This window comes from Bufo gargarizans, chromosome 10, assembly GCF_014858855.1.
Source record: "Bufo gargarizans isolate SCDJY-AF-19 chromosome 10, ASM1485885v1, whole genome shotgun sequence".
NCBI classification, from domain to species: Eukaryota; Metazoa; Chordata; class Amphibia; order Anura; family Bufonidae; genus Bufo; species Bufo gargarizans.
Window position 1 is genome coordinate 113,113,392 of NC_058089.1, and position 130,698 is coordinate 113,244,089.

General features: G+C 47.0%; 4 protein-coding genes across 5 annotated transcripts; 2 read left to right on the top strand and 2 right to left on the bottom strand.

Moving 5' to 3' along the window:
* Nucleotides 1–4,873: 4,873 nt before the first annotated feature.
* On the bottom strand, nucleotides 4,874–48,078 carry LOC122920105 (BTB/POZ domain-containing protein KCTD19-like). Its single transcript, XM_044269313.1, has 10 exons — nucleotides 48,055–48,078; nucleotides 44,955–45,248; nucleotides 34,378–34,531; nucleotides 34,076–34,267; nucleotides 28,132–28,354; nucleotides 9,897–10,057; nucleotides 9,368–9,471; nucleotides 6,683–6,825; nucleotides 5,114–5,197; nucleotides 4,874–4,916 (listed from the first exon to the last, which is right to left on the bottom strand). Exons 1-10 carry the CDS (start codon nucleotides 48,076–48,078, stop codon nucleotides 4,874–4,876), a joined length of 1,422 nt encoding a protein of 473 aa, XP_044125248.1.
* A 5,101-nt stretch (nucleotides 48,079–53,179) lies between these two features.
* Nucleotides 53,180–65,003, top strand: LOC122921041 (leucine-rich repeat-containing protein 36-like). The gene is made up of 11 exons (XM_044270925.1): nucleotides 53,180–53,381; nucleotides 54,556–54,623; nucleotides 55,849–55,919; nucleotides 59,502–59,550; nucleotides 59,865–60,248; nucleotides 60,329–60,627; nucleotides 62,217–62,373; nucleotides 62,460–62,554; nucleotides 63,823–63,946; nucleotides 64,031–64,145; nucleotides 64,491–65,003. Exons 1-11 carry the CDS (start codon nucleotides 53,266–53,268, stop codon nucleotides 64,696–64,698), a joined length of 1,686 nt encoding a protein of 561 aa, XP_044126860.1. The 5' UTR covers nucleotides 53,180–53,265; the 3' UTR covers nucleotides 64,699–65,003.
* A 7,160-nt stretch (nucleotides 65,004–72,163) lies between these two features.
* LOC122920901 (AKT-interacting protein homolog A) lies at nucleotides 72,164–87,647 on the bottom strand. The gene is made up of 10 exons (XM_044270719.1): nucleotides 87,484–87,647; nucleotides 81,478–81,569; nucleotides 80,231–80,439; nucleotides 79,786–79,850; nucleotides 79,125–79,225; nucleotides 78,953–79,041; nucleotides 78,674–78,772; nucleotides 78,470–78,577; nucleotides 75,824–75,884; nucleotides 72,164–73,121 (listed from the first exon to the last, which is right to left on the bottom strand). Exons 2-10 carry the CDS (start codon nucleotides 81,517–81,519, stop codon nucleotides 73,014–73,016), a joined length of 882 nt encoding a protein of 293 aa, XP_044126654.1. The 5' UTR covers nucleotides 81,520–81,569; nucleotides 87,484–87,647; the 3' UTR covers nucleotides 72,164–73,013.
* A 3,828-nt stretch (nucleotides 87,648–91,475) lies between these two features.
* Nucleotides 91,476–121,386, top strand: LOC122920625 (NEDD4-binding protein 1-like). Of its 2 annotated transcripts, none has more exons than XM_044270281.1 (8): nucleotides 91,476–92,063; nucleotides 95,027–95,334; nucleotides 100,199–101,616; nucleotides 105,375–105,505; nucleotides 109,095–109,191; nucleotides 109,666–109,773; nucleotides 114,022–114,129; nucleotides 114,277–114,371. In XM_044270281.1, exons 2-8 carry the CDS (start codon nucleotides 95,077–95,079, stop codon nucleotides 114,299–114,301), a joined length of 2,145 nt encoding a protein of 714 aa, XP_044126216.1. In that variant the 5' UTR covers nucleotides 91,476–92,063; nucleotides 95,027–95,076; the 3' UTR covers nucleotides 114,302–114,371. The 2 variants fall into 2 exon arrangements, with proteins under 2 accessions (XP_044126216.1, XP_044126215.1); XM_044270280.1 differs by lacking the exon at nucleotides 114,277–114,371 and adding an exon at nucleotides 120,443–121,386 and having other exon boundaries at nucleotides 91,477–92,063.
* The last annotated feature ends 9,312 nt before the right edge of the window (nucleotides 121,387–130,698 follow it).

Here is a 130,698-nt window from a genome sequence, read left to right on the forward strand (position 1 = left end):
CCGAAAGGCATCAATGAACCGCCGCCTGTAAACCCAGGCGGGGTAAGGCAGCATCTGCCAAAGTCAGAGTATGCACCCTGTAGAACTCAGTAAGGCGTGCAAGGCAGACCTGTGGCCGCCGTGCCCAAATGCACGGCCGAAGCCCAATGCCTCCGGCCCAGGAGGCACCGACCGCTCTGGTGAAAGGAACGGTGACACCAAAGACAGAATCCTGCCCTTGGTGCGGTAACCTCAGCAATAGCCAATCTGATCAAGCGGAGGAAAACCACCCTGGAGTCTGTCAACCCTATGCACAGCCCTCCTGGAAACCCAAGAGGCCGAACGTCTGCAAGAGTCGGAGATCTCCAAGTAAAAACGGCAAGGCCCAAACAACGTCCAAATAGGTGAGGTGTTGAAGCGAAAGGCAAACACCACCTTCAGAAGGAAGGAAGGAAGGAAGGAAGAAACGGGATGCAGAACAGCCCTGTCCTGGAAAAGACAAAGCTCGTAACAAAAAAAGGGGCCATTCCGGCACCCGTCAGAGACACGACTGATACGGAACACAACCGTACAGGACAGAAGGGGTAGAGAGAACTCCTGTAACGGCTCCAAGGACAAGATTGGAGCGCCGAGAGTACAGTACAGAGGAACCAAAGAGCCACTCCGAGGAAGAAGGTCTGGACAGGCCCCGAGGGCCGGGGAACGCTGGAAGAGGAAGGACAGCGCCGACACTTGACACTTCAAGCAAAGGAGTCCCAGTCCCAGGTCCAGGCCGGACTGGAGAAAGACAGAACCATGGGGGGGAGAAGGGCAGAGTGGGGAATGCCCAGCTACCCACCGACACCCAGACAAAAAACCCTAAGTCCAACGACAGATCCTGGACGAAACACAGCCAGGAGCGAACAGTAGCGAGCCCGCTGGAGTCACCTGGGCAAGCGGATAAAAACCCAATGTGACCAGGCGCAGACCAGTAACACGGGCAGAAGGGTCGGCAAAACTGGTCCCGTCGGCCTCCGAGCAACCCGGAAGGGAACCGAAGGGTCCGCCCAGCATCCGCCAGATGCCAGGACAAGACAGGCTAAAGTCCATGCTTATGTAGCCACCACAGGAAGACTATCTACAGTCCTGGTGTGGGAGATCGAAGGACAATCTGGACCGAAGGGCAGTCCCCCCAAGTTACCAAGAAGGTAAGTCTACAGCAGGACCACAGCCTAGAATGGAAAACGCAATCTGCACCCAGCGGGAGGACAGAACGCGGTAGACCCAGCAAGAGGCACACAGCTAATACAGCCAGTGTGAACAAGGGAGACAGTACGAGACCAAAGGAACACCGGAACCATCCACATGAACAACCATGCTCCCCCCAGAGGGGAGGACAGTGAAGGAACAGCCTCTGAAGCCTGGCCGGGCAGAAGCCACATCGGCGTGATCTGTACCGAACGGGGAGCCAAACAGAGCCGGCGAGACAAGGTAGTCGAGACAGAGGCCGGCATCACACCCCCCAACCGAAAGGAGGAGTGGGCAGCAGGGAAGTCATAGGACAGCCCAAAAGCAGAACCCTGCTACACTGTGAGACGCCAGGTTCACCGCCTCGCAGAAGGCAAATACCCTGAAGAACCCAAGGTGGAAGTCCTCCGGACCTGGGTAATAGAGCATCCAAGAGAAGTTGGGTGATCTACCCGAGAAGAGTGGCCCGAACCTGGTAGCAGATCAGACCGAAGCGTAGAGGGCGCCAAGAGGAAGGACTCATACCACACTGCATCCGAAGAGGAGGAAATGGTAATAGGCGAAGGAACCATAGTCCCGCCAGAGCCAACGAAGAATCCGAGGGGCGCTGCAGACAACAGCACGCATCTAGGAACCACGAACACTTCCCGGGAGGAAGGGCCAACGAAATGAATGAGTACCACCCAGCTCGGTGCAGTAGAGAGCACAGAGCCCTCCGGGTCAGGTGGACAGAACGATCTCTGTAGAGACGAGTGCAAGGCTTGCGGCAAGTAACCCAAGAGAACAAAGGGATGTCGCAGGAAGGAGGGGAAGCATACGTACGAGCAGCCCCGTAAGCAGTGAGAAGGCCAACCCACCTACGGGAGGAGAAGGCATAAACGGCCCAAACAACGCACAAGAACGGCCGCTCCCTGCAAAAAAGTCACTCAGAGAAGAGGACCAGCCACAGAGTGCCCCAGCATCTATGGAAGTGCAAAGTGCAACCTGAAAGGGAGTTATGCATAAGCCTAGCATGGCACGCGATGGAACGTAAGCAGTCCGCCCCGAAAGAGGGGAAATGTACCTGGCAAACTGCAGTCGGCAAGAGTGCAAAGGCCCACCCCAAAAGGGGGTGACGCCTAAGGCCGTACCTACTCCAGAGACATAGGACATACCATACAATCCTGCAGGAGCGCAGGAGGTCCACCTAGTGAAAGGGGGACATGCACAGGGTTATCCTAGCATTAAGAGAGCGTGCAATAATTCCCCCAACACCGAACTTTGTGAGAGTGCAACCACTCCGCCAATGAAGGGGACATGTACAAGTCCAGCACAGCACGTACAAGGACAGCCGTGAATCTCATGAGCGTGCAAAGGTCCGCCCATGGAATGAGGGGTGGTCACACACAAGGCCAGCACCGAATCCAATGGGAGTGCAAGCGTTCCACCCATGTACGGCGCTGGTGCGATGTGTAAACATGACGCCCGCTTGCACGTGCAGCGGGCGTCATGCACATGGCCAGCATCTCATCCAGGGAGAGTGAGAGCACCCTGCCATGTACGGGAGTCATGCACATAGCCAGCAACGTACTGGCGAGAGACAAACACAGTCAGTGAGAATGTGTGTATGTCGCCTGAGGAAGGGAGGCATGCCCATGGCCGGCAGCGAATGCGAATCCAGTGAGAGTGCGTACACCGCCCACGGAAGAGGGGCCATGCACATGGCTGACAGCGGATCCAGCGAGAGTGCAAGCACCCCGCCATGGAAGGGGTTCATGCACATGGCCAGCAACGCACCGGCGAGAGAACAACCACAGACAGAGGGAGTGTATGCATGCCGCCTGAGGGAAAGAGGCGTGCCCAAGGCCGGCAGCGAATCCAATGAGAGTGCAGCATACCACCTATGGAAGGGGGTCATGCCTATGGCCAGCCGCGAATCCAGTGAAAGTGCAGCGTTCCGCCTATGGAAGCGTGTCGTGCACCTGGCCAGCACCGCATCCGGTGAGAGTGCAGATTTCCGCCTAATAAAAAGGGGGACATGCACATGATCGGCAACAAAAGATAAAGGGGGACAGCAGCTGCATACAAAAAGAAAAGAAAAAAGTAAAAATCAAAATTTAAACAAGGAGAATCAGCCCTGCAGTAGCAGGGAGTGTCTTGCCTCCTTGGACACTAAGCAAAAAAACTGGCAGTCTCTCTCTCCAGGCTGAGGGTATAGCTGTGGAGGAGGGGCTTAACAGTTTTCACTTAGTGTCACGCCTCCTATGGAGATGAGCTATACCCAAGGTCTTCTGTGTCCCCCAAGGAAACTGGGCGAGAAATTTAGTTTAAATGGCATTTTAAAAATCCCTGATAGACCAAAATTAAAAATTCTAATGAGCCACAAAATCAACACACAAAAATTATAAAAAATAAAATACAAAAGTTTAAATAACCCCCCTTTCCGTATAATTAAAAAATACTTAAATAACAATAAATATAAACATTATGGGTATCACCACGACCAAAAACGCCATAAAAAATTCCAATACGGCAAATGGCGTAACAGAAAAACATTTTTCATTGCTTCTCTTACCCTCCAAAAAATGTAATAAAATGTGACCAAAAAGTCACACAAACTCCAAAATGATGCCAATAAAAACAACAGATTGTTCTGCAAAAAATGAGCCCCTAAACAGCTCAGTAGACATAAGTGTAAAAAAGTTATGGGGGTCAAATTATGGTGATGTAAAAAAGAAAATTATCAAAGTCAAATTTTTTTTTTACACTATTTAGACATAAAGAACCTATACATATGGGGTATCGTTGTAATCGGACTGACGCAAAGAATGAAGGGCATGGGTCAGTAAACAAAACGCCATTGGAATAAAACCCTTAAAACGGTGGAGGAATTGCGTTTTATTTTCCAATTCCACCCCATTTGGAATTTTTTTACTGCTTCCCACTACATTTTATGCCATAATTAAATGTGGCATTAGAAAATACACCCTGTCCCGCTATAAATAAGCCCTCATACAGCTATGTGACCGGAAATATAAAAGTAAAATAGGGAAGAAAAATGAAAACGTAAAAACGAAAAAAAACTCCAGTATCCTAAGGGTTAATAAGATCAATTGAAAAAAAGGCTTTTTTTTAGCTCAAAATGAGTAAAATGCAATCATAAAAAATTAAAAAAAATAAAAAAATTGCCCCTGAAAGTATACATAGCCTTTAAACTGCAGTAAACTGAGTTTTATCAAAACAGAACTCCGGAAAATAAAACAATGACCTTTTCGGCAGTAATTGCATCATGACAGCAGACCGCCTACCTCTCCTGTTATAACTTAAGGCCCCTTTACACTGGCCGAACATTAGTCAGAAAATTGCTAACAAGTGTTCGTAGCATTGCTCATTAGCGATTATCTGCCAATGTAAAGGTTCTGGCGATTACCCGATGAACAAGAAAAAACATGATCGTTTCTGCGGTCACCTAAATAGTTGTTTGCCAGCAGCAGATTGTGCCGTCTAAACAGCGATCTGCTGCCAGTAAACAATGATTCAATATAGTGATGAACAATGGCAGAGAGCACTCCTCCCCATACTGTGGAGGAGATAGCTCCCGACAATCATCTGCTACATCTAGTAATGTAGAGGGGCCTTAAGTATCAGCCTGGGCTCCTCTTACTCTTACAGGAATGCCATGGCCTCTTCACTGCACATCAATGTTCATATGCCTGCAGATATGTCTGGAACTGCAGGTCAACAAATGGATGAGTGTGACTGAGCACCATCACACTCATACGGACATCACTGTACCAAATACTCCAGGGAAATGGCAATGCCTCTTCACTCTGCTGATCAACTGATGTCAAGTACAAGCCATCAATGTAGTATCTGGGAATATCTGGTGGTTACTTTTGGATACAGATTAAATAAATGTCCCTATTACCTGTAAGCCTTGCACTCATATAGAGCTTTCACAAGGGATGGGATTTGAAACTCTGTTACTTCCTGACAAAGAATGTCCCATTCTCTGCAAAGAAAGGAACAGCCATAAATAATACATCTGATTCATAACACATTTAGTGTGAAAGTAATACATTGATGCTAACCAGCGCAGACAACCTCATGTTTAAAAAAAAAAAAAAAAAAAGAGAAATGAAAACATTTCATAGTTCATGATATGGGTATCATATTTTTCTAACTATAAGACGCTTTCCCCCCCAAAAGTGAGAGAAAGTGGAAGTGTGCCTTATAGCCCGAATGTTAATGACCGATCCCATTAGGGAAACGTTCATTAGCACGTGGAAGGAGAAGGGAGCGGTGAGGGAAGCGCTGTGCTGGCTGTACTCACCCTTCCTGGTCTTCTTCCAGGCCCAGCTCTGCACTGTGCCCCGACTGTGTACTGCATCAGGATGTAGTGCACCACGTAGGTCCGCACTATGACCTGATGTGGTATGATATCAGGTCACTGCAGCGTGGGCGAGAAGAAGAGCAAGAAGCAATGAGTGAGTAACAAAGTCGTCGGGAGCAAGCGAGGTAAGTTTATTTTTTTTATGTCTGATCTGAGGCTGATGGGGTTAGATCTGAGGCTGATGGTACCTGTTCTGAGGTCTGATGGGGTCCGATCTGAGGCTGAAGGAGGATAGGGGTCTGATCTGAGGATGATGGAGCTTGGGGGGCTGATTTTGGGGTCTGATCGGAGGTCTAATGAAGAATGGGGATCTGATGAAAAATATTATTTTTTCCTCCTCCGAATCCTCAAGGCGTGTCTTATAGTCCAAAAATTTTATATTATGACGAGCAGGATTTGGAAAAGTTTTATATGCAGTTTTTTAAGCCAAAACTAGGAAGGGATCAACACTGAGTCGCAAATGCAAGCCCTGTTCTACATATGCTCTGTCCTACACGTGCTCCTTAATGAATCTTTATCCATTAGTGAATATATCGCACAGCTGCACATTTCATAGTTCATGATATAGGTACCATGATATAGGTACGCCTTTTTCCTCCAAAAGTGAGGGAAAGTGGCAGTGCGTCTTGTAGTCCGAATGACCGATTCCTACAAGTGCTCCTTAAGGAATCATTCTTTATCAGTAAATAATATATTTACTGCAATGGTCAAATGTGGTCAACATTTTATTGCATTTTTTTGATGGGGAAGGAAAAAAACTCAGCCTCAAAACATTTACAAAGTTTTCAAACATCTCCCCTCTTTAGTTTACTGCATCAAAATGGCAACTGTAAATTGGGTCTTTGTACATGTGCATTCATTTTCCACAGTATACAGAACACCAGGCAATGGCACTAAACACTGCCATCTAGTGATGACTGCTAAATCGCAGCACATTTCAGAATGAACAATCAAGGACATAAAGTTCTCCTGTGGGAGTTTTACTAGACGTATTATGAGATGGTTGTGCTTAATGCTGCCATTTTGTGCGTACATTTTCTTTTGTGTAACAAAAAAAATAAAATATAAAAGAGTAGGAGTCAGCACGGAGCTCTTTTTACTTACATGAACTCGGATGGAAGGTGGAGTCTTCCCAGTCTCAGGAAGTTCAGGATGTGTCTAAACATGTCTCCATCGCCATTCACTAACAAGGAGAAGCCGCAAGTGATCCAACATGCTTTCCTGGAGTTGGCAAGCAGCTCAGGATACTGGACAGACAGATGAAAAGTGCTGAATTTATTATATCTCACCTTTAAATTCTTAACTCTTCTCATTTACATAGAAACATAGAAGACTGGCAGTGGAAAAAGACCACACAGTCCATCTAGTCATTAGGTAGTTATCTTGGGATAGACATGTGTTTATCCCAGGCCGGTTTAAATTCACTTACTCTCGATTTCCCATCCATATCTGCTGGAAATTTGTTCAAAACCTGAACTACTCTTTCAGGTTCAGCAATATTTTCTGACATTGTTTCTGATCTCCCTCACAACAAATTTTAGATAGTGTCCCCTTGCTCTTGTGGTGTTTTTTTTAATTAAAAACTCTTCCCTCCTAAAGCTTATTTATGCATATTTAAAGGTTTCGATCATGTCTTCTGAAGCTTTCCAGGCCTGCCATGGTAAGCTTACTGCTGAACTGTGCACGAGGCATGGCTCAGCAGAGAGCGCAGTATAATGCCACCAGAGGTGCACCACCAATGAGGCCAGGTGAGGCGATCGCCTCAGGCAGCACCAGGTAGGGGCAAGAGGGGGGCAGCGGAAGGGCCATGGGCGCTTTCATTGTGGCAAAGGGGTTAGGTTAAGAAATTATCATTGGGGGGGGGGGGGGGGCGCCGTTTCAGTTTTCGCCATAGGCAGCAGAAAGACTATGTTCATCCCTCATGCACACGGCCGTTGTTTTCGTCCGCATCCAATACGCCGTTTTTTGCGGCTTGGATGCGGACCCATTCACTTCAATGGGGCCAGAAAAGATGCGGACAGCACTCCATGTGCTGTCCGCATATGCTGCTCCGTTCCATGGTCCGCAAAAAAAATATAACCTGTCCTATTCTTGTCCACGTTTTGCGGACAAGAATAGGCTGTTATATTTATGGCTGTCTGTGCCATTCCGGAAATTTGCAGAACGCACATAGACGCCTTCCGTTTTTTGCGGATCCGCAATTTGCGGACAGCAAAACACACAACAGTCGTGTGCATGAGGCCTCACTCTAATCTTATACATCTCTATTAGGGTGAATGGGACAAGGGATCAAAAGATTCCAGATTGTGACCCCCTAAGGGGCTTAAACGTTATTATACGAGTAAAAAAAAAGGGGTTAAAACACTTTACTCGGTTTGTCTTCTGAAGCCTGAATGTATCCCCATACATTGCAGACTGCTTAGTCCCATTCAGTTTGAAATCCATCAGACGAGCTTAGATTTGCACTCAGAATTGCACAGAGGGAGGTTACAGACTGAACAGAAATAAGAAGCCTGCAGCCGCAGTCCTATGGAATGCATTACCACAATCTGCGGCTATTCCCCGTTCACGCCATGTGGTGGGCAGGAAAGGGGACAGATCAGCAGGCCCAGCTCATTCATCATTTTCTATGCCCATTTTAGGCGTAGAAAATCGTCTTAATGTAATCCAGCAAGGAATCTCGCTTACATTTAGACCGATGCTGAAGTTGGGGTTATTAAGACTGGTGTCTAAAACGCTGGTCTTAATAAATAACCCCTTTAAGATTTTGGTAAAATAGCAGGATTCTATATTAACATATCTAAAAGTGAACTCTATATTAATATATCTATTAGAACAAAAAAATCCCAAATCTAAACAGTTCTGGTGTCAGAAAGGCATAAATCTAAAACCAGTATCCACACACATCACTTACTAAGGGATAAAAATTGGACGTACCCCTGACACAATTTATAAATTTCCCGGGTTCAGCTCTGAAACTGGACAACCCCTTTAATGAGGAGTCTTTTTACTCCCCAGATTACAGAAAAGCCAGAAACTCCACAGGCTGCTACTAGAGCATCTTAGTTATGTACAGAAAAAAGGATTCCATATTTTTAATAAAGACTAATTGAAAAAAAAAAAAAAAAGATTTTTACCTCAAAATAAGTACAATGCAATAATAAATAAAATTGCCCCCAGAGGTGTCCATAGCCTTTAAGAATTCTTATGAGTATGAGACACGTATGAGACTTGCACTCAATGTTTTTAACTACCGGTATGTTGGTATAAAAAGATTCTTTGCTTTTAAACTATTTTCTTCACAATTTGTGAATTGTTCTGTTGGATTACATGGATATGTCTTGCCAGATAGTCGGCTCAGTGATCTTTCTGTGCATCATGTGAATTCAGTACAGGGCCTCAATAAAGTCTGATGACCTGTGCCTTTGTGATTTTTGGTTTCATGTGTAAATGCCTTCTAATTCACTCCCTTACTTTTCTTCATGGTGTCTTGTGCTGGAATGAACATTGGTGTGCCAATGCTATAAAAAAAAAAGCTATAAAAAAAAAAGGGCGCTAATGCAGCTACTGGAGCAAAGAGGCCCAGTATGCATGATACACATATGTTACACATATGTGTTGTATGTGCAGTCATAAGTCATATATAGACATGCTTCATTATGTCCCAAATATTCATATTGGTAAAGGACATCAATACATTTACTTTACTCATTCCTGAATAGGCAGATTCCTGCAATTTTTTGTAATCCCAGAGGCAGATAATGCAGAATAGTCACTTTATGGCTGTACCTTCAGCAGTGTTTTCAAGTATGTAGAATACCAGTGGCTCCTAACATAGACTCTGACGATCTGATGTTTCGGGAACGCTCTTACGTCAGCTGTCCAGCTGTCACCTGGGTAAATATAGATGAATACGCTACATAAAAACAAACAGAGTTTTGCAATGTCGGTTACTTGTAGACAATGTGACGCTGGATGAAGTAATTAGAGCCATGCAAGTGATTTCCTTGCAGTGTATAAATAAGGATAACTTTCATTTAATAGCAGTTTAAGGCTTGGGGTCGAATTTCAGCAACCGTCTTCATAAGTCATTCTCACTATACAGAGATAACATCATGATAAAACCATTTCTGATTATAGGGATGGATATGGTGACATTGTGCTCCCCCAATCAGGGAAGCAGTATGATCTGAGACCCAGTACTGAACAGACAAATGGTATTACACTGCACATATTCAGCAGCCATAATGTTGTGATAAAACCCTCATACACATAAGTCATCAATGACAGTACCAGTCAGAAGTATCTTCTAACTTACACAGTATTCTCCCATCCACCCTGGTCCTAGACTTCAGGTAGGATCTGACAGCTTCTCTCATCGACTGATACACAGCATCTTCTTTGTCCAGAAACGTGCACAGAGCATAAATCTCTAAAAAGCTTCTGGTCAAGGGAAGTCTGCATGTTCCCATCCAGTTCCTAATATCATAATATATAGGAACAATATTAAAATAATGTACCTATATGTTGTGTGTAGAACTAATACTTTAATCTGGCATCTGATCATCCAGAAACTCTCACGTAGGTCATTGTACAATTTACAAGAAGCAGAGAAACCCAATTAGAAAGTTGTGCTCAATTCTTAAAGGGAACCTGTCACCATGTTCTGACATATAAAATCAAATGTACCTTAATGCTTGTTTACCCTGATAGTTCCCAGCGATCGATCCATAATCTTCTCAGGACTAACCTGTCCTATTTTAATCGCCATATAATGCTTTCCCGCCGTTATGCTCATTTGCATAAATAATTCCTTCCCCTCACACCATCATAGCCTATTTCCCTCTCCCTTGACTTTGATTGACAGCCAATTTCTGCCCTCACTGCTTGTAATCTCGTCCGAAATCGCGCACATGCCCTTTTTATGAAAGACTAATCAGCTATGTCCCCGCACCCTCACGCCACTAGGTGCGGAAGTAAATAAGGAGTGTGCATTACTGTAGCGTTGCGATACTTACGCAATGTAGTTCTGCCCAAAATTAATACTGTGCATGCACGAGATTTTATCTATAGGGGCGTTTCTTAGGCAGAGCTGAGGCGCTTGACTCGGAGAAAATAGGACTCTTCTCCGGTCAAGCATGTACGATACAACACTTGTTAAATAGCATAAAAGGCGGGTAAGCGTTACAGGGCGATAAAATAGGACAGGTTAGTCCTGAGAAGATTATGGATTGATCACAAGCATTAACCCCTTAGGGACCCATGACGTATCGATACGGCATGGTTCCCGAGTCCTTAAGGACCCATGACGTACCGGTACGTCATGTGTTGTTCCTTATCCACAGCCTGGCGGGCGGTGATCGGAACAAGGTGCCTGCTGAAATCATTGAGCAGGCACCTCGGCTAAATGCGCGGGGGGGGAGGGGGGGTCCCGTGACCCCCCGTGTCGGCGATCGCCGCAAACCGCAGGTCAATTCACGGCTTTTACGTGGTGCGGTGGCGCCATCGGGTCCCCATGGGGCTGTGGGGGGGACCCGATGGCATGGAAGGCAGCGCGAAGCCTTCCTGAGGCATCTGCGCTGCCTTTCGGTGACGAGCCTGTGAGATCCAGCCGCCTGGATCTCACAGGCCGGAAGCTGTATGAGTAATACACACTGTATTACTCATACAGCCAATGCATTCCAATACAGAAGTATTGGAATGCATTGTAAAGGATTAGACCTCCAAAAGTTCAAGTCCCAAAGTGGGACAAAAAAAAATGTGAAAAAAAGTTGAAAAAAATAAAGTTTTCCCCCCAAAAAATTTAAAGTTTCAAGTAAAAATAAACAAAAACATCATTTTCCCCAAATAAAATTGGTAATAAATAAGGGGAAAAAAAAGGTATCGCCGCGTCCGTATTGACCAGCTCTATAAACATATCACATGACCTAACCCCTCAGATAAACACCGTAAAAAATAAAAACTGTCACCTTACATCACAAAAAGTACAACAGCAAGCGATCAAAAAGGCGTTTGCCCACCAAAATAGTATCACTCTAAACGTCAACTCATCCCGCAAAAAATTAGCCCCTGCCTGAGACAATCGCCCCAAAAATTAAAAAAACTATGTCTCAGAATATGGAGACACTAAAACATAATTTTTTTGTTTTAAAAAAGCTGTTATTGTGTAAAACTTACACCTTACATCACAAAAAGAGTAATAGCAAGCATTGAAAAAGTCATATGCACCCCAAAATAGTGCCAATCAAACCGTCATCTGATCCCGCAAAAAATGAGACCCTACCTAAGATAATCGCCCAAAAACTGAAAAAACTATGGCTCTCAGAATATGGAGACACTAAAACATGATTCTTTTTGCTTCAAAAATGAAATCATTGTGTAAAACTTACATAAATAAAAAAAAAGTATATATATTAGGTATCGCCGCATCCGTGACAACCTGGTCTATAAAAATATCACATGATCTAACCTGTCAGATGAATGTTGTAAATAACAAAAAATAAAAACGGTGCCAAAACAGTTATTTCTTGTTATCTTGCCTCATAAAAAGGAGATTTTTTGTGAAACCCACCTGTAAAATATTTTTCTCGTCTTTTCCATTGGGGGACACAGACCATGGGTATAGCTTAGGCCAGTGATGGCGAACCTATGGCACGGGTGCCAGAGGCGGCACTCAGAGCCCTCTCTGTGGGCACCCGCACCCTGGAGAAAGTCTATGGTGTACCAATATGCCTTAGACTTTTCCTGCCGTTCATCAGTGCAGGACATGCTATGAAGAGCACAGGCAGCACATTGAATGTAGGCAGGTTATTATAGCTAAATGATAAAGTACATGGAAGATATGATATTGGTGTTCAGGTTAAATTGCCGTGTTGGCACTTTGCGATAAATAAGTGGGTTTTGGGTTGCAGTTTGGGCACTCTGTCTCTAAGAGGTTCACCATCACTGGCTTAGGCTACCACTAGGAGGAGACACTATGCAAATAAGAAAAAAACAGCTCCTCCACTGGCTATACCCCCATGCTCCAACAGGAGGACCTCAGTGCGTGCAAAAGCAGTAGGAGAAGGAGACCAAAAACCAGATATTAACAAAGAAAACAGAACCGAGGAATACCATAAGGTCCCAAGAGATAGAACCAACCCCTCCTGTAACAGACAAGAATGGGTGGGAGCTGTGTCCCCCCCAATGGAAAAGACGAGAATTTTTTTTTACAGGGGAGTTTCACAAAAAATCTCCTTTTCTCGCCCATTCCATTGGGGGACACAGACCATGGGACGTCCTAGAGCAGTCCATGGGGTGGGAGACCAACACCTCCAGAGGGAAACGTCCAACGGTTAAACAGGAACCTAGGGCAGCATCAGCCGACGCCAGAGAGTGCAGCTGGTAGAACTTGGTAAAGGTATGTAAGGACGACCAGGTGGCCGGCTTACAAAGTTATGATGTAGAGGTTCGATTGCGCCTAGCCCAGGAGGCCCCCACCGCCCTGGTGGAGTGCGCGGTAACCCCCGCTGGGGGAACCCTACCCCGGGACCGATAGGCCATGGCAATAGTCGACCAAATCCACCGAGCCACAGTGACCTTGGAGGCCGCCAGACCCCGACGAGGCCCCTCGGGAACCACAAAAAAGGGACTCCAAGCGGCGAAATGGGGCAGTAACCGACAGGTACACCCGCAAAGCACGGACAACATCCAGAGAATGGAGAGCACGCTCCTTAGGGTTCCTTCCCCCGGAGCAGGGCAAAAAGAGGGCAGGATTATGTCCTCATTAAGGTGGAAGGCGGAGACCACCTTGGGCAAAAAAGAAGGGACTGGGCGCAGTACCACCTTATCCTTGTGGAAGACCAAAAAGGGCTCCTTGGAAGAAGGGGCGGCCAGCTCCGATACCCTCATGATAGAGGTGATGGCCACCAAAAAGAGCACCTTCCAGGTGAGAAGACTCAGGGAAATGTCCCTCAGGGGCTCAAAAGGAGCCGTCTGGAGAGAAGACAAAACCAGGTTCAGATCCCAGGGGGGCAGGGGAGGGACATACGGAGGGACCGAATGCGCCAGCCCCTGTAGGAAGGTCTTCACTGGACCGAGCAGAGACTGCTGAAAGAAAATGGCCAGAGCAGGACCTGACCCTTCAGAGAGCTCAGGGACATTCCCATCTCAAGACCCGACTGGAGAAAGGAGAGGACCACCGTAACGGAGAAACGAAGGGGAAAAACACCTAACTTCTCGCAAAAGGCAAGAAAGGCCTTCCAGGTACGATAGTATATCCGGGAGGAAGCTGGTTTCCTGGCTCTTATCATGGTCTTCACAACAGAGACTGAGAAGCCCCTCTTCTTCAAGATGGAGGTCTCAACAGCCATGCCGTTAAACGAATCGGCTGTAAATTCTGGTGGAAGAGCGGCCCTTGAGACAGAAGGTCCTCCCTGAGAGGAAGAGGCCACAGAACGTCTGCCAGCATCTGAGTGACCTCCGAGGACCAGGCGCGGTGAGGCCAATCGGGGGCGATGAGTATGGTCGGGATCCCTTCCGCCGCGACCCTGCAAAGAACCTTTGGGAGTAGAGGCAGTGGTGGGAAGACATAGAGGAGCGCGAAGTCTTGCCACGGAGACACCAGAGCGTCCACCCCGTACGCCTCCGGATCCCGAGCTCGGGCCAGGAACGTGGAAACCTTGTTGTTGAGCCTGGACGCCATCAGGTCCATGTTCGGGCGGCCCCAGACGTCCTCGAATACGTTCGGATGCAGAGACCACGCTCCCGGATCCACCCTGTTGTGGCTGAGAAAGTCTGCCGTCCAGTTTTCGACCCCTGGGATGTACACTGCAGACAATATTGGAACATGAGTTTCCGGCCACTGGAGGATCCTTTTCACCTCTTGCATCACCGTCCGGCTGCGGGTTCCGCCCTGATGATTGATGTAGGCCACAGCTGTGGCATTGTCCGACTGGACCCTTAACGGGAGACCCGCTAGGAGGGGGGTCCAATGAGACAGAGAGAGGAAAATTGCTCTGAGCTCCAGTATGTTGATCGGAAGGCGAGCTTCCACCTCTGAACACACCCCCTGAACCGTGCGAGCCCGGAGAACGCCACCCCAACCCAGGAGACTGGCATCAGTGGTGATGACTGTCCAGGAGATTGGGAGGAAGGATCTCCCCGAAGCCAGATTCTGAGTGGATAGCCACCACGGGAGTTCCATGCGAACCCGAGGAGGTAGGCGGATCTGAGAGTCCAGACCCCTCGATGTCCTGTCCCAGAAGGACAGGATCGCCTGTTGCAGAGGCCGAGTGTTAAACTGGGCAAAGGGGACAGCCTCGAAGGAGGCCACCATCAGCCCCAGAACCTGCATGCACTCCCTGATGGAGATACACGGGGAATGCAGAAGGCGAGACACCGACTCCCATATCCGTGAGAACTTGTAATCCGGCAGGAATACCCGGGCTGCAGTGGTGTCCAGAATCATCCCCAGGAAGGTCACCCTCTGGGAAGGTTGGAGAGAGGACTTCGGGAAGTTGATCAGCCAGCCGAACTGTTGCAGAGTCTGAACAGTGATCCTGACGCTGTCTTCGGCCTGGGGACGAGAGGGAGCCTTTATCAGTATGTCGTCCAGGTAGGGCAACAGAGATATGCCCCATGTGTGAAGAAGCGCCATGAGCGGCGCCAAGATCTTTGTGAATACCCACGGGGCTGTCGCCAGCCCAAAGGGAAGGGCGACGAACTGATAACGATGGCCGCCAATGGCGAAAAGCAGGAATCTGTGGTGAGATTCTGCGATAGGGACATGCAGATAGGCGTCCTGGATGTCCACTGACCCGGACTCCCCTGGAAGAAGAGAAGCAATAACTGAGCGGAGGGATTCCATCCGGAATCTCCGCACCCGCAGGGACTTGTCTAAGAGCTTTAGCTCTAGGACCGGACGTACTGATCCCTCCTTCTTTGGCACTACAAAGAGATTTGAGTAGAACCCTGTTCCTCCAGAGGAACTGGGTCAACTACCCTCCAGGCCAGAAGGGAAGAGACCACTTGTAAAAGGGCCGAGGCTCGGGCCGGATCCCCCGGAACCCGAGAAGGAAAGAAACGTTCCGGAGGGCTAGAAGCGAATTCTATCTTGTAACCGGAAGTTACAATTTTCAGGGCCCAGGTGTCTTGAACGTGAGCTCTCCAGACCTGCTGAAAGGAGAGCAGACAGCCCCCCACCGCAGGCGGTGGTGGCGCCCCTTCAGATGGAGGACTGCTTCAGAGCCGCGGGTGGGCAGAACTCCCCTGGAATTGTGCGACCCCGACGCTCACTTCGCTGAGAGACCAGGGATGCACAATGCGACCCTGCGTCCTCTGTTTAGAAAAAAACTACAGGGACAACCCTGCAGGAGTATCACCTCCTTATCTGACACTAAGCTAAAACTGAGGTCCTCCTGTTGGAGCATGGGGGTATAGCCAGTGGAGGAGGAGCTGTTTTTTCTTATTTGCATAGTGTCTTCTCCTAGTGGTAGCCTAAGCTATACCCATGGTCTGTGTCCCCCAATAAAATGGGCGAGAAAAGTGTAATATAGAGCAACCAAAAATTATTTGTACCCTAAACTAGTACCAACAATACTGCCACCCTATCCCGTAGTTTCTAAACTGGGGCCACTTTTTTGGAGTTTCTACTCTAGGGGTGCATCAGGGGGGGGCTTTAAATGGGACATGGCGTAAAAAAAAACGGTCAAGCAAAATCTGCCTTCCAAAAAACGTATGGCATTCCTTTCCTTCTGCGCCCTGCCGTGTGCCCGTACAGCTGTTTACGACCACATATGGGGTGGCCATAAATATTGAGTTTTGTTTGGCTGTTAACCCTTGCTTTGTTACTGGGAAAAATGGATTAAAATTGGAAATTTGCCAAAAAATCGAAATTCTGAAATTTAATCTCCATTTGCCAATAACTCTTGTGGAACACCTAAAGGGTTAACAAAGTTTGTAAAATCAGTTTTGAATACCTTGAGGGGTGTAGTTTATAGAATGAGGTCATTTTTGGGTGGTTTCTATTATGTAAGCCTCGCAAAGTGACTTCAGACCTGAACTGGTCCCTAAAAATTGGGTTTTTGAAAATTTCTGAAAAATCCAAAACATTAAGTAGACATATGGGGAATGTCAAGTAATAACTATTTTTGGAGGTATTACTATGTATTATAGAAGTAGAGAAATTGAAACTTGGAAATTTGCATTTTTTTTTTTACAAATTTTTTGTAAATTTGCAATTTTTTTTTTTATAAATAAAAATGATTTTTTTTTTACTTTATTTTACCAGTGTCATGAAGTACAATATGTGACGAGAAAACTATCTCAGAATGGCCTGAATAAGTCAAAGCGTTTTAAATTGATCAGCACTTAAAGTGACACTGGTCAGATTTGCAGTCCAGAAGGTAAAATAGGGCAGAGTCCTTATATGTCAGAACATGGTGACAGGTTCCTTTTAAGGTGTCCTTCTTCACAGTTTTTTATAGTTTTCAGTGACTGTCCAATACCCCAAATATCTGATAAAACAGCATTAAAGGGAGTCTGTCAGCACATTTACCCCTTTTTAACAGTTCCCATAGCGCTGTAGCCACAACACAGATGATTAAAACGGTACCTTTATATGCTTTTGTGGACTTGAAAAACTGCCAAAAACGAACTTTGATGCATATGTAAATGAGGGCTCGCAAGTGCCCAGGGGCAGTGACTACCGCGTTGGTGCCCAGGCAGCTCTGCCTCTTCGGCTCTTATCTTGCCCAGCCTCTTCCTCTGCCCGCCCATCTGTTTCCCCTCAGCGAGATCCCGCACCTGCGCGCTGACTTCCTTGGCCGGGGCATGCACACTGCGATGCCTATTGCTGGCACGGCATCGCAGTAGCTTATGCACGTGCGCTGGCTAACGGATCAAACAGATACATTTACCTCTCTTGGCCCTCTGTGTCTGCAGTGACAGCTGCTCGCTCGGCTTTCCTTCTCTTCTCCTGTGCTAATGGACCGCCTCCTTTCTGCAGTTTTCACGCCGTTAGCCGGCGCATGCGCATAAGCTACTGCAATGCCGTGCCAGCAATGGGCATCGCAGTGTGCATGCCCCGGCCAAGGAAGTCAGCGCGCAAGCGCGGGATCTCGCTGAGGGGGAGAGAAAACAGATGGGCGGGCAGCGCCATCTGTGTGGTGGCTACAGCGCTATGGGAACTGTTAAAAAGGGGTAAATGTGTTGACAGACTCCCTTTAAAGGAATTACACTTTACATATTAAATTAATAGAACATGATAAGTGCCATGATGTTACACTGATAATCTATCAATATAACATACAATGAAAGTTACTGAAAATATACAGGTAAGGCTACTTTCACACTAGCGTTCGGGGCTCCGCTTGTGAGTTCCGTTTGAAGGCTCTCACAAGCGGCCCCGAACGGATCCGTACAGCCCCAATGCATTCTGAGTGGATGCGGATCCGCTCAGAATGCATCAGTTTGGCACCGTTTGGCCTCCGCTCCGCTCAGCAGGCGGACACCTGAACGCTGCTTGCAGCGTTTTCGTGTCCGCCTGGCCGTGCGGAGCCAAACGGATCCGTCCAGACTTACAATGCAAGTCAATGGGGACGGATCCGTTTGACGTTGACACAATATGGTGCAATTTCAAACGGATCCGTCCCCCATTGACTTTCAATGCAAAGTCAGGAGTCCCCATCAGATCGGAGTTTTCTCCGATCCGATGGTATATTTTAACTTGAAGCGTCCCCATCACCATGGGAACGCCTCTATGTTAGAATATACCATCGGATTTGAGTTACATCGTAAACCTCAGATCCGACAGTATATTCTAACACAGAGGCGTTCCCATGGTGATGGGGACGCTTCATGTTAGAATATACTGAGAACTGTGTACATGACTGCCCCCTGCTGCCTGGCAGATGCTGCCAGGCAGCAGGGGGCAGACCCCCCCCCCCTCCTCCTGTAATTAACTTATTGGTGGCCAGTGCGGGCCCCCCTCCCTCCCCAGTATTAAATATTACCAGTGCGGCGGCCTCCCCCTCCCTCCCTCCCCAGTATTAAATATGACCAGTGCGGCCTCCCCCTCCCTCCCCAGTATTAAATATTACCAGTGCGGCGGCCTCCCCCTCCCTCCCCAGTATTAAATATGACCAGTGCGGCCTCCCCCTCCCTCCCTCCCCAGTATTAAATATTACCAGTGCGGCCCCCTCCCTCTATATTTATTGGTGGCCGGGCCAGTGCGGATTCCAAGTATTGTGAGCAGTGCGGCCTCCCCTCTCCCCCCCTAATTAAAATCACCCCCCCCCCCCCCATCATTGGTGGCAGCGGAGAGTACCGATCGGAGTCCCAGTTTAAATCGCTGGGGCTCCGATCGGTTACCATGGCAACCAAGACGCTATTGCAGTCTTGGCTGCCATGGTTACTTAGCAATAAATACAAGCATTATACTTACCTGAAGAGCTGCGATGTCTGACCGGCCGGGCGCTCCTCCTACTGGTAAGTGACAGGTCTGTGCTATAGGCAATGCGCCGCACAGACCTTTCACTTACCAGTAGGAGGAGCTCCCGGCCGGTCAGACATCGCAGCTCTTCAGGTAAGTATAATGCTTGTATTTATTGCCAAGTAACCATGGCAGCCAAGACTGCAATAGCGTCTTGGTTGCCATGGTAACCGATCGGAGCCCCAGCGATTTAAACTGGGACTCCGATCGGTACTCTCCGCTGCCACCAATGATGGGGGGGGGGGGGGATTTTAATTAGGGGGGGAGAGGGGAGGCCGCACTGCTCACAATACTTGGAATCCGCACTGGCCCGGCCACCAATAAATATAGAGGGAGGGGGCCGCACTGGTAATATTTAATACTGGGGAGGGAGGGAGGGGGAGGCCGCACTGGTCATATTTAATACTGGGGAGGGAGGGGGGGCCGCACTGGCCACCAATAAGTTAAATACAGGAGGGGGGGGGGGTCTGCCCCCTGCTGCCTGGCAGCATCTGCCAGGCAGCAGGGGGCAGTCGTGTACACAGTTCTCAGTATATTCTAACATGAAGCGTCCCCATCACCATGGGAACGCTTCTGTGTTTAGAATATACTGTCGGATCTGAGTTTTCCGAAGTGAAAAATCAGATCTGAAATAAACAGTTATGCAAACGGATCCGTTCTGAACGGATGCAAGCGTTTGCATTATAGGAGCGGATCCGTCTGTGCAGACACCAGACGGATCCGCTCCTAACGCAAGTGTGAAAGTAGCCTAACTCCATGTGAAATCTGGTCCATTACACTCTACTCATTTAATGGAACACTAGCATCAATTTTTTTATCAAATATTAACAGCCTGTATTTGAATATCCTATGTATTTTTGTTTGTGGATGGTTATAATTTTTTGAGCCTATACAAAATTGGCTGCAAAGAGTAAAGTGCATGTGCTAATATGCAACTAGCAATACCGATCAAAGTAGCACACTGCAATAATGTATTAAAAATAAATACCATCTTTTTTCAAACAACATTATGTAAAAAAAACAAAAAACATATAATCAAAAGGACATATCATTCACAGTGTGAGTGCCTAATAGGGTCAGAATCTCAAACTGCAAGGAATGGACACTAAATACTAATAGTACAAGTTACATGAATACAAAATAACCAGGTCCAACCAATAAATAAATACACATAACTATAAATGTGACACACACGATACCCCAACATGTGTTAACTTATCTCCCTGAGGAAGCAACACAAAATACGTGTTAGAGTTCTCTGTGGGTGTCAGATTTGGGTCTGTATTATATCTATTTATTGGTTGGACCTGGTTATTTTTTATGCACGTAACTTGTACTATTAGTATTTTGTGTCCATCCCTATAATTTTTTTTAAGTCACTCCATGTATTCTACTTCCCATCCTGGCTCTTTAATTTCCTCTTTGTCTGGACGTTTAGCACAGCAGACAGTCTCACTTAAAGGGGTTTTCTGGGAATTAAAAGGGTTTTCAGATATTTTTATACTCAGTATCTGATCGATGGGGGTCCGACACCGTGGACCCCGCCGATCAGCTTTTTGATAAAGCACCGGCGCTCCTGTGAGCGCCACAGTCTTCTCACAGCTTACCAAGCACAGCACCACAATATTGTATAGCGGCTGTGCTTGGTATCACACTCAGCCCCATTCACATCAATGGGGCAGAGTTGCAACTAGGCCACAAGTCTGATGAACGTGTTGTCACTGGCCTAAGAAAAGCTGTGAAAAAGCTGTAGCACTACTGCGAGTGTCGGTTACTTCTCAAACAGCTGATTGGCAGGGGTCCCGGGTGTTGGACCCCTATGACCTGATACTGATGACCTATTCTGAGAAAAATGAAAATACATAAATATTTTGTTAGAAATATATTCCCAAATACCTTTTATTAGTTATAATGGCTTGTTTTGTCTGGGGAAATAAAATGGCCGTTGTCCTATTAGTACACACAAAACCTGTCCTATTCACACAGCAAGTTACTTCAGAACACTGAGCTAAATAGCTGCCTCATCATCCTCCTCTCCTACTTGCCAGGGATAATGATCCTGAATACAGAGAAGATCTTCAGCTGAATCTCTGTAGGATGGGAGTTCATGAAGAGACATGAAGTACAGAGAGGACGGACAGTACAGAGACTGCATACAAGTGCTGCTGCTCACTATCCACATCTCCAACCTTCTCTCTGTCTTTCATGTCTCCTCATGAATTGTGTGATTTTTTTTTTTTTCCATTGAAGCGTTCACCGCACAGGAAATTTTTTAAACTATTTTAAAATTTCACATATTTTCGGACGTGGCGATACCTGAGTTTTTAAAACTGTTTATATATTTTATATGTAAAATTGGGTGATTTAAACTTAATATTTTAATGGGGGCTTTTTTTAAACTTTTTTTTTAAAATTTATAATAACTTTTAACCCCCTTAGGGGTCTAGAACCTGGGATCTTTTGATTCTTTGTCCTATTCACCATAATAGAGATTCTATTAGGGTGAATAGGATTTTGACAAGCTCCCTGCTGAGCTGTGCTTCGTGCACAGCATAGCAGGCAGCTTACCGCGGCAGGCCTGGGAACCTTTAGAAGCATCCAGACTACCATGGTAGCCGATCGGGGCACCGTAATTTCACTGCGGGGGCTCCAATTAGGAGTCAGAGGGAGACGCAAGGGGTAAATTACTGGGTTCGCCATTCTCAGTCATTGCGGCCAGGTGTCTGCTGTATTATACAGCCGCCAGCCGTAATAGATCTTGGACGAGGCAGGCTTCCGGGCATGGATCATGGTGCGAACCACATCCGTGGAAAACCCCCGTTGCGTCAAAACTGCGGTCTCAACAGCCAGGCCGTCAAACGTAGCGACCTGAAATGCTGGTGGAAGATCGGCCCTTGAGAGAAGAGATCTTCTCTGAGAGGTAACGGCCACGTAGCGTCTCCCAGGAGCAGCATCAGATCGGCGTACCAAGACTGGCGAGGCCAATCTGAAGCGACCAAGATCGTGGGAATGCCTTCTGCCGAGATCTTCCATAGAACCCGAGGCAGTAGGGGAATGGGAGTAAACACACACAGAAGGACGAGAGCGTCGAGGCCGTACGCCCACGGGTCCCTTGCCTTGGCCAGGAAGGTGGGAAGCTTGTAGTTAAACTTGGAGGCCATGAGGTCCACGTCCGGACGACCCCAACGAAGGCAAATGGACTCGAACACGTCCGGGTGTAGCGACCACTCGCTGGGGCGATGGTGGTCCGGCTGAGGAAGTCCGCCGTCCAGCTCTCCACCCCTGTATTATAAATCGCTGACAGGGCCGGAACGTGAGCTTCCGCCCAGAGGAGAAGGCGGGTAACCTCTTGCATTGCCGCGGCGCTGCGAGTGCACCCCTGGTGGTTTATGTATGCCATGGCCGTGGCATTGCCCGATTGGACACGGACAGGGCGGCATTTTAGCAGGGGAGTCCAGCGTCGGAGCGACAAGAAGATCGCCCTCAATTCCAGGACGTTGATCTGAAGCTTGGACTCCAATGGAGACCAAGTGCCCTGGACGGACCGCGGAGAAACCCCCCCCCCCAACCCTGCAGACTGGCGTCAGTGGTAACCACCTGCCATGTCATTGGGAGGAAGGATTTCCCCTGGAGAGGGGACCGCAACCACCAGCGGAGGAGGGCCCGAACTTGGGGAGTCAAAAGGAAGGGCCAGTCCAGACTCTCCGGTGACTTGTCCCAGGCAGAGAGGATAGCCCTTTGAAAGGTGCGGGAATGAAACTGTGCTAACAGAATCGCCTCAAAGCAGGCAACCATTTGTCCCAACACCCGCATACTGGATCGGAAGGACGGGCGGCGGTGGAGAAGAAGATTGCGAACCGACCGGTGGAGGGACAGACGCTTGTCCATTGGAAGATGGACCTCCGCCGCCTTCGTATCCAGCAGCATCCCCAGAAAAATCAACCGTCTGAAGGGGGTCAGGGAAGACTTGGGAAGGTTGATAAGCCAACTAAACCGCGCCAGGGTCTCCAGAGTGAGGTCCACGCTAGCAGACGTCTGAGAAAAGGAGGGCGCCTTGATGAGGACGTTGACCAAATAAGGCAGCAGAAAAACACCCCTGGAGCGGAGCAAGGCCAGGACAGGGGCTAGAACCTTATTGAACACCCGAGTAGCTGTCGCCAGGCCGAAGGGGAGGGCGACAAACTTATAGTCATCGTTTCCCACCGCAAAGCCAAGGAAATGGTGACACCGAGCGACCGAAATGTGGAGGTAGGCACCCTGAATGTTGATTGATGACATAAAATCCCCCTTCTCCAGGGAAGCCACCGCAGATCGGAGGGACTCCATCCGGAATCGCCGAAGGTGGAGAAAACAGTTTAACCGTTTTAGATCTAAGATTGGCCGCACCGAGCCCTCTTTTTTGGGGACCACAAAGAGGTTCGAGTAGAACCCTTTGAATCTGTCCGCCTGAGGCACGGGAGCAATAACTCCCTTGTCCAGTAGGGTGCGAATGGCTACGGAGAAGGCGGCCGCACACTCGGGAACTTGCGGAGGACGGGACCGAAAGAAGCGATCCGGAAGGAGTGACGCAAACTCTATTTTGTATCTGGAGGACACCATTTTGAGTGCCCAGACGTCAGAGACGTGAGCCCGCCAGATGTCCCTGAAAAGGAGGAGGCGGCCCCCCACCCGTGTGCCCCAAAAAAGGGCTTCTTAGGCCTATCTTGGGAGGGACCAGAGGACGGACCGGCTGCGGGTCGAGGCCCGGAGGACCGAAAACGAGATGAACCTGAACGGCCTCGAGTGGCGCCCTTGGTTCTGGGGAAGATGGGTGCTCTTTCTACCCGTGGCTCCTGAAATAATCTCGTCTAAACGGGTCCCGAATAAACGGGAGCCCGTGAATTGCAGCCCAGCAAGGGAGCGCTTGGAGGCGGCATCCGCCGCCCAAACCTTCAGCCAAAGTTCCTTCCTGACGGAAACGGCTAGGGCAGAAGAGCGGGCAATGAGGGCACCCGCATCTAGAGAAGCCTCGCAAATGAATTTCCTGCCGGAACCATCAGTTGGGCTAGGGATCGGAGGTCCTGAATGGGAATGTCCGAACCCAATTCCTGTTCAAGCTGCGAGCCCCATTCAGAGACCGCTTTCCCAGCCCAGGCGGAGGGAAAGACTGGTCTGAGGGCTGACCCGGAGGCAGCAAAGATGGCTTTAGAGAGGGACTCCATACGACGGTCCTCGGTGGACTTAAGTGAGGAGCCGTCTGCCACAGGAATGGCCATGCTCTTAGACAAGCGGGCCACGGGAGGGTCAACCTTAGGTGGGGACGCTCACGTGGCAACACAATCCGCTGGAAATAGATAACATATGTCCAGCTTCTTGGGAGCGGTAAAGCAGGCGTCAGGGCGAGCCCAAGCCTTAGAGACCACCGAAAAGAAGTTGGCGTGCAGAGTAAAAACCTTGGATGCCTGTTTGGGGCGGAAAAAGGACACGCCGGCCTGGTCAGTGCTGGGAGGGTCGTCGTGTATCTTAAAGGTGTCGCGAATGTTAGCGATGAGATGACCCACTGCAGAGGCTAGCTTAGACGACAGTGCCGAGTCCATGTCCCAATCCGAATCCGCCAATTCTCCCTCAGAAGGCAAATCCTGTGAGGAGGAGGGGCCCGACTGAGTCCGCACGCGTTGCGGAGAGAGAGACGCATCTGAGAAGGATGCACACTCTGCCCTGGAGGCTTCATTGGGAGCGAGGGAACTAGAGGGAGCGGCAGAAGCAGTAGACCCAGGGGGTGTTGCAGCCTGCGGGATAGGTGGTTTGTCTACAAGGCGGCCTACTATGTGGGTGAGGCTTTCAACGGCCTGGGATAGGGACCTAGCCCAGTCAGGTGGACCAGAGGGAACCGGGGGCGGCACGGCGGTTGGCGGACCCTGCATTGGGGCCTGGCATGCAGAGCAATGCGGATCAGATTGCCCCCGTGGAAAAGGTTCTCTACAGGCGGTACAGGCATGGTACCAGGGCTTAGGGGCCCCTGTGGCATCCGACATGTTGGTGATGACGGTAAAATAACCCAGGAAGAGAGGCCTATACCTAGGGTAAGGCCGCTGGCGCTAGAAGGGGGTTAACAGTCCTACCAGGAGAGCCTCAGGAAGCAGGAGCAACAGCAGCAGCCATAGTAGCAGGAGTGCAGATCCGACGCTGGAGGCCAACAGAGGTGAAGGAGGCAGCAGTGGTGGCTAGCAGACTCCTTGTGCTCAGACTGAGGTGGTTGGCAGAGAGGCGGAAAGAGAGCGGAGCGCGGGAAGATAAGCCCCGCCCCCCACCGACGCTGCTGGAAGTTGCAGCACGCGGACCAAGTTAACACTTGATGTGCCGCGCTAGCGCCCCCCACCCCGTCTATGAACACGCGCTGGACTTGCTGCTGATATATACGAGGTCCGCCGCCCATGAGCCCACTAGGAAAGCTGACAGCCTGCCGGCATAACGGCGGAGCAGAGAGGACGTGCGCTCGGCCGGACGGAGGTATGCGAATGCATGTAAGGACCACAGACGCGGTCCTGGATGCCAGTACAAGAAGTAGAAGCGCTGCGGAGAGCCGCAGCGCCGGTGATCCTCAAGGACCTGATAGTACAGCGCCGATAGAAGCAGGCCACCATTTCAGGTTAGAGCAAGAATGGGGGAGCGTAGTAGACACTGTGCCACCAATGAAAATAATACAATAGAGGCAGGGAGGGGGGGCCGGGGGGCGAACACTGTGCCACCAATGAAAATAATACAATAGAGGGAGGGAGGGGGGGCCGGACACTGTGCCACCAATGAAAATAATACAATAGAGGGAGGGAGGGGGGGCCGGGGTCTGCCCCCTGCTGCCTGGCAGCCCCTGATCTCTTATAGTGGGCTATGATATGCACAATTAACCCCTCAGGTGTGGCACCTGAGGGGTTAATTGTGCTGATCACAGCCCCCTGCAAGAGATCAGGTGCTGCCAGGCAGCAGTCATGTACACAGTTCGTAGTATATTCTAACTAGAAGCGTCCCCATCACTATGGGAATGCCTGTGTTAGAATATACTGTCGGATCTGAGTTTTCATCTTCGGATCCGTCTGTATGAAAGTAACCTACAACCACGGATCACGGACGCGGATGCCAATCTTGTGTGCATCGGTGTTCTTTCACGGACCCATTGACTTGAATGGGTCCGTGAACCGTTGTCCGTCAAAAAAATAGGACAGGTCTTATTTTTTTGACGGACAGGAAAAACGGCCGCTGATGAACAACGGTGTATTTTCCGAGTTGTCAACGGACCCATTGAGAGTCAATGGGTCCGCAGAAAATCACGGAAAACGGAACAACGGCCACGGATGCACACAACGGTCGTGTGCATGAGGCCTTACATGACTATATCTGTGGTCAGTATTTATATATTTAGATGTTCATAAATATTACCTTAGGCAGATATTATTTTAATGGAGTTTTTCTGAGGGTTTGATATTTATGGCCGATTATTAGGATAGGACCATCAATATAAGGATCCATTCACACGTCCGCAGTGTTTTGCAGATCCGCAAATTTCGGATCCATAAAAAACACGGACAAGAATAGTACATGTTCTATTTTTATGCAGAGCTGCAAACCTGAAGTTCGGGGCCGCGGACGGGAAATGCGGATGCAGACAGCACACTGTGTGCTGTCCGCATCTTTTCCGTCCCTATTGAAAATTAATGGGTCCGCACCTGCGGAACGGATCCAGACCCAAAGTGCGAACATCTGACAGACTGAAGGGGCTACAGTGCTCTGGTGAATGCCACATCCTTCTCTGTTGTTTACCAGACACAGCTTTGCACATTTAGTGGTGACTGTGCTGCAATACCAAGTGCAGCTTCTACTACATGTGCTTCACTATTCTTTTGCATTATTATTATGTTTAATATATATTATTGTTCATTCAGGTCTTTCTCACTATTATTCTTTTCATTTTCTCATTTTCTTATCTTTAATCACGGTATATTTATAATCCATGGTGCATCTTTGATGCAAATTACATATATGGGATTTTATTATCATGCTTATTTGATATGTACTTATTAGTCTTATTTGACATGTACACACATGCATTTGCACTTTATGTATTATAATTGCTGTCACTTGTACCCATCAATTATTGTATATGTCTGTATATGTTTGTATATTGTATATGTCTGTTCTGTGATAGGGGTGTTCTGAGTCCTTGGCATCGATTCTAAACAGACGGTTGTCTGTTGCTCCTCCCCTAGTGTGATGCGTGCGCGCATCATCTGGCGCCGCCTCCGGCGCCCTGGGCCTGTGCGTCTATGTATCATCCCCGCCCGATCATGTGCTTGGTCACGTGGGGGGCGGGTTCTTTGGTCTGACGCCGGGCCCAGGGTGTCCGGATGTGGTTTGCTTCAGGAGTGATCGCGCGCCTGGAGACATCACACCTGGGGACAAGCAAGTGCTGGAGTATGATTGGTTCGCACAGATTTTAAAATGTCTGATCCGCAGTGATGGCGTTACCCCCTGACGAAGGCACGCCGAAACGCGCGTTGGGGTAGCGCCATCCTGGTTTGGTCATCTCTTGGTCCGATTCACTGGTGAGTTCCATCCATTCATACTTACATCTGGTCTTGCTCCACACGGATCATTATTCTGTTAGGGTTTCAACTTGCAAGTCGGATTTCAGTGGTCCCTTGTATGGGTCTTTTACCTTCTTTCCCTACATTTCGGGACTCACCCTTGTTACCATACTCATTGTGTATCGGCAGCATTATTATGCTATATTATTTCTTTTTACTATTATGTATTTATTCTGCTGATTACACCTTCTATGATTTATGACCAGGGTTCTCCACCCAGGGTGGCGCCGTTGTTTCTTTCCCTGTTTCTTTTGTTTCCCTGTCCCACTGCATCTATGTGTATGTAATTATTGATGTCTTTTTTTCATGATATAATAAAGTATTCACAATATTTATTATTTTGGCTTTTTGAGCTCCATTCTTCCTTTAATCTGATATGTGCTACTAAATGTCTACTATATTGATAGGCCATCAATATCAAAGTCTCAGAAAATATATGCATACATTGGATTTGTAGGACATACTTTACGTGTAGAAAGAGGGTCCCGGTGCCGGTGATATACAGCTTGTTGCCATCTACACTGCTCTCTATGCTCAGCTGGCCTAGAGTAGAGTCTGGGTATTTAGCCAATAACTCCAGTGTCAGGATGTAGAAAGGCTTTGTTGCTTTTTTACGTTCTCCTTTGCTGCCAGCTGAACTGGTACTGGAGAACAGGGCTGTATCTGGATTACTACCATGTACATATCCTAGAAGCAAATAATTACCGAGATTGGTAATGTTTCTATCATAAACCACAGCAGTTTATTCAGTATTCTATTGTGGAGATTACTATAAAAACATGGCATCCAAAAGGGTTGTGCAGAGATTTATATTGATAATGTATCCTAAGGATAGGTCATCAATATCAAATCAGCTGGAGTCTGACACCAGGCACCCTTGACGATCTGCTCCATATGAATGCATGGAGCGATGCCTCCTTGTCAATCAAGTGAACGGCAAGGGTGCCAGGTGTCAGACCCCCGCTGATCAGATATTGATGACCTATCCTGACGATAGAGGAAAAAAAGAGACAATGCAGCAGCACCCTGCAAATCAGATAAAGTACAATAATGCCAAAAATTATAGTGCTAATGCTATGCTTATTTATAAAGTGAGATGCTTGGCCAATGCATTTTGTAGAAAACCATCTGAGCCCGTCTGCCGTACGTCAAGGCGATCTCTGTTAGACGGGTCCTAACACTAAATACTACCTGTTATGCGCCATAATGGCCACCATAAAGTTCAGGGAGTGTTGGATCCACATGCATGCTGGATCCACTCTGCTTTTTACCATTTTTGGTGCCATAATGGCTTCCATTACAAAAGAAGCAGGTACCATGTCTCTTTTTTTCCTCTAGGTCTTTGCCATGGCGGCGTGCACCTGCGCACTGGGAGGTGCTGACTAACCCCCTTTTTTTTTGCAGATTTACAATGCTGGAGATGTGGCACTCCAGCGAGTCGTGCACTCCTGATTAGCCTGTCTGCCCTATAGGTTGATTTTAATTAGTTTCAGTATAAGGCCTCATGCACACGACAGTATTTTTTCATGCTCCGCAAAACGGGGTTCCGTTGTTCTGTGATCTATGTCTGTTTTTTCTTCCGTGATTTTTGTAGGATCACCAGACATGAAGGAAAGTTAAAAAAAAAAAATCGTTTTGGTGTCCGCCTGGCCGTGCGGAGCCAAACGGATCCGTCCTGACTTACAATGCAAGTCAATGTTAATTTTAATTAGGGGGGAAAGGGGGGAGAGGGGAGGCCGCACTGGCCACCAATGAACTTAATACAGGGGGGGCCGGGGGGGGGGGGGGGGGCGCACTGGCCACCAATTAATTTAATACAGGGGAGGAAGGGAGGGGGCGCCCCGCACTGGCCACCAATGAATTAAAAACTGGGGAGGGAGGGGGGTCTTCCCCCTGCTGCCTGGCAGCACCTGATCTCTTACAGGGGGCTATGATACGCACAATTAACCCCTCAGGTGTTAATTGTGCGGATCACAGCCCCCTGTAAGAGATCGGGTGGTGCCAGGCAGCAGGGGGCAGTCATGTACACAGTTCTTAGTATATTCTAACTTGAAGCGTCCCCATCACCACGAAGTGAAAACTCAGCTCTGAAAAAGCTGTATGCAGACGGATCTGTGGATCCGTTTGTGCTAAAGTAGCCTACGGACACAGATCACTGATGGCAATCTTGTGTGCCTCCGTGTTTTTTCACGGACCCAGGTCATATTTTTTGGACGAACAGGAAACACTGATCACGGACGCGGATGACGAACGGTGCATTTTCCGAGTTTTCAACGGACCCGTTGAAAGTCAATGGGTCCGCAGAAAATCACGGAAAATGGAACAACGGACACGGATGCACACAACGGTCGTGTGCATGAGGACTAAAGCTGTAGCCTGCTCTCACTACATTCATTGGAAGCTGTCTGGCACAAGGAAAGGTATAGAGTGGGCTCGGCATGCATTTTGGTACCTGCATCCCTTGTAATGGAGGCCATTATGGCACCAAAAATGGTAAAAAGCAGTGTGGATCCAACACTCCCTGAACTTTGTACAAAATGCATTGGCCAAGCATCTCACTTTATAAATAAGCGTAGCATTAGCACTATAATTTTTGGCATTATTGTACGTTATCTGATTTGCAGGGTGCTGCTGCATTGTCTCTTTTTTTCCTCTAGGTCTTTGCCATGGCGGTGTGCACCTGCGCACTGGGAGGTGCTGACTAACCCCCTTTTTTTGCAGCTATCCTGACGATAGGTCATCAATATAAATCGCTGCACAATCCCTCTAAGGCCCCTTTCACACGGGCGAGTTTTCCGCACGGGTGCAATGCGTGAGGTGAACGCATTGCACCCGCACAGAATCCGGACCCATTCATTTCTATGGGGCTGTGCACATGAGCGGTGATTTTCACGCATCACTTGTGCGTTGCATGAAAATCGCAGCAAGCTCTATTTTGTGCGTTTTTCATGCAACGCAGGCCCTATAGAAGTAAATAGGGCTACGTGAAAATCGCAAGCATCCGCAAGCAAGTGCGGATGCGGTGAGATTTTCACGCACGGTTGCTAGGAGACGATCAGGATGGAGACCCAATCATTATTATTTTCCCTTATAACATTGTTATAAGGGAAAATAATAGCATTCTGAATACAGAATGCTAAGTAAAATAGGGCTGGAGAGGTTAAAAAAGAAAAATTTAACTCACCTTAATCCACTTGTTCGCGCAGCCGGCATCTCTTCTGTCTTCATCTGTGAGGAAAAGGACCTTTGATGACGTCACTGCGCTCATCACATGGTCCATCACATGATCCATTACCATGGTGATGGGTCATGTGATGGACCATGTGATGAGCGCAGTGACGTCATCAAAGGTCCTTTTCCTCACAGAAGAAGACAGAAGAGATGCCGGCTGCGTGAACAAGTGGATTAAGGGGAGTTAAATTATTTTTTTTTACCCCTCCAGCCCTATTTTACTTAGCATTCTGTATTTAGAATGCTATTATTTTCCCTTATAACCATGTTATAAGGGAAAATAATACAATCTACACAACCTTGAACCCAAACCTGAATTCTGTGAAGAAGTTCGGGTCTGGATACCACAGTCAGTTTTTTATCACGCAATTGGGTACCTACTCGCGCGGGTTTGCTGCAACGCATCCAGACCTTATCCGGACACGTTCGTGTGAAAGAGGCCTAAGTCATAAAATCACAAACAAAAAAACAAGAAAAATATAAAGTGTCTTACCGAAAGTTTTCTTTTCAGTGCAGAGTGCCTGAAGGAGTCCAGGTATTTCTAGGGATTTTATTTCAGCTTCCAAAACATCAAACTTTGAAAACTTCTCTGGCAAGAAAAACTTTCCAGTGTGTAAGAAATTTCCTGTAGGATAAACATGCTGTTTATTCTACAGGAAATTTCTTACACATATCTACAAAAAATGCACCAATTCCTCTATATTTTTTACCAAGGGTGATGAAGTGAGGCCATTCCAAATGACTCACCACTAGTGTTGAGCGAACTTGTGTTTTCAAGTTCGGCGTACAAAGTTCGGGTTATCTAAGAATTCCGTTATGGATTCCGTTACCACGAACCATAAGTTATGGCTACTCAGCTCCTCATGCTCTATAACATGCTGCATGCAGTTCAGATACCATTTTCAATGTGAAGGGTTTCCTTTAAGAACATGGCTACGGTGGTCAGATTGTGCAGCAATTCTATGGCTAAATCTGCGATTAAATCTTGGCAAAATCTGCATGTGCTACATGAGGATTTGCCATGGCTGTGAATCTGTAACAAATTCCACCCTATGGAATGCAAAGGGGGAAATTTTTTATAAAAATTTGCAGCATAAATTGACATGATGTGGATTTAAAGTACTCACCACAGGTGAATTTCAGCTCCTTATTTTTCTGCAGTATGTGTGACTGACATTTCTGGGACCATGATATACTGCAGATTTTCTGTCCGACTCCGAACACAAGTGACTGGGAGCTGAACTGCAGTAACCCAGCACAGCTACTTCACTTTGAATGGCGCTGTTCAAAATGATAGCTCCAGCAGGAACAGATGATCGGTTGGGTTGTCAGGTGATGGACCTCACCGATCCCATGCTGATAAACTATCCTGAGATCAGGTATTGATACCTGAAGTACATAAACATCTTTAATGGGGAAAAATCTTAAAGTGGTTGACCACTTTCTGATTATCGTTGACCAATGTGATTGTCAAATGATTATATGGCCCTTACTGATATAGCCTTTATTGAAATTCTGCACCATTTTCGATATTTCATAAGTTATGCCCCCTTGTTTACTAAATCTTTTGTGCTGTCCACATAGAGGTCCTGTCCTTAAGATTATCACTGACAGAGGGTCATGTGACCAGGCAAATCACCTCCATGCAATGCTTCCGCCATCCAAACACACTGCACCTGCACTAAACTCCTAACAGTGAAGTGCAGATGGCAGGTGCTGTGTATGTGAAAGGAGGAGACATCACATGGAGGTGATTTCCCGGGTCATCAGCGGCCATTTTATGGACAGGACCTCTGTGTGGACAGCATAATAGACTTTGTAAACAAGGGGGCATTCCCAATATTCAAAATGGTGTAAAATTTCAACAAAGACTGTATTAGTACTACATTGGTCAACAATAACCAGAAAGTGGCCTACCCCAGTAATGGATATAGACGACTCCGACAAGAAAAAAAATTATTAGTTGAAAACTCCTTTAAAGGGAACCCGTCACCATAAAATGTAATGTAATCTGCAGGCAGCATGTTATAAAGCCGGAGGAGCTGGGAAGATTAATATATAGTTTTAAAGAAATAGATTTGGTATAAGCTGTATTTCATGCAACTAAATTCCTGCTCATCCTGGGCTTTGAAGTCAAGGAGGCGGTCCCATCAGCGATTGAAAGCCTTCTCCCTATGACTGCGTATACAGAGGTAGCTGTCAATTACTGATAGGACCGCCTTCCTGACTTCAAAGCACAGAATGAGCAAACAAGTTTTACTGAATATTTACCCATGAAACTACAAATCAATCTGCTCAGCTCCTCCCTCTCTAAAACATGCTGCCTGCAGCTCAGACACCATGTTCAACTTGACAGGTTCTCTATAAAGGACACCTTTAACATGGAAATGCACTGCAATCTTCATTCATGTTCAGACCCTCCTAATATGTGATTCTTCCCCTGTCTATGGAGCCCTGCTTGTAGGCTTTCCTCCTCTCCACAATCTGATCTGCCATGTACAACATCCTCCCCTCCCCACTGTTATCTCTAAGGGCTCTTTCACAGGAGCGGATGCCGTGCGTGGAATCCGCTGCGTGAAAGACAGCCAGGCCCCGTTCTGGACAGAAGAGACACGGAGCATTAACATGATTGATAATGCTCCGTGCCTCTCTGTGACCTTTTTACTACAAAATCACAGTGAGATAAAGTTGTCACCGTAATTTTGTAGTAAAAAGATCACAGAGAGGGACAGAGCATTATCAATCTGCTGCCCAGAGCGGGGCTTGGCTGTCTTTCACGCAGCGCATTCCACGCACGGCATCTACTCCTGTGAAAGAGCCCCAACACTGAAAGCAGACATAACCACAGGCCACGAAAAGGCCCCTAAACAAAGAAATGGGTGGGAGACGTGTCCCCTCAATGATCAGAAGAGAAACAGATTTTACGGTAAGTACAAAAATCTAGTTTTCTCGTGCTAAGATCTAAGTCAGAGCACTGCCAAATATGTAAAGGAATTAAAAACATTTTATGAAAACAATATAGAATGTTACTAAATTTTGCATTTAGGAATCAAATAATCAATAAAAAAAAATATCTGCGAGGGTGTTCATAGCTATAAAGAAAATATCCAATTGGTTAAAAGAGAAAACATTTCACAATTTGCTTTGACACAATTTTTGCATTTCCATATTTCTAACCTATGAATCGGAATTCCTGACATCCACATTCAATCAAAGCAAAATTCTCAGCGAACCACAGCAAGTTATCATCTGTGAGCAGTCCAGGGTATTTCTCCAGCATATCAATGGGAAGGAAACAGTAAGGAACATCTTGCAGGACGTCAAGAAAAGGATTGTGTAAGAGTCCAAGGGGGGCTTTGTCTTGATTGCCTGAAAGATAATATGTAGACACCTAATAAAAAATAAAAAGGAGCAGCCATGAAATATCATATTGTAGGGTGCAGGTAACAAACCCCATATATGAGAGGTTCAATCATCACCTGGGAAAAGGGAACTTTTTAGAGGCAGCTCACAGAGTCTGCTGCTACATTTACGAGTTTTCCAGTAGTTAATGGCTGCTTTCTCAGTGACAGACATGTCTGGTTTTGTCTGCATGCGCTGTTGAGGTTCCTCATCTTTTAACTTTTCTAGGGCCTGTTAATGAGAACCAAATGGTGATTACTAAGTGGAATGACAGACATGAGACGGACAGAAAAAAAAGCTCAATATACGCAGAAAACAAAATTTTTGCACTTACCGTAAAATCTGTTTTTCTTCTGTTTATTGCGGGACACAGACTTGACCATGGGTATAGCTGTTGCCGCTAGGAGGCGGACACTAAGCACACAAAGTGTAAGCTCCTCCCTCTTCAGCTATACCCTTCCTACAGGGACTAAGATAAATCAGTTAGTGCAAAAGCAGTAGAAGAAGCAAGACAAACCCAGAACCTTTTCGGGCCTGTATGTACAAACCCAGAACCACACAGGCCCGAAAAGGCCCCTAAACAAACAAATGGGTGGGAGCTGTGTCCCCCAATGAACGGAAGTGAAACAGATTTTACGGTAAGTACAAAAATCTAGTTTTCTCATCCGTACCCTCTTCTCGGCCCCTCTGGAATCACGAACAGGGAATCTGTCCACTGGAAAGATGCCGTCTTGGACAGATACACCCGAACAGCTGGTACCAAATCCAGGGTATTGAGCAACTGCTCCCGAGGATGACACGGGTCCGGACAAAATGAAGGGAGAATAATCTCATTTAGATGGAATGCTGACACCACCTTAGGCGAATGGGGACCGGACCAGGCCGCAACAAGGGGAGAACCTGAAGATGGGAGAGCCGATAGCTTCTCCGGAGGCAAGAACACCATGGCCTGACATGTGTCCAGTACTATGCCCAGATAAGTCAATCTCTGCGCTGAATAAAGACAAGACATCTGCCTGTTAAGGATCCATCCGAAGCGCTCCAGGGTGTCCAGAACAATGCTCAAGCTGTCTGCTGTCCCCCGGAACGACAGACCCTTCACCAGGATGTCGTCTAAGTAAGGGATCGCCACGATCCCCCTGCCATGAAGCAGGGCCATGACTACCGTCAGAACTTTCGTAAAGACCCTGGGAGCCGTGGCCAGGCCAAACGGAAGGGCTACAAACTGGTAGCGAAACGGACCAACTGCGAACCGGAGAAACCTCTACTGACGCAGATGGGCACGTGAAGATAAGCGTCCTTGATGTCTATCGAGGACAGGTACTCCCCCGGTTCCATGGACGCAATGACCGACCTCATGGACTCCATCCGGAAGCTGCGGACGCGAAGGAAACAGTTGAGCACCTTGAGGTCCAGAACGGAACGGACCGTCCCCTCTTATTTGGGAATCACAAAGAGAGTGGAGTAAAACCCCTGAAAACGGTCTTGCGCACGAACCTTGCTGACAAACGCCCCAAGATCTCCACAATGACCTTGCTGGTATTGGAGACATCCTGTCCCACCCTAGACAGGGAACGGGCCCATTCCGGTTCTACCATAGGCTGGGCAGCAGGAACCATCGGGTCCGGGGCTGAGCCACTTGATGGTAGAGCCGCACACGCAAAACAGAGGGAGTCCGACTGAGGGGATGGAAACTTTGCACGACACGATACACAGGCAAAATGATGCTCCGGCGGAACCGCCGGCTTCAGGCATAATGACAACCCTGCGCCTAATTGAGGAAGGTTAGGCCCTGTAAGAAGGGACAAACAGCACTTACCCAGCCTGTGTCCTTCCAAGCCGCCAAACCAGCTCGTCAGTATCCCGCCAGCGTCCCTCCCTCTGCTCAGCTGCCGGCGTGGGAGCGAGGAAACCACAGGCCAGCCCCCAAAATTACGCCGGCCCTCAGCACCAGCCCTCCATCTCTGGCATCCACCCCTCACCCAAAACCGGCACACACGCCCGCTTCCCCGGCCAAACCCAGACGCCGGCCGGGGAAAAATAAGCCATGGGAGGAAAAGGGGCCCTGCTCCGTCTCCCGCACCAAAGCGGGGCCTAAATTAACAATGGCCCGGGCGTGCCGAAACAGCGATTTCTTAAACAGAAGAGCTGCGATGTGTGGCATGATGTGCCACTGAGCCCTGCATGTTCTTTTCCCTGTAAAACGGACGCCCCAATGCTCCCCAACTCCACTACAGGGCAGACCTGGGTAGATTAAAGCTGTGAGCAGTGCTCCTAGCAGGAGCATGTAGAGGCATGTAGAGTCCATCCGTTCACCTTTTCTGCGTCACACAAAGACACGGTGGTTGGAACCAAAGATCTCAAATTTGGACTCCTCAGACCAAAGCACAGATTTCCACTGGTCTAATGTCCATTCCTTGTGTTCTTTAGCCCAAACAAGTCTCTTCTGCTTGTTGCCTGTCCTTAGCAGTGGTTTCCTAGCAAATATTCTACCATGAAGGCCTGATTCACACAGTCTCCTCTTAACTGTTGTTCTCGAGATGTGTCTGCTGCTAGAACTCTGTGTGGAATTGACCTGGTCTCTAATCTGAGCTGCTGTTAACCTACGATTTCTGAGGCTGGTGACTCGGATGAACTTATCCTCCGCAGCAGAGGTGACTCTTGGTCTTCCTTTCCTGGGGCGGTCCGCATGTGAGCCAGTTTCTTTGTAGCATTTGATGGTTTTTGTGACTGCACTTGGGGGCACTTTCAAAGTTTTCCCAATTTTTCGGACTGACTGACCTTAATTTCTTAAAGTAATGATGGCCACTCGTTTTTCTCTACTTAGCTGCTTTTTTCTTGCCATAATACAAATTCTAACAGTCTATTCAGTAGGACTATCAGCTGTGTATCCACCTGACTTCTCCACAACACAACTGATTGTCCCAACCCCATTTATAAGGCTACTTTCACACTAGCGTTCGGGCGGATCCGTTCTGAACGGATCCGCTCATAATAATGCAGACGGAGGCTCCGTTCAGAACGGATCCGTCTGCATTATATTAGCAAAAAAAAGCTAAGTGTGAAAATAGCCTGGGACGGATCCGTCCAGACTTTCAATGTAAAGTCAATGGGGGACGGATCCGCTTGAAGATTGAGCCACATTGTGGCATCTTCAAACGGATCCGTCCCCATTGACTTACATTGAAAGTCTGGACGGATCCGCACGGATCCGAACGGCCAGGCGGACACCCGAACGCTGCAAGCAGCGTTCAGCTGTCCGCCTGTCCGTGCGGAGGCGAGCGGAGCGGAGGCTGAACGCCGCCAGACTGATGCAGTCTGAGCGGATCCGCCTCCATTCAGACTGCATCAGGGCTGGACGGCTGCGTTCGGGTCCGCTCGTGAGCTCCTTCAAACGGAGCTCACGAACGGAAACCCGAACGCTAGTGTGAAAGTAGCCTTAGGCAAGAAATCCCACTTATTAAACCTGACAGGGCACAACTGTGAAGTTTAAACCATTTCAGGTGACTACCTCTTGAAGCTCATCAAGAGAATGCCAAGAGGGTGCAAAGCAGTAATCAAAGCAAAAGGTGGCTACTTTGAAGAACCTAGAATATGACATATTTTCAGTTGTTTCACACTTTTTTGTTATGTATATAATTCCACATGTGTTAAAGAGGACCTTTCACTACTCTACAAACTAAAAACTAACTAGATCAGTGGGCAGAGCGGCGCCCAGGGGTCCCCCTGCACTTACTAGTAAGTCTGGGCGCCGCTCCGTTCGCCCGGTATAGGCTCCGGTGTCTGCGCTCCCTCTGACTGATTTCTTGTAGGAGGCGTGTCGTTTGCTGTAGTGCTGGCCAATCGAAGCGCACAGCTCATAACCGAACTTTCCATCTTGTCGGTAGAAATTAGTGAGACAGAAGAACGCTTGAAAACTCTTCTGACATCTGAAGAATCCACTGCATTTTTTGAAAGATCAGCCGCATGGCTACTAAAAACCCAAGTCGAGGCGGAGGAAATCAAGCGTTCCAAATGGAACAGAGATTTGGACGACTATAAGAAAGGGAATATTTATACCTGGCAGACGGATACTAGAAATCCTAATGTGAATTATAATGATAATAAAAGAAAGAAGAGATTGCCACAGTTGTCCACATCCACATCTTCTCGCGCCCCTTTTTTAGGGAAGGAAACAGCACCTGTAAACGGAACCGGACCCGAAGAGGAGGACGTAGACACAGACGGCATAAAAACCCGGAACAGCAAGCTACGACCACAGAACAAACCGCAGCAAAGGAAGAAATGACTGTCATTAATTTATCTTCCAAGTTACTCACACCGTTTCAAGTGAGTGTACTTTCTAAGGGATTATCATATTGTCCAAATGCACATGTTAATTGGTTTAATCTTGAGACAGATATGTGTGTTTTTTTTTAGATCTATAAAATTAAAAATATGGTTTCACAATAAAGTGCAGACTGACTCCCCTCCTGCGAGCGAGTTTTGCATGAGGAGACTCAGTCTACCAGGGAAAAGTACCTTCACACCAGTGGTTGATAACCCTGCGTTGGAGGCCTTTATGAACGTGGTTAAAAAGGATTTGTCCGCTTTGAAATCATCTGTTACTCATAGATTTACCCGTCCTAACATGACGAAATTTGAAATAGCCGCCTTAGATCAATTAAGGAATGATCCCCATTTGGTAATTAAACCTGCCGATAAGGGTGGGGGGGTAGTCATCCTGGATAAACATAAATATATTGCGGAAATAGAACGTCAGCTTGGTGACACAAATGTGTATTTGTTGATTAATTATGACCCAAAATTTGAGATTGCCAGGATTGTTGGACAGTGTCTTACTGATGCATTGGCGGCAGGGGTGATCGACCGGGATCTTTGTGAGTACCTTGTGGTGACACATCCAGTCACACCAGTGATGTATGTGCTTCCCAAGGTCCACAAATCTCTGGTTGATCCCCCTGGCCGGCCGATAGTATCTGGCTCTGAGTCAATATTCAGCAATATTGCCATTTTTTTGGACAAGATTCTTCGCAATTTTGCGACAGGGGCGGTCTCATACATTCAAGACACGACCGATTTTTTGTGTAAACTCAACGCAATTGAGGTGGATAGAGAGCAGACATATATTCTTGCATCTTTCGATGTAGTCTCTCTCTACACCTCAATTGACCACACGTTGGGCATAACGGCTGTTGAATGTATGTTGACACTCTCCTCAATGACTGAATAAGCTATACATTTCATTTTATCTCTTTTGCGCATTGTTCTACATTGGAACTATTTTCTGTTTCAAGATTCCTTTTATAAGCAATTAAGGGGAGTGGCGATGGGGTCGAATGTGGCCCCAACGTTCGCAAATATTTTTATGCGAAAATTTGAGGAAGACGTCATCTATGTTTCACACCACTTCAGACATGTTCTGCGGTGGTGGCGTTATATCGATGACGTCTTCCTCATTTGGACTGGCACGGAGAAGGAATTAATTGACTTCCATATGTATTTGAATAGCATTGATAGTGATCTCCAATTCACTTTGATTTTTTCACACACTGAGGTACAGTTCCTTGATACCACGGTTGTCTGGTCTGGGGAAAAGTTCCTTACTAAACTATACACTAAACCTACTGACAAGAACACCATATTAAGGTATGATAGTAATCACCCGAAAAATATGGTTAGGCATTTACCGTACTCGCAATTTTTGCGGGTGCGTAGAATAACATCAGAGGAGAGCAATTTGACGGAGGCCCTTGAGGATATGTCAAGGAAGTTTGAAGACAGGGGTTATCCGCCAAAGTTGCTACAGACACATAAAAATAAGGCTCTGGAGATGGACAGAGAGTTGACCTTAGTGAGGAAAGATAAGGAAAATCCCCAACGTCGGATTCCTTTTATCTCTACTCATACGGAGGAAAGTGCAGCTATCAGCAAGATTATTAGAAAACACTGGAGTATACTGGGCAATACTTTCAGTGATATCCAAGAATTCAGACTGCCTCCCCTGTTTTCATACCGGAGAGCCAGCAGTCTGAAAGACCAATTGGTTAGAGCAGATTGTGGCTCAAGGCAGCGAGCACGTCAAATGAAATTGTCAAAATATGGATTGGGCAGCTTCCCATGTTTAAGCTGCGTAAATTGCAAATACATAGGCAAGGGACGCAGCTTTATACATCCTGCCACTGGTAAAACTTATCCTATTAATTTTCATTTGACGTGCAATTCTAATTTTGTAATCTATGTGTTAACCTGCCCATGTAAAATTCTGTATGTGGGAGAAACCTCCACTGATTTGAAAACCAGGTTGAATAACCATAGATTTTCAATTCGCCAAAAACGACATGATTTACCAGTACCGAAGCATTTTTCTGAGCAGAAACATTCAGAACGTGAATTAACATGCTGGATTGTAGATCATGTACCTCCCCCCAGGAGAGGGGGCAATCGAATAAAAATATTGAAAAACAAAGAAATGTGGTGGATCTACACTTTAGACAGCCTAAAACCTAAAGGGTTAAATGTGGAATACTATCCTGGATGTCTCTAGATTACTGTTTGCCTGATACCCCACCCTTTATGCTTTCTGGCATGATCCCTGTTGTGATGATGGAATTTAGATAAGATTCACAAGCATATGAGTAATTTTCTCTTATTTGTTTTTTAGACACCACACAGACTGATGCGGAAACAGTGAACATAGAAGTCTGGACACATGCGACAGCTCGCGATGTTCTATGTGTATGAATTTAACTGGATAGAATTTTTTCTGTTACTGCATCCACGATGTGTCAAAATCAATTTCCTGCTATCAAGTGATTTATATGGGAGATCCCCATTACACTGTCTATGGACCGTTATAATGGGACGGTTCGGGGTGCACTACATTTGCATGTGGTGTCCCCCTTACCTGACCATAACTTTGGAGGGGTTGATCTACCCGGGAGGTTGGATCCCTCTCCGATTGGTCCTGACAGTGAAGCATATACAGTGCCAAGCGCCTTGCTACAAAGACGATGCCTTTAACAATGTCACATTGTGCGTATGCAATAGCCCCCACACGGCAATAGTATGATATCTGGCTGCCTAGGATATATTGGAGCGCAGTTGCGAGCGCACACTGTGGGTCGAGGTTTGTCTTTGACATGCTGTGGTTTTGACAGTATTAGTTAACAGGGCTTTTTTGGCCAGTATTCACATGAACATGCGGTTTTGTCGAACATGATCAGACCTTCACTGTTTTCCCTCAGCCTCTGTGGTGTATGATTTTAAACATTAATACATGATTTGATTCTTTTGTATCTTCATGCACTTTATTTATGCACATATGCACTTTGTAGTATACATTATTTAAATGTTACAAGCTTGGATGCAACACTAATGGACACGTCCCTGTGTATCCAGCAGTATGGTACTTTGCATAAGTAATTGTTCACATGATCTAATGAGGTGAACTATTTTCACATGTTTACCAGTCACATGTCTTGATTTGTAAAATTCATTGGTTGTCTGATTTTTGAAAAAGCTGTATAAGACATGCACAGTCTTGTGTTTCATTGCTTGAGAAAGGCTCGATTGTGAGCTGAAACGTCGCAAATTATTTTTCACATGGGTGAATAAAGATTTCTACTTTTTTCAAGTCTTGGAGTGCTGTCCGATTCTCTGCATATATTAGAAGGTGGAAAGCTCATTCCTTTGGACCTAGCACCTGAGCCAACAGCTGGTGCCGCCAAATCTCCTTTTCTGCTATATATATATATATATATGTACGGTGTCTTCCTGACAGGGCACAACTGTGAAGTTTAATCCATTTCAGGTGACTACCTCTTGAAGCTCATCAAGAGAATGCCAAGAGTGTGGCTACTTTGAAGAACCTAGAATATGACATATTTTCAGTTGTTTCACACTTTGTTATGTATATAATTCCACATGTGTTAATTCATAGTTTTGATGCCTTCAGTGTGAATCTACAATTTTCATAGTCATGAAAATAAAGAAAACTCTTTGAATGAGAAGGTGTGTCCAAACTTTTGGTCTGTACTGTGTGTATGTATGTATATATATATATATATATATATATATATATATATGTACGGTGTCTTCTGCCCCCCTGGCTCAAGCCGGGTCACCACCTTCGGTGTGCGACCCCCTTGGGGAGGGACGCTACACTAGAACGGAGGGGACTTGCGGTGGATCCGAAAGCTGGTGAAAAACAGAGGTTTTTGAGGGAACCTCTGGTCCTCCTTTGCTTCTGGAGAACGGGAAGGAGCAGGGGGTTTGGAGGACCCCCTGGACTCCCGTCTCCCGGGTGGGAGTGCAGGCCGTTTTAAGGAGGGAGGTCTGCCCCCTCCAGACGTTAAGCTAAAAACTGATTTAGCTTAGTCCCTGTAAGAAGGGTATAGCTGAAGAGGGAGGAGCTTACATTTTGTGTGCTTAGTGTCCGCCTCCTAGCGGCAACAGCTATACCCATTGTCAGGACTCGAACCCGTGGCCAGTCATGTACCAGGCGGTAGCTCTACCCACTTCTTACTACCTCTCTTGTCCTTGCCTTGACCTGCTGATTATTCCAATCTCTTGCACCTGCTACTTCCCTATAAAACCCAGCCCTTTGCTGGTTATTGTGCCTCCAAGCCTGTAGCAAGCTTCCTCTCTGCTCCTCCACCACTATTGCTGAGTTACCATCGTTGTCAACCCGGACCGTTTGACCTTGCTGATTTGCCGCCTGCATTGACTCACTGCTTACCACTGACCACGCCTCCGTCTACTCCTGCTGTTACCTCGCTGCCATCTCTGCTGCCGACCCAGACTGATCGACCACGCTACCTGCCTCTGTGGGCCTCTGCCACTGGACTCCATACTTCCAGCTCGGGTGTCCTCTGATTCAGGTTAGCCTCGATTGACACTACCACCCTTAACACCCATGGTCAAGTCTGTGTCCCTCAATGATACAGATGAGAAATGTTGTTTAGTAACTATAGTAAACATGAGAAAGCATTAACACAGTCATGACAAAGATAATCAAAACCTCTATTCTCATCAAACAGTAAACTGCTCTGTTAAAGGAGAACAGGGTATAGTTACAAACAGGACTCTGGAGCTGGAACAAAAATACTTTTGGCTTGTTTGTGCGTCCATATGTTATGAATGGGTGAGAGGAGAAAGCAGCTGGCTTATCTCCCTGGTAACAAAAGGATCATGAGTTGACTTCAACATGCCCGATCCTTATAGCACCAACAGCTGATGTCAGGGGCCACCATACACATTAAAGGGGCATTCCCTTTTGGGACACCAATGGCATAGAGCTAGGATATTCCATCAATGTCAAACAGGTGTGGGTCCCACCTCTGGGACCTGCTCCTATCTCCAGAACAGGACACCTGAAGTGATCAGACAGCAGCCTTGCATGCACAGCCATCCTTCATTCACCGCTATGGGAATCAACAAAAAAGCAGAGGTTTAAGATATGAATGCAGAATAGGGATCAAACCTGCAATGTGTGAGTAAGGTCTAAAGCAGGTCATACCCTTCAGATCAATGTTGCCGGTCAAATGTTCATTTGACTGGCAGCCATTACTCTCAATCCCTAATACACATGCACTCTTGGTTTAGCCAAACATGCACGTGTTGTCAATAGGAACCAGGGAGCTTACCACCTCCAGATCAGAAAGCAATGGAACACTTAGGGTGGCCATACACATTAGATTAATGTTGCCAAAACCTGCCAATTTTTGTTGAGAAACCTGGCCAACCAATGTGTATGGTGGTGTAAACTATCTCCTGATGGTAGCTGTCTTAGGAGAGAAGGGCAGGTATGATGAATTTCAATTGATGTAGGGTCTACATAAGTCATGATAAACCCTTTTACACTAGGGCTCATCTTTACTAGTCTATTTCATGAAAAATAATGCACCAGGGAAACAACACATCACAGGCTTATTCTTATAGCTTTCTAGATTCTTTAAAAGGACATTTGTCATCAAACAAAGGGCCGTGTCGTATGCATAATTGCCTGGCAAGGGCCTCTTGATCAATCAGAATCTCAGAGAGGGCTCACACACTGGTAGCTTCCATCGGCATGGACTTACCTCTGAAAAGTCTAAACAAGCAGACCTGTTTGTGGGGCCTTCTGTAATAGCTTATTAGAAAATAGCACAAGAAATGAGAGGATCAAGAGGTCTTTTGGTGAGTGCAAGTGACCAGTGGGACACCCACCAATCATGAGGATGGGGGTCCTGAGTGCCCCCATGCACATACTGCACCATTTATCTCAATGGGACTGCTGCAGATAAGCCAAGTACGGCACTCGCCAATCTCCAGCCGTCCCATACAGTTGAATGTAGTGGCAGTGAGCATGCTCCACTGGGGCTCAATTTATCTGGAGGGAAGGAGGGACACAGGACCCCAGCTCTCGTTACACATTACCATCCCAGTGCTTGGACACCCATGGATCAAGCACTTATGCCCTCTGCACAAGAGATGGGATAAGTTTTTTAGGTCTTGTGGTAAACAGGATAGTTAAGCTGTGCCCATATCATTGGATTAAAGGCAGATTTGCTGTTTTGCACATAGAAAAGTTGGTTGCTAACCCCAACAGGGGCTGTTCTAATATCAACAAGCCTAGTGAACATGTAAAGTGATGGAGCGATACCTCACACACCTCCGTCATTGACTGAAGACCTACTGCTTTGGTTTGTTCATACAAAACATCTATATCGACCAGAAACGATGATGAGAGCTGCGATGTGAGCAGGAAGTGATGAACGTGTCTGAACACAAAGCCGTCCCGGTCCAGAAAAATCCTTCTACTATCAGTTGGAGTCAAGCAGCAGACCTCTCGCCACAGAACAGATTCCCGGAAGCGAGCAAGTGTCATGGTGGGGATGGAGAACACCCAGCCGCCAACATCAAGATGGAAGAAGTCAGAGAGACCCAGTGCTGGCTCCGAGTCATCCTGCAAAAAGGGCAAGGAGATTTCTATATACATTTAAGCAGGTTTCATGATTATAACTCTGGATACCTTCTGTGCTACCCAGAATGTGTCTCCTACGCAATACCTAATGTCACATGCAGTGGGTCGGCTGCTATGTCTCTTATGATGGTGGCAGTATGCCGTACTGTGACAGGCCAAGACATCTATGCCCAGTTTACCTTACACAGAGGGAGGGGCAGCTCCAGACGGTTTTTCGGAAATGGTTTGAGCTACTTTGCCCAGTTTACCTGACACATTTCAGATGGCTGTACCAGGTTCACATGACACACACACAGAGGTGTTTGGAAATTGGCTGGTTTATCTGACTCTGGAAGTGGTTGTACACATTTTAACTGATGCTTCAGAAGGCAGTTCCCAGTTTATCTTACACACATATGAGGGATGGCTATGCCCAGATTACCGCACACTCTGGAGCGTGGGGATGGCTATGTCAAGGTTACCTCACACATTGGAGAGTGGGGATAGCTATGTCCAGGTTACCTCACTAATTGGAGGGCAGAGATGGCTATGTCCAAGTTACCTCACACGTTGGAGGGCAGGGATGGCTATGTACAGGTTACCTCACACATTGGAGGGTGGGGATGGCTATGTCCAGGTTATATAACACGTTGGAGGGCGGGGATGGCTATGTCCAGGTTATCTAACACGTTGGAGGGCGGGGATGGCTATGCCCAGGTTACCCCACAATTTGGTGAGCGGGGATAGCTATGTCCAGGTTACATCACAAATTGGAGGGCAGAGATAGCTATGTCCAAGCTACCTAGCACATTGGAGGGTGGGGGTGACTATGTCCAGGTTTCCTCACAAATTAGGGGACGAGGGTGGCTATGCCCGGGTTATCTCACATATTGGAGGGCGGAGATTGCTTTGCCTAGTTTCCTTGACATTTGAGAGACGGCTGTGCCCAGATTATCTGACACACTGGGGGGAGATGTTCCTAGTTTACCTGGCAGCCCTAGATGCCGCAGTTGCATCTAGTAGGTTCAATGGCCTGACATTTCCGGAGGGGGGGGGGGGGGGATGTCTACTGGAGGAGGCAAGGATGCCCGGTTTACCTAATGTTTCTTGAGGGAAGGTTATGTGGCAGTGCCCAGTTTACCTCTTGTTTCTTGAGGGAAGGTTATGAGGCAGTGCCCGGTTTACCTCATGTTTTTTGAGGGAAGGTTATGTGGCAGTGCCCAGATTACCTCATGTTTCCTGAGGGAAGGTTATGAGGCAGTGCCTAGTTTACCTCATGTTTTCTTAGGGAAGGTTGTGTGGCAGTGCCCAGTTTACCTCATGTTTTCTGAGGGAAGGTTATGAGGCAGTGCCTAGTTTACCTCATGTTTTCTTAGGGAAGGTTATGTGGCAGTGCCCGGTTTACCTCATGTTTTCTGAGGGAAGGTTATGAGGCAGTGCCTAGTTTACCTCATGTTTTCTGAGGGAAGGTTATGAGGCAGTGCCTAGTTTACCTCATGTTTTCTAAGGGAAGGTTATGTGGCAGTGCCCAGTTTACCTCATGTTTCCTGAGGGAAGGTTATGAGGCAGTGCCCAGTTTACCTCATGTTTTCTTAAGGAAGGTTATGTGGCAGTGCCCGGTTTACCTCATGTTTTCTTAGGGAAGGTTATGTGGCAGTGCCCGGTTAACCTTCCCTTAGAAAACATGAGGTAAACCGGGCACTGCCACATAACCTTCCCTAAGAAAACATGAGGTAAACTGGGCACTGCCTCATAACCTTCCCTCAGGAAACATGAGGTAAACTGGGCACTGCCACATAACCTTCCCTTAGAAAACATGAGGTAAACCGGGCACTGCCACATAACCTTCCCTAAGAAAACATGAGGTAAACTAGGCACTGCCTCATAACCTTCCCTCAGAAAACATGAGGTAAACTGGGCACTGCCACACAACCTTCCCTAAGAAAACATGAGGTAAACTGGGCACTGCCTCATAACCTTCCCTCAGGAAACATGAGGTAAACTGGGCACTGCCACATAACCTTCCCTCAGAAAACATGAGGTAAACTAGGCACTGCCTCATAACCTTCCCTCAGGAAACATGAGGTAAACTGGGCACTGCCACATAACCTTCCCTTAGAAAACATGAGGTAATGTGGCAGTGCCCGGTTTACCTCATGTTTCCTGAGGGAAGGTTATGAGGCAGTGCCCAGTTTACCTCATGTTTTCTTAGGGAAGGTTATGTGGCAGTGCCCGGTTTACCTCATGTTTTCTTAGGGAAGGTTATGTGGCAGTGCCCGGTTTACCTCATGTTTTCTAAGGGAAGGTTATGTGGCAGTGCCCGGTTTACCTCATGTTTCCTGAGGGAAGGTTATGAGGCAGTGCCCGGTTTACCTCATGTTTTCTGAGGGAGGGTTATGTGGCAGTGCCCGGTTTACCTCATGTTTCTTGAGGGAGGGTTATGTGGCAGTGCCCGGTTTTCCTCATGTTTCTTGAGGGAAGGTTGTGTGGCAGTGCCTGGTTTACCTCACGTTTTCTGAGGGAGGGTTATGAGGCAGTGCCCAGTTTACTTCACGATTCCTGGGGGAAAGGCTGTTATAAGGCAGTGTCCGTTTTGTCCCTTGTTCTGACCCACTCATTTTTGGTAACACATGATGTAAGGGCTGTCTGGCTCTCAGCTTTTCACATGACACCATTACGTATACTGGAGATTTTGACTCCGTTTTAAGTCTATTCAGATGATTTCGGTGCTGACAAATAACTATTACTGCTTATACACAAACACATATGAAGTAATAACTGGGAATGACGTCATGAACACCGCCGTTACCGCCAGCAGCTCGGTCCCCGCCATCCTTAGCGCTCGCTGACAAACACCTGAAAAATCGCCTCAGAAAACCTCTCGCGCTTCCCGCCACCAATCCCTGAGCGTTACCCCGCCCACTCTCTCCATGCCAACAGCATCAATCACGGTGACTATGGAAACCAATAGCCATTACCCGTGCTTTACACCGCCCACATCCCTCTGCCGCAGCAGCCTATTGGCCAGTCCTGTCTGCCCTGTGTTGCTGGGGGGTCAAATCCCGCTCTCCCCCGGAACCTTTCCCGCGAACCATGTTTGCCGCCGTTGCTAGGGGACTGTTGACGAGGCTGCACCCATTGAATGGGATGGCGGTGAAGAGGGTTCAACTAAGGGAGAGTTGGGTGTACGGGAGAGCCGGGCTGCAGGCGGGCGAGGCAGGTAATGGGTGCGCAGAGTGAAGGTGTTATAATGGAGAGCCTGGAGACGTCTCATCAGCCATATGATGTATCCATACATTGTATTGTACAATATAATCCATACATTATATATCCATCATACATAATATCCATACAATATAATACACAATCTGTACATCCATAAATAATAACCCATACATTATATTCATCATCTATACAATATAATCCCCACATTATAAAACATACATTACATATCCATAATCTATACATTAGATATCCATACTCTCTATTATGCATAAGCTATACAATATAATACATTATATACATACAGTATACCCAATACATATATATATATATATATATATATATATATATACACACACACATACACAGAACCCATACGCTATAAAACATTATCCACATCTAATAATCCGGTATACTCCGCACTTCCGTCTCTGAGGCTGGATCTCATTTTCTCCCCATTAGACCAATCAACCTGGTAAATACGGTACTACGAGCTGGTAAATACGGTACTACGACCTGGTAAATACGGTACTACGAGCTGGTAAATACGGTACTACGAGCTGGTAAATACGGTACTACGACCTGGTAAATATGGTGAGAATCAGCCGGACAGAAATAGTTTTTTGTCCGTCCCGATTTGCAGCACCCTATGCCGGACAGTAGCCTAACTTACAGGTTGCCCTATGACCCCATTTGCAATCATCAGTTGCCATACTGGCAGCGCCACCCCTCTGCCCTCTATGGTCATGTGATGTGTGCCGCCAGCACTAGCCTAACGCGTAACTATTGTGTATAAGGAAAGTGCTGCAGCGTCCTAGCAGACTTTGGGTTTCAGTTCCTAACTAGCTCTATGATTACTGCTTGCTGTCAGTGAATGGATACATTCTGGTTTACATCCAGAGGCGGAAAACATGTTCTGACCTAATATTACTTCCCAAACCTTTGCTACAGCTCTATCCAGTCTAGACAATCCGCTGTGAATGTCACCTGCGCCGATACATTTTAAGAGATTTCTGCTGTGGACGGGTTTAGCTCCCGGAAGATTGCACTGGACACAAGTGTAACGCCTAAGGATTAGGTCAGCCAATGGATGTAAACAGTAAGGTTTCCAGTTACTGGCAGCAAGCAGAGATCTTGACTTTGGGAAGAAACTGAAACACAAGACGGTGAACTGGATGATGAGGTGGTTTAGATGAAGATAAGGGGATGTTCTGGTTGAGGTGTGCTCTCAACGAAGGGGTGGTTTTTAATCAGAGGTGGACAGAATAAAGGGTGCTCTCGATGGGCGGACAGGACGAGGGGGGTGCTCTCGATGGGCGGACAGGACGAGGGGGGTGCTCTCGATGGGCGGACAGGACGAGGGGGGTGCTCTCGATGGGCGGACAGGACGAGGGGGGTGCTCTCGATGGGCGGACAGGACGAGGGGGGTGCTCTCGATGGGCGGACAGGACGAGGGGGGTGCTCTCGATGGGCGGACAGGACGAGGGGGGTGCTCTCGATGGGCGGACAGGACGAGGGGGGTGCTCTCGATGGGCGGACAGGATGAGGGGGGTGCTCTCGATGGGCGGACAGGATGAGGGGGGTGCTCTCGATGGGTGGACGAGGGGAGGGGGTCTGGATCAGGTGGTCTCTTCTGGAGAGGTGTCGCTGTTCTTCTTATTCTTCCTGCTGATACATTTGTATGGATTCTAGATGAGATACTAACTAGAGATGAGCGAACTTCTGTTTTAAGTTCGGCGTCTAAAGTTCGGGTTTGGATTAGCGGAGAATCCCGATCTGGAACCGGATATGGATTCCGACTTCCGTTGTGGTCCGTGGTAGCGGAATCAATAATGGCCGATTATTGATTCCGCTACCACGGACCACAACGGAAGTCGGAATCCATATCCGGTTCCAGATCGGGATTCTCCGCTAATCCAAACCCGAACTTTAGACGCCGAACTTAAAACAGAAGTTCGCTCATCTCTAATACTAACTCCAGTGATTCTTTTCTCCCACTTTTAAGATACGGTTGAGTCACTCAACCTCCAGGGGACGTACAGAGAAAAAATCATCTCCTTGGGCGACGCCTTTAAGAACTTTAAAAGTCTTCGATCCCTGGATCTGTCCAGAAATCTAATCATCAGCCTACAGGTAAGGGGCGGCTCTAAGGCTGAAATCACACAGGCAGGTTCTGATGTTGCTTTTTGAGGCAAAGGTAGAAATGGATTCAAAGCGAATGGGAAATATAAAGGAAAGACATACTTCTCCTCGCTGCTGCATCCACCTCTGACTTTGGTTAAAAAAACTTCAAGTGTGAACTAGGTCTTAGGGTGCATTTACACCAGCAGATTATCTGACCAATTTCTGTCCAATCAGACAATAGTTGGTATGTATAACAAAAGATCTGTGTGTGTAAACGGACATCTGACCAATGATTGGTCAGATAATCTGTTGGTGTAAATGCACCTTTAGGGCTGTATTTGTGTAATACAGGCCTTAGGCAGACACTTATAACAAACACATTTTACCAAGCAAATGAATGTCAGGATGATCATGAACTGGAAAGGTCTAGTCTGATCCTTTGTATCCATGAAGATAAGCGGCATCAGTGATGTATGGTGCCGCCTATTAAATGGATGATGTGGGGGAATTGGACTGATAACATTTCCCCCTTGCAGGGCATTGAATATCTGCACGCTCTGCACTCCCTGAACCTTTACTATAATGACATTGAAGCCCTGGAGGAGATAGTGCGCCTCAGACCACTGTCCCTTCTCAAGACCCTGGATCTGCGCCTCAATCCGGTCACTAGACAGGACACTGATTACCGCCTCATTGTCATCCATGCCATAGGCACCCTGAAGACTCTAGGTGAGTGCTGGACAAATGAAACGCTGACTCTTATGTACACCTGCTTCCTGTCAGTGAACGGGCTTAAAAATATACTACTCATCAGTTGACAATTCGTTACAATTGTTTCCGCTCTACCCAATCCTCTAAACCAGCAATCAGCAACCTCCAGCACTCCAGCTGCTGTGAAACTACAACTCCTAGCATGCACACAACGCTCAGCTGTTCTTGTAAATTGTATGTAAGTGAAAGGAGGATACTGGGAGTTGTAGTTTTAGAACAGCTGGAGGGCTGTAGGTGTTGATCCCTGCTTTAAGTCTAGGGTTACACGGACAATAAGTCGCAACTACACTGCAACATTTGTCACACAATGTCGTACGATAATTTTTATGATGATAGTCTATGATGTCGCACAGCGACATGCTGCGTCTGGGACACGACAGTCTCGCAAAAAACCCATCCAAATGGATTTTTCTGAGTAGTGTCGCAGTCGCAGCATGTCGCAGTGCGACACCATAGACAATTATTATAAAAATTGTCACACAATTTTTATAATAGTCTATGGTGTCGTATTACCGCGACAAATTTCGTCATGTAGCCCTTGCCTAAACCAGTCGGCAGCACAAACCTCTCCCCCGACCCAATCGCTTTCTACAATGCATGCAGCCAAATCTATTTCGTTTTACACACAGAGGATTGTATCGACTGGTTACAATGAAGGGCTCATGCACACGACCATGTTTTTTGTCCGCATCCGAATTTTTATGGGTGTGATGTGGACTCATTCACTTCAGTGGGGCTGCAAAAGATGCGTACAGCACACCATAAGCTGTCCATATCCATATGTCCGTTCTGTGGCATCTGCAAGAATATAGAATATGTCCTATTACGGACAAGGATAGGACTGTTCTGTTATGGCCCAGACCTTCCGTTCCACAAAATGCACACAAAAGGCACACAGCCAGTATCCGTGTTTTGCGGATCCGCAGCTTGTGGACCACAAAACAGGCTACGGTCATGTGAAAAAGCAAACCCTCAGCTGTGAAACGTATTAGGTTTGCATAGGTTTTCAGCTTCCGGATGTAAACAAGAATGTCTCCATTCCCTGACTGCAAGCAGAACTGTTGACATTAGTGAGGATGTGATACACAAAGGGGGTCATTTACTAACAGATATACGCCACTTTTTTGCGTATATCTGTGGCAGATTGCGGCACAAAGGTTATTTGCGGCTCAATCTGCGACTTTTACCGGCTCACACCAGGTCTAAAAAAAGGGGCGAGATGTGAACAATGAAGGGGGACGGACAGGCCCGTCTCATTTATTATTTTCTACGCCATTTTTAGGCGTAGAAAATTATCTAAATCTACGCCAGCAAAGGAGATGGCATAGATTTAGGCAGGCGGTGGATACGCCGAAGTTATGTAGAGGCCGGCACCTCGTCTAAATCTCCGGTCTTAATAAATGACCCCCAAAGTCTATTAGAAAGTTGCAGAACATTTGTTATCTTCAGTAAGCGCTCTGTACATTGGACTGAAAATTTAGCATTCTGGTACAGCCGCCTCTCTATACGCCACTCTGAAACTGGCTGTAAAACTACAACTCCCAGCATGCTTTACATCAGCTGGAGAGCCGTATGTTTCAGGCTACCGGATAACGCTGAGATTTCAATGGATGCACTCTGCTATGAGCGTATGTTGGTTTGATGAAGGAGCAGGGCAGTGATGGGGTTAATAATGAATAAAGGAGTGGGCGTGAGGGACCTGCCCCTGCCCAGGTTTCTGTTGTGCCCTGCGCAGGGAGTTGCCATGGCTTCACCTGGAGCCTCTGCAAACCTTAGGCAACTGTCAGCCGGGCCCATTCTTACCGAGCCCTCCAGCCTCGCATCCTCGGCTCCTCCAGATCTGGGGGGGAGGGGGGAAAGGTGAAAAGCTGCATGTCTGAGAATCAGACCCTTCTGAGCAGATATGTCATTGTTTGCAGACGAACGGCCGGTGCGGGAGACTGAAAGGAAAAACGCAAAGTTCAATTTCCAGCTAAAAGACTATAAAACTAAGGAGATGCCGGAGGTGGATATCAGCAGGTAAGTGCACGGTCCTACTGCTGATAGTCATTGAGATATGTATCGCAATACCTAGATTTATTGTCTGTACTTTGTATCTGATTCTACGTAGTGTCCAGAGATCTATACATAAGGGTCTGTTCACACTGTGTTAGAGGTGTATGTTCAGCGTCTGCACTAGGAACGCTAGCGTCACATGTGTTAAATGGACCCATAGGCCTCTATTCAGTTCTTTTGGCCACGTTGGGGTCGTTCCCACCAGGAACACTGTTCTTTTTACTGTATGGAGTAGCGCAGCCTATTGCTATATGCTATACAGAGGAAGCCATTGAACGTGGGCACCTATGGGTGACAGATGGTATCTGTTAAATGCATGGCTGATGTTTCTGTTGGGAGGACAGAAATCTGGCATGGACACACGACAGCCAAGAGCCTAAACTGTCGCCATATACTGTACCAATGTATGGACATCATATTTATCAAGCCCATTCTCCACTTTTTTGGGTGCGTGCAAGTTTTAGAACAGTGGTGGAAGACCTGAAGTGCATGCTAACAGGAGAAAATACTGGCCATAGACCCCACAGGGAAATTTCCCAGCAGCCCGATGCCCAGGGGGCTGCCAGCTGGATACCTAACAATCTGAAACTCTCCGTAGTTATTAATGCTAGGGGCATCATGCGCCTGGCCGGTGGCTGCAGGTGCCCTCCTAAAGTGAACGATATCGTCGTCCTAAGGACGGTAATATAGTTAAATGCTGCAGTGGAGGGATTAATATTTAGTGCTGCACTATGGCATTGCTGTCCCGACTAATTCTGTTGTCCCTGCCTATCTGTATTGTCAACATGGGGCCTCTTTTTTTTAGCTTCTCTTTCCAGTCCACCCCTGATACTGGCATACTGCTCATGCAGCCCAAGTAATGTCAGATCAGAAGGGTAGGAGGGGGTAAGCCGGATCCCCATTGACTATAATGGGATCCGGCCACTTTTCCGGCATAAATACCGCTGCATGTAGTGGTTCTTGTCTGGCTGACAGCGAGCGCTTATGCTGGAACAGCCTAATACTGGTGTGCCCCCCCCCCCCCCAGTCCTAACACTGAGCTCATTGTATCTGCTTCTGTATCATCATATTCCACTTTATATAGAATGATGGAAGTCTATAGACTACATTTATACCGTACATGTCTTGTGTCTTTCAGCACAGGGAGCTCTTACACCCAGAAGACATCAGCCAAAACTCACCTGGATTTTGACATGAGCAACGCAGGTAAAATATTTCAAGGATGTATCACATTAAACTAACATTTCTCCTAAAGCAGAATTTTGTAGAATATTTGCCGATGTAGCCACAGCTACAAAATTTGTATTGTGTCCTTGGTATTTGTATAAGGGGTGTATTCAGGGCATACTATCCACTTATATTACTGGCAAGTAATCCAGACTGATTTAACATGTCCTGAATGCACTTGTATGAATAGCCCCTTAAAGGGGTTGTCCCAATACCAAGGCTTACCCCTACCTATCCACAAGATAGCAGACAAGTGTCTGTTCAGCAGGAGTCCAACTGCTGAGGCCCCTGCCAAACGTGAGAACAGGGACCTCATTTCCCCCCATTTGAATAAAGTATCTCTCGTTTAGTTCCCTAGAGTTAAAAGGGTATTCCGTTTAGGATAGTGCTTGGCTATTTCCAGAACCCCCATAGAAATAAATGGAGCAGCTGCATACATGCTCAGTTTGCAGCTTCACAGGGTACAGGGTCTCCATTCTTGTTATCGTGGGGGTCCCAGCAGTTGGCCCCCCCACCGATCAGACACATAGGTCTTTGTAATGGGACAACACCTTTAAACAGGATGTCTCTCTGCGCTATTGTAATCAATAGGAGCTCTGCAGCCGAGACTCCATGCTTGTTACTGATGCTTTTATAAAATATTAAGTCAATGGGTGCTCATATTTACACCGCCCAATGCATGCTGATTTGGGGGTGAAAGACTGTTGCTACGATCATTCATCCCCCATTCAGTTTCCATATTGTGTGCAGCATGTCCATTTACACAGTGCGATGTGCTGCAGACAAACAACTATGTCTGGTGCACATGAAAAATTTGATCACCTGACAAACGAGTGTTCGCTTGTTTGTCCGGTGATCGGCAGCACAATTACACGGTGCGGTGATCAGGAACAAGCATTTTGCCCTCCCAAAGAGACGACATGGCTCTGTCTGCTGCGGAAGCTTCTCTACCAGTTACATGTGTCTGTGCGAGGTAGCTGAATGAGGAGGAATTTGTTAATGCACTAAATGGCACATAAAGTTTATAGTAAGCCATACAGCCGATTAAGGTAATTTACCATATGACCACTAGGGGGTAGTGTTTTTTATCCATCTTGATACAAGAAACCTATGGGTGACATAATACCTTGAAAATAGAATTAAAAAGTAAAGAAATCCATAAGTACTAAAGCTATATACCATATACCGGTAAATTTCATTCTAGAATTCGGCAAGGTAAATGGACGTGAGAATGAACGTACAGACTACATGAAGATCTCCCCATCTAAATATAAGGTAGGTAGGTGCAAGTATCTACATACTGGTGCTGGTGTATTAAGGTGGATTTAGACGAGCAGAAATCGCTTAAGTGATCACACGCACCAGCGACTAAACGACCAAACGTTGTAACAGACAACTAGCATTTAAAATAACCGATTATCATGTATTTTGTTAACGATAATTAGAGATGAGTGAATTTCATATTTTGAAATTCGTTCACGCTTCGTTTACTGGTAAAAGGTGAATTGCTTTATGGATTCAGTTACCACGGACCATAATGCAATTCTTTGACGGAATGCATAACGGAATGCCTTTAGAGGCATTCCGTTATTCATTCCGTCATAATAGAAGTTTATGCAGGGATGTCCTCTCCTGCAAACCTGAAACGGGACGGATCTGTTTTACAGCCCATAGACTTCTATTATGACGAAATTAATAACGGAATGCCTCTAAAGGCATTCAGTCATAGAATTGCATTATGGTTCGTGGTAACTGAATCCATAACGCAATTCACCTTTCCCAGTAAACTAATCGCAAACAAATTTCATAACCGGAAATTCGCTCATCTCTAACGATAATTGTACTTGTTCGCACTAACAGTTTCACAGGCCTTGAGCGAGCGTTTTTGGTCAGATCGCTAAATCGTTGAAAACCTTTACCTGAAACGATAATTGTTCATCTTCCATCGCTTGCTTTGGACTCCTAACGATTATCTGCTTGTCTAAAGCCACCTTTAGGCCTTGGTCACACAGCATGAAGATAAAATGTTATAGTAAACTAAGAAAAAAAAAAAGTTGTGGAAATTACTTGAATGGAGATGAACTGCAATACCAGACACAACCAATGGACAGGACTGGAGCGGTTTTTGTGGGGAGGAAGCTTTCCTGCTAATTTCATAAGACAAGCAGAAAACACTTATATTGCTACATTTTAGGGATCGACCGATATTGATTTTTTTAGAGCAGATACCGATAACCTGTGCCGATAGCCGATTAACTTATACAGATATTCTGTGCATTTTCAGTTACGACGTTCACCACATAGGAGACTTTTTTTTTTTATTTTATATTTTAATAGTTTGGACTTTTCGGACGTGGCAATATGTGATATGTTTATTTATTGTTTATATATTTTATATGTAAAATTGGGAAAGGGGGTGATTTATACTTAATATTTAGGTGTTTTTTTTTTATTTATTTATTAACCATTTTCCCCCTTAGGGGCTAGAACCTGGGATCTTTTCGTTTCAATCGTTTTTATTGAGGTTTTACATGGCATATAAAACAATAACCGGGAATACCCGGACAGGATACACTGTGAGAAAAGCATAACAATTACACAGCCTGGGATCTTTTAATCCCTTATCCTAATCACCTTAATAGAGCTCTATCAGGGTGACTAGGACCTCACACACTCCCTGCTGCCCTGTGCATAGTGCACACAGCAGCAGGAAGATTGCCATGGCAGCCAGGGCTTCTGTAGCGTCCTGGCTGCCATGGTAACCGATCGGAGCCCCAGGATTACACTGCTGGGGCTCTGATCAGAAGCTGCCACTGCCACCAATGAGGAGGAGGGGAGGGGACCCTGTGGCCACTGCCACCAATGACTTTAATACTGAGGGGGGACGCACTGTGCCACCAATGACTTTAATACTGGGGGGGAGGGTGCACTGCGCCACCAATGATAATTAACGTTTAATACAGGAGGTGGGTGTGTCGGCGCAGAATCGCATAGCCGGCACCCTGTCTATGACGGGGAGCTGCGATCAGCGGCAGCAGTCAACCCCTCAGGTGCGGCACTGCCGCTGATCGCAGCTTCCCATCATATAGCTGGACACTATATGTATTTGTATTAGACGTTAATTATCATTGGTGTCGCAGTGCGCCCGTCCCTCCTCCTCTCATCTCTCCTCATTGGCAGCGCGGCACAGCAGGGAGGGAGAGAGTAACTCTGTCACTCCTGTGCTGCTGAGGGAACATGAGCGCGCTGACAGCAGCGTTCTGTGATAGCGAGCTGGATGCATTATCGGCAAGGTTAGATGCCGATAACTTAAAAAATCATGAATATCGGCCGATAATATTGGCAACTCCGATAATCGGTCGATCCCTACTACATTTCAAATTGTAAAATTAAACTGCTTTGTAAGCGGCCTTCATAAAAAATTTCCTACAGTTTTGCTGCTGTAGAGTGTGTGTACCTCCTTCACCTATGTGACTGTCCTGCTGAATCTTACAGCGCACTACAACTGGATGTGTCTACTCTCTCTGCTTTCCCCCTTCCTTGTCTCAGTCTTAGGGCCCTTGTACACGACCGTATGCCCTCAGAGACATACGGTCCGTGAGCAGGCCATATGTCCCGGAGCAGCATTGATCATGCGCACGGGAGCACACAGCATCATCGATTTTAATGATGCTGAACACGTCCAGCTGCCAGCGGGGCTATTGTCCCACACTCATAAGATCATATGAGTGCGGGACAATAGGCCCGACATGCACATCATCATGGTCATCTATGATGCTGTGTGCTCCCGTGCGCACAATCAATGCCGCTCCGGTTCATATGGCCCGCTCACGGACTGTATGTCTTTGAGGGCATATGGTCGTTTGCAAGGGCCCTTAAAGATATCAGTTGGAAGAGGAGAAGGTTGTACACTGCAGGTCAGAGTGTGGATAGGGGGGGTGAAAATCCAAGGAGAGCAACTGACACAGGCTGTAGATGGGGAAGAAGCACACACAAGGTAAACAGCAGTGGGATGACAGGAGTGTCACATATGCTATGTACAAGTGTAGGGAGAGAATAGAGCACCCATGGAAGAATCTGGAGGGGGAGAGAGAATTGCACAGGCAGTGTACGTAGTGAGAGAACCTACGGCAGACTCTGCAAGGAGAGGGAGTATATGTATTGAGAGAACCCACGGCAGACTCTGCAAGGGGAGGGAGAATAACACAGGCAATGTATGTAGTGAGAGAACCCATGGCAGACTCTGCAAGTGGAGGGAGTATAACACAGGCAATGTATGTAGTGAGAGAAGTTCGAACCCACCGCAAACTCTGCAAGGAGAGGGAGTATAACACAGGTTCTATATGTATTGAGAGAACCCACGGCAGACTCTGCAAGGAGAGGGAGTATAACACCGGTTCTGGATGTAGTGAGAGAACCCACGGCAGACTCTGCAAGGAGAGGGAGAATAACACCGGCTCTATATGTAGTGAGAGAACCCACGGCAGACTCTGGTATCTCAAATTCCTTAGCATCATTGATAGTCAGTACAAGTGGGAGGATATGCCTCATGGGCTGTAGAAGGAGAAAATCGGTACAAAAATCAAGGGCTAGTGAAGACAACAGCATCCTGGACATGTGGATGAGTCCCTCACAGCATAACTTATTGGGAGGGACTCAGCCACATGAGAGAAGTCAGAAATTAGGAGCAGGTTGTAGACCGAATGTTAGGGGTCAGAGAAAGAAGAGTACAGACTGAAACTTAGTGCAACATTTTTTTTTCTTACTCAAGATAACCTCTAACATATGTAAGAATGATGTTTTCCATGTCGGAGGTCTCTATAGCCTTTAAATGCATTTCTTCCTCCTTATTCACAGACTAATGAGCACCAGTCATACGTGCCGCCGCAGAGCGACTTTGAAGACGGTATTGGTATAATTTGTGCTTCACTATAATTACTTGTGTTACTAACAACATTGGGGTCACTAACGGTTCTAAGCAGATAAATGACCCGTGTCCGCTGCATTAATCACGTCATTTAATACATAAATAAAACCTGCACAAAGCGGTCACCCGAGTCATCTCTACCTATCATAGTCCTTCTCACATCAAGCGCTACTCCCGTGTGCACCCCTGTATTTATACGCCCGCCAGGGGGTCAAATTAGTTCTAAGGAAATTACCATTTATCAAAGTGCCCTTTAGCTTCACAAGATTTCTTGTCTTTTCTGATATTTACAGAATACCGCCCCTTACCTTCACCCACGCGTTCATCCCTGCGTTCTCCTGGTCCCTCGTCACGAGTCAAGGAAGGGCACCGTGTTTCCTTTGCAGAATTGACCATTTCAGAGCTGTACCCAAAGAAAGAGGAATTGGCCCGACGATCAGAAATTAACGACAATCTTGCCTGCGCAGGAAAACATACATTAGATACACCTACATCGGGGCTCAGCTTCAAAAATACCTACCTCACGTCCACCCCAGTAAGGAAGGAGGATGCCGGCAGTGAACGGGCGAGGGTTGACAGCAACGTCTTTAGTGGCATTGGACAGAGCACAGAATCCAGAGATCATCTTAAGTCTGTGGAGGAGTCAAGCAGAGATAGACTACTGAGACTGAGCTCAGGTAAGTCGTACAGCCTCCTGCCATACAGCAGGGACCATCTTTGAATCCCTTTAGTAATCTGTTGGATTTTCCCTTTGTAGATCTTTATGTGACCACACATCTGACTGACCCCCCTGCGTCTTCAAATTCACTCTCTGCCTTAAGAAAAGGTTTTACCGATGTGTCCAAGACCTACGCGCTGCCGTCTAAACTCGCATTGGCAAATACCCATCTGTCCACAGGAAAAAGTATGAGCCGCCCCGAATTTAACAGAGACTACAAGAACTCCTGGAACCTGGATAGACCATCTGCCACAAAGTTTGACAGCCTGACCGTGCCACCGAATGGACTGAAAAGAGCCAGCAGCCTGAACTCTCTGCTATCTCCTACAGTCAGCAGTGTGAGTGTGCATCTACCTGCCGGTGGTATGTGGGCACAGGGATGCCTGGTACTGCAGAGATACCCAGCACTGAGCTAACCGTGGTTGTAGGGCAGGCATCCTCAAACTGCGGCCCTCCAGCTGTTGTAAAACTACAACTCCCACAATGCCCTGCTGTAGGCTGATACCTGTAGGCTGTTCGGGCATGCTGGGAGTTGTAGTTTTGCAACAGCTGGAGGACCGCAGTTTGAGGATGCCTGTTGTAGGTTATTATATAAAGATAAGTTCAGCATCTTTGGAATGTACTTTGTTTCAATTGCTCCATTTCAAGAGCTCTGCTTGTTTTCAGTGAATGGAAAACCTGTACAGCTGAGAGTTTGCTGCAATGTTATGCACAATACACAAGCAGCGCAAACCTCTCAAGGCAAAAGTTGTGTAAATTTATGTGAACGATCATGCTCTTTACAGGTGCCCATACATTTTAAAGGGTCACTGGGTTTTGAGAACTTTTGATAGGTTAGAGACATAGCAAAAGTTTTGATTGGTGGGGGCCCGAGCGCTGAGACACCCACCAATCTGTACATTGAGGATAGCGAAGTGTGTGCATATCATGCACCCTCTCTTCCCTGCTGGAGATGAAGCGAGACAGACTCCATAGAAGTCTATGGGTCCGTCTCAATTCAGTCCCCTGCAGCGAGGAGAGAGAGATATGCATGCACTTATCTCTCCTCATTCTAGCGATCGCTGGGGGTCTCAGCACTCACACCCCCAACAATCAAAACTTAATGTTTCTATGACATATCAAAAGTTTTCTCAAAACTCAGTGCCCCTTTAATTCCTCCTCCATACGTGCTTGGTTTGGCCAAGAATGTATCTGTTTTTAATCTCAAGAGGAGAAAGCTGCCAATGACTCCAAGTTCAGCCAACGATAATCTGATATATATAGAGGGGCCTTAATTCAACTAAGATTGTCTAGACTGGGTACACTGTAACAAACTTTCAGCTGTGAGAAGTCCTTTATTTTTCATTCAGGTTTTTATTTTACTGACTGCAAGCAGAGATCTTAAAAACATAAAAATGTAAATATGAAGTGTAGTAAAAAGTTGCATGGATTAAAGGGGTTATCCCACAAAAATTATTTGTCTATCCACCGGATAGGTGATACGCATCAGATCCCAGGGGTCTGACTGCTGGAAACCCCACGATCCTGAGAATGAGGGGTTCCCAAGTCTCCTCTCTAAATGGAGCAAGTGTGCGCCTGTCAGTCCACCAGTCCATTCACTTCCATGGAATTGATGGAGTACTTGTCTACATCCGCCCCATAGATCTGAATGGAACGCTGGACCGACATTTGCACTAACGCTCCATTCAGAAAGGAGACTTGGGGATCCCAGCAGTCGAACAACCCTCCCCTACCTCGACCTGATATTTGCATAGCTGAGCAATAATTTTCATTGAATAACCTCTTTTAATGTTTAGCTATAAGACCGATGTCCATAGATCTGCCATAATATATGATGCAATACAGAGGCGGCACTTTCAGCGTTTGGGTCTTATATTGGGCCATTATCACAAGGTAGTTCATAGGTATCTATTACAAAATTTTTCAGAGTGACGATCTGCCGAGCGGAAATGAGCTGAAAACAAGGGTCAGCTCCGGGAGCAGCGAGGCCCCTAGTGTCAATTACGTCCTGCACCAGCTGATGGACTTGGTAGACCGCTACTGGAATGGTTCAGGATCCCTTCTGCAGAACCACAGGTTCCTGGGTACGAACACTACATTTAGTATTAGGACTGTAGTGCATTTCAGGGTCTGAAAAGCTGACCTCCATATACTGCTTATTTCATACCAGTACCTGCTCAAGATCTGCTCTCACGGCTGATGTCAGCGAGACAGACGGTGGATTCTACAGTCAGCCACAGACGAGATGAAGACGGCGAGACCACAGTAGGTTGTGTGTGACATACACTGCTCCAACCATGGACATACAGGTGGCCACGTACCTGCACCCAGGGTCACCTGCTGTTGGACTCCACACTTCCATCACATCTGATGGGAAAAAAAAATATATAGCTCTGTAGGCAACCCAGCGGATCCCTCGGCAAAATCAGATAGACCCTAATACATGTCTGGCAGCTTCTTATCCTCCTCTATAATGACAGGGGGAAGGCAGATCTCCTTAAAAACATGGCTGCCTGCTTCCTGAAACCACACCGGTCCATGGGTCATATCTGGAATTGCATCCCAGCTCCATTGAAGTGAATGATGCTGAGCTGCAATACCACACGCATAAATTCCAGAGTAAATGCAGTACAAAGTAAGTGAATGGGGTTTTAAAAAATCCATTGCGTTACAGCAGATTTTTGCCATGCTGCCCATTTTTCGAATCCACATAAAGTCCCCACCTGTTGAAGGAACATTGTGGATGTTCAGCATGGGTTTCGGTGATTGCTATGCCAAGCGTAAAATCTGCAGTTATATTCACATTACACATGGAGATTGTGTAGTAAAATGTTTAGGCAGGATAAGCAACGGTGTGTGACTCCGCCATTAGGATATATCCTCATGGGGCATAAATGCTGTAGAATAGTGGGCAGAAAATCTGATTTAGGCCGAAAGCACACGGCCGTGAGCGGTCCGTGGTATCCCGGCCTGGCATCCTGCCGACAGCAGGAGCGCACGTAGTCATTGGTTGCTATAACGCCGTGCACTACATGCCGCCGCTGCACTACAGTAATACGCTCGTATAGATCATTTGGCCTTAATCAAATCTCATCCACACATTGAGTGTCATTTACTAACATCCCTACACCGGTTTTTGGCATAAAAAAAAACATTGCAAGAACTCTTTTTGAGACTTTTTGCATGCCAGCACAATATTTTGTTGCATCAACGTTTTTCCGTTGTCCTCACCACTTGGGAAGGGCCAGGACATTGGCCATGGCAAATTTACTAACATTTACACCTAGAAACAGGTGTAAATGTTGGTAAAAAAAATTCTCCACTCACAGACTGTTGTAGATGAGGATTGTCTGGCGGCACAGAGGGGAAACAGACCCCTAGTGTGTGTATAAAAAAATAAAATAAAATCCTCATGGAAATTGCCATGCGGATTTTATGCTCCCAGCGTGTCAATTTATGCTGCCGATTTCATTCTTTGCATTGAAGGTGAAATCCACAACAAATCCGCCGGTAACTTGTTTTCTTTCCCTTAGGATTCCATAAAACTAAAGTTGGTAAAAGTCATGGAGGAAAATCATTTCCTACGGACCAAAGTGTATAAACTGGAGAACCAGGCCGCTCGTAACGAAGGGTCGGCAGCCTGGTCTTTACCCCAAGGTATTTTCTCTTAAGACGGTGCTGTGCTGGGATTGTTTAAAGCTCCTCAGTCGCAGTAATCTAACAGAAGCTTTTTGTTTTCAGAGGATCTGCGGCAGAAGTACGAGCAGCTGAGCCTTCAGGTGGAATCATTACAGCAGCAGCTGGAGAAAACCAATAAACTGCAGGAGACGGTTCACCTGTTACACAACAGCCAGAGGTACATGTACTATAGACACTAATGGGTTCTCCAGCTGCCGGTCCAGAAACACTGGCATTCTCATATTGGAGAGTTAGACCTAGAAATTATTATCAAATAAAATACTCTTTAGGGTTCGGCTATACGGCAATTTTGGCAGTGACGGCTGCTGCGCGACTAAAAATCACAGTGTAGCCGGGCTGCTGTAGGAACCAATGAGATTGCAACACGCAAAAAAATAAACCCAACACTGCTGGATTTGTTGCGATTCGCATTACGCAGAAAACATACAAGTCACACTGAGCTGTCATGGCCAAAATCACTATGTGACCGTACCCTTATGCCTCTCATTTCTGTGCCCCGCAGGTCATTAGTCTCCACTAATGAATACCTCCTGGAGCAACTTCAGAAAATCTCTCCCAACACAATCTCCAGGCCTTCGCGAGGAACTTCCCCTGACAGGACTGGAATGCAACGATACCTCTATTCTGAGCCTGGCGAGCCCAGCACCCCGACATCTCACAGCACTGGGCACTACAGGACTCCGGAGAGGCTCAGCCTGTGCCCATTATAAAGCCACAGTCGTTTTACACATCCTCCCATCACGAAATGCACCCTTCAATCACAAGGAGCAGCCATTCCATGATTTCAGATGTTTTCGGGCCAAATTAAAGTGCCACAAAATGAGTTTTGCATAGTATTGACTGGTATTATAGACCACGTGTCGGGTACCAGCCCCACAGATTGGTGCGCAGAGCATCGGAGCTACCCATTAGGTGTGTTAGCTGCTTTTGGTTCATACGCCCATCATTGCGAGTGCCACAATACTCAGGAACAGGGTCTGGTTATTTTATCACATGGCCAATGAGTATATTGTAATGTCTATCATGAATTCAGGAAGTTTGTAACTTTATGTACATTTTTTTTTTTTAACTAATCATTTGACTAATTGACTGTTTTTATATAAACTATCATGTGAAATGATTTACTCCGTTCTTGTGATATATGGGGGTTATCCTTATGTGCAGAACAGTCCAGAACAACCTCCATGGTGGACATTGGGTCAGTCAGTGATGGCATATCCTACTGATACTCATGGGTATAAAAATGGGGGGGAGGGGGGGGCATCAGCGCTTAAACTTTTTAATTGGTCTGTGCAGCTTACTTGATATAACAAAGCACACACACTCCATGCTAGGAGAGACTTAAATAACTATAGCCATGAATCCCAAAAACAGAGACCTGCTGTGAATGGATAGCTGGTATAGTATGGGGCTTATGAAAATAGCCGAGCAAATGTACTTGACTATTTTCAGTAGTCCCATAGCTGTAAATGGAGTATGCTCTTAAAGGGGTTTTTCAGGTGTTTGATATTGATAACCTATCCTAGGGATAGGTCATCAATATCAGATTAGTGGGGGTCTGACTCCAGGCACCACCGCCGATCAGCTGTTTGAGGTGGCCATGTCCTCCTCACAGCTTACCAAGCACAGTGCCGTCCATTGTATAGTGGCTGTGCCTGGTATTGCAGCTCAGTCTCATTCACTTGAATGAGACAGAGCTGAACCTAGGCCATTTGGCTGATAAATGTGACATCACAGGAGTAGGCAGAGGCTGCTGTTGCCAGGAGTGGGACCCCCCCACTGATCATATATTGAGGACCTATCCTGAGGATAGGCCATCCATGTCAAACCCTTTACTTAATAGATGTGGGTCTCATGGGTGCAAGTCCCGCAACGAAGACATTTATGGCATATCCTATCAAGATGCCGCAGATGGTATTACCCAGATATACTTACATATTTAACAGCTGACTATCGAATGGCTGCATTAGTTAATGTGACAACAGACAGGACATTACACATTTGCAGGAACATAGGCAAGTGGCTTTTTTTCTTTATGCTACTAACTTTCGTCTGCCTGACTATACAGGCGCAACCCATGTACATTGTAGGTTGTACCCAGGCCTGGATTATGTGCACAATGTATGGCACATGATTCAGGACGTGCCAGGAGCCCAATTACACCGGGGAGTGTGGCACTGGCCTGGTAGGGGCATTGTCATAATCAATGTGATAGTTGTAAGCCACATGAAAGGGGACACATGTTAAAAACAAAAAAATAACCCACTTTAAATTCTTTACAGCACTCCTGATATGGTTGAAGGTCTGAAGCATAAAACCTTTTAGTTGCCTGCTTTTGCACCCGTTCAATTTCCTCTCTTTTTGTAGGTGGGGTCTCCAGATCTAGACAGAGTATTCCAGATACGTTCTCACTAGCATTCTGTACAGAGGGTTCACAAACTCTTCCTACTGGTTATACAGTGGCACGCAAAAGGTTGGGCACCCCTGATCAAAATGACTGTTACTGTGAACAGTTAAGCGAATATGAAATGATCTCCAAAAGGCATAAAGTTAAGGATGACACATTACCTTTATATTTTAAGCAACATTTTTTTTTTTTTTCATCTTTTACACTTTCAAAGTAACAAAAAAGGAAAGGGCCTGAAGAAAGACTTTAGGCACCCTGTATGGTTAGTACCTAGTACCACCCCCTTTCGCAAGTATCAGAGCTTGTAAACACAGTTTGTAGCAGGCAAGACTTTCAATTCTTGTTTGAGGGATTTTAATCTATTCTTCTAGTTCGGCGAGATTCCTGGGCCATCTTGAATGCACTGCTTTTGAGGTCTGTTCACAGGTTTTCAGATCAGGGGCCTGTGAGGGCCATGGTAAAACCTTCAGCTTGCACCTTTTGAGGTGTGTTTAGGATCATTATCGATTTGCAGAAGCCATCCTCTTTTCAACGTTGGCTTTTTTTTTTTTTTTTTTTTTTTTTTTTTTACAGTTAGTTGTTTGCTTCCAGAATTTGCTGGAATTTTATTGAATCCATTCTTCCCTCTACCTGTTAAATGTTCCCCATGCCATTGGCTGCCACACATCCCCAAAGCATAATTAATCCACCCCCCATGCATAACCCTTTCTTGATGCAGCAATTTTCTGTTTTGTTTTACCACCGAATGCAGACATTAGCCACAGGTGCCTGCTGTATGAAACAGCAGCCACCCGGCAGCTATAACACTCGCTCTGCTCCAAGCAGAAAGCGGCTGTCGGGAAGCAGTTAATGGATGGAGAGGTGTTCTATTCATGAAATTCTGTGCCCTTTTCTCTCCGATTGGTCCACAGGACTTGTTATTTTGTAAACTTCTGTCTCTGAATTTTGTGGTGAAGATGTAGATGTTTTCTTCTGACACACATTTGTGCAGGTGTCTGAACAGTAGAACAATGTACCACGACTGCAGAGGCTGCCAAGTCTTCCTGAAGGTCTCTTACAGGCAATCAAGGGTTTCCGATTTGCCTTTCTCGCCATCCTACAAGCAGCTGTCTGACATTTTTCATGGTCTTCCAGACCTCCTCCGTTCCTGTTAACTGCCATTTCTTAATTACATTTCGAACTGAGAAAATGGTAACCAAAAAAAAACACATTGCTTTTTTTTTAGCTTTCTCCTGCTTTGTGGGCCTCAACTATTTTCAGAGTGTTAGGAAGCTGCTTAGAAGAACCCATGGCTGCAGTTCTTTGGGACAAGGTTAGGAGTCTGGGTATTTATAAAGCTTTGAAGTTTGCTTCACCTGGCTTTTCCTAGTGATGATTGTGAACAAGCCTTCAGACTATCAGGCTACCTCTGTCAAAGTTATCCGAGTGCTAACATCTCCTTGGGTTCCCATACTTTTTCAAGGTACACCTTTCCTTTTTTACTCTAAAATTGTACAAAACAAATACACTGATATTGCTTAACACAGTGTTTCCCAACCAGTGAGCCTCCAGCTGTTGCAAAACTACAACTCCCAGCATGCTTGGACAGCCTTTGGCTGTGCGGGCATGCTGGGAGTTGTAGTTTTGCAACAGCTGGAGGCACACTGGTTGGGAAACACTGGCTTAACATGTTGAGATAATTTCTTCAACTTACTTAACTGTTCACAGTAACAGTAATTTCGAGCAGGGGTGCCCAAACTTTTGCATGCCAGTGTACCTCTAGTTATACACTTCCATTCTTTGGACCATTTATCCAGAGAAGTTAATTATTTTTTTCCATGTTACAAGCCCCTCCAGGAATATCTATCCTGTTACATACTTCATCAGCAAACCTTCTCCTAGGTCACCAACCAAAATATTAAAATGACCCAGGACAGACCCTTGAGGTCACCACTTGCAAACTGCCTCTAAGAATGCAACCATTAACAACCCTCCGGTGTCCATTACTCAGCCAACTGTGACTCCAAACTATCCAGGGTTTAAAGGGGTTGTGTCACTTCAGCAGATAGGATTTATCATGTAGAGAAAGTTAATACAAGGCACTCACTAATGTATTGTGGTTGTCCATATTGCCTCCTTTGCTGGCTGGATTCATTTTTCCATCTGATTATACACTGCTTGTTTCCAGGGGTTAGGACCACTGCCGCAGGTACGAGGTGCCCAGTACAGGTGCTGCTGCGCATGTGTGCCAATGTGCGATCCCATGGTCCTGGCCAACAGAGATAGGCCAATGCTTTTTCCTATAGTGTGCAAGCACAACCACCGCTGCTGGATTGCTGGGTGGTCATAACCATGGAAACAAGCAGTGTATAATGTGATGGAAAAATGAATCCAGGAAGCAATATGGCCAGAACACAATATATTAGCAAGTACCTTGCATTTATTATGTAGAGGAAGTTATTTGCCGAGGTGATACAACCCCTTTAGGTCCCATCTTCAATTCACATCGGAGGGATGGAATTATTATGCCATTGTAAGCCACATATTCTACACGTCATACATGTGAATTTGCCATTGATTTTACCCTTCCTAATGTAAAGGGTTAAATCCGCATCAAAATCCACCTGCAAGACACAGATTTTGCTATAGATCTGTCCATGAAGTGAATCTACACCAAGTGTGAATAAAACTCTTATTTTCACAAATGGATGTCCTTGACCTGCAAAGGAAAGGGGGGGGGATAGAAGTGCGGTGAAAGGAGACATTACACGTGAAGTGCTGGTGTCAACAGTTTACACGTTTATTACAGATGCAAGGATTCCTGCGCACATTGTAAACAGCAGGTTATGGTTAGTACTACATTCCCTTCTCTAGCACCGCTGGGACCTATACTAGTCCCAAAGCATAACACCAATCAAAACCTGCCATCTCCAGTCCCTCTTCCCTTCACAGTCCTCACTAACAGGGGTCTAGGAAGCTGAGATACAGGAGCTGTTTGCATGGTCTTCATTTTGCATTGCGGTGTGAATGGTCCTGTGCCGTCTACTCATCAGCAATGAATCTGTTCTCTCGCTCATTACCAATATCCCCCACCCCCCAATTACAGAGAGACAGCCATACAGTGAGGGGACCCTGCATACAACTCCTTCCATCTCAGCTTCCTGGATGTGGGGTACCGTCTATAACGATCATTATCATATATTTATATAGTAAAGCCTCATTCAGATGGTCATGTGGTTATACCGGAAATAACACCCAGACGCTACAGCAGTAAGTAAAGCGGGGGGGGGCCCAAGTATTACATCCAGAATACAGAGGGTTAAATACATGTACAGGATGCTCACCCTGAATTAACATTAAAAAGGATTCAGGATAGATCATTAATATCTGATCAGTGGGGGGGGGGGGCTGACTCCTGCCAATCAGCCGTTGGAAGGGGCCACCTCGCTCAGTGCTGCCACCTCTGCAGCTCAAATGAATGAGCTACAATACCAAGCACAGCCACTATAGAGCATGCGGCGCTGTGCTTGGTATACTATGAAGAGGCCACAGCTCTTGTCCCAGCACCATAACCCCTTTGGTGGGTGAACCGGAGTCAGACCACGACTGATGAGATACTGAAGAAATATCCAGCGAGAAGTCATGAATATTTAGGCACCTCTAAAAAATCACCAGTTCAATGTACATTCCCCCTTAGCTATGGGAGTGATCCCAGTCATCTGCAGCATTGGTTTATCAGCATCTCCAGTCTGGATGGGACACAGGCCGCCATCTGGCCATTTCTACAGCTAAAAGGGAGCAATTAACCAGCATCAGGAATTACTGTTTAACCAATTGTCCAATATAGTCATCATTAGTTCAGAAGTGTAGAGGCCGGGACCAATCCAGCCACAGAAGAGAGAACATTCAGAGGTCTCCTCGTCCTGGGACAGGTAAAAGGAACACATAGGGCTGTGGTAACACATGATAAAGCATGACAACTGTAAGTGAATGGAGACTGAATCTTAAACAGAGAGAACTATACACCCACACGGGTGAGCGTTAGCTACCAATCGCCTACTACACCGGAAGGATCTGTTTAAGGCTGGATTCACACATTTAGTTTTTGGTGCAGCCGGGAGTGGCCCATAAAAGAAGGGGGGGGGGGGGGGAAATCAAAATATATATAATTCTCCAGTCTATTGTAAGTGTATTTCCCATGAAATCCAGCATCTAAATGTGTGGCCACAGCATAAAAGTATATTCGCAGATTTGTAAATATAAGGTATTCACATTCAGCAGATTTATTGCAGAAATTTCTGCAACTGAACATCTGTTCCCTTCATCTTAATGCGGTTGTTTCTGCAGCAGGAGCGAGGATTTCTGCACGTCCCATTAAGGCTACTTACACTTGCAGTAGCCTTTTCCGCGGCGTGCCGTAGGTTTATTCTGGACGCCTCTCGGCATGTTTGCCGTGCTGCGGCCAGACCTCCGGCCCATCCCCATTATGGTAAATGGGGCCGGAGAGGACTTCCAGCAGCACGGATCCGGCAGGCTGTTCTAGCGACAGAAAAGGCTAGCGCAAGTATGAAAGTAGCCCAAGATGAATGGGAGAGGCGAGGTAATTCCTGCAACAAATCTGCCATGTGGGAACATATCCCAACGGTATCTAGGAGAAGCTCATATTCACTTAAAGGCCAGGTCCACTTTTTTATTTATTTTATTTTTTATTGTGCCAATGTATCCAAAAAAAATTCCCAACTTTACAGAAGGCCTTTAATAAAAAAAAATGACTTAAAGGGGTTTTCTCATCTCAGACAATGGGGGCATATCGCTAGGCTATGCCCCCATTGTCTTATAGGTGCGGGTCCCACCACTAGGACCTGCACCTATATCGAGAACGGAGCCCCGAAAGTGAAGGAGAGCGCACTGTGCATGCGCAGCTGCCCTCCATTCATTTCTATGGGGCCGCCCAAAATAGCCGAGCACTGGCTCGGCTATTGCAGTCTGCCCCCATAGAAATGAATGGGAGCATAGGCTGCTCATGCGTGGCACGCTCCCATTCACTTCTATGGGAGAGGTGGGGATTAGCGCTTGGTGGTGGACAGACCCCAGGAAATCTAGGGGTCCTCCCGTCACATCGCTCCCCGCTCCGTTCTCAATAAAGGTGTTGGGACCCGCACCTATTAGACAATGGGGACATATCCTAGCGCTATGCCCCCATTGTCTAAGATGGGAATACCCCTTCAAGGTTTTGTTTCTACAGCTCCTATGCAAACCTATGTGTCTCCATGGTAACAGAAACCCTGCGTACACTGATCCTGTGGTCAGTTTCTTCCATCACCCCCCTAATTCTTGGTAACCCACTGAACGTAGTTAAAGTTGGGAACAGGTGGAAGAAAGGTTTGTCTGCAGTCTGTTACCATGGAAATAACTGCACCAAAAAGACTGGAAATCATCAATGAAGACCTATTGCAAAGTCACTTCATTTTAGATGCATTCGGACAACAACAAGAGTTGGTTGTGAAGGTGGACAAACCCTTTAAGAGTAGATTTTATTGTGCCATTAGGATTTATTAAGGAGATTTGGTGACTACACCCGTCTGTCGCTGTGCACATCACGTTACCTGCTTTCTAATGGTTAAAAAGTTTGCAGCACAAGTCTGTAGATAAAAGAATCTGAGGTTACATTCCCTGGCGTCTGCTCCTACAAATAGTCCTAACAGGATACAAAAAGCAAGAGAAATAATTATTAAAAATCGGAGGTTAACCCTTCCCTGCCACGAGCAGAACACACATTAGTCTCTGTATCAAGCAGCAATGGCAACAAATGTTTCCGTTTATTGAATGAACATAAAACACAAGTGATTAAAAGGAAAAAATAAAAATATAACATTCCCTATTCCTCTCACCAGGACTGATGTGTGCTTGTGTGACAGGTACTGCCGTGTACCCCTTCACCCAATAAAGCAACCCATTAATCCATGCACACTGGGAGCAGCCATTTTGTGGGTGGAGCCAGCAGCTGATCACTCGCTACAACAGTGCAGACCTTGGTTCCGCTCACAAACATGTCCGTCCCCGGGTGCTCTGTAAGACGTCAATTTCCAAACCTCCCCCCTTCACAAAAAAAAAAAAAGTGCTAGATGTGGAGTTATCAAACATGGTATTTACAATTTTAATATTCTAACTGTATTTACACGACAAAAGAAAGGCATTATTAAAACCATTATCCTACAGACGTCAGATATATGTAGTGTCTAGTTCATCACAACCCCTATCCAATCCCGCAGGTGCATCCAATAAAGGGGCAAACATCTCGCTCATTGCCAAAAAGCTCTGCAGAAAGAAGCCGAAGCGTGCATGCAATTCCTGGGGGGCTCAGCAGGATCCCGCAAATGCAGACCCCACCCTTCTGCTAACATTCAGCTTCTCCTCCGCCATCCAGGAGCGCAGGGATTAAAAATAAAATTGATATGAAACACATCGGTTCCAGATGAGGTTAAAATCCTGGTTGGAGATCCGCAAGGTAAAAACTGAAAGCCTGCTCTTTAATGGAGGAAAGTAAGACAGACCCCGTCTTCTTCCATATAGTCAAAGCCATCGTTAAGAGCTGGAGTCCACTGGTCGCCCCCTTTTCCGCTTTGAGAGCAGCCGGCGTTAGGTCTGCAGAGTGTTCTCCTCTTTACTGAACGGAAGGACAGATCCGGGCTTCACCCAGGACAGACCAGTAGCATGGAGGCTTTTATTCTGCTCCTCAGATTTCCTCTAAACAGAAAACAAGAGAAATGCAGCTGAACAACAGTCATGGTCAGGGGGCTGCGGCGAGATAAGCGGCGTCACCACAAGCATCTGGTATCGGAGCAAGATTCTCAAGCTGCTCATCCACATTAGATGCATGTCACACAACCATCTGATGTAGGACTCTCCCACCAGTCCCTCTCTACACTCCTGTCCCTAATAAGACTACATGCACTCTCAGCCCAGCGTCCATGTACATGGGGAGTCAGGAGAGTGTGCGTTGGGACAGATTATCCAACCAACCGATTATAAAATTAAAGGGGTTATCCAACTCCTATAATGCCCCTCCAAATGCCCAGGCCCCTCACACAGATCGTACGTGCCTCGCTTCTGATGCCCGCACGACCGTTGCTGTACCTCCCCCTGTTGCCAGACGTTTTGACAGGGAGATGAAGCAGCGGCAGTTCGGGTATCAGAAGCGACGCAGGTGCCGGGGAGCGATGCAAGTACAATCAGTGTGAGGGGCCTGGGCATTATGGGGGTTGGATAACCCCTTTAAGCTTTACCAACATAAAAACCATTAAAACTAAAGGGGTATTCCCAGCTCGTGAATGGATGGTTTGTCGCCAGGCTAGGCCATCAATTTATGGTGGGGGTCTGATTCTGAGGCCCCAAACCCTATGAATGATTTGACATGCACTGTTTGCAGGGAAAATGCAGCCGACTCCATTCACTTGCACAGAACTGCGCTGCAGTACCCTGCACAGCCAGGTGCATGCGGTCATGCAGACAAACGTTTCGATCGGTTGGAGTCTGCGCGCTGAGACCCCCACTGAGCGCTAGAACGCAGAGAGAGAAGCGCTCACATATCACATGCTCTCTCCTCGCTGCAGGAGATGAATGCAACAGAAAGTCTATGGGTGCGTCTTGATTCAGTCTCCTGCAGTGAGCGCGATATGACAGCACTTCTCTCTCCTAACGATCGCTGGGGGTTCCAGCACTCAGATGCCCACCCATGAGAAATTGTGTTATGTTTCTATAAAATCTCAAAAGTTTTCTTAGGACTCTAACTCTTTAAGGGGAAGCACATCAGTCCTGTGGCCCCTTGATTCACAGGATCAGTGGGAACCCAAGAGGTCAGACACTCTCTGGCATATACATGATCAATAATGATAAAACCTTGTGAAAAGTGCTATGAAATGGAAGAAAGCCCTCCCCACATAAACTGGAGCCAATAAGGTAAATATGCTGCCCCCAATGGTGGCTGTAAATAACACGGGGTTCCAAATACAGTATATACCAACAGGCTGAATGAGCCGTACATAGAAAGTAACCCCCCGATCCACCAACTAAACAACAACCGAGGCCACACCGCTAATATGCAATCCGTATATAAATACCATGAGGTTGTCATATGTTATAACACGTGTTCAATGGGAGATATGAAGCCGACATTCCAATAATGGAATTATCATAAATCCCAAGTGGGAGATACGCCTGGTGCAAGAACACACCATATAGTCACCAATCTACCACTGAAAAACATGCAGCAGTCCTGAAGCCATAGCAGGGCAAGCAATCGAAACAGAACTATACGACCCAGTGCCCGACGTACGCGGCGCAGGCGCGCTTCTTTTTGGATGATTTAATAAAGATGTATTCTTGTAATGCCCTTTGTGTGCCTCTAATTATTTAGGAGTTTTTTTTTTTTATAGGTTTCCACACACCGTTTTGGATTTTGTTCAATTATTGGCGGTTGTTACTCTCTGGCATAGCTTAACGCTATATACCCTCCCTCAGTTTTCAAAATCCCTGCTTGCTGTCATTCTCGTTTACATCCCGAGGTCTACACCACAGGCTTTCCATTATACCATGATTAGGCCTCTAAATCTTCTGTAACAGATTCCGATACAATTTATTAAAAGGGGTTTAAAAAGACAGAGCATTACAGCAGAGACTTACCGATTACACCCCGTTCTCATCTTTGGCTGTGACTCCTCCTTCTGCCGATTGTCATGTGACCAAAACAGTGCAGCATTTGCGGCTCTACGGTAGGACGTTCTGTCCGCCGATCATGTGATCTCCCCTCTGGCTATCTATTAGATAAGGCACTCCGGTCATTCGCTTGCTCTTTTCTACATTGTAGGTGCACTATATCCTGCACGTTCTAGTTAAGGGGCGAGGATCGCGTGATTTGGAGGCCGTTTTGCTGCAATCGTAAACGCTGCACCTTTCTGGTCATGTGACCATCGGCAGAAGGAGAAGTCACAGCCAAAATTGAAAAATGGAGTGTAACTGTCAAGTTTCTTGTACACTGCTCTGTTCGCCGAGTGGACATTTCTGTTTTTTGGGGTTGGCTCAGTATATTATACTAGACCCCAGTGTAATCTATACATTATATGTGAGTTTTGTCTTATAGGTTGGTCTAAGACATTTCTAAGATTCCCAGCCCCAGTGGAATCGTAGATTTGCCTTTATGGCGCATTTTACTCCTTCAGATTTCACACTACTTTTTTTGTCCCACGTTTAACATATACACATATGTATATGTCATGTGTATACATTAAACATGGGACACAGCCCAAGATAGTAGCCTGCCTGGGATATACTACTACAGAATGGGTCAATCACCCCAATGTTATAGCCGCCCGCCCGCCCCCAATAATACAGAACAAGGAAAAAGTCGTGTGCAGATACTGCTGGAAGGAACCATTATATTAAAGTCATACTTTTTGTGCCAACATTTTTTCTCTGGCTTCATCGTGTAGTGCAGGATTCCAGGGGGAAAACCTGTGAAAAGGTCAAAAAATATATATGTGTATAGTTAAAAAGGGAAAAACAAAAATTAAGCAGCAAAAGTGAACCATACATTCATTTTCTGACAACATGACTACTATGGGGCCTGGCACTTAACCTGTTCTGTTTCAAATATAAATCTACTGCATTTACCAGTAGCTGCCTCTAGGGGGGGCTCAGTAAGATTTTTTTCCAGCAACCACAAATAGGGGGGTTTTCATACAGAGCTCCATATACAATATATGAAGCACCTGTTCCACTTATCCCAACATTGGAGTCAGTTAAAGTGGACGAGGCGGAGCACAACTTTTTGGTCATTTATGATGGAACTCATTGGAGGAGCCCACCAAGTGTATTCATCTTTTCTTACTACAGCTATGGGCTTTGCTGCAATGTTCTTTATATTTACAGACATGCCCTTCATTGTGCAGGGATAACAGCAAGTCAAGCAAACTTTATTTTGGGTTGCATCCGTTTTATTTCCCGCAGACGCAAGTCCGTGGCAATGCCGCATCCAAAATGCAACACCCAATGTGAATCCTCTGTTAGGGCTCATTTATGTTTAACCCTTATGATACCAGAGGTTTTTTTTTTGTTTTCAATTTTTTTATTTATTTTTTCTGTTCATATATCCATATGAGGGCTTATTTTTTACGGAACTAGTTATACTTACTTATGCCACCTTTTAATATGGCATACAATAAAGTGGGGGGAAAATTCCAAGTGGGGTGGAATTGAAAAAAATAAAAATAAGCTATTGCTCTGACCCCCATAACTTTTTTATAGTTATATCTACTGAGCTGTGTGGGGGCTAATTTTATTTGCAGGACAATATGTAGTTTTTATTGATACCATTTTGGAGTGTGTGATTTTTTGATCACATAATATTTTGGGGGGTAAGAAGCAATGAAAAAAAAAATGGTGAATCGGCCATTTTGACCATTTTTTTCCACCAGGCCATTCACCGTATTAAAAATATTTTTATATATTTTAAATGTACGGGCAGTTTCAGATGCGGTGGTGTCTATGAGGAGGTTAAGATTTTTTGTTATTTATGCATTTATATTTATTCTACGGAAAGGGGGGGGGGGGAGAAAAGGAGTGATTTCAATTTTTATATTTTGAACCCTTAGGCCCCTTTCACACGGGCGAGTTTTCCGTGCGGGTGCGATGCGTGCGGTGAACGTATTGCACCCGCACTGAATCCGGACCCATTCATTTCTATGGGGCTGTGCACATGAGCGTTGATTTTCACGCATCACTTGTGCATTGAGTGAAAAATCGCAGCATGCTCTATATTGTGCGATTTTCACGCGACGCAGGCCCCATAGAAGTGAATGGGGTTCTCGAAAATCGCATAGCATCCGCTATGCGATTTTCACGCATGGTTGCTAGGAGACAGTCTATACACTGTATTATTTTCACTTATAACATGGTTATAAGGGAAAATAATAGCATTCTGAATACAGAATGCATAGTATAATAGTGCTGGAAGGGTTAAAAAAAATAAATAAAAAAAAGTTAACTCACCTTCTCCTCTTGATCGCGTAGTTCCCGGTCTCTTTACTTCTTGAATGGGCTGTGGGGTGGGCTAAAGGACCTGTGGTGACGTCAGATCACATGCTCCATCACCACGGTGATGGACCATGTGATTGGAGCATGTGATCTGACATCACCACAGGTCATTTAGCCCACCCCACAGCCCATTCAAGAAGTAAAGAGACCGGGAACTACGCAATCAAGAGGAGAAGGTGAGTTAACTTTTTTTTATTTATTTTTTTAACCCTTCCAGCACTATTATACTATGCATTCTGTATTCAGAATGCTATTATTTTCCCTTATAACCATGTTATAAGTGAAAATAATACAATCTTCAGAACATCAATCCCAAGCCCGAACTTCTGTGAACAAGTTCGGGTTTGGGTACCAAACATGCGCGATTTTTCTCACGCGAGTGCAAAACGCATGACAATGTTTTGCACTCGCGTGGAAAAAAAAATAAAAAAAATCGCGCATTTTCCCGCAACGCACCCGCCTCTTATCCGGGCAAAAAAACTGACGCCCGTGTGAAAGAGGCCTTATGGTTCTTATAAATCCATGAAGAGAGCAGAATTGCTCATTTCTCATGTTGTCCACCTGCTGGCCAAAATATGAATTGCAGCTTTAATACCCTGGGTTTCTTCAGAGAGACCCAGCGCATTGAAATCAATTACAGACATCCTCATTGGCTTCAGAGGATGCCAATAAGAAGCCCAGAAGCACGAGCTTCCAGGTTTTTCACCCTTTAGATGCCGTGATCACAGCATCTAAAAGGCTTTAATAACCACGATTGGCATTATTGCCAGTTGAAGTCATTAGCCACAGGTCTCTGCTGAGCGGGCGCCATGTTTGCCCATTGCTCCAGCACAGTACATGTATGGTCCTAGTAGCAAGGGGGTTAAAAAAAAAAATAAAATTAAAAAAAAAAATCCAATATGGATAAAACACGAGTGATTGAGTGATATATGGACAAATACAGAACTAAAGGATTCAGTTTTGTCCCTGTAGGAGGACAAAAATGTAATTTTCAGGTCACTTACATAATTGCATAGGGATCTTCTATTTTCGGCTGGTCGAATAAGTGGCTGTTGCATAGTTTAACACTGTCTACCACTTTGCTCTTAAACAGCTGAACATCTTTGTCATATCTAACAAAAAAATAAAAATAAAAAAATAACACATTTCCCTAAAGTCACAGCAACATAAACCACATTTCTTATATTAAACCTAAACACATCACTCACAGCACTGCAGCTTCTGGGTTCAAAGGGCTGCTCGTGTCTATCTTGTAGAAGATCCGCCTGGCGTACATGAGCACCTGCCATACATGGTTGTGGTTTCTCCTACAAAACAGAAAGATTGAACATGCAGATTTGCCATAAGAGCACCAAAAAAAAAAAAAAAAAAAAAAAAAAGCTATATCGTCTGCTGAGTGGCGAATTGGGAGACTCTGGCACTGCTTTGGTCGGTGACTCACACTGCAGATTTCACAATCCCTTCTATAGGTAATCCGATAAACTCACCTCCACTTTGCAAACGCTCTTTTTACATCCAGTTCGCCGGAGATGGGATCCACGAGAGGGTGGAAGACGGGGATGTCAAAGACAAGGCGCTGAAATACAGAACAAAGACGTCAGCTAAGGGGCGACACTTCAGCGCCACAAATACCCAGCGACATCTCTAGGAAACACTGACCGGACACTCCCCGTCGGGATAGTTGTCAGGGATGTACACTGTGAATTTAAAAACGCCGTCCTGGTAGAGGCCATGTCTGATGAAGATCACACCAAACCACACTGCAAATAAAAGGACGGTCATTGGGAGAGGAGAGCAGAATTCAGGACCTCAGGAGCATCATTGAGAGGATGTGACTAGAGATTAGATTACTGCCCATCATGGCAGGTGGAGGTCGTGTGTGGTACTGCTGCTCTGCCCTATTGACTACAATGGAGCCGAGCTGCAATACCAAACACCACCCATGGCACGTCCAGACACTGATCATACACAGGTCTTGCTTAGACTAGGCTCACATCTGTGGCAGTGGGAGCCTCCAATTTCCTGGCAAAGAAGCAGAAAAAAAATGGAGGTTTTTTGTATGGGACGTCTGTACGGGACGGGACGTCTCTGGTCACCACTACTGGTACAGGACAGGTGTAGTCACCGCCCCACTGGCCATACATAATACACCAGGGATGGCCAACCTGTGGCTCCCTAGCTGTTGTAAAACTACAATTCCCACCATGCCCTGCTGTAGGCTGATAGCTGCAGGCAGTGTGGGCATGCTGGGAGTTGTAGTTTTGCAACAGCTGGAGAGCTGCAGGTTGGGCATCCCTGTAATAGACTGTAAGCTTCTTACTTAGAGCAGAGCGATACGACGGCTGCACGTAGACACCCGGAAGCTTCTGCTTCACAACCAGAGTACTGTGGAAGAGAAGAAGGAAAAAAGGGACATTTGTCAGAAAAAAAAAAAAAAAAAATCTGCACGATAAGTTAAAAAATCAGAATGACAATCGGGAATATGGAAACGTACAAGTAACCCACAGAAAGCAAATATAGTGATCGTGGAAAGGCCATAGACACAACTCTACTGCACTCTTGCAGCCATTTTAGACAGGTTTCTCGCCCCTGAGAGACACCACCAGGTCTCCAGCTTGTTCCCTCCTGAAATAAACATGGCCGCTCAGCCGAGTCCGGGATGTGCATTTCTGAGGGGGAATTTACCCATCACCTGCAGACGTTACACACTATGAAAGCGAGAGACGTCACAGAACACGTGAAGAAACACAGACGCCAATACGTACAACTCTGCCAGTAGGGAATACTCGAGGTAGAACGGCCCGTAGGACGCATGGGTGCCATTAGTGGACTGCACCGCAGGGGCCGGAGAGATGGGTTTGGTGATGGGGACTGCATTCTTCGGTATGGAGGGAAGCTGCTTCTTGCTGGAGGAGGAGCGAGGGGGGCTGATTTTCTGGTCGCCCGTTACAATCTTCTCCTCATTGTCCAGTTTCTGGAAGTGAAAAAATAAATAAATAATTAAATCACATTATTCATCGGCCATCAACACCCAGTTCCCAAACCTGCGACAGCAATCTGGAGGATCAGCATATAAACTAAAGGGGATCTCCAGTCCCATGTAAATAAAAGATATTGTACAAGAGTAAAAATCCACTCCATGTTCAGTACCGCAGCTTGACAGCTGTGAATGGAAACATTCTTGCTCACACAAAGGCTGAAAACCCTTCTGCTGGTTACACATCCCTCTTCAGGAGATTCTCCACTTTGGACAATACCTACTTGTTGGAAGGGTCCCTTGACAACACATCACCACAAAGTGCCCCCTGCTAGGACCCCCGGGGATCAGCTGTAATCTGTGGGCAAACTGGCCACACACATTGCATGTATACCTGCCAACCATCTAATGCAGGGGCCCGTAACCTGCAGCTGTTCTGAAACTACAATTCCCACCATGAAACCTTATTTCACTCCGACAACTGTCACTTCACAACGGCTGACATGCAAGCGGTTGCTGCCCCTTGATCTAACGTGTATGAAGGCCCTCGGCCTCTCCCCAATGACAGATGTCAGGGATCGGACAGTCGCATTTAACAGGCTCGATTCTTTTACTATCTGCCGTCAGATTATTCCTATATCTCAGTTTAGAACATATGCATGCTCAGCCGAGCCCAGTATGCATGTGTATGGGAGAAATTGGGAGAGCGCGGTCAACCAACAGGCATTGCCGGCCTAACTATTCAATTTCCCTGCGGCGCCACCACAGGATAATTGAAGAATTACACACTACCCATTCAAAATCAATAGACAGGACAGGTCCACCAGAGCAAGAGACGCTCTTTGTAACTGCTCTCCACCCAGGAGATGTGGACCTCAGAGGACCCCCCTCTAATAACTCAGACTACACCCAATATGGTGTACGGAAATGGGTTTTCTAAAGCGGACGCCACCTTAAAGTTTCTTTAGCAGGACCGGCAGAGCAGAGGTGGCATGGGATCTGGGACTGGCATATCCTTTGGTTCTGGTTTCTTACCTTCCGTACAGAAGCCGATGACATGCTCCAGAATGGGTTCATTATCTCACCTCCGGGCAATGCTAATCTCTTCTGAGGCTCAACCTCAGCCACTGCAATGCAAAAACAGAGACATGTGAAGGCCAGGCTCCCATCAGGGCCTCCATGCTGCAGGTCTGGGCAGGGATCACACTGGACTCCGTACTGACAGCAGCCTACTGCAGGGGTCAGCAACCTCCGGCATGCTAGCTATTCACTTCTATGGCAGCTGTGAGAGCAGTAAAGCAAGTGTGCATGTTAGGAGTTGTAGTTTCACAACAGCTGAGTGCCGGAGGTTGCTGATCCCTGACCTAAAGGACCTCCACACAGAGGGAGATGTTGCAGTCACCGCACAATGGCGGCATTATCCTGAACACTGGAGGGTGAGATCATGGAGACCCCAGCCCGCAGCTGAACCATCCATAGTGAGCGGATTCTCAACATTAACCCCATGACAACCAACGGCGTGTGGTCAAGGGGGACTTTCATGCTGCAAACAGAGGAGGCTTCATGTTCTACAGCCATCAGTGGTCCGCACAATAGTGCCTGCCCCTCACATGGCACCGGCTCGTGCCAAGTCAAATCAAGTGAAACACAAGGGGGTGCAAAGAGTACAGTAAATACAGACAGACAGAGTATGATGGGAGTGGTAGTTAGAAAGCCATCAGCGAGTCAGTAGTGTCAGGGCATGCTGGGAGTGCTAGTTATGAAGCAAACAGAGCAATGTCAGAGCATGCAGCAAGTAAGATTAATGCCAGAACTTGATGGTGGTGGTAGTTACAAAGCAAACAGAGTCCGTACAGGTTACAAGGCAAAGAGAGAACTGTATGTCAGAACATGCTGGGAATAGTAGTTACAAAGTAAGCGAAGAATCAGAATAATGTCAGGACATGTTAGGGGTAGTAGTTACGAAGCAAGCAGGGGAGAGTAATGTCAGAGCAGGCTGAGAGTGGTAGTTAATCAAGCAGAGGTCAGTAATGTCAGGACATGATAGGAGTGGTAGTTACAAAGCAAGCAGAGAACCAAAGTAACACCTGGGGGTGGTAGTAAAAGTAGAGACATGTTTTCGTGTGGCCAAAACCCTGTCCACATGCAGTGACCAACGGCTACGTGACTTTGCCTGTAAAACGGTGGCGTTCAGAACCGTGCGGCCACCGAACATTCGCAGGGTTTTGGCCTCACACAAGGTCCAGAGTAAGGGTCCTCTCACACCAGCAGATTGTCATTTGCTGGCTGGTGATTTAGGGAGATTTACATGGAGCAGTATCAGAAAGGAGCGGCCATAAGAACATTAACTGATCGGGTGAAAGGTAGGGCTCTGGTAAACAGCCTTATCTGGGGAGGATCACCGTAAAAGAAGGACAAAGGTCAGAATGTGTAAAAACCCTGGAAATACAAGTCCCCGGCTCCTCCAATATGTCCGTCATCACTACTCCCCTGAACGGCACTGTAGTATGTGAGCGCAGGGACCGACTGCTGGATGTAGGATAATCGGAAAGCTGGGCGACAACCCTTGTGATAGAGGCAGGGATAGAAGGTTGTCAAACTTTCGCAGACATAGGGCGATTCATGGATTGTATTTTTTCGGGGAGCCCATCGTTGTGAGGCGGTGATCCTGCCACTGATCTATTTAGGGATCACAGATTGCAGGACGTTGGAGCAGCATTTGGTGAAGAATCTGCCTCACAGGGGCGTGCCGGCCATGTGTCAGGAACATGAAGGACATTGGAGCAGCATTTGGTGAAGCATCTGCCTCACAGGGGCGTGCCGGCCATGTGTCAGGAACGCAGCAACAAGAGAAATCCCTCTGAAGACAGGAAGTGTCTGCAAACCAGAGCAAAGTCTGACCCTGTCATCCCAGTGCCTGCCTCGCCCCCCACCCCCGACATGCTCCTGCATGTGCCCCCGACCACCTGCACCCCACCGTACAGGTCAATCCCCCACTACTGGATCACGCAGGGTTAACCTCCCCAGCCCCTTCACATACCTTCATGGGAGAACCAGAAGCTGAACCCACACCTATCAAATTACAGAACAGGTTGTGTCAGACGCTGCAGTAAAGTGAAGCCACTTTGCAGCAGTCATTAATTCTACAGCTTGCACACAGACAGTCCGCGTCACTGGATCTTCACGTCTCTGACCCCGGCTGTGCGCTTAGATCACGGACCATTAAAATGTCACATGTTCTCCTATGTAATACGGTTAGAGGCGGCCGGGGCACTGTTCATACTGGCACTTGCTGACAGAAACCCAACAGAACCTATGATAGTCAATGGGTCCATCCAGCACGTGGGCTCAGTGGTCAGCACTGCTGGGGTTCTGGGTTCGCATCTGACCAAGGACAACATTTGCATGGACTTTGTATGTTCGCCATGCTTTTGTGGGTTTCCTCCGGGTTCTCCAGTTACTTAAAGGGAACTGATCGGGAACTTAAATTGGGAGTCCTGATGGGAACAGGGGCGGATAACAATCGCTGTACTACGCCGCAGAATATGTTACCACCACATAAAAATGTGAGTAATCCAACGCCAATGTTATTTCTGTTTTTTTCTGTTCTTAGAATGAAAGAAATAAAATGAATGCCGCCTTCGCTGGAGTCCCTTATCATGGCTGGGCTGAAATGAAGGGGTTAAAAGACAGCAGACACTGAGAAAGTTGGACCCCCATATGTATTTCTCTGAAGGGTCATTAAGCCTGAGGGGTCAGCTTATTATGGTGCAGGCACATGCTGTGGCCGAGCCTCGGGGGCCACGCGCACACCATCAGCAGTAGAATGCTGCAGCTCGGCCATAAAGTGCATGTGCGGCCTAAGGGTGGCTGCAGAAAATCCGCACGAGATCCAAATATCTGCACTATTTATCTTAGTTCTGGTGCATTTTTTGTGTTTGTGCGGATTTGATGCAGATTTTCCACAGATCTCACCCTTCCATTTAAAGGGCGAAATCCGCACAAGAAAAACGCAGCAATTATTCACATGCTGCAAATTTCAAAATCTGCACGAAAAGGTTCATTTCTGCACCCAAGGAAAAAAAAAAAAGCAAAGTGTACATGAGATTCGTCTAACCTTGTGGACTTTGCTGCTACTACATCACGCTGCAGTTTATCCGCATCATGTGCAGGCGGTGATTGCACGCCTTCCGCTAAGGATTTGTGGCCAACAATCCGCAGTATTTTACACCAGATGACGTTTATACAAATCTGTTCCAAACAAGCGTAAAAAATAAATAAATCGCTGCAGAGATTGACCCGCGGTCCCCAGGGTGAAATCCACGACAAAGCCTCAGACTGTACCCCTATAGTGCGGCTGTGATCCTGCGGGGGTCTACACTGCTCCTCACCCATTCCAAGGAAATAGCCATCCTCTCCCCGGCCTGAAATGGCTGATAACAGCGAGCAATAGATACGCATCCACCTGTCTGACAACTGAAGAACGGAAGCACTTGCCACCAGCCATGCGCAGGCTGTGAAGTCTCCCGGAACTTACTGGTGAGGTGTTGGTCATACTGCGCCTCACTGGTGTAACTAGTAATTGTTGCCCCAACCAGAGGTCGCAATAACGCCTGTACAAGAGTCAGACGCTTGTTCAGGCCATTTTACTCCCTGGAAAAAGTCTAAGGCGTACCAATACACCACGTCCGCAATTTCATTCATTTTGCGGAACGGAATTGCGGACCCATTCATTTCTATGAGGCAGCACAATGTGCTGCCCGGACACAGAATTGCAGATCCGCACTTCCGGGTCTGCAAAAAACAAACAACATGTCCTATTCTTGTCCGCAATTGCGGACAAGAACAGGCATATTTCTATTAGTGCCGGCAATGTGCGGTCCGCAAAATGCAAAACGCACAGTGTTGCTGTCAGTGTTTTGCAGATCCGCAAAACACGTTGCGGACGTGTGAATGGAGCCCTAGACTTTTCCCCCACATTCATCAGTGCAGTGAGCGCTGTGTTAACTGCGCGGTCAGCGCAGCGATTCTGCCTGTGCCTGAAATAACCAATAGCAAAACTCCTTACAGCAAGGAGCTTTGTTATTGGTTGGTATAGGCACGCGCCGGAGCTATACAGGTCCAGCAGCAGAGGAAGCCAGTCGCCCAGCTAGTAACCCTGCTCCCCCTACTCCCGTCACCCCACTAGTGACCCTGCTCCCCCCTCCTCCCGTCACCCCACTAGTGACCCTGCTCCCCCCTCCTCCCGTCACCCCGCTAGTGACCCTGCTCCCCCCTCCTCCCGTCGCCCCGCTAGTGACCCCTGCTTCCCCCCTCCTCCCGTCCCAGCCCTAGTGGACCCTGCTCCCCCCTCCTCCCGTCCCCCGCTAGTGACCCTGCTCCCCCCCTCCCGTCACCCGTCACCCCGCTAGTGACCCTGCTCCCACCCTCCTCCCGTCACCCCGCTAGTGACCCTGCTCCCCCCTCCCTACCGTCACCCCGCTAGTGACCCTGCTCCCCCCTCCTCCCGTCACCCCGCTAGTGACCCTGCTCCCCCTCATCCCGTTACACAACGCTAGTGACCCTGCTCCCCCATCTCCGTCAACACGCTAGTGACCCTGCTCCCCCCTCCTCCCGTCCACCCGCCTAGTGGACCCTGCTCCCCCCTCCTCCCGTCACACGCAGTGGACCCTGCTCCACCCTTCCCTCAGTGACCCTGCTCCCCCCTCCTCCCTGTCACCCCTGCTAGTGGACCCTGCTCTACCCCCCTCTGCCCGGTCACCCGCTAGTGACCCTGCCTCCCCCCCTCCTCACCGTCACCCCGCTGAGTGACCCCTGCTCCCCCCCTCTCTCCCGTCACCCCCACTAAATAGTCATCCTGCTAATCGCTCCGAGTCCCCCAAGAATGCCACCTCTCTGTACCTGCAGAGCAGTTTCCTAGATGAGGCATCACCCTGGTTTATACTGGTTTGTAATGGTTTATAATGGTTTGCTCATGTCATCATCAGGGCTGGATCACTAAATAACAAGCAGCTCTCATTCCAGACCGGTGACACTTCTCCATAAAGGTGCATTCACATGCAGCGGATTCACTGCAGAAATATCTGTGACTGAAAATCCGCCCTCTTGTATCTGCAATGGGCGCGACGGTTTCTACAAACCCTCTCCGGATGAAACAGGCAGAGGAACCTCAGCCTGTGACCACCCCCTCAGGGATGCAGACCCTACTCAGCCAAAGCACCTCTGTATAGCCTCAGGATGGAAGCCAGAATGCTTCTCCTCGCTGACAGCAAGCAGTGATCTTACAAATGGGGTTAAGCTGAAAAGCAAAGTCTATTAGAAAGTTGCAGAACTCATTGCACATCGATTAACCCCTTAAAAACCAAGGTGACACCCAAGACTCCATGGCTGCTCAGATCCATATAAAAGGGCAGGATCGGAGTCATTTCTGATCCCAGCCATCGCTGGCGGGTTTCAGTAGAACGCAGCACCCCTGGCGTGCACAAAGCACCCCCACCACTTGTTAGATATTCTCCAGCAACCTCCGATAATCTCAGGCTCTGTTCACACGGCATCAGAGCCTCCGGCGCAGACTCCGTCACATTTGATGGAAAAAGTTGCGCTATTTTTCCAATCAAAACCACAAACAGACCTTATAACTATTGGAAAGGCCTAAATGTCCCATATTTCACCTGATGGGAGATAAGCGGTGCAGAGGTGTGTGGCAGCCACTTATCTCCTGCCCTTCATAGACACCACCCACACTCTGCAGCACAATACAGGTTCCAGGAGCGGTCACTACGTCACACCGGGGCTGTATACAGCCGCTCACATTCCTATGATTGACCTGCTCGGCCATGAACCTGCTGTCTGGGACGCTGAGGTGTCTATCACTGTCAATCACAGCCAGCCCCAACTGTGATTGGATGCGGCGCACCGACAGGGGGCGGGACAAACCCCCTGATTGGCCCGCTGATGACAGCCGTGCCAGACTGGGGAGCGGCACTAGGTTTGGTAGGTCTGAGGCCTGCTCTAGTGGCTCCGCCGCACACAGACACTTACCTCCGCTATCTCATGTCCGCCCGTCACGGGGCCGTCTCCGTCACACTGCTATCCTCCGCTCGCCTAATCGCTTTATCTTCTCCCGCAGTTCGTCATCCCTCCACTGCTGCTTCACTCTAGTATCAACACCGCCAGCCGCTTCCGCCCCCTAGCAACGGATATCCTCCCCGCCCGCAACCATGGCGACGGCTGCGCCTGCTCATTGGCCGACAGAACTATCAATCACGTATTAGAGGCGGGGAAAGCAGTAAGAAGGTGTGGCCAGGCAGTCGCAGTACGGATAGGCGGACTGAGCGTCCTTATTGGCTCGCTTCCTAGTCAATCACCCTTAAATGGGCGGGACGTGATTGGTAACGTAATGGGAGGGGCAAGCAGATGATTGACAGGTGCAGGGATAGACGCTGACGGCGATCAAAGTGGTCGACCCGACCACAGAGTAGGATTGGATCCGACCACAGAAGATTGTTCAAAAGTTGATAGAATAAAATCTACCACGTGGCGGGGATTCTTCATTTGCACCTGTTATCTTGCAGTAATAAAAGACACGTACCATGTCACATACGTCATATTTGCGAAAACAATAGTGACTTTTTTACCAGGAGCGGACGTGATTAACTACATTCTAACAAATGTATTACCCATAAGGCCTAAAATGGTTTAAACTGTAGCCTGAGTCCAGATCTTCCCAAATCGAATAAATTTGGCGCAATTTGCACCAACGAACTTTGAAGGGGTTCAGGATTAGGAAAGACATGGTTCTTTTTCCTCCAAAAACAGCGCCTCAGCAGTCCACCAGTCGTGTGCGGTATTGCAGCTCAGCTCCATTGACTTCAGTGGGATTCAGCTGCAGTACCAGACACAACCTGTGGTCGGGGGCGGCACTGTTTTCTGATGACACCGTGGAAAAAATATTAAAACAAGTTATATTCACTGGTACAAATCCTCCAGCAGCGCTGCTCCAATCCTTCCCGCTGCAACCAATCACTGGCCTCGGCGGTCATGTGTCCACATACGGGCCACGCCCACCTGCAGCAGCCAGTGTCTGCGGGTGGGCGTGGCTTATCTGCATGTAGTGTGCAGCACCGTTGGGCTGTATCTTTAGTGAATAGCGCAAAATTATGCTCACGGAGTACATCCATAGAGACGCCGCTCTTTAGCGTGACCAGTACTGTGGCTAGGAACCATGTGAAGATATCCTGTGTGTAGAGCCACAGTCAGTTTTGTCTGCGATTGCGTTCAGTTTTTTCCACGCGGGTGCAATGCGTTTTAGTGCGTTTTTTTACGTGCGTGATAAAAAAAACTGAAGGTTTACAACTAACATCAGTGAAAAACGCTTTGCACCCGCACTTGCTTCCGGATGCGATGCATTTTTCACTGAAGCCCCATTCACTCACTTCTATGGGGCCACGGCTGCGTGAAAAAACGCAGAATATAGAACATGCTGCGATTGTCACGCAACGCAGAACTGATGCGTGAAAAAAAAGCGCTCATGTACACAGACCCATTGAAATGAATGGGTCAGGATTCAGTGCGGGTGCTATGCGTTCACGTCACACATTGCACCTGCACAGAAAACTCGCTCGTGTGAAAGAGGCCTTACAGAGGCCAGTATGTTCCGTTCTGGAAAATGCAGTCCGTGTTTTGTGGGCCACAGAAACGGCAATGGCCGTGTGCATGAGCGCTTAGTGGAGGAGGGGCATGCAGAGGAAGAAAAGCTGTTTTTATGTGGTTTCAGTGAGGATTTTCTGCATTTAAATCTGCACTTTGTGCATGTACCCTAAGGCCGCCTGCACACAATGCGGAATATGCACGTTTTTCCATGCAGAAAAATCACAGTGCAATACAGTACCGGTAAAGTGTATAAAATTGCACACATCCCATCTACACTTTGCCGATTTTTTCCGTGTGGAAATTGGCCTGCTGTGCAGATTTCCAAATTTATAGCGTGCCAATTATGTTTGCGGTTTTAGCTGCGGATTTCACCCTTTTCAATGGAAGGTGGAGATCTGCGGCAAAACGGTCTCAAAATCCACAATTGCAGATCTTAGCGCAGATATACTGCAGAAACGCACACACAATCCGCATGGGAATTTGTGCGGATCTTATTTTCAATCACCTGCACTCTCTGCCCGTGGCCTATCTTCATTCAGCAGGACCTGCGCTGACGTCACCACGTGGTGAGCGCGATTACGTCATCAAAAGTCCTTTTGCAGGTCCTGAAAGAAGAAGAAAGAAGACGATGCCGGCTGCGCGAACAAGTGAATGAGGTGAGTTATTATTATTTTTTTTAACCCCCTCAATCCACATTTTAGTAAGTATTCTGTATTAATGTTATAAGGGAACAATCAATATCAAAATACCAGTAATTCAATATGTGTCAATAGACCATAGTTCACCAAAATTATTACCCCACACATATAAGTTCATTCTTTATTATTTAAAAAGAGAAAAAAAATCTATAAATATTGTAATAAATTACGTACAGTGGTAGCAGTGCAGGACAATGCTGCGACAAGTAAAAATCCACCCTCCCCACAAAAACTCCTACATCGGCTCTACAGAACACTTAGCTACTTTCACACTAGCGTTCGGGTCCGGTTTGGGTACCGTTTGAGTCTCTAAATCCGCGCATGCCAATCCCGCCCTAAACATTCTGGCAAGACGCAAATCCGCATCGATGCATCTTTCTGCCGACGCACCCGCTCCTCACTAGCGGACACTCGTCTGCTTGCGCTTCTGGTGTCCCCGTGCGCCAGAGCGTGCTCCTTCACTTCACATGAAAGTCAATGGTAGGATCCGTTTGAAGTTGCCAATCTGCTCAATTTCAAAGTCCTGCCTCCCTTGCTCATTAGTCTGCACGGATCCGTTCCAGGCTACTTCTGCAATCACAATAAACATAGGATGTTCGGATTTTTTGATAACACATGGCCGGATCTGTGTTTTGCGGATCCGCAATTTGCAGACCACAAACCACAACGGGCGTGTGAATGCTCTCTTAGGCCTCATGCACACGACCGTTGTTTTGGTCCGCATCCGAGCCAGCTTTGATGCGGACCCATTCACTTCAATGTGGCCGCAAAAGATCTGTTGTTCCGTAAAAAAATAAATAGCCTGTCCTATTCTTGTCCGCAGTTATAAATCCACACTAAAAAACACATACATAAATCCGCTCTATTTATTGCATTTTTGGTGCGCTTTTTATACGGTTTTCAGTGCGGATTTAATTGAAAAGAGTGAAATCCGCATAAGAAAATGACAACAACAAATGAAATGCTGTAGATTTCGCTAATCTCGTACACTTCGCTGTTACTGTATTATGCTGTGTGTAATCTGCATCGTGTGCAGGCAGACTTAGGGCTCATGCACACAAACGGATATTTTTTCTGTCTCCGTCCCTATTACCTTCAATGGGGCCACACAAAAAAAAACAACAGAAAAGGCCACCGTGTGCATTCCATGTTCGTATGTCCGTTCCGTATTACGGGACAAGGATAGGACTGTTCTATTAGGGGCAGGCGATAGTGTTCCACAAAATGCAGAATGCACGCGACCAGTATCCGTGTTTTGCGGATCCGCAATTCACGGACTGCAAAACAATAATCGTGTGCATGAGCCCTTAGCTACAGTAACTGAAATAAAAGCGAGAATACCCCAGCATGATATGGGAATAACCCAAGATGGCAACTCTCTGAATGTCCCAGAACCAGACTTTTGGGTCTGCAGCTGGCATGAGAGTCACTTGCTGCTAGTTAGTGAGGAGAAGCGCATAGTGCGCAATTCCCACTCACAAACCCGCTCTGCCCCTTACAGGCACGTGCAAGTGAGTATGGTGGAAAATCTTATTGGTCTGTTCACACATGCAGGATTTTTGATGCAGTTTCAAAGCCAAAATCAGTGAGCTCAGTAGCCTCCTTTTAGTTTACCAAGCACAGCGCCTCACCTTGTATAGTGGCTATGCTTGGTATTGCAGGCGAGCCCCAGTCGTGCCTAGGCCAGACCCCCTCAGATCAGCTATCAATGACCTATCCTGAGGAAAGATCATCAATATTTTGCAGAAAGCCCCTTTAAAGCACTTTCCAATTTTGGCTTCAAAAACAGCATTAAGAAATCTGAACAAATCCCTGGAGTAACATAAGAGGGGCCCTATAAGGAGTCAAGGGCCCCTGCACTCACAACTGTCAGCTGGCTCAGGGAGATGAGGCGTTGTTCTTACGTGGCCACGCCTTTCTCCTTTTACAGTAATGGTTTGCAACCTGTGGCACTCCAGCGGCTGTGAATTTACTTTACATCCATGTTGGGAGTTGTAGTTTTGCAGCCACAGATTGCAGACCACTGGTGTCCAAAAAACCCTTCCAGAGCCGCAGGATGTCCGTCATTACACCAGTCCTGTCCTGGAGCTCCCGGCCTCACACTCGGCCCAGCCGCCATCTTCCCGGAGACCGCTAGAAGCAGACAGCGCGGCCTCTAGTGCTGAGACCCGCGGAACCTGGAAGTGTTTGTGTCCGGACTGTTGGGCTGTGACACTCTTTCTGTTTACACAGCTGAGAGGGAGCCCCGGACGCCGGCGCCTGCATGGACAAGTGAGTACCCCCCCGAGCCTCTATACTGCCCCCTCCCTGTAACTGCCCTCCTATACTGCCCCCTCCTTATAACAGCCCTGCTATACTGCCCCCTCCTTATAACTGCCCCCTCTCCCTGTACTGCCACCTCTCCCTGTAACTGCCCTCCTGTACTACCCCCTCTCCCTGTAACTGCCCTCCTGTACTGCCCCCTCTCCCTGTAACTGCCCTCCTGTACTGCCCCCTCTCCCTGTAACTGCCCTTCTGTACTGCCCCCTCTCCCTGTAACTGCCCTCCTGTACTGCCCCCTCTCCCTGTAACTGCCCTCCTGTACTGCCCCCTCTCCCTGTAACTGCCCTCCTGTACTGCCCCCTCTCCCTGTAACTGCCCTCCTACTGCCCCCACTGCCCCTGTACTGCCCCTCTCCTGTACTGCCCTCCTGTACTGCCCCCTCTCCCTGTAACTGCCCTCCTGTACTGCCCCCTCTCCCTGTAACTGCCCTCCTGTACTGCCCCCTCTCCCTGTAACTGCCCTCCTGTACTGCCCCCTCTCCCTGTAACTGCCCTCCTGTACTGCCCCCTCTCCCTGTAACTGCCCTCCTGTACTGCCCCCTCTCCCTGTAACTGCCCTCCTGTAACTTGCCTCCTATACTGTCCACTCACTGTAACTGCCTTCTTATACTGCCCCCTGGCTGTCACTCCCCTCCTATGCTGCCCCCCCTTCCCCCCCGGCTGTCACTCCCCTCCTATGCTGCCCCCCCCTTCCCCCCCGGCTGTCACTCCCCTCCTATGCTGCCCCCCCCCCCCCGGCTGTCACTCCCCTCCTATGCTGCCCCCCCCGCCCCTGGCTGTCACTCCCCTCCTATGCTGCCCCCCCTTCCCCCCCGGCTGTCACTCCCCTCCTATGCTGCCCCCCCTTCCCCCGGCTGTCACTCCCCTCCTATGCTGCCCCCCCTTCCCCCCGGCTGTCACTCCCCTCCTATGCTGCCCCCCTGGCTGTCACTCCCCTCCTATGCTGCCCCCCGGCTGTCACTCCCCTCCTATGCTGCTGTCACTCCCCTCCTATGCTGCCCCCCCCCCCCGGCTGTCACTCCCCTCCTATGCTGCCCCCCCCCCCCCCCGCTGTCACTCCCCTCCTATGCTGCCCCCCCCCCCCCCGGCTGTCACTCCCCTCCTATGCTGCTGTCACTCCCCTCCTATGCTGCCCCCCCCCCCCCCGGCTGTCACTCCCCTCCTATGCTGCCCCCCCCCCCCCGGCTGTCACTCCCCTCCTATGCTGCCCCCCCCCCCCGGCTGTCACTCCCCTCCTATGCTGCCCCCCCCCCCGGCTGTCACTCCCCTCCTATGCTGCCCCCCCCCCCTCCTATGCTGCCCCCCCCCCCCCGGCTGTCACTCCCCTCCTATGCTGCCCCCCCCCCCGGCTGTCACTCCCCTCCTATGCTGCCCCCCCCGGCTGTCACTCCCCTCCTATGCTTCCCCCTCCCCCCCCCCCCCCGGCTGTCAATCCCCTCCTATGCTGCCCCCCCCCAGGCTGTCACTCCCCTCCTATACTGGCCCCCCACCCCCCCCGCCCGGCTGTCACTTCCCCTCCTATGCTGCCCCCCCCCCGGCTGTCACTCCCCTCCTATGCTGCCCCCCCCCCGGCTGTCACTCCCCTCCTATGCTGCCCCCCCCCCGGCTGTCACTCCCCTCCTATGCTGCCCCCCCCCCCCCCCCGGCTGTCACTCCCCTCCTATGCTGCCCCCCCCCCCCGGCTGTCACTCCCCTCCTATGCTGCTTTCCCCCCCCCCCCCCCCCCCCCCCCCGGCTGTCACTCCCCTCCTATGCTTCCCCCTCCCCCCCCCGGCTGTCATTCCCCTCCTATGCTGCCCCCCCCGGCTGTCACTCCCCTCCTATACTGGCCCCCCACCCCACCCCCCCCGGCTGTCACTCCCCTCCTATGCTGCCCCCCCCCCCCCCGGCTGTCACTCCCCTCCTATACTGGCCCCCCACCCCACCCCCCCCGGCTGTCACTCCCCTCCTATGCTGCCCCCCCCCCCCCCCGGCTGTCACTCCCCTCCTATGCTGCCCCCCCCCGGCTGTCACTCCCCTCCTATGCTGCCCCCCCCCCCCCCCCGGCTGTCACTCCCCTCCTATGCTGCCCCCCCCCCCCCCGGCTGTCACTCCCCTCCTATGCTGCCCCCCCCCCCCGGCTGTCACTCCCCTCCTATGCTGCCCCCCCCCCCCCCGGCTGTCACTCCCCTCCTATGCTGCCCCCCCCGGCTGTCACTCCCCTCCTATGCTGCCCCTCCCCGGCTGTCACTCCCCTCCTATGCTGCCCCTCCCCGGCTGTCACTCCCCTCCTATGCTGCCCCCCCCGGCTGTCACTCCCCTCCTATGCTGCCCCCTCAGTGTTATTGCAGCTGTGAGGACATGGTGGATGCCCCAGTAAGAGAGGACGCGTCGTTGTGCTCACTTCATGTCTTCACTCCACAGATCACATTGTCTTGATGATTTGCATAATCATGTGGAGTCTGTGATGAGCTCCAAATTATACCCCCCCCCTCCCCGAAACCACAGTAACTAAAGATATTGAGTCACTTGTATATGACCCCTCAGTCCTATAGAGACCTGCTGTAAGTATACATGGGGGCCACAGGGGCCCAGAGTGAGGTGGATGCCAGCTGACTGGTGTCATGATGTTGCTGAGTCAATGGCTGTTTCCATCTATAAATTAACTTTTTGGCTTATAAAAATTCAAGTTCAAGTACCCAGTGATGGGTTTCTGGAGGGGGCTAATTTGGAATCTCTGCCAATTTGCTGGAGCACAAGCGAGTACAAGGAGCGTCTATCTCTGGAGGACCCGGCACAATTCATTTCAGTGTGATCAATGTAATACTTTATTTCCCCTGTGGAGGCGCTGCAGGAGAATTGATCCCCTGGAGATTTCTAGATAGTGGCTTAAAGGAGTCATTTGACCCGATGCCCTCTTTTCTCCTCTCCCAGGTTCACGGCATCCGGTATGACCACCGTTCCAGACTGATCATAGACGAGGGATGGCTAAGGTGTCCGCCCTGGGCGGGGTAGAAGATGAGACCCCCGGAGCAGATACAGTGGATGAATTCACCGCCCCTGGAAAACAGTGGAGCTTACTGGAGCAAAGCCGCCATCGGGTGCAGGCGCTATTCCCGGTGACGTTCACGGTCCTGGGGTACCTGGAGAACTTCAGCTGTGAGGACAGAGAAGATGGGAAGACGCCGGGACGCATCTGGCTGCAACTTAAAGGCAAGAAGCAAGACGTGCTAAAAGCTAAGGTACAGTGCGTGCATGTGATGGCGCGGGGGTAAATAGGTGCGCCGTTTGTATCGGGGTAGTTCCAATAAATCTGTGTGCGCTGCCAGGGAGCTGTCATGTCCGACAGTCTGGTTGCTATGGATACACTGCCTATCAAGCACCCGGTTTTCCTAGTAGCCAGTCAGTCTGGGGTTACTCCAGCCTCAAGCAACAAGGCTTGGTGGGACTGAAAGCGGTTTTCTCGTGAAGATAACGCCTGTCCATACGCCCTGTTAGGGTGTGTGTTTTTTGCATTATTCAGACGGGGTTCTTCACTCAGGACTCCCCATTAGGAGCAAAAATGAAAGGCCTCTCTGTACGAATGTTTTCATTTTTGGATGACTCCAGTCATGCTTGTGTCTTAAGGACAGCCTTTCGTCTGAATGGCCGCCATGTAATACCACATTTCCCCTGCAGTGGTCACTGTTTAGCTGGTGGTACCCAGGGCCGTGAGCTGGTTGCCCCGTGCGTCATGTTCTGGACAAGGTTTTCAGGACAGTAAAATTAGGCAATCAGTCTAGATTGCTAGGGGTGTGACTCCTGATCAGCTGGGGGCCACTGTGCGCAGTCCCCTTCATTAACAGCCACAGCGCCATACTTTTTGTAGTGGCTGCCCCTGGTATTACAGCTGAATGCGTTTCGGTCCCATTCAAACAGATAGAACTGAGCTGCAATACCGTACACAGCCACTGCAGAAAGTGTGGCACTGCGGCTGGTAAACGATAAAGAGGACCAAGTTCAGGGGCTTACTGCTAGGGATGGGGATTGGAGTGGGACCCCCACAGACTGGCTATTAATGGCCTATTAAAACTTGGCACTTTGCAGATATTTAGTAGTGCAGGTTCCCCCTGCGATGGTGCAGGCAGAGCCGCAGCTTCCTCTGTCATGTGTCATCGCCTATTTAACAACAAAAAAGTAATTTCCCACCGGGGAAAACTGGATCTTTACTAAACCTGTACAACCGGGTCGGTAGGCTCGCCTTCCTCAGTGACACGGATCTGTTGCTAAATTTAGTCATGGAGGATGAGAATACGCCTCGTTTTATGTCATCGTAAAAAGAGAAACTCAAATACCTCACGCAGCCTTCAGTACCGCGCACAACCTGCAGATAGGTGTGGCACTGTTTTTGGAAGAAGACAGCCACGTTTTTCTAATTCTGCACTGGCTGAACAGGGCGGAATCTTGGCAGGAAATACGGCCATTGCGTTTTTATCCTTCAACCATTGATTATGTAATTGAGAAAAATGAATGATTAATTAGGATTCATCGTCTTTGCAAGGCGAAGCGCCTGGTGGAAAGTCCTGCCGAGGAGCTATGAGGAAGCGCGCGTCGTCTGTAGTCACAGCCATACAGGAAGTTCTTCTGTAGTTTTGTGGTCGGACAGAGAGAAGTGTAGAAACGGGTCACCCGCAGGGAAACTCCGCATCCACGATTTTCTCAGAAGCTAATTCATGGTGACTCCGCAGCCGGTCATTCATCTTTTTTTTTTTTTTTTTTTTTTTTTTTTTTTTTCTTTTTTCTTTTTCTTTCTTCCTTAGATTGAATTTCCCAATCTATATAAAGTGTCTCAACAATACAATGGACTCCAGGGGCGGATTGGCCCTGGAGAAAAACCTAAAAGTGGCCCCATGTTGTAGACGGGCAAGGGGGGTGAAAAAAAAAAATCTGTATCCCATGTCAGACTCTGCGTCACGTGTGTCCCATTGTTTCCAGTGGGTGTCCACGTTGGCATACATACGTGACACTGTTTCTGCACATTCGCCATGGCGAGGTACGTGCGTCATCTGGACTAATGTTAACGCAAAACCACAGCAGAAAACCAAATGTGAGCCTCTGATTTCAAGGTGCATAGAGAAGGGTATGTTCCCATAGCAGTCACTATAAAGCAGGGGTGTAAAATGGGGAAAGGGGCACGATGCTGGGAGCCAGGGGAGCACAAACAAGTATATATACCCTGGCCGGGATATTTAGGTAAATTATATCCTAGCCCAGAAGTCGCATTAAGGCGTCTACAGGTGTCATGGATGTCTGCACACACGGGACTGAATTAATGTGAGCACGAGCTGGGTATGAAAGGTAAAATAAGTACATATGAAGGTGACTCCTAATGTCAGTCCGGCGCTGGCACATGGCGCTAGTAAGGTGCTGCCAGGTGGTCGGCCCACAGGCGGGCTGATCTGCTGCAGCATTCGTATACATACAGAGGATACACTAATCTGGAAAATCCGTCCTCTTTGGACATATCATAAAAGGAACAAAGATTGACCAGGCAATCATCACACAACCAAGGTGGTTCCCCCTTTATTTTGGGGTCTGCGGCAGGGTATATGTTGAGGCAGGGTCCCATTAATACTGGGTGCCATATCTCCACAGACTGATCCGCACCGATAAGGCTACATTCACACGTCATTTTCCTATATCCCGATTTTTGGTCCGTTTTTTTTTTGCGGATCCGTTGTTCCTGAAAATGTTTCCGTATGTCATCCGTTTTTTGCGGATCCGCAAAAAATGGAAACGTGTATAAATTTCAATAATCAAATAAAGTTGTTTGGATTTCTTTGAAAAAAAATTGAAAGAAAAAATAAATAAATAAATTTGTTATGTGTTTCCAGGAACGGATTCCGTATAAAACGGATGACATACGGAATGACATCCGAATGTCTTCCGTTTTTTTGCGGATCCATTGACTTTGTATTGTACCAGGATCCGAATTTTGCGGAAAAGAATAGGACATGTTTTATATTTAAACGGACATGCGGAACGGAACAACGGAAACGGACAGCACACATTGTGCTGTCCGATTATTTTTCCAGGACCCATTGAAAATGAATGGGTCCAGATCTGGTCCTGATCTGTTCCGCAAAAAACTGAACAGATCAGGAAAGAAAAAACGGACGTGTGAATGGACCCTAATACAAATGTCTGCATCCGTTCAGAACTGATCCGTTTGTATTATCTGTAACATAGCCAAAACGGATCCGTCTTGAACACCATTGAAAGTCTATGGGGGGGCGGATCCGTTTTGCATTGTGTCAGTGAAAGCGGATCCGTCCCCATTGACTTACATTGTGTGTCAGGACAGATTCGTTTGCCTCCGCATCGTCAGGCGGACCCCAAAACGCTGCAAGCAGCCTCCAGAGCAGAATGGAGGCTGAACGGAGGCAAACTGATGCATTCTGAGCGGATCCTTTTCCATTCAGAATGCATTAGGGCAAAACTGATCCGTTTGAACCGCTTGTGAGAGCCCTGAACGGATCTCACAAGCGGAAACCAAAACGCAAGTGTGAAAGTAGCCTAGAATGATCACTGAAGTATGTCCAGCATCTTTTTGACCCTTACCATGCCAGAGAGGCGGCCTACATGGCAGCAAGGGGAGAAGCCACCCAGTATTAATGTGAATGTGACCTCAACATATACCCTGCTGCATTACCCAAAACCTTGGTTGTGTGATCATTGATCAGGCACCACTTGCAATCTATTTTTATTTTTTTAATCTTAGCTCAAAACTATTACGTTTTCCAGGTGTTTCTTTTTACATTTTACAGTAGTGTGTTAAGGAGTCCCCTGTATCCATCATATATAGGCTAGATGGCCGCCATGGTCTTTTTATGTTCTCGGTCTCCCACTACCATATGTGCTTTGCAGTAGGGTGGTTTCCATACTCAAATTTTGATTCGGTTTCGACACCATAAAATAATATTGTGATACTCGATACCACACGAAAAAAATAAAATGCCCCAAAAAAAAAACGCATGCATTCCTTATTTTATGGGACATCCGGCTCATAATTGAACAGTCAGATCCTATTTTTGGGGGGGACAAGGTGAAAAAAAAATGATTAATTGCACGGTTATTTTAATTTTTTTCTGTTATGGCGCTCACCGCATAGGAGATTTTTTTTTTTTTTTTTTTTTTTTTAATATTTTAATAGTTTGGGCTTTTCGGAAGTGGCAATATGTGATCTATTTATTGTTTATATATTTTATATGTAAAATTGGGAAAGGGGGTGATTTATACTTAATATTTTGGTGTGTTTTTTACTGTTTATTTATTAACTATTTCCCCCCTTAGGGGCAAGAACCTGGGATCTTTTTATCCTTTGTCCTATTCACCCTAATAAAGATCTATCAGGGTGAATAGGATCTCACACTCTCCCTGCTGCCCTGTGCATAGTGCACACAGCAGCAGGGAGATTACTATGGCAGCCAGGGCTTCAGTAGCGTCCTGGCTGCCATGGTAACCGATCAGAGCCCCAGGATTACACTGCTGGGGCTCTGATCAGAAGCTGCCACTGCCACCAATGAGGAGGAGGGGAGGGGTCCCTGTGGCCACTGCCACCAATGTTTTTGATACTGGGGGGGAGGGGCACACTGTGCCACCAATGTTTTTAATACTGGGGGGGAGGGAGCACTGCGCCACCAATGATAGTTAACCTTTAATACAGGAGGTGGTACCGTCAGAATCAAATAGCCGGCACCCTGCCTTTGACAGAGAGCTGCGATCAGCGGCAGTTAACCCCGCAGCGCCCTGTCATAGAGGCTGGGCACCGCCTCCTGTATTAGAAGTTAACCTTTATCGGTGGCGCAGTACGCCTGCCCCTCCTCCTCCCGTCTCTCCTCATTGGCAGCTGAGGCACGGGGGGGGGGGGACGGGGGGACTGCTTCCTTCTCCCCTGTGCTGATGAGGGAACCAGCGCGCTCCAAGTTCTGTGATACTAGACGGAAAAATGGGAATTCTTTGTATCGTATCGAAACGTGTACAAAAGTATCGATTGGGTATCGAAATTTCGATACCCTAAACAACCCTACTTTGCAGGAGGATCTGACCCCCTTTTCTCTCTTGCAGGAGTACGTCAAAGGCCTCTGTGAACCTGAGATGGAGATAACAGACACCTACCCCAAGGAGATGCATTGCATATTTGCCGGCGCTCAGAGTTTATTCCTCAACCGTCTCATTACGGACACTTGTGCTCACATCGCCATGGCGGAAATTGGCGTCCTATGTATTAAAGGGGGAACAGAACCCGTCGTCTTGGCCCAGAGTCACATCCAACAGTTTGTTAGACTTTTTAGAAACAATGAAAGTTCACCCCAAGGCCGAGAACCGGAAGTAAAGCGGAGTTTTAAAGATTTTGTGGAACGCAATGCAGATAAGTACACAATGGACTTACTATTACTGCCCAGCGCGCTAAAGGAGGAGCTGCTGAACCTGACGTTGGAGGAACAGTGTTCTTCAGTTTCTAGTGATGCAGATCTCGAAGTCGCAATAGTAAATACCAATGCGAAAGCCCAGTCCCATATTAGTCAGTGCACTGACCAGTCGAGAAGAAACACATGTACCCCCGTGACGGAGCTGACCAACCAGCTGGACTCTGTGTTTTACGGTGCACCAGAAACGCAACCAAACCCGGCCTCCATGTCTGGGACAAAGAGACGTAGCTCAGAGAGTGAAGAAAGACGTCTGAAGAAGCCCTTCTCCTTAGAAGGCATCCAGTTGGACGGTCCCATCTCCAGAACTCACGCTAAGTCTGATGTCCCCTTTATTGACTTGGTTTCTGATTCCGGTGAAGACTCGTTGATCGTTGTGGAGAACGACTACAGCGTAAGCGCCGAAACGGAATACAAGATCCTTGTAAACTTTTTCATAAGCATGGGATATTTCAAGGAAGTGGTTGAAAAGGTTATCTGTGACTTGGGGCAGTTTGAGGAACCTTTGAAGCTTCTTGAACAAATAGAAAAAGAATGTAATAAGGTGCCGATGGCGAAGAGCCAGGTGGAGATTAATGCCCGCAGTCAGCAAAAAGAGGCCAAAAAGGAATCGCAGCCGCAGCAGGAGGTGATTGTAGATCCCGTCAGGACATATGCGTGCAGTAATGGAGTCTCTAGGAACAGCCCCATAGGTACCGAAGGATTTGCAACTAAGAAACCAGACATGGAAGTGACTTTACCAAAAAATATAAGCTTTGTTGCAAGAGGCGCTTCTAGTCCTCCAAGGAATAGACCTGACTTGGCCCTAGAAGGACCCGGACCATCCAACCTGCCTCCAGTCAAAGTTACGAATCCGATCCCTGTCAAATCCTCCAGTCCTACTTATCCACCAGTACGTGTACAGAATGACAAGTCTGAGAACCTGAAGCCATCTGTAACTGGAGTTCAAATATTCCTCAATTCAATTAAAACGCCTTATAAACTAGAGTTAAAGAATGAGCCCGGGAAAGCGGATCTCAGACACATCATTATCGATGGAAGCAATGTGGCTATGAGGTCAGTACTCCGCTGATTGTCTTCACACGTTCCATCTTTCCCCTATTGCTGTAGGGAGGTTACGAGATAGTCGCGCCTACAGTAGTCAGACAATAAGCACTTCCATAGGCAGGAAAGTACAAATTTGGTGACTAGAGTTTACTAGGTTCGTTGGCTACACAAGTCCTCGGATTTATCCAGACTGTGAGGTCAATGCCGCCGTGCTCTTTGTTGTAGTGAGATCAGGGCTCTGGCTGGAGCACAACCTTCTAGTGAGGTCCGTGCTGTCCTGGTTGTTGTGGTGTCGGCAGGCTCAGACTGGCCCACAGGGGTACAGGGAAATCCCCGGAGGGCCCCTGAGCAAGGTGGGCCCCTAGTCTCACACCCCCTGCACAAGTGGCACATAACACATTAGATTTAGTACACTACATACATATATTCAATGTACAGCACCTCAACCAGCTTATGTTCATATAAAAAAACTTGTTAGATTATTTATTATTTTTGAATGTATCCGTACGGTGGGCACCCAAAATAAATTTTACTGGTGGTCCCTAGGTACCCCAGTCCGACACTGGGTGTCGGTATCATCAGATGAGAAGCCCGAGTCATATGAGTGAAACTCATGAGGGATACAGAAAAAAGCAACGCAGCGCCCATTTAGCCGTGTGATGATTGCAGTCACAATACATGACAAGTGGAAGATTTGATGTGTCCATGAGTCACAATACAAGAATAAACTTCGGGGTAGCTGATCGAGGATGGCATCATGCAGAAACCAGAGAAATACCGAAAGCAAAACTGTAGATGGATGTTATCACACATGATAGTCAGCTCTTGTGTTTCATATTAATGCTATTGTACTGCTTAAAGGGTTTGTCCAGGAATTTGATATTGGATGGCCTATCCTCAGGATAGGTCATTAATACCAGTTCATCGGGATCTGACTGCAGGACCCCGGCCGATCAGCTCTTGATCAGCACTCACTGGAGCTCTCCAGCCTCTTCACAGCTTCCCAAGCACAGCGCCATACATTGTATAGTGGCTATGCATGGTATTGCAGATCAGCGCCATTGACTTGAGGTACAGTGATGTCACATGGCCTAGTAAGAAGCCACAGCTCTCATCGGACCCCTGCTGATATGATATTGATGAATTGTCCTAAGGATAGGTCGTCAATATCAAATTCCCAGATAACCCTCTCCCTCCCTGCTCAATGACCTCTGTAGAGGTCACAAAACATGCCCTCAACACTCTCCCATAGAAGTCAATGAACGTCTTCAGACACCTGCTTCCTCTGGTCCTTGTGACCGCTGTAAAGCAAATCTCTGACTGCTGCTAACAACCACTCAAGCAAGATGGCCGCCCCTGTAATCATGTTCAAGAAACATAACTGGCTGACGACGGGGGTTGAAGACGCGCCGATTGTCCACATGCGGTTTAGCTCTATTCAGTGGAGCTAAACCGCGATCGGGTCTGCGTCCTCCAATGTGAACAACAGTGGCGGTTTCTGTCAGGGTATATGCAGTAGATTTTGACGGCGTCAAAATCTGCAATATGAACCGGCCCTATGAGCTGAACAGCCTTGACTGATGCCTATTACCTGCACTGATACATTGTAGCAAATTAAGGGTATGTTCACACGATCGTGCCGTGTTTTGCGGTCCGCAAGTTGCAGATTTTCAGAACACAGATGCCGGCCGTAGGCGTTCCACATATTTTGGAATGCACAGGGGTGACGCTATGTAAAAAAATGCCTATTCTTGTCTGCGATTTTAGAGAAGAATAGGACAATTTCTATCTTTCTTGTGGGGCCGCGGAACGGAACTACAGATGTGGACAGCACACAGTGTGCTGTCCGCATGTTTGCGGCCCCATTGAAATGAATAGGTCCACACCGGAACGGATGCGGACCCATTCATACGGTCGTGTGAATGTAGCCTAACTCGCATAGGATTGTCTAGACCAGGGATCAGCAACCTTAAAGGGAACCTGTCACCGGGATTTTGTGCATAGAGCTGAGGACATGGTTTGCTAGATTGCTGCTAGCACATCCGCAATACTCAGTCCCCATAGCTCTGTGTGCTTTTATTGTGTCAAAAAAACGATTTGATACATATGCAAATTAACCTGAGGAGTCCTGTCCCTGACTCATCTCACGTACAGGACTCATATCAGGTTAATTTGCATATGTATCAAATCGTTTTTTTTACACAATAAAAGCACACAGAGCTATGGGGACTGGATATTGCGGATGTGCTAGCGGCCATCTGGCAACCCATGTCCTCAGCTCTATGCACAAAATCCCGGTGACAGGTTCCCTTTAAGCACACCAGCTGTTGTAAAACTACAATTCCCAGCATGCTCCATTAATTTCTATGCAAGCTCTTAGAAGAGCAGAGCAAGTATGCATGCTGGGAGTTGTAGTTTCACAACAGCTGGAGTGCCAGAGATTCCCTACCCCTGGTCTACACTGCATGTATTGGGCGAGGAGAGGTTTTTCCTTTCTGGGTCTAATATAGAATCTTTACATTTTTCAAGATCTCTGCTTGCTTATAAAGTATATGAGAACATTGCAGATCTTTTTATTGTGTGATAATTAAGCTGTATCATGAAAGACTGGATGATCCCTTTTTAATAGTGTGTTTTTTTATAGTTTTAGCAAAGTTTGGAGTTTTGTCAGTATAGAAGTAGAATGTAGAAATATTAGTCATTTTTTATGATTTACGGTATTGCTCACGGTTTTGCCTCTTTACACGAGTGAGACTCATTACTTTCAATAGTTTCTCTATTGGTGACACTGTTTCGGGAACAGTAGGTTTTGGTGTAAAATTAGAAATGTTTTTAATTTTGAGAAAGTGAACATTTGTGAGATCTCGTGTCAGCGGGCAGGTGGGTCTGAGTCACATCTGTTCTCTGGTGACGCCAGTCACATGCGGGTAGTCTGATTGGAGGGGAGCTGCCATCGTGCGTATCTGGTTATGTTACAGAAACCACAAATCCCAAGGCATGATGAGAATTGTAGTCCTGCTGCAGCTGGAAAGCACCAGTGTGCAGCATAGTATTGCTGATCAGTCTTATGACTCTGATTGTCACTGTGTCAGCAGCAGCTGCTAGTAGCGGTATTACAGAGGAGCCCAGAGCTTGTGTGGAAGGTTATTTCGGTTGTGTCCTAATCAGTGCAGTCTAAACCTATGGCACTGTACAGGTTATATAGAAATCACCTAGTACATACACTGTACATACATTACTTATCCTGTACTGATCCTGAGTTACCTGCTGTATTATACCCCAGAGCTGCACTCACTATTCTGCTGGTGCAGTCACTGTGTACATACATTACTTATCCTGTACTGATCCTGAGTTACATCCTGTATCATACTCCAGAGCTGCACTCACTATTCTGCTGGTGCAGTCACTGTGTACATACATTACTTACCCTGTACTGATCCTGAGTTACATCCTGTATTATACTCCAGAGCTGCACTCACTATTCTGCTGGTGGAGTCACTGTGTACATACATTACTTATCCTGTACTGACCCTGAGTAACATCCTGTATTGTACTCCACAGCTGCACTCACTATTCTGCTGGTGCAGTCACTGTGTACATACATTACTTATCCTGTACTGATCCTGAGTTACATCCTGTATTGTACTCCAGAGCTGCACTCACTGTTCAATGTGTGCACTGTAACACTAATGTCATCCACACACTTTGTGTAATCACCTGAGTTGAGGAGTTATAGTTGGTGACACTTTCACGTTGGCTTCTTGCAGACACGGATTACAGAAGTTCTTCTCCTGCCGAGGAATTGCAATAGCCGTGGAATATTTCTGGAAGAGAGGACACCGGAATATCACAGTGTTTGTTCCTCAATGGCGAACGAAGCGAGATCCCAACATCACAGGTAATGCGGGGGACACTTGTGTGTGACTGCCATACAGAGGTTTCAGGCTCGGACGCAGCGTGGCTTACTGAGGATGATGGCGTCACTTTGTGCTAGAATATGTTTTCCGGAAATGGAATCTTGACGACTTATCCTCGGCAGAGGGTTGTGCTGAGCGCTGCGGTCCCTCCCTAGGCCAGTGACGTCACATTCATTGGTCACATGACCTATGTGCTGCTCAGTCGCATTCAATTGAATTAGCCTAGACTGCAATGCCAGGAGCAGCCACTATACAACGTACGGCGCTGTGCTTCAAACAGCTGATCAGATACTGATGACCTATCCTGAGGACAGGCCATGAAAATTGATTTCCCGTGAAAACCCATTTAAATCGACCTTTATCAAAGTCCATTCATTACAGATATTCCCCCCGATACACACCTAAAATGGACACCTGAATGGAATTCCAGACTGCAGTGAAGACTGACACTTGGGACAGTAGTTGAGAGGGAGTTGGACAGGGAAAATGTCAGATTTCTAAACCATTTGGGGTCTGTGGAAAGGTGGGAGACAATGAAATATAGAGAACAATGATTAGAGACGTGGCCCTAGCGCGACTCTGCAGGACGCCCTGTGATGTCATTCAGCTGGCATGTTCAGTAGCTTGCGCCCCCACCCATCGCTTGTTTTGCTGCAGGGTAACGTCGTTGCGGTTTCAAGGATGTCATAGTGAAACTTTTGCTCTGCAGTATTTTTTTTTTCATTTTTACTTTCATATTTTCCTGCCTGAATAATGATAGAAATAAGCGGAAATTCTTCTGTTATAAGAAAACGTCAGGTTTCTTCAGACTGATGCTGGATGACGAGCGGGCTCCTTCATTACAGAGAGCCGTGTTTTAGGGGCGTTTCACACAATCTCATCCCAGGATGTATTATATGTCAGTATTAGGCCTCATGCACACGACGGTTGTGTGTTTTGCGTTCCGCAAATTGCGGAACGGCATAGACAGCTATTGATATAACTGCCTATTCTTGTCCGCAGAACGGACAAGAATATGACATGTTATATTTTTTTATTTTTTTTGCGGACCACGGAACAGAGCAACGGATGCGGACAGCACATGAGTACTGTCCGCATCTTTTGCGGCCCCATTGAAGTGAATGGGTCCGCATCCAAGCCGCAAAAACTGCGGCTCGGATGCGGACCAAAATAACGGTTGTGTGCATGAGGCCTTACTCACATGTCATGGCCCAACCGCAGAGATAACTCTCCTGAATTTGCAGCCTCATAGGGATCCATGATGCTGTTAGTTCAGTTCAGGCTGTGGCACACACGAGTCATACCGACATATAATACATCTTGGGGTGCGTTTGTGTGAATGGCCGCCTACTCTGCAATGTAGATATGCCCAGTCGCGGGAGATATGAGACCCTGTGGCTGCTTCTCCGCATGGTCAGCTTGATTGATAGGTCTGTTTACGTATAGGGTCAATCAAGCTGGGCATGGAGAAGCCGCTCAATGGGGCAGATTTATCCTTGGTTTTATGCCATTTTTAGGGGGAATTTTTTTTTTTTCTGGTGAACATCATATTTGTGACTTGTTAGGCCTCTATCACACGGCGAGTTTTCCGTGCGGATGCAATGCGTGAGGTGAACGCATTGCATCCGCAGCTGAATCCGTACCCATTCATTTCTATGGGGCTGTGCACATGAGCAGTGATTTTCAGGCATCACTTGTGCGTTGCGTGAAAATCGTAGCATGCTCTATATTGTGCGTTTTTCATGCAACGCAGGCCCCATAGAAGTGAATGGGGCTGCGTGAAAATCTCAAGCAAGTGCGGATGCGGTTGCTAGGTGGCGATCGGGATGGGGACCTGATCTTTATTATTTTCCCTTATAACATGGTTATAAGGGAAAATAATAGCATTCTTAATACAGAATGCTTAGTAAAATAGGGATGGAGGGGTTAAAATAAACACACAATAATTATTAAACTCGCCTCATCCACTTGTGCGCGCTGCCCATCTCGTCTTCTTTCTTCTTCTTTGATAACCTGGGAGGAAAAGGACCTTTGGTGACGTCACTGCGCCCATCACATGATCCATCACCATGGTGATGGCTCCGCACTTATCACATGGTCCATCACCAAGGTGATGGACCACGTGATGAGCACAGTGACGTCACCAAAGGTCCTTTTCCTCCCTAGTCATCAAAGAAGAAGAAAGAGGACGTGATGGGCAGCGCGCACAAGTGGATGAGGTGAGTTTAATAATAAATTTTTATTTTTTAACGCCTCAATCCACATTTTAGTAAGCAATCTGTATTAAGAATGCTATTTATTTCCCTTATAACCATGTTATAAGGGATGTTAAAGTAGCCCTAAATTAGAGCATCCGAGATGCACTCTGGTGCTCCAAATCAATGTACCCCCAAGGGGTTAATATCCACGCGTGGTTGAGAGACTGGACACTGACACAGAAGCTGGTTAAAGCAATCTCTAATTTATTACAGAAAGTAAGCGGTATATGTATCTTCAGAAAAGGGCAGTACTTTCTGAGGCCCAGCTATTATTTCATTGGCTCAAAAGGAAGCAGAGATAAGAGAAACAGAGATAACATCCTAACATCTGCGCACTGTGTATCACTTTGGAATGTGAACTAATGTAAACTTCTAAGTGTCCGCCATTTTGTAATGGCGTCTATTCTAACAATAATACTGCATACGTCATATGTGACACTTCAAGGAGGTGCTTTTCTATAGGCAGTGAATAATATGTATATATCATCAAGTCATATGATTGGCTTATGCATTCCTCCACAATCTATACACCTTACACCTCCCTTGGGACACCTGTACAAAGATGAGAAAACAGACCCTTCCCACAGCACAGCTCTTTGCCCCCCCCCCCCCCCCTCTCTTCTCCAGTCTTGAAACAAAGAGGGGGGTGGGAGGCACTTGAAGAAGAAAAAGTTAACTCATTACAGTCCTAGAGACACAAAATATAGAATAAAATTCACACATCTTTAACAGGGAAAATAATCAAATCTACACAACACCTAACCCAAACACGAACTTCTGTGAAGAAGTCCGGGTCTGGGTACCAAACATGCCGATTTTTCTCACGCGCGTGCAAAACGCATTAAAACGCTTTGCATTCACCGGGGGAAAATCGCGCATTTTCCCGCAACGCCCGTGTGAAAGAGGCCTTACACTTCTCTACAAGCGTGCAAGGATTAGCATGGCCTCCTGTAGCCTGACAGATTCACTATAATTTACGTCTAAAACGGGAAAATGAAATTGCAGCGCATTTCGGACTGTCAGGTGTGCCGCATCCTAATAAATTTGGTGCATCTTAGGACTTAAGCACACGACTGTATATTTGGAGTCTGCAAAAAAAAAAAACTGTTGGCATCCGTATTGCATCCATTATTTATTTTACAGACCCATTGAAGTGAATGGTTCCGCATACGGACCTGTTTAAAAAAACAAAAAGAAACTGAAACAAGAAAAAAATAAGTTTGTGTGAGCCCTTACCCCGAAAGACTCGTAAGGCCTGTGTTGTCATTGGTTGATGAGAAAGTAAATGTTCGTCTTGTTTCTTGTCTTACAGAGCAGTACTTCCTTCAGCAGCTGGAAGAACTGGGAATCTTATCCTTCACCCCTTCCAGGACGGTGTTGGGCTCTCGAATTGCAGCACACGATGACAGGTGTGTAAGATCTATATATATTGGGTTCAGGAGCAGTCAGGGCTTGTGCCTCAGTTCTATTCTGCATGGCCCAAGCTGTCAGTACAGTGCGTTTATCTAAGCAGGGGGCGACTGTTCTTTGGGGGGCTGTGATCTCTATTTGCGATGGGTCTTTTAGTTACTCACAGAGAGGGATCTGAAATCTGGCGCCCCCACGATCACGTGTTAATAACGTAAATGGCGCGCACAGCTGGATCAACGCAGCGCCACACACTGTATAGTGGTCGTTCTCAGGTACTGCAGCTAATATTCCTCTGCATAGTAACATACCTGCACCCCTCCTGCAGTTGCTATTGACTGCGACATCTAAGCTGTTTAACTGCTACTGCCGACAGTGACCTTCCCATAGCAGAGTGCCTGTATGGCGGTCCACGGGGTCTGATGGAGGGGGTTGTGCAAGGTTTGGCTCGGCTTGAATTTCCTCTCTTTCTGCAGATTCCTTCTACACTTGTCGGATAAGACTGGAGGAGTCATAGTCACCAACGACAATCTGCGGGAGTTTGTGGTAGAATCTCCTGTGTGGACCCAGATTATCAAAGAAAGGTCTGTGCCCATTTTCATTACTCATTTGCCCATAAATTCCACACCGTTCTCATTTATCACCCGTCCACATCGGCAGATTCGCATGTACAAGGGGCCTTGGGCTGTTCACTAAACTAGGGGCCCCCATGGTATCCAGACATGGAGGGTAATTTCCACCCTGAGATTTTGTGTAGATTTTGCTTCTAGTGCATTAAAAAGGGTGAAATCTGCCGTGAAAATCCGTGGCTCTTCCACGACATCATGGACATGCTGTGGATTTGTCAGCAGCGCGCCTGTATTTGTGCACAGGTTTCGTAGCGCTATTTGCCTTGTCCTGCTAATTGGCACAGATGCAAATGCCCTGCAATTCTGTCCTCGCCCTGTGCCCCAATAAATACCTGCTGCACTATAGACATATCCTGTGCCCTTCTGTATATACTCCCTATTGTCCCTCTAAACACCTTGTGTATGCTGTGCCCCCTTTTATAGGATGTTCACCGACCCTATTCCCCCACAGTATGTACACTCTGCATCCCAATATACACATGATGTGGCCACCAGTCTCCATACTGGGAGTGGCGGCTGCTGCAACGCATGTGGCAGCCATGGCTAGTAAGTAATAAGGGAGAGGCGTAAGGGCGCCCATGGGTAGCTGCCTAAACTGAAATAACTGTGTGATCACTGAGGGCCTAAATACTGGGACCACCCACGACCACATGAATGGGTGTTCTCTGTCCCTGTATTGTATGGCCTGGTGGTCACACGCGCACACTGCGGCTCCAGAAGATAGCAGAGTGCTGTACCCCATACACCTTAAAGGGGTTTTCTGGGTTCAGAGCTGAACCCGGACATAACATCATCTTTACTCATTAAGCCTGTAGGAGTGAAGCATCAGAATTCAGAACATTTCTTGCTTCGATGACCCCCCGCCCCCCTGCCCGGCGCTGCTATCGCCTAGCAGTGATCCCAGTGATGTCACCGTCACAAATTGGGCGGTCTATAGCGCTGCCCTAGGCTCTAATAAAGCCTAGGAGATCGCTAAAGACCGCCCATTTGTGCCGATGATGTCACCGGGCTCACTGCTAGGTTGAAGGGCAAATAGGAGCATCGGAGCAAGAAATGCTCCGATGTTCCACTTGGACATGCTCAATGAGTGAAGATGAGGTTATGTCAAACCCGGACAACCCCTTTAATTGGGGAGGCAGTGGGCATGCTCAGCAACCACTTCAATCACACAGGATTTGTGATCCTGTGGATAGGGGATTAAAGGGATTATATGTTTAACTGATCTGATCTATCCTCTGGAGAAGACCACAGCGCTACTGCGAGTGCCGGTGCCTTCTCAAACAGCTGATCAGCGGGCGACCCTGGTTTTGGACCCCCATCATCTAGTAGAAAACCTCTTTAAATCTTGGAAGTGTTCACGCTGGAGGCCCACAGTAACTATATGTAAAGTCCCCCACCTATATTTTGTGGGACGGAAACCCCTACTTTCCTCAGAGCAGCCTTGCTATTACCGTATTTTTTGCTTTATAAGACGCACTTTTTTTCCTCCAAAGTGGAGGAAAAAAAGTCAGTGCGTCTTATAAACGAAAGGTGACCCCAAATGTGCAGGCTGCGGCACCTCAGGAGCCCTCACTAACTGCTCCTGAGCTGCCATGAAACTGTGGGCGGGCGGGAGGTAGGGCAGGCTGGCCTTCAGTGAAGCCTCCAGCCCGCACATACATTGCGGCACTAAGCAGCACCTTGGGCGGGCTGGTGGCTTCACTAACTGCTAAATGATGTCGGCAGCCCGTGCTTCAATTCATGCCGTTCGCTATCGTTGGGCGGGCTGGCGGCTTCTCTGTATGCGCTGTACTGCCGCCAGCCCGCACGTCCTTCACTCACCGCAGCAGGAGGATCCACTTCTCTGTGCTGCCTGGCCATCCAGCTGATTGGTGGTGAGCGCTTCCTGCTCCCCCCCCCTCCACCATTCAGCTCCCTACATTTCTCTCGCCATATGAGCTCTCCCCTGTCCTGGTACCGTAGATTGCTGCCTAAGTCCCTTGGTGAGGACAGCTCAGGGGCAATATATGGTACCCTAATGAAAAATGTGTGCCAAATATGACTATAACCCCCCTCGTCCATCGGAATCCACCCATGTTCTGCAGTAGATGGGTGGATTCCTATGGATGAGGGGGGTTATAGTCATATTTAATATAGACACATGCCAATTACAGAACAGTCCCTGGACAGTGTTTTTTTAAAATATGACTATAACCCCCCTCATCCATAGGAATCCACCCATCTATTGCCGTACATGGGTGCATTCCTATGGATGAGGGGGTTTATATGGTAGTCATATGTTACCATAAGCTAATACTGGTACAGTCCCTGGACAGTGTTTATATTTAATGTGACTATAACTCCCCTCATCCTTAAGAATACACCATTGTACAGTACATCAGTGTATTTTTTAGGATGATTGGGGTTATAATCACATAATCCACTGATATGCTCAGCTAGTGTCCCCATGACTATGAAGGGGACAATGCTGACTGTACTTTTTATTACTGTATTTTGTTGTAGAAAACTACCGTACTATAGTCTGCTGCTGCATCCAAGTTTAATAAGTTGTCAGCAGAAAAGGCTTTCATATAAGATCCCTTTTAAACTGGAGGTGATAAAATACGGCAAAGAACATGGAAACATGGCTGCTGAGAGACATTTCGGGCTGCCTCCAACAGAAAAAGTGATACGGGAGTGGAGGAAACGGGAGGATCAGCTGCAAAAAGCAGATAAAAGCAAACACTCTTTTCGTGGGCGTACTGCAAAATGGCCCAGATCACATGTCCCAGAAACACTGGCTTCTCTGTATCTACAAAAGGGATCCTATATGAAGCCAAGCGTCTAGCTGCAGAGAAAGGCATTGATGAGCTCACTGGATCCCCATCATGGTGCTACAGATTCATGAGGAGATGTGGCCTTGCGATGCGCACCAAAACTAGAATTGGGCAAAAAATGACAAAAGAACATGAGTCCAAGATTCTTTCTTTTCACAAATATGTGCTGAATGCAAGAAAGAAAAAATGCTATGAAATAGACCAGATTTGGGAATATGGATGAAGTCTCATTAACCTTTGATGTGAGAGGCGCAAAAACCGTAACGGTGAAGACCTCAGGACACGGAAAAACCCATCACACGGTTGTGTTGTCAAACTGCCACCAATTCACTAATTTTCAAGAGGAAGAACATGCCAAAAGAGGCGATTCCAAGAGGCGTAATTGTGCATGTACACAACAAAGGGTGGATGGATGAGAATGACATGAGACTATGGGTCGGCAAAGTGTGGTCCAAACGCCCTGGAGGGCTTCTGAAGAACCGGACCTACTTGTGCTTGACCAGTTTAGGGCACATATCGGTGAACCCAGGATTTGAACACTCATCTAGCGGTCATTCCTGGGGGGACTTACCAGCCAACTGCAGCCTTTTAAGGTTTTTATGCGAGAGGCGTGGAATAAGTGGATGGCTGCTGGGAATCGCAGTGGACGGATGAAAAGGCCCACTATCACCCAAGTCTGCGAGTGGGTGAAGTCTTCATGGCAGTCAGTGAAGGATGAAACTATTCTAAAATCCTTAAAAAAAAAAAAAAAAAAGTGGCATCAGTAATGGCCTGGACGGTTCTGAGGATGGTGTCCTGTATGAAGACACCAGTGACGGTGATGCCACTGAGCTTGAGTTCGGACAGTAGTGAGGACTTTTTGGGGGTTTCCAGATGACTAGAGGAGTATTGTCCTAAATCTTTCCGTTAATTACAGTAATAATGTTTCCAAATGCTGCTATTGGCTGTTTGGTAATGTCTACACATTACATGTTATTTTATTTAAATGTTTTAGCCCACCTTTTAGTTCAAATCCCCCCCCCCCCCCCATTTTACTTCTCTGAAAACTAGGTGCGTCTTATAAAGCGAAAAATACGGTATATTTTGTGGGAAGGAAACCCCTACTTTCCTCAGAGCAGCCCTGCTATAACATCCTTTTATATTTGGATTAACCCACATTTGCCATGTTGATGACCTCTGCAGGTTATTTGTAGGTACTGCACTCGCTTGCAAACACATTTCCCTTGTGAGAGAAACTGAGCACCTGCTGCCAGGTTTCCCAATAGATTACAGCAGATCCCTGGGGCAATTTGTGAACTTTTTTTTTTTTTCTTTAGTGTACTCTTTTTAACCCCTTTTAAAGAACGACATGACTTATTTTTATAGTGTTTTATATGTTTCTCCTCAGGTTATTGCAATATACTTTTGTCGGTGACATCTTCATGATCCCTGATGATCCACTGGGACGACACGGCCCAAAGCTGGATGATTTTCTCCACCAGAAGCCTGAGCGCAGGTGAGGAAGACGTCATGTCGGGTTTTTGGGAGTTCTGTTCTCTCCATTTATAGACTAAACTTGGCAAAAAAAAAAAAGAGGGCAGGGAGGCGGTTTTAAAAATGTCTCCATATGTATGTCATACAGAGATGAATTTGATTTTTTCAGAAGGATGTGCAGGCAGAGAAAGTAATTACTGATGACCCCCAGTGCAGTTACAGCGTGGACAAGCAGGACGCCCCAGTCTTCTCTATATATACGTGTCTGTCTTATTTTATATAAAATAATAAATTTTAATAATTCAACTTTTCTTTTTTCTTTTTTTTTGGCTAGAGTATATTTCTACCCTTCAGTCAGCTCAGAGCTTTCTGTGAACCGGACTGCCCACATTTTTGGGACGACTGACTGTAAACATTGCAATTGTGAGGAACACGTTTAGAGGGAGGGAGAGTTAAGAATTGCAGTAAAAGTTTCAGACTGGGAAGGAACTAGGTGTGTTCATTCTGGAATTCCTGATTCATAATTATTATTCCAGAACTAGAATAAACCATGACACAGGAGGTTTAAAGGGGTTTGCCAGGGAAATATTAGAAAAAAAAACTGCCACAAAGGGTTAAAAACTTTCCCTCTTACATTCCTCTGTCGCTGCATTCCATTGTACATACAGAGGGGTTCTCAACTCTGGCACATAAAACGGGCGATCCAGGATGTCTGTATTCCTAATAGGGCATATAGAAAGTTATTGTCTTCATAAGTCAACCCCTTTAACCACCTAACTGTTCTGCCTGAGCTCAGCTCGGGAAGAAAGAGGAGGGGGCAGGGCTGCTTTAGATGCTGATATCTCCTCAAGGGTAGCAGAAGCCTGGTCGAGTCGTAAAAACTTGCTTTTACTTTCACTTTCAGCTGCATTAACAGCATCCCGATTTCTAACAGTGATATCTTGCCATGTAATGAAGATATTGCTGTCATTCTGGCATTGTTTGAAAGCTTGGAATGCCAGTTTTCAAACAATACTGGTTGTACAAACCAGAGATATGAGCAGCTAAAGCAGCCACCCCCTCCCCTTCAGTCCGCAGAGCTGACGGCCAGCAGGAGGAAAGGGAAAAATATATAGAAACTAGACATTAAGCCCGTTACAATAACAGGCGCCAGAACAGTAGTGCATAAACATTAATAGGAAAAGTCTATATTAAATGGCAAGAGAACTTGACCACACTGACTGGTGGCTGAGACTGGGGCCTGTGGCTGGTGGCTGAGACTGGCGGCTGTTTTTTGTGATGTAAGGTGATAAAAAAATGTCTTTTTTGGCACATTTTTTTTTTAGTTTTTACGGCGTTCACCAGATGGGTTGGATCACATACTATTTTTTATAGAGCAGGTTGTTACGGACACAGTGATACCTAATACAGTCAGGTCCATAAATATTGGGACATCGACACAATTCTAACATTTTTGGCTCTATTCACCACCACAATGGATTGTAAATGAAACAAACAAGATGTGCTTTACCTGCAGACTGTCAGCTTTAATTTGAGGCATTTACATCCAAATCAGGTGAACGGTGCAGGAATTACAACAGTTTGCATATGTGCCTCCCACTTGTTAAGGGTCCAAAAGTAATTTTTGGGGACCCAGACCCACTTGGTTCTTGAAGATCCAGTGGGTCTGATGGCTTACAATACACTGCAGTACACTATATAGTGTGCTGCAGTGTATTGAACTCGCACTAAGCCTGGCTAGCCTGGCAGCAGGAGCCTGATCAGGCTTGGGGTACTTTCACACTAGAGTTTTTATTTTCTGGCACCGAGTTCTGTCCTAGGGGCTTAATACCAGAAAAGAACTGATCATTTTTATCCCCATGCATTCTGAATGGAGATAAATCCGTTCAGGATGTCATCAGTTCAGTCACTGAACGGCGTTTTGGACGGAGGAAATACCGCAGCATGCTGCGGTATTACCTCCATCCAAAATTCCGGATCAGTTACATTAAAATGTATTAGTGCTGGATCCAGCATTAAAAATACTGCAATGCCGGGATCCGGGGTCCTGCAAAATGGAAAAAAAAAAAATGTATAACTGATCAGTTTCTCCGGATAACATACGGAGAGACGGATTCATTCTTGCAATGCATTTGTAAGACTGATCCGGATCCGTCTACAAATGCTCTCCGTTTGCATGCAAATTGCCTGATCCGGCAGGCAGTTCCGGCGACGGAACTGCTTGCCGGATCACTCTGCCGCAAGTGTGAAAGTACCCTTAGATATACCAGAGCAAGTCGGATGCCTGTGAAGGCGTCTGCTTGCCATGGTAAGCATCGGGACGCTGCCACAGCGCAGCGGTCTGATGAGGGAGGGAGCTCCCTCCCTCGGTTTACCCTTCAAGCATCGGGCTGCTGCCACAGCAGAGCAGCGGCCCGATGCTTAGCCCCTCCATACAGCGGTTCCTAAGGACCATGGCATGGAAGGGGTTAAACGGCTGCCATCAGTGCCAGCACCGATGTCAACCGTTTTAAACAGAGTGTTAGCTGGACATTAAAGCTAACACTCTGCCTGCTGCGCGTTCTGCTATCTTGAAAGGGGGGGCAGGGGTGTTGTGTGCGGGGGGGGCATTTAACCCTTCAAGCATCGGGCTGCTGCCAGGCTCAGGACCACGGCATGGAAAGGGTAAACTGCTGACATCTGTGCCGTTTCAAGCAGAGTGTTAGTTGGACATTACAGCTAACACTCTGCTCGCTGCCGCTCTGCCATCCTGAAAGGAGGGGGGGGGGGGTTGCTGCGCGCTCTGCATCTCCTACGCTCAGCGTCCCGATGGGGGAGTGAGGGAGCTCCCTCAGTTTACCCTTCAAGCATCGGACCGATGCCACAGCAGAGCAGCGGCCCGGTGCTTAGCCCCTCCATAATGGATATTACAGCTAACACACTGCCTGCTGCCGCTTTGCCATCCTGAAAGGGGGAAGGGGGGGGGGGGGGGAAACTTGTGTGGAGCGATGGAAAACTGGTGACGCACACGGACACAGCGCACTCACACAGGGATTTTTTTATATTATATGTGACATTATAATCACTGTACAGACCCACATAATAAAATTGTTATTTTTACCACACAGTGAATTAAATAATGTAAAAATTTCTTTTTTTAAAAAAAATCTTTCTCCCCAACAATAAAATAAGAAGTTATTTAATACACTATATCACTATATATACCCCCAAAATGGTTCCTAAAAAAAAAACCTACAACTAATCCCGCAAAATAAAATTAAATATAGAAGAAATTAAAAAGTTATGACTGCTAGAACACACAAGATTTACTGCAGACCCACATAAAAAAAAAAAAGTGACATTTTTGGGAGGGTTTTTCCAATTTTAACGGGGATAGGGATGAGCGAACTGGTGTTTTACAAGTTCAAGTTCAGTTTTATTACAATTCCAATATGGATTCTGTTACCACGGACCATAACGGAACTCTATGACGGAATGTCTTTTAAAGAGGCATTCCGTTATGCATTCCATCATAATAGAAGTCTATGGCCAGCATAACGGATCCGTCTGGTTTCTGTTATGCAGGATCTGTTATGCGGCCCATAGGCTTCTTAAAGGCATTGAGTCATAGAATTGTTATGGCCCGTGGTAACGGAATCCATATCTGGATTGTAATAAAACTCAAACTTGTAAAACACAAGTTCGCTCATTCCTAAACAGGACCGCTAGGATGTTAAGAAGCAGGGGAAATGATGTAATTTTGCATATGCAATATGGCAGAATATGTTTTTATTGGAGGATGTGTACATCTTATATTACTGTCATATGTGAAGTGAGGATGGCACAGCAACAAACTATGGCTTAAAGGGATTCTGTCACCTCGTTTTAGGTCATAGAGCTGCGGACATGCACGGCTAGATCGCCGCTAGCATGTCCGCAATATACCGGTCCTATAGGGCGGGCTGTGTGCTTTTATTGTGCTTAAAAAAAGATTATATATATATATATATATAATATATATATATAAATGAACTCCGCGGCACATCCAAGTCGTGAAAAAGTAAAAGACATTTTAATCACCAAACATGCGACGTTTCAATCCTCTCAATGGGATTTTTCTCAAGCAATGACTTGAGAAAAATCCCATTGAGAGGATTGAAACGTCGCATGTTTGGTGATTAAAATTTCTTTAACTTTTTCACGACTTGGATGTGCCGCGGAGTTCATTTTTTTTATACCGTTTGGAGGTGGATCGCCGACTCAGCCGCTGGCACTCCGCCAGTACTATTCTGATAGTGGTGCTGCCCACATTCCTTGATTTTTTTTTTTTAAATATATATATATATATATATATATATATATATATATATATATATATATATATCTATATATCTATATATATCTATATATATATATCTCTATCTCTATCTCTATCCCTGGTAAGGTGCCCAAGGGGCTGTACTAACCACATTGGTGCCCAGCCACGCCACCTGTGAAGGAGCCCAGCACCGCCTGCGTCTTCCATATCTTATCCTAGCTCACAGTTAGATCGCCGTAATCTTGCGATGCGTGAGCTCGCGCATGTGCAGTTCCTTCTCTGAGGCTGATGCCAGCACAGGGAAGAAAGACAATACCGGCACTGCGCATGCACGAGCTCTCATCGCGAGATTACGGCGATCTAACTGTGAGCTAGGAGCAGATTCGGAGGACGCAGGCGGTGCTGGGCTCCTTCACAGGGTGGTGTGGCTGGGCACCAAGAAGGCTAGTACAGCTCCTTTGGCACCTTACCAGGGTCATTTACATATATCAAAAGCACACAGCCCTATAGGACAGGTATATTGCGGACATGCTATCGTCGATCTAGCCGTGCATTTTCGCAGCTCTATAACCTAAAACGAGGTGACAGAATCCCTTTAACTGACCAATTTATGGCACAGTATTTCTTTTTCTCTCTGTTAGGCCCCTTTCACACGGGCGAGTATTCTGTGCAGATGTGATGCGTGTATTGAACGCATTGCACCCGCACTGAATCCCGACCCATTCATTTCTATGGGGCTGTTCACATGAGCGGTGATTTTCATGCATCACTTATGCGTTGCGTGAAAATCGCAGCAAGCTCTAATAGTGCGTTTTTCACGTAACGCAGGCCCCATAGAAATGAATGGGGTTGCGTTAAAATCACAAGCATCCGCAAGCAAGTGCGGATGCGGTGCGTTTTTTTAAAATTTATTTTATTTTTTATTTTTTTTCACGCACGGTTGCTAGGAGACGCTCGGAATGAGACCCGATCTTTATTATTTTCCCTTATAACATGGTTATAAGGGAAAATAATAGCATTCTGAATACAGAATGCATAGTAAAATAGCGCTGGAGGGGTTAAAAAATAAATAAATAATTTAACTCCCCTTAATCCACTTGCTCGCGCAGCCTGGCATTTCCTTCTGTCTGTCTTCTGTGCTGTGTGGCTGAACAGGACCTGTGGTGATGTCACTTCGGTCATCACATGATCCATCACCATGGTAAAAGATCATGTGATGACCGGAGTGACGTCACCACAGGTCCTGTTCATCCACACGGCACAGAAGAGATGCCGGCTGCGCGATCAAGTGGACTAAGGTGAGTTAAATTATTATTTAAAATTGCGCGTGTTCCCGCAACGCCTGTCTGAAAGAGGCCTTACAGTAAAGTTTCTACATTGTAACAGCATTTTGCAATTTTCTCCTGGACAAATTTTTCCACAACAAGAAATGTATTAACTGTTTTAATCAATGCAGATGTCAGCCATCCGGTGTACACATCCATAGGACTGCCTGTGCAGAATCACAACCATAATGGAAAATCCATGTCACCAGTACATTCTCAATGGGGTAACACTGGTAAAAGGACTCGGGAATCTTAGTTGACAGTAAACTTTATCTGTACAACTAGTGTCGGGCAGCTGCTGCCAAGGCTAATAAGATCATAGATGCCTGTGTTGTGCTTCCGTTCCGGATACAGAATGCCCACGGAATGGCGCCCGTGTATGGCGGATCCGCAATATGGCCACGGGGCGCACACATTCGTGTGCAAGAGGCCTAAAAGAGAACAGGAGCCTGGATACCCCTCCTGGAGTGTAATAATATTACAGGTTAAAGTTACTAGGTGCGGGTCCAGGGAATTATTCACAGTACCAGATTTTTTACTTATTTATTTTTTCTCTAAAATGAGAAAAATAGTTTCCTACTTTATGGGGGTTCTGTCTTCCTCAGGGTATTAGGCTGCACTGGATGTACGGATGTCCTTTACTGTGTGTATTTGGGACCTTTTGCACTAATATTCCACATGTATTACCTGTTTGTTCTCTCTCCTTTTCTCAGACCTCACCCTCCCACCCCTCGTCCATCGGACAGCGGAGTGTTTTTCCCCAGCCATGACACCTCTGTTTCTGGGATGTTCCCAACTGTCACCAATCACACACCACATCCCACAACTTTCCTAAACAAAGCCCCTGTATCCCGTCCAGCCTTCCAGAACCAGCTGCGCCCGGCGGCCGTCACCCCCCATCAGAGGACTTATCATGAGACTTTATCACTACAAGTAGACCTCTTAAGAATATTTCCTGAATCCCAACAGAGGGAGAAAATCAACCAGGTCCTGTCTGAGCATCCTTACATGCGGGACCTCAATGCCTTGTCAGCAATGATCCTGGACTGAGCTCCTCTTCGCTCTTTCGCCAAGCTGTTTTATTTAACCCCCTTTGTTGTCATTTGTGCGTCAGATCCGCCACTGGTGGAATCGTATTTTTTCTTGTACTAATGTTCATCGCTAGATAGAACGAAGAAATGGATAGGCTGTTCAGCTGCCGCGAGAGCTGTACATATTAACAGGAGCATGAACAAAAAGCTATAGAAAGTAGATATATATTTATGTATTATTTTTATATATATCTATATCTCAGGTCTGAGCCGTTATTGCCCGGGGAGGAAGGGAGGCTGGAAAAGAATACAATCCTAAAAAAACGTTTGCAAACAATAACTTTAAAAGATAAAACCAGTGGGGTACTGGTGCAGCCACTATACAGCAACCCTGAACTGGGAATGTGGGGTGACACTGACTGAATTGGGAATCTCTGCTCATCAGATTGCTTCCTCCCAGTTCAGGATGCTGGAAAGGACTGGCTGCGATGCAGAGAGCGATGCGTTAAAGGGAACCTGTCACCAGTTACCTGTGTGCACAGACCCATAGCTCTGGTTCACCTGATGCTGCTTTTTTTTTTTTTGATCTGAGACTCCGTTCCCAACTTATGCAGCTTTTTCCTAATATGCAGATTAGGCCTTTGGTGCAACGAGGGCATCACCGTTGCTCTGATTTCACCCAAACTCAGCTCATTTCTGTGGCCAGCCCCTCCCTCACAGCAAAAGCAAAGGCTGGCCACAGAAAAGAGCGGAGCTTGAATGAAATGAGAGCAACGGTGACACCCTCATTGCACCAAAGGCTTAATTTGCTTAGTAGGAAAACGTATCGTAACTCTGGAACGGAGCCTCGGATCAACAAAGGAAAAACAGCTACGCAAATGTCTACGCAAACAGTTGGATGGGAAGGTTGCTGGTGACAGATTCCCTTTAAGCAGGCTTCCCTCCCAATGCTATGAGTAAATCATCAGATGAATTTGGTATGCAGCCCCCCTGCACAGTGTAGTCACAGCACTTCGCACCCACTGATTTAGCCTTCATTTTTCTGACCGATAAGAAGCTTGTAGCTGCGACTTTCCTTGACACTAAGCTGATGATAGGAAGGTGGTCTTGCTGCTGGGGCTCCCATTGCTAGGAGAGGAGGGCAGTAAACATTAAATTCCGATGGAGGAAAGGGGGGTCCTGTTTACGGGCTCCCCCAATATGTCGTATGGAAAGGGCTGTCTAAAGTTAGTAGTTGCCAGTTGCACAACAGTTTTGCTTTAGGTTTTATTGAGGAAATGTTGATCCAGAATACCCCCAAAATGTACCCCCCAAATCAGAGGGTTCATTATGTACAGATTTAGTTGTCATTTGAGTTCAGGCTTAGCACAAGGCTGGAGTTTTGGTCCATTTTCCACATATTTGTCAAAAGCTGGAGCGAAGAGAAAAACGTTCCCACTGTCGTCTGCTAGGATGTGAATATGTGGACGCACTGCGGCCATAGAGATACGCAATGGGGGAGAGCGGAAGATGTGCAGCTATGAGAAAAGGATCGCATCAGCGCATTATGTCGTTTTTTTTTTCTTGGCAGGTGCGGCCTCATGCACAGGACCGTATTTTTTGCAGATTGCACCCTGACCTCCATATATATTTTTTGCATCTTTGTGGCCATTCCGCAAATAGTACACCTCCTTTTCTTTTGTCTGTCACCCTTTTTATTGGTGGGAGCAAGAGAAATGCAGAATGCGCATGGAAGACATCTGTATTTTGCAGAGCCATGGTCGGCGGACTGAAATATGAACAGAGCTTGAGTTTATCATTCTGAGTGCATATAAAAGGACAATACCTGACATATAATGTATTAAAGGGGAGGTGTCATTGTGCTTTACCCCCATAAACTGCTGCAATGGCCTGATGGGTGGAACGATGCTGATTCTGAGGGTGTGATTTGTAGTTTTCTCCTGAAGTCGGCCTGCGTAGGGTCTGTGTGCGCTCAAGCACTAGAAGTCCTCTCCATAGTATCACCGGCTTAGTGGTCCCGGATATATCTTAGCACAGGCATGCTGAACCTGCGGCCCTCCAGCTGTTGCAAAACTACAACTCCCATCAAGCCCGAACAGCCTACAGCAGGGCATTGTGGGGGTTGTTGTTTTACAACAGCTGGAGGGCCGCAGGTTGAGCATGCCTGTCTTAGCAGATAGAACATTGACCTGTTGCGGGGAAATGCATCAAATGGCATAATCGGAATTGGCGTCTTTTTAACTGTCCAAATGTTTGGGGGGGTAAAATGTTGTGATCCCCTTACATGAGGTGCTGAAATACAGTGGTCCCTCAGGTTACAATATTAATTGGTTCCAGGACGACCATTGTATGTTGAAACCATTGTAACTTGAGTGATTGGTTCCAAAGCCCCAAAATGTTATCTGAGATAAGAGAAAATGAAATGTAAGAAAAAGAAGCAGATAACTAAGGCTACTTTCACACTAGCGTTTTTATTTTCAGGTATTGAGTCATAGGGTGTCAATACCGGAAAAAAACGCTTCTGTTTTGTCCCCATTCATTGTCAATGGGGACAAAACGTAACTGAACAGAACAGAGTGCTCCAAAATGCGTTCCGTTTGGTTGCATTCCCAGGAGAGCATACCACAGCATGTTTTAGTCTTCTTTCCGTCATAGGATGCGGAGCAAAACGGATGCGTCATGACCCACAATGCAAGTCAATGGGTCGTCCCCCAGTAACTTAATGGACTTTGTGACGGATCCATCTTGGGTATGTTAAAGATAATACAACCGGATCCATTCATAACAGATGCAGGCGGTTGTATTATCCGTAACGGAAGTGTTTTCGCTGAACCCTGTCGGAATCTGCAAAAACGCTAGTGTGAAAGTAGCCTAAGGGCTCATGCACACGACCGTCGTTGTTTTGCAGTCCGTTTTTCATGGATCCGTTGTTTCGTATCTGAGGTTTTTTTTTCTCTCTGATTTAAGTCCTCTTCCGTTCCTTTCCACAAAACATATAGGCATGGTTTCCGTATGAGATAAGTTTTTTTGGGTCAGAAACCGTAACTTATTAATCACCAAACACATGAGCAATATGGGCTGGGCATAGCATTTCTACAGTATGGATCCGCGAAATACGGATGACATTCAGATGTGTTCCGTATTTTTTTCAAACCCATTGACTTGAATGGGTCCTCGGACCGTGATTTGCGGACAATAATAGGACATGCTTTACATTTTTGTGGGACGGAAATACGGAAACTGAATGCACACAGAGTACCTTCCGTTGTTTTTGCAGATCTATTGAAGTGAATGGCTCCGCATACGGTCCGCAAAAAAACTGGAATGGAAGCGAAGGGAAAATACGTTTGTGTGCATGAGCTCTAAGGCATTCTTAATACAGAATGCTTACTAAAATGTGGCTTGAAGGGTTAAAAAAAAACAAAAAACTCACCTCATCGTCTTCTTGCTTCTTCTTTCAGGACCTGCAAAAGGACCTTTGATGACGTAATCACGCTCACCGCGTGGTGACATCAGCGCAGGTCCTGCTGAATGAACATAGAAGGATCTTCATTCAGCAGGACCTGCGCTGACGTCACTGCGCTTGCCACGCGGTGAGCGTGATTACGTCATCAAAGGTCCTTTTGCAGGTCCTAAAAGAAGAAGCAAGAAGACGATGCCGGCTGCACGAACAAGTGGATGAGGTGAGTTATTCTTTTTTTTAACCCCTCAATCCACATTTTAGTAAGTATTCTGTATTCAGAATGCTATTATTTTCCTTTATAACCATGTTATAAGGGAAAATAATAAAATCTACAGAACACCGATCCCAAGCCCGAACTTCAGTGAAGTCTGGTCTGGGTACCACATTCATTATTTTTTTTTTCACGCACGTGCAAAACGCATTGCACCCGCACGGAATTTTACCAAAGAAGTGGCCTTGATTGGTTGGATCTAAAAAATATTGTATCCTGAGGGAGCCACATTATGTTTTATTTTTTCTTTTTTTTTTTTAAGCGAGGTGTAGTCCTTTGATAATCTACCTAGATTTTATGTTAACCCTTCCTCTGGATGCAGGCAGCAGTGTAAAGAATGAGGGGTTAATCTTGGGTTGCCATGGTGACATCCATGGGCTTCTATAACTGTTTTTGTTTTACTTGTTAGAAAGAAACCACCTCTCCATCCAAATGCCAAAAATGTAACTTGTATGTAAATGTAGCGCAGATTGTCTGCCCCCTGTATACATATATCCAGGGACATCTTTGTGAATTCACACGCTGCAGATTTGTTGCAACAGAACAGTCATTCCATCGATGTGAATGGGGCTGTATGTGCCGCAGGCGCATGCCTCCCTGCAACCCCCTTTCACATGAATGGCGCAGTCCCAGAAACTTCTGCAAAAAATCTGCTGCATGTGAATTCAGCCTAAAGAGATGCCGCATTCCAGCTGAAGAGAAATGTTCCTTCCCTGTAAGGCCTTATTCACATGGAGTGTTTGGCCAGTGATTGTGAACCAGGAGTGGAGGTTACACAGAGAGAAGGTAAAATGGAAAGTTTTGCAGCTGCTCTGTGTTTAGACCCCCTCCGAGGCTTGGGTCCGCATCCGAGCCGTGCTCCTTGCGGCCCGTATGCAGACCCATTCACTTCAGCAGGGCCGCAAAAGATGCGGACAGATTCGTACCTCCATTCCACGCCCCGCAAAAATAAAAACCAGAATATGTCCTCTTTTTGTCCGTGTCACTGACTAGGTTAGGACTGGTCTATTGAGAGCCAGACCTTCCGTTCCGCAAAATGCAGAACGCACGCCGCCGGTATCCGTGTTTTGCAGATCCGCGATTTGTGGACCGCATAACACGGTACAGCCGTGTGCATGTGGCCTTAGGCCTAAGTAGCGAGGGTTATGTCCATGGAGGATCTCCAATTGTTTCTGTGTTCAGGTTTTGTACATTTTTTTGGGGGTGTTTTAAAATAAAGAAGTTTATTTTTCATTAAACCTGACTTGTCCGATTTGATATTGATGAAATATATGATAGAAGTGCCTGGCAGGTGCGTTACCATCAGAAACATGGTGGCTACATCACTGAGGCCTCTTTCACACATCCGTGGACTGGCCACAGACCCTACAGGGAAATTCCCTGGTGGGCTAATGCCCAGGGGGCCGCCCGATCCCTCATCACGGCCACCGGCCAGATACATAACAATCTGATGCTTTCATCTTACTGTATGCACCTGGCCAGCAGCCGCCGGTTCCCCCCTGAACTGTATTACTGTCCTCTGTATAGTGATGGGGCAGTATTTGGTGCTGCACTGAGGTATTACTGACTCTGCCCATTTCTTTGTTGCCCCTGCCTCCTTGTATTGCCCTGCCTTCTGTCAATTTATGCTCACTACAACATGGGGCCACTTTATTTTCAGTCCACCGCTGCACCATCAGTGACTCACGTGACGGGTGTGTGCTATCTGTGGTCTTCATGCGCCGCTCACATATCCAGTCACTTTTTAATGTGTGTTCTCACACATCAGTGGTTTTCTATTTTTGACGCAAATAGGGGGTCATTTACAAAAAAAACAGCTTTCTACACCGGTCTTTTAGTCCCCAATTTTTCCGGCGGAAGATGCACCTTCAGCAGTCCATGCGCCCGGTGGTAAAAGTAGACCAACCTCTGGCTGGACTAGTTTTTCACCAACATGTACACTTTATTTCCCAGGGGTAAATGTGTCCGGGCCGAAGTCCCAGCCCCGCCACACTCCTATGTGTCCAACGTGGCGATAAAATGCCCATGAATTCAAAAAGTCACAAAATGGGGGTTGTTCAACACTTTTAGGCTCCATTCACACGTCCGCAATGTGTTTTGCGGATACACGGATCCGCAAAACACGTAAAACGGCAATGTGCGTTCCACATTTTGCGGACCGCACATTGCCAACATAATAGAATATGCCTGTTCTTGTCCGCAATTGCGGATAAGAATAGGACATGTTCTATTTTTTTGCGGAAACAGAAGCACGGATGCGGAAGTGCGGATCCGCAAATGTGGATGCGGACAGCACATTCCGTCCCCATAGAGAATGAATGGGTCCGCACCCTTTCCGCAAAATTGCGGAAAGGATGCGGACCCATTTTGCGGACGTGTGAATGGAGCCTAATGCCAAAAACATGTTTGTAAATGACCCTCCCTCCCCATGCTTTCACCCAATGAAGAAGTGTTTTCTCGTTTACCAGCACCGTTGCACACAGCGGTTATTGGGAACGATCATATATAATAATCGCCTTGTGTAAAGAGTCCTTGAGTTTGCACCACCTATTGGATTAATAAATCTAACCCCAATAGGCGGTAGATTAAGAGTGCCTTCCAAGTGGATTTTGGTGGAGAAAATGTGCCAAAAGCAAGAAAATAGCATAACACAATAGAAGCTATTAGAAAAGCAAAGTAATTTGTTCTGCCAGGCTTCACACGGGTGCAGGCTGTCTTGAAGAAATTCTTTCTGCATCAATGGCTGCACCAAATCCAGATCTAAAACCATGTGTTACTTGTGTTTTTGGCGCGGATTTGCTGCAGATCTCACCCTCGCATTGCAAAGAGTGAAATCTGCACAGAAGAACGTTTTTTTTGTTTTTTTTTCACGCATCAGTTCTGCGTTGCGTGAGAATCGCAGCATGTTCTATATTCTGCGTTTTTCACGCAACCCTGACCCCACCCATGGAAGCGAATGGGGCTTCAGTGAGAAACGCGTTGCATCTGGATGTAGTCTGGGTGCAATGTGTTTTTCACTGATGGTTGCTAGAATATGTTGTTTGTAAACCTTCATTTATTTATTTTTTTCACGCATCAAAACTGGTTGCACCTGCGAGGCCGGCCAAATGTCGCACACGGGTATCACTTGCGACATTTTTATGCCACAAAACTGGCGTTGGCATTCAGACGGCTGTGATGTGTCTGTATTACAGATGCAAATCCCGGCTGGACGGCTAGCCGCACACATGGATCTATTGTGGCTGTAATAGGGACACTGAATTGGAATGAATGAAATAATAGACTCTGTCGTCTTCTGCAAATACTTGCCCTGTGGATATGATTTTTATGAGTAAAGTTCCCAGACAGGTTTATCACGGCGGTCCTGACCTGGCAGTGACCGAGATCTGTCTGCGGCTGAGGGTAGAGAATACAGCAGCTGAAATTCCTCTGAAATGTAGGCTTATTATATCAGCGGATATTATGGGCATGATGCTTCCGGATACAACAGAGATGAATACGGGAAGGTTTTATATTTGCGCCTGCGGATCTGTGAAAAAGCTCCAGGGCAGAGTTTACAGACTGACGGCTTCTAACTTTGATCCTGGCTGCAGTAGTTTTTATCGTTTATGTACCAAAAGATGATGTAGCCCCCCTATCATGAGAAGCCACAAGTGCAAATCCTGTAGACAGTATTTCCGCCTATAGTAGTCAATGAAATGACAGCTCGGTGCAGGCTGCATTCACTGTGTATACAGCAAACATATCCAGAGGGCTTCATTCAAAAGGGGTCCTGTTGGTTTGTATAGGAAAGTGCTGCAAAAAGAGTATCCTGCACAATAATATACGTTTTGTTACAGCTGGATTCAGTGGACGACATATGCAATTGTACATATATAGGTGGGGAAATCTTCCTGATGAATGCTGTGCGCCCATACACTTTCAGCAGCTGACAGCCGAACTCCCCTATGTACATACTCTTCATTCAGCCAAGGGTGTATGTATGGGGAGAAAGGAGAAAGCCGCTGCCAGACATGTCGTCCTCTTGCAAAACAAAAGGATTGGATGTTGAAATTCAATGCACCCCAACATCAATTGTAGGGGAGAGTGGGGAGCTCCCCATACACATCATATGGTCGGCCGATTGTGCCAGGCTCCGCCGACGGTAGTCTAACATATCTGGGGGCCTTTAGGCTCTGGGCACGTCCACGTCAGCAGCCTCAGTTGCTATCATTTTTTTACAGGAAGGATATTAGTGTGGTATATAATATATACTATGGTTTGTACCAGTCTGGTTTACACATTCTATAATTTTTTTTAATAGTAGTATATAATATCTACTGCAGTCAGACTCAATGGCGGTGATTTTTTTAGTGCAATGCCCCCCCTTACTTCATCTGTCTGATAAGAGGAGTTGTCACTTATGTCATGTGCTGTAGGATTGGTCTCCATGACCTGTGTGTAATGCAATCAACTGTTTCACAAGCTCTTTTTCCATCTTCATACCCCTGGTAATACAGACAGAACAGATCCCGGACCTCAGCAAACCTCCTAATCCTTACCGGCAGCTGCCATTCCAATATCCCTGTAAGGAACTAGGGCAAGAACAGCGAGGAGGAGAAGCCACGCTACAATCCTCCCCCATCTTCCGTGTCATCTGGGAGGAAAGAATATTTGCAGGATTTTTTTAATATACTAAAAATCTGACTGAGATCTTTCTATTTCAGTGACGCCGTCTGCAGGATGTCGACCCAAGCCTGCACAGTTCTGGTTGGGTCGCCCATGCTTGGGTATGGTGGCGCAGGGTGTATACATCGTGGATTTGGATCAGGGTTTGTGCAGGCAGAAAATCCATGTAATTCAGTAACCACAAACTGGATAAAAAAAATCTCATCCACATTCAGCAAAAAATGTCTGTAACATAATCCGCACAAGAGTTGATTTGGCTATTTATTTTGTTGGTTTTGCACCAAATTTGCTGCCTTTTTACTATGAATTTGCCAACGATATCCTCACCATCTGCTGCAGATGCCAGGAATTTACGATGGCTTTTTTTTTTTTTTTTTTTGCTGCGGAAAATCCACAGTATTGATAACCTATCGTATCCTCAGGATAGGTTATCAATATCAGATAAGTGGGGGTCCTACACCCAGCACCTCCGCCGATCAGCAGGTTGAAGGGAAGGTCATGCTTCATGTGAGCGCTGCCTTGCATTATTGTTTACCTGCTCGCTGTTGACACCACCGTGGGGAGCAGTTTGCTGCTCCATTCACTTCTATGGGACGGCTCTGTAGTATACACTTATATAGAAATGAGCCATCCCATTGAAATGAATGGGACGGCTTGTAATTACACTGCTCACCGCTGGTAAACAGGGGAAGGCTGTGCTCGCACGGAACACGGCCTTCTCTTCAAACAGCTGATCAGTGGGGGTGCCGGACCCCCACCGATCTGATATTGATGACCTATCCTGAGGATCAGCTATCAATATTCAAATGCAGGCAGACCCCTTTAAGAATAGGGCTACACTGACGTGTTGCGTGACAGCAAGTCACAGAATAAAATCTGCATGGCTTGTCTCCAACTTGCTGTCGTACGTACCACTATTTTAGAACTGATTTGGCTGTAAAAATACAGTCAAGTCGCAGGCAACTCAAGTGTCGGACGTGACTTACATTGAAGACAATGGTGTAACAGTCGTGTGTGACCCGCGATACACAATCCCCCAGACCTGGATTTTTTGCGACTGTCGCATGTCGCACTGTGACACCATGGACAATCACTAGATCCAATGTCGCGTACATTTCTTGTTGTGTGACACATGTCGCGGTGTAGCCCTAGCTTAAGGGCTTGGTCTAAAACCTGCTACTCCCATGCCATGTTGGGAGTTGTAGTTTCACAACATTTGGAAAGCCATAGATTTCAGGGCACTGATTTAGTGATTTGCTTTATCAATCAAGAAGAGGTAGGTAGCAGATACTTTTATCACAGTGGTCTCCAACTGGTGCCCCTCCAGCTATTACTACAACTCCTATCAGGATGGAGACCACTGCCCTATCTGCATAGGTTAAATTAGATGTTCTGTCGTGATCACATCATGTTGTACACTCTGATGTCCACCATGGGGCGCTATAACTCCACACTGTAGGAAGAACTAGCAAGAGCTTACACTTACTAATGACCAGATGCATGACACCCATCACATCTGATCTGTGACCCGCATGA

What these genes read in the sequence shown, in the direction of transcription:
- LOC122920105 (XM_044269313.1), bottom strand. Translation starts at nt 48,078, where the DNA reads ATGGCGGGGACCGAGCTGCTGGCG. An exon ending in CGGGGACCGAGCTGCTGGCG is followed by an intron (nt 45,249 to 48,054) that starts GTAACGGCGGTG and finishes CCCTTTTTGCAG; the next exon opens with GATGACTCGGAGCCAGCACT. An exon ending in ACTTGAAAACACTGCTGAAG is followed by an intron (nt 6,826 to 9,367) that starts GTACAGCCATAA and finishes CTGTCTGTCCAG; the next exon opens with TATCCTGAGCTGCTTGCCAA.
- LOC122921041 (XM_044270925.1), top strand. Translation starts at nt 53,266, where the DNA reads ATGTCATTGTTTGCAGACGAACGGCCGGTGCGGGAGACTGAAAGGAAA. An exon ending in ATGAAGACGGCGAGACCACA is followed by an intron (nt 62,555 to 63,822) that starts GTAGGTTGTGTG and finishes TCTTTCCCTTAG; the next exon opens with GATTCCATAAAACTAAAGTT. An exon ending in CTGTTACACAACAGCCAGAG is followed by an intron (nt 64,146 to 64,490) that starts GTACATGTACTA and finishes TGTGCCCCGCAG; the next exon opens with GTCATTAGTCTCCACTAATG.
- LOC122920901 (XM_044270719.1), bottom strand. Translation starts at nt 81,519, where the DNA reads ATGAACCCATTCTGGAGCATGTCATCGGCTTCTGTACGGAAG. An exon ending in GTCGTATCGCTCTGCTCTAA is followed by an intron (nt 79,226 to 79,785) that starts GTAAGAAGCTTA and finishes TTTTATTTGCAG; the next exon opens with TGTGGTTTGGTGTGATCTTC. An exon ending in AGAGCGTTTGCAAAGTGGAG is followed by an intron (nt 78,773 to 78,952) that starts GTGAGTTTATCG and finishes TCTGTTTTGTAG; the next exon opens with GAGAAACCACAACCATGTAT.
- LOC122920625 (XM_044270280.1), top strand. Translation starts at nt 95,077, where the DNA reads ATGGCTAAGGTGTCCGCCCTGGGCGGGGTAGAAGATGAGACCCCCGGA. An exon ending in GCGAGATCCCAACATCACAG is followed by an intron (nt 105,506 to 109,094) that starts GTAATGCGGGGG and finishes CTTGTCTTACAG; the next exon opens with AGCAGTACTTCCTTCAGCAG. An exon ending in CACCAGAAGCCTGAGCGCAG is followed by an intron (nt 114,130 to 120,442) that starts GTGAGGAAGACG and finishes TCCTTTTCTCAG; the next exon opens with ACCTCACCCTCCCACCCCTC.